This window comes from Rattus norvegicus, chromosome 1, assembly GCF_021556685.1.
Source record: "Rattus norvegicus strain SHRSP/BbbUtx chromosome 1, alternate assembly SHRSP_T2T, whole genome shotgun sequence".
Lineage (NCBI taxonomy): Eukaryota > Metazoa > Chordata > Mammalia > Rodentia > Muridae > Rattus > Rattus norvegicus.
In genome coordinates, this window is record NC_141534.1 from 30,921,945 (window position 1) to 31,027,367 (window position 105,423).

General features: G+C 47.2%; 2 protein-coding genes and 1 long non-coding RNA gene across 4 annotated transcripts; 1 reads left to right on the plus strand and 2 right to left on the minus strand.

Annotated features, from left to right (window-relative positions):
- Nucleotides 1-7,702: 7,702 nt before the first annotated feature.
- On the minus strand, nt 7,703-23,694 carry Clptm1l (CLPTM1-like). Of its 2 annotated transcripts, none has more exons than NM_001108240.1 (17): nt 23,330-23,686; nt 22,700-22,800; nt 21,344-21,533; nt 19,901-20,049; nt 18,756-18,834; nt 16,454-16,571; nt 16,005-16,099; nt 15,251-15,335; nt 14,069-14,172; nt 13,154-13,219; nt 12,641-12,691; nt 11,825-11,907; nt 11,313-11,347; nt 10,499-10,554; nt 10,370-10,414; nt 9,636-9,751; nt 7,703-8,284 (listed from the first exon to the last, which is right to left on the minus strand). In NM_001108240.1, the coding sequence occupies exons 1-17, from the start codon at nt 23,489-23,491 to the stop codon at nt 8,200-8,202; spliced, it is 1,620 nt and encodes a 539-aa protein (NP_001101710.1). In that variant the 5' UTR covers nt 23,492-23,686; the 3' UTR covers nt 7,703-8,199. The 2 variants fall into 2 exon arrangements, with proteins under 2 accessions (NP_001101710.1, XP_087422532.1); XM_087566406.1 differs by having other exon boundaries at nt 7,731-8,284; nt 19,901-20,046; nt 23,330-23,694.
- Nucleotides 23,695-26,507: 2,813 nt separating this feature from the next.
- LOC134484979 (uncharacterized) lies at nt 26,508-58,876 on the plus strand. Its single transcript, XR_015644909.1, has 4 exons — nt 26,508-26,622; nt 26,713-26,777; nt 43,533-45,247; nt 58,133-58,876. It is a non-coding gene; the product is annotated as an uncharacterized LOC134484979 (long non-coding RNA).
- Nucleotides 49,595-90,567, minus strand: Slc6a3 (solute carrier family 6 member 3). The gene is made up of 15 exons (NM_012694.2): nt 90,523-90,567; nt 88,613-88,941; nt 86,412-86,543; nt 81,267-81,498; nt 69,725-69,863; nt 68,642-68,776; nt 65,998-66,101; nt 64,537-64,661; nt 60,174-60,286; nt 58,855-58,983; nt 58,205-58,304; nt 56,332-56,432; nt 54,887-55,054; nt 53,853-53,924; nt 49,595-49,655 (listed from the first exon to the last, which is right to left on the minus strand). The coding sequence occupies exons 2-15, from the start codon at nt 88,896-88,898 to the stop codon at nt 49,632-49,634; spliced, it is 1,860 nt and encodes a 619-aa protein (NP_036826.1). The 5' UTR covers nt 88,899-88,941; nt 90,523-90,567; the 3' UTR covers nt 49,595-49,631.
- Nucleotides 90,568-105,423: the final 14,856 nt, after the last annotated feature.

A 105,423-nucleotide genomic window follows, 5' to 3' on the forward strand; every position in this document is an offset into this window, starting at 1 on the left:
ATTACGGGAGCTATTTTAGAAGTCCGTAGGGTGGGTGGCAGTCTTTTCCAGGGGTATGTTTGAGATTTGCTTAGTTCTGCTACTTAGGAGATATGGGCCTGAACTAATAAATTTATACCAACAACGAAGCTACCTTAGAGTAGTTCCACAAAGAAAGCAGCATAGGAAACAGTTTCAAAGAACAAGAATATAGCTGGGCATGGTGGTGCACACTTGCAATCCAGACTCTTGGGAGGTAGAGGCAGGATGAGAAGACATTCAAAATCAGGCCAGCTACACAGTGAGATTAAGGTCCAGTTGGGCAAAGTGAGAACCTGCCTCAAAAAAAAAAAAAAAAAAAAAAAAAAAAAAAAGAATTGGAGGGGAAGAGGTAGCCAAGCATCAGAATCAAATATAAACAGACTACAGGAAACAGAAGCAGAAAATGTGTAGAAGTTGTCTAGGAGCTATGATGAAGTCAGTAAAAGAAAGCCTTGTAACAGGCTTGCTTTAGAAAGCTGTTCTTAGAGACATGAGGCCAGATAGAGGCTCTTTTGGGAGGGGCTGCAGCCCAGGAATTATCCCAGAGACAGATAGAAGGAGGTAGAGGAGAGGACCCCAAGTGTCCCTACCCACATAGGAAGCAGTATCCATGTAGGAAATCCTCAGGGACCTACCATGCTCCAGTCGGCTACCCCAATATGCTAGCAGCAAGTGACTCCCACTGGATTCTCCCCATCCAGAACCGGGGCAAAGTTCATGCTGGTGCTGCTGTTCTGCTACAGCTTGTCACGTTTGGAGATCACTGGAACTGGTTTACTTCTTAGTGGTCAAGATGGGAACGTGGAAACAATAATTGTCCTTTACATAGTTTGCCACTGACACAGCAATTTCATACCCACTGTTTCATCGTCATCAAACAGCTCAGGAAGTATGTGAGTGAATTCCACCATGCACTTTTATAGGTCCCAAGGCTGGTGACTCTCTGACTTCCCAAACAGCACCTGAGGAGTATGTAAGAGTTGGGGCACAGGAGTCCTGGCACTGACCTTAGATAGGTTGCCTTGTCCAGTTGTCTCACTACCCCTCCCCCACAACTGTCACCTTAATGCACGCCAATACCACTCCCATCTCTGTTTGCTTCATCTCGAACATTAAAGCATCCATGAAAACCAATAAAAAGTACTTAGGGCACAGAAATCTCTTTGAATGTCATTATTTAATCCTCATGGCTTGGCAAACAGAGCTCGGTTCCTTTTTTTAACCTCTTTGGATCTTTGAGCCCTTGAAAGTTATTTGATGAGATATAAGAAAACAGTGAGATAAAATCATCCACGTGGTCTTGGAAAGGTTGTATTTGCTTATGGAATTAAGTTTCTTAATTGTTCCCTTTGTAAGGACCTGGCTGGCCAGCCTACGTGGGCCTTTCTCGGCGGATGGGGGATCTGTGAAGCCTCTCAGAAGAGATGTTTCTTCCAAGTCAGGCAAATCATCAGGTCCAATGTGAGCTGGCTGTAATCATGAATGGCAAGGGAAGGGAGAGGTGACAGACTAAGCCCCTGGCTTTGGGCTCGAGAGAAGACTGTTCGGCTTTTCAATCCTTGAAGAAGGTGCCTGATCCTCTCTTTAAAGAGGAAACTCTGCCACTGCTCAAAAGCAGAGGAAGGCCTACCTAGGCCACTGTGAAGAGATGGCTTGAGTCCTCTGCATGCTACCTCTAGCCACTACCACCTCTTCTCCCATACTGCGGGAGGAATGATCTTTGAAAGATATATGGGAGGACTTATCATCCTGTTTAATATACCCACCACACTCTGCTTGTTACCTTCTAGCCTTTTTTTTAAAAGATTTATTCATTTATTATATATAAGTACACTGTAGCTGTCTTCAGATACACCAGAAGAGGGCATCGGATCTCTTTACAGGTGGTTGTGAGCCACCATGTGGTTGCTGGGAATTGAACTCAGGACCTCTGGAAGAGTAATCGGGTGCTCTTAACTGCTGAGCCATCTCTCCAGCCCACCTTCTAGCCTTTTACTCTAGGTTTCTGATCCTTACACTGTGGCTTCTGCCTCACCAAAGTGATGTGGTGGTGGTGGTATGTGTGTGTATGTGTGTGTCTTTATGAGTGTGTATGTGTGTGACTGTGTGTCTGTAAGAGTGTGTGTGCATATGTGTGTCTATCTGTCTCTGTGTGTGTCTGTATGTGTAAATGTATGTGTGAGTGTATGTATGTGTCTGTATGAGAATGTATGTGTGACTGCCTGACTGTGTGTTTGACTGTGTGTATGTCTCTGTGTATATGAGTGTGTGTTGGTGTGTGTGTATGTCTCTCTTTGTGTGTGTGTGTGTGTGTGTGTGTGTGTGTGTGCGCACGTGCATCACAATTCTGGAAGCAGTGCTGGTCCTTGCCAAGTCCTCAAGTCCTCCCTAGGTTATAACAACAAACATTTCACATTTTAAGTCTTAGAATTCACAGTCTAACAAAATATGAAAAAACCCAAACCACCCTCCGAACACATAGAACTCAGGAGGCCCAAACAGGATTGATATGAGTTCAAAGTGATCCTGAGCTACCAAGTAGGACTATTTCAATTAAAAAACAAAACAAAAATTAAAAGTCCAAACACAGGGAAGTACAAGAACGAGTCTAGGAAGAAACAAGAAAACTGTGCCAACGGTGTTGCTAGATGTAGGAACTCAGCGACTGAAACTGATTCATTGCATGGCCTGAGTTTATGGTTAGAATGCAAAAGCTGGAGGAACAGAATCTAACTGAAGAGCCTGTCAGAAGACTTAGAGAAGCAAATACAGCTTCTTGAAATAACATGCACATATAAACTGAACCAGGCATGGTGGCTCATGCCTTTAGTCCCAGCACTTGGGAGGGAGAGGTAGGTGGAACTCTTGTGAGTTTGAGGCCAGCCTGATCTACAAAGTGAGTCCAGGACAGTCAGGGCTGTTACATAGAGAAATTCTACCTCAAAAAAAAAAAAAAAAAAAAAACCAAAAAACAAAAAACAAACAACAACAAAAAAGACAGTTTCCCCATACAAGTCAAAGGAACAAAAAGTTTAATAAATGGACCAAGTATCAAGTAAAGTTTATTGTAAAAGAGGAGACAATAGAGAAGTAAACTTAAAGAAGTTAGATTCAGCACAGATTGAAAGGATGAGGTCGTCCAGGAAAGCACATATATGTGCAAAACAGGCTGTGATTTTTCCATTGTTAATAGACATACATGAATTACTAATATATTATTTACCAAAGAAAATCACCCAATGAAAAAGAAAAGCCTAAACTCAGACAGGGAGAGAATACATTTTTCACCAAGGGTGACTCCCCCAGACTTCAGGGACTCATGATGATGGGACAGCGGAGGGAAACACATGGAAAGCCATGGCCAGTGGGCCACCCTCCTATTCGTGTACCCAGGAAAGCCAGGCTTTCAGGAGTGGAGTGAGGCCCAAGCTTAGTCACTGGGACAGGCCTCAGAGTTAAGCTGTGCTAGATCTCTGACATTGAAGCCCTTCTGAAGTGACAGCCATCTCTGGGCTTTTCTTCCTTGTGAGATTTTCTATAGCAGACCCAATGTTTCCAAGGGAAAGTTGATCAAAAGTACCCAAGTCTGAGTACTTGTGTTTTGCTTAAACTGTCAGATAGACTGGCACAAAGCCACCCACAATGCACTCCTGTTACTTCCAATTGTGCAGAACCTGGTGACTTGGTCTGTCTACTTCACCATCTACTTGATACTGTAGCTGTTTAAGAACCAACTTTGGAGGTCCTGGCTCTCAGTGTGGGCTTCCTGCTGTTTCTTTGAATTCTAGTCTGACTTTATTAATCTTACCTCAAGATTCATTTCCTTGTCCTTTTTTGGTCTAAGAGAGACATCTTGGACATTTAAACCATTTTCAGCTTCTGAACTAAAATAGACACAGCAGGTTTTCCTATTACCAGGCCGCCATAGTTCCAGCTTAGCGCACAGGTATACACTTTGGTATTTTGTTTCCAATTCAGGTGGAAATGTTTTCCATGTTCCCCCTTTTAAGAGACAGGGTCTGTCTAATGTAGGCAAAGATGGCCTCAAATTTATGATGATCTTCCTGCCTTAGCCTCCCAGGTGGTGTATTAACAGGTATGTGTCACCATACTTTCTTTTTTGATTCATGGGTTATTTCAAAGTGTGATATTTAAATCCTTACTGCCAGAAATATGGCCTTTCTTGGTAAACATTCCATGTGTTCTTTAGAAATCTATTTTGCTAGCGTCTGTGGGGGATAGGGCCTGTGAATGTTAACTTTGTGGCATCAGAAGTGTGTTCTGCATGCCTCCCTGTATCCTTATAGACCTCCTGCATGCTCATGCTGTCAGTGCTGTGAGACTCACTTGATGGATATGGATTTGACTTTCTCCTTGTAGGCCAATATCTGATTACTCGTTTGAAGCTCTGAGGCTGGGCATATAAACATGACTACCATGTTCCTATGACAAACTGATGAGAAGACAAACTTTACTCCTTGGAAATGTTTCCCTCCTCATACCCATGTTCTCTGATATTAGTAGGGTCAGCCTAGCTTTGTTTTGCTGAGTATGAATGTGGTCTACCACCTAGTCTTGCCTTTATATTTAAAACAGGTTTCTTTTTGTTGTTGTTAAAGATTTATTCATTTATTATGTATAGCATTCTGCCTGCGTGTATGTCTCCAGGCCAGAGAGGGCATCAGATCCCATTACAGATGGTTGTGAGCCACCATGTGGTTGCTGGAAATTGAACTTAGGACTTCTGGAAGAGCAGACAGTGCTCTTAACCTCTGAGCCACCTCTCCAGCCCTAAAACAGGTTTCTTAGAGGCAGTACACAATTGGGTTTAATTCAGTCTGACAATCCTTGCCTTTAATTGGAGCTGTGTAAGCCATTTATATTTAATATAACTAGCAAGATGCCTTGACTTGTTTACTCTTCTTTCCACTTGACCCATCTACACCTCCTTCATTTTACATGTCTTCTCGTTTGTTTTCACCTGTTTGCTTTTTTTGAAACAAACTCTCAGGTAGCTCAAACAGGCCTTAACCACGCATGTAGATGAGGCTAGCCTTGAATTCCTGATCCTGTTTTTCAAAGACTGCGATTATAGTAATGTATGACTTGGGTTGAGGACTTACTGTTCTATGATGGCTTAATGGAAATACATGTGTTTGGTTTAGAAATTTTAGGGTTTATAGTGTGTATCTTTTAAACTCCCAGTGTACCTTTGACTCATACTGTATCAATTTAGTCAGTCGTATGTGACTTGAGCTTCATTTGCAAAATGCTAAAAGATGCTTTGGTCATCACTGGACCACATATGTGATAGTAGTCCTATAAGACAACACTGCCTAGTGATACTGCAGCCAACTCAGTTTGTATAGAATACTGTTTACACAAGGACACATCCTCAGAACCTGTCTCTGCCACTGTGACTCATGATTCTTTGAGAATCTAGCACCTGGGATGCTATTGCTGCTTTCCCTGCCAGTGTAGATAGAATTTCCAAATGTTATGAACCCCAAAGCATTGTTTATTTAGCTTGATGTGGCTGCCAATTGACATGATTGAAGCAACACGAAAGCACATTTTCTAGTGTCCTCATATGAACACTCCCCTCATATGAACACTACTGGGTGGACCTGGATTCTTAGCTACTCCTGCTGCTGTCTCGTGTTAAGGAACGTTGTGAAATCCCTAAGGATCGGAACCGTATTTATCCTGGGGAGCAAATTCTAAGTTAGCAGAATGCATCATTGCAGTGGTCTAGGTCTTTTCAAGTTGTTCCCACAGGCACCCTTGGCTTCACTCTCTCTGTGCTTTGTACGTCACGCATCTTGGTTTAGGCTATTGTAAGATTTTTCTCTGTGGCTGCATCTCAGCAGTTTGAGGAATACCGTGATGACTTGGAGTTTTATTTTCCCTCAAAGTTCTCTGAATCTTTTCCGGTTTTCATCATGTCTGAGGTTTTCCCAAACGTTGTTTGTTCAGTACCCGCTCCATGTTTTCTCTTCAGCTCTAACTGGTTTGCTGGAAGCTCAGCTCTACTGACTGCTACTTTGTTTTCAGAACACCTGAGCCCACGTGATCTTGCCTCAACTTCCTGAGTGTCGGTACTACGGGTGTGTGTCATACCCAATAATGAGAGCACTAACAAATACACACTTATGGAAAAAACATAAAAACAAGCATCTCAGGGCCACCCAAATTATCAAGGGCACATGGCTAAAAGCACCCAATGTGGTCAGTCACAGTGAAATCTGAACTAGACTTCTTTATCACAGCCCTCATTCTATGAAAATGTAAACACTTAATCCTTTTGGAAAACTTGCACTATTGAACCGAGCACTCATTAACAGTCTGTTGTTGTTCCTCAGTCCATGATTGAAAGATTTGTGCACAAACTTACCTCTCCACAGTCCAAGAGGGAACTTTTGAGTCTGTCAAGGACTTGTGCATGTCTATGGGTGGGGGTGGGGGTGGGGGAGTGAGACAATGATTCTTCTTATCAAGGTGAGAAGAGCAAGAGGAGAGGATGGAGGTGGGCCAATAAATGGCCATGAAATGTAAGTTACAGCTTGAGAAACTGAAAATGTAAGAAAGTTCCCCAGAGCTCCCATGTCCAGACTTGTCGCTCCTCAGAGTTGATCCACGGAGACCTGTCTTACATTTGTTCTAAGCCATGGAGTGTAAAGTGACTTTATGTAGTGTCCCAGGGTCCTTCCATGGTTGTATCTCTCAGAAGTTACCATTGCTGAAGCAGCTGCTGGAGTCAGGGCTGTTTCTCGTGCTCCTTAGGGAAGGACAATGTTCTCATACTGGTGTGTAGAGACTTCTATTCCTTCAGTGCTCAGATAGATATGCTATCATAGGTACAAGTGCTGGCAGTTGCATGCCCCCATGCCCGGGCAACCCATCCTTATACACCCTAAGCTAATCCCACTGCTTTTGACTTGTGCACTGCCTGGTGAGGACCTCCAATGCAGCTTCAAGACTACCTCCTACCCCAGGACCCAGGTATAAGGAACCTCTGAAAGCCATGTGCCTTGCACAACTGTGTTGGGAGTACCTTTAAAGATCCTTGGGACGTGTCACCCACTACATTTATCTGAGACTGCATATGTGCATTAGCATTTTAATTGGTAATATTAAAGGGATTATTTGAAACCAATGTTTGTCTTTTGAGTCATGGGATCAGGTTGATACTGAGACTTGGATTTCAGTTTACTACCCCAGAACAGTATCTCATCCAGGAAGGTACAGATAAGGATGAATGTGTCCCACTTAGAGCAGCCTTCCAGGTAACCAACTCTCAGATAAGAGCCTGGCACCCAGGATGAAGAAGAATGCTGCAGAGGAGCAAAAGAAACCATTTTCAATTACCCACAAACCTTCAGGGACGACAAGGTCCATGTTACCAGAGCACACTTCAACTGTTCCCAACACAGTCCTCTTGCTTTTAGAAGCACTTCTTTGCACCTACTCCTCTCCATAGTGTTTCTCCTAAAAATACGACCAACCTGAACACTGGCAACCATGACAAGCCATTAAACGACAACCTGAGCTCCTAGGATGTTTGTGGCTCCATAGCTGGGAGCATTTGCCACTGGGCATTTACTCCTTTCAATGTAGAAAAGAAATCTATCTTTTGTATTGATCTCTAAGAAAGGTTTAACGTATAATATCCACAATATTTTCTATATTATTATAGGTTAAGAAAAATGTCACAGCCAAAGAAATTTATTTTAAAATAGAAACAAACATACATTAAGCTTTAAACAATCAAATTTTAAACAAAAGGGAAAAAGAGCCATTTGATCCCAGAGTTGGTACAGAATGACTTTTGTGTGTGTGAAATCCACGTAAGGAGCACGTGGACAAGCTGACATGGAAATCCATCATGCGTGCTCAGGTGTCCACTGGCTGCCATCAGACACTCATACACTAAGAGCTACCCTTGACTGACTGCCCACTGGCACCATTCCCAAGACCCAAGTTCATGTGGGGTATATGGTCAAGTGCTACGGTTCCTTCTGAACACGAGAAGAGAGGGTGCTCAGGGATACTGAGAAATGCTCAGAGGGATTTGGCAACGCAGAAGATGTGGTATCTAGGAATTCTCCCAAAGGCCCCAGGAATACTCATGGCCCAACTGTGCTGTGCAGTGCCGCCTGGGAGCCTGGGCTGAGATGCTCAGTCTGGGTGGGGCTTCCGCTTGGGCTGCTCCTCATAAGACTCCCCAAATTCATTGACCCTGCTCTTATCCACAGGGTAAAGCCTGCAACAGTAGGGATGGATGACTATTAGCAAGGCAAGTCCTTATGTCCTAGAGAGGCACAGTTCCTCTGAAATCATCCTCCAGCATCTGAGCCACTGCAACATCTGGAACCTTCCTTCACAAGTCCTGGGGCAGCCTCCCATCCTCTCATGTGCCCCAGTCTGCAGGGTTAGGAAATGAAGAGCTAGAAAAGGACAGCAGCCCTGCAGAGTGGGGCCTGGAGAGTCCTCCCTGTGGAGAACTATGAAAAGTTCCAGGCACAGTTACAAAAATGGTAATCCATGGCTTCCGTGGTTTTAAGTGCTTTGCCCACAGTGGTTATGCTCTTTAATCCTGAGACTTCCTTTCCCATTCTAGCAACATACCCTGCTGCTATGAAGACACCAAGGTAAAGAGGGATGAGGTGCCCACTGTTTGCAATTTTCCTGGTGCCCCACAAACAATGAAACAACCAGACCCCAGCTTTAAACAAGCCCACCTTCACCAAAAGCCCTGGGGCTTGGTCTCTGCATAAATACTTGGAACCACTTCAGAAGCCCTGCTGACTGATCTAGGACTCCCAAGAACAACTCTGTACCAGGTAAGACAGGGCTCCCACAAGCTGCCTTCTACCTTTAGGTGTATCAGGGAACCTCATGTGGCTATGAAAAGCTTGGAGCTAGACCTCATTCAGCATGTGATGTGGTACTGTGTTATGACACACAAGTGCAAGAACATTTGCAGGAAGGTGAAGTAGTAGCTTTGGGAAGACAGGCTCATCCTGCATAGGATAGCCACAGCTCAGGAAGCTAGAGGAAGGAGCTGTCACCACATGGAGACTGAGGCAGTAGAGGTGTGGAGAGGCAACCTCGAGTTCCAACTACTGAAGGATGGGAGGTAAAGTGGCAACAGTCCATACAGAAGCCTTTTCCTCAACATGGACTCAGCTCTAAGGTCAGAGGAGATGGGCTGCCTGAACCTCTATCAGTTTTAAGCTTTGTTTTAGAAACTCCCCAAGCCTGGCTCTACCCCAGGCATAGCCCACAGGCTGGGGCTGCATCTGAACAATGGAAAGGCCAGATGCCAGCCCAGAGGGGGAAATGGAGGATGGGCAAGCATTTGCATTTTAGTGTATGTCCTAGAGGCTCTTCCTTCGCTGTGCGTCAGTCTGAGGCCCTGCTTGCTATTACCTGCGGCTGGATACAATCTAGGCCTGCCCAAGTGAGGGACCCACTGACCTTCACCCACACTGTTATCACAAGACACAGCTGGAAGCTATTTTGGGCAACAGAGAAAAGCCATGGCGCCCTGCCAAGTCTGCCGGAGCAGACAGACAGGTGCAGGTCTTTCCACTGAGGAGTTGCTCACTCACCACCGCTGGTAAAGGTAGACCAGGAAGACCACGTCATCTCTGAAACAGGCCAGCCGGTGGGATGTGGGCATGGTGATGATGAAGGCAAAGACATCATCAATGAAGGTGTTAAACGCCTGCAAAGCCAGAGGGAGCAGTGAAACGACCACCAAGCTATGTTTCATAACCCACATCAGTGAGCTGCCTCTCAGCAGACTGACGGGAACTTCGAACTGTGATGGTCACAGCGAGTGAGTGAAGATCTAGGGTAGAGATATCAGAGCAGCACCAGCAGGACAGCGGGGTCCCAGGCCCACAAGGATCTGCAGCTCTGTGCTGGGAGCCAAGAAGTTACTGGGGAAGATGAACAGTGCAGCATTGGACCTGGCTCCTTAGAAAACTGAAACTGCTTCCGATCAGCTCAGCCTCTACAAACCTTTGTGAAGGGTTCTGGGCACTGCTGGGAAGACACAGGGCTCTGGTTTCAAACACTCAATTACTGAGCCAAAATGCATTTGCATTTTGACAATATTGCCAAAAAAGAACATGGCCTGTCACTCAAAATTCTCCCTTACCATGACTATGAGAACCTTCATCCTGTATGGTTTGTGGCCCTTCAGAATTTGAATAAGATGTCTTAGTTTTTCAACAAAGTGGACAGGGCCAAAACTACTGTGTGTCTGTGTACACAGGAGAGCTCATATGAATGCAGCCCACAGTCTTCCAGCCACTCTCGGCACAGACCTGTGGCTTACCTTGTAGGTGAAGGCCTTCCAAGGCAGGTGGGCCACTGACTTCATCTGAAACAAGGAAGACGCCACAGGTCAGCCAGAGGCGACAGAGAGGAGAGTGGTACTGCCTCAGCAGAGACACCTTAGCCTTACCTTATAGTTGACAAAAAGCTGGGGCAACATGAAGAGGAAGCCAAAGGCATAGACACCTGTGGAAACAGAAAACATCCATGAAAAAGAACCAAACATACACTCTGCTGGGGCTATGCACACTGGGACACCCAGCTTCCAAAAGACCTCTGCTGGCCCCATCACAGTGCGGCTTGCTGGCTAATAAATTCACCAAGAGCCAAGGACAAATCAGAAAAGAGCACTGATTGCTGTTGACTTTTGTCCCCAGGATCAAGCAAGTGCTGGGCACCAGGGTCATCATATCATGGGTGCGTTGGGGAAGGTGCCAGGATTAAGTCTGGGACTCATATCTGCAAGCATGGCCATCTAGAACTGCCTGCTTATAGTGAGGCTGCCTGAGCTTACTGCTGCTCACTGTTACACTCCAGAGCATGAGAATGCAAGTCTGCGACACTTAGTCACGGCACAGTACACACCCAGTACACAGAGGCTGTGCTGTGAAGCACACACAGCAGCAGGGCCCTGACTAGCCTCCCAGCACGTCCCAAAAGGCAACTTAACACACTCGGGGAGACTCTGGATAAATGTCAGATGGGAGCTGAATGCTATGCCGCCTGTTTGTGGGAAGGTAAATGGACGATCCACTGGAGTATTATTCAGGTTCGGGAACAGGCTTGTTTGATGCTCACGCACCACAGGGCTGGGTACTGTATGTGTGCTAAAGGTAAGGGCTAGCCTTCCACCCTAGAAACCTGTCCCACAAGTAATGGAGAGGGACAGGAAAGGCAGCACCCACTGCAGTAAACACCATCACTAAGGAGAGACATGTACTCACCATTCACAAAGCTGTTGATGAGCCAGGAGTACCAACTGAAATAGAAGTGGAGAAGTTGTGACCCCCAGAGAGGCCATGGGCATGCTGCTGAATTTAAAATAAAAGAAAGGTCTCTTCCTGAAAAACCATTTTGACAGCCAAGGGCTCAGGGGAGCTGGGATGCCAAGGCAGCCTGCACATGGCTCTCTATGGAGGAGTCACGTGGGGAGACAGCACTCTGAATAGACAGGCTTCACTCTGTACAGTCATTGTACCTCAGTGAGATGTGACACATGTACAGCATTCAACCCTGGATCCTATCCGGATCATGCTGCTTACCCGTCCTACTATCAGTCTGACCTGAAACACACTGCCCACAACTGTCCCCGACACAGGGTCCAGTCTTGTAGTCCTTCCAGCTAAAGGGTCGGGAAGGTGGGGTGTGTGTGTGTGTGTGTGTGTGTGACCAGGTTCAGAAAACAAACTAGGTTTTCAGCTGAGAAGACTGAGGGTGTGAACTCTGCAGCACCCACCTCTTATACTTGATATTCAGGAGTGAGTAGACAGCGCCCCCGACACAGAGAGGGTAGAGCAGATAAGACAAGTACTTCATGGCCTGTGAGGAAAGGCAGATTCCAGTTAAATACCTCAACCACCAAACACCTCAGCAGATGCACTGTCTAACTTACCACAACGAGAGCAAGCAAAAAAAAAAAAAAAAAAAAAAAAAAAAAAAAAAAAAAAAAAAAGGTGGGAACCCCAGTAACATTTCAGGTAATAGCACAACTGTGTCTAATGGCCATGGAATTCTGCCAAGACCCCAAAGCGAGACCCTGAATGCACAGCATGGACAGCAATGACTGTGAGGCATCAGACGTGCTGCCTGCATCATGTGGCAGATTCAGTCAGGAGAAACCAAGGAAGCCTGCAGTCACAGACCCAGGCTGCGCCTGCACCATGGGCCCTGTATTTACTCTGGGTTGGTATTTGTTATCATATCCCTAAAATGTGAAATGCAAATATCTGAGCTGAAACACCAAAACCGTCCTGCACAGACATCCTGTTAAACGCATCACATCCCACTCCCTAGCAGCAGTGGGAAGCTACTAGGATCTAGGTGCTAGTGGGCTTCCCGAGACCTCTGCACGATGCGGAGAAGCCAGGATGGTCCAGGTGACAAGCTGTGAACCAGTGGCCTGGGAGCTCATTCCTTCCCTGGGAAGAGGGTAACCCCATGTTTACTCTTGGGACTGCTTTTCAGGCTGGTTCCATTGCACTCCCTGGACAGGTTCCCCAAATTACCACAAGAACCCAACACTTTATGTTGTCATGGGTCCCCAGCTGCTTACCTGAGCATCGTATTTCTCAGTCTTCCTCTCAGACTCACTATGGGTGCCAAACTGTTGTAAGATGAACATAAGGTCAGGTGACACAGAGACCCTCACCACAGCAAAGCTGGCACTGCAGCAGTGAACAGTACAGGCCTCTGCACTACCCTCAGTGCCAACACTGGCTGTGCCCAGCCGCTGGCCTAGTCACCGGCCACTCCTGCTCCTGTTCTACCATCACGAAAGCCCACAGACAGCCCAGTCTTCTGATGAATTAGGTGAAGAAAGAATTAGCAACTGATTAGAAAGCCGACAGGAGCTCTACTGGTGAACTTCTTAAGCAGAGACCTGCAAAGCCCGCCTGTGTGAGGACCTTCCCCATCCATCTTGCATGCATGTGCCTGTGTGCTGGGAAGCTCTGTACCAGGCAGCAAAGACAGGATAGTCTCCAGAAGCTTCAGCACTAATTTAGAGGGACTACAAAATGACAGCCTGGCCAGTCTGCTCAGGATAAGCTGTATCTGAAGGTCTCACCTGAAACACAGGTCTCACGCCCCTCCAGGTCACTGTCATTTTCAATGCCTTCTTCACTTTCCAAAGCTGAAGGGAGAGGAGGAAACATACATTTAGTTCTGAGATGCTGGATAAGGACAAGACTGGCACCTTTCCCCCTGGGCCCATTTGTCACTGATTCTCTTCCCTCCACCTCTCATGGCCATCTGTGGACTGGGAAGGCTGTGCACCACACACCTGGCTGTCCACTGGTAAAACACAAGGAAACCAGTACTCACACTTACCGTAAATCAAGCTAGTCTTCATCCTGGGCCTAAATCTTTTCCTAGACTCACTAGGATCCACGGCCTCCTCAACATCCTCACTGTAACCTTGCACCAGCAACATTTACTAGGGTCAGGTCTAGAACACTGCCTCCGAGAGGGATTTTCATGCTGTCGCTGTGACAGACACAGAGCAGCAGCATCAGTGAAACCTGTCTCTAAACAAGCACTCACAGGGCAGGTACTCAACAGAACTAGACCTCTGGATCAAGCTCCTTCGGTGCCTTCTTTCCAAACGGAGCTCCCATGGCTCCTTTCTACAAGCCCCTCCTAGCAGCAGTGTTACAAGGTGTGGAGAGGCATTAACTACGTCCATATGACTGCCCCATCCAACTGCCTATCAACCAGGAGCTTCTTCAGCGTCACACCGTCCTGTTTCACTTAGAGCTTATCACCTTGTTAATACCGGGTCTGCCTAACGCAATCTACTGTTCTGAGTTGTACTCTTAGAGACCTCTTTACCAAGCAGCTGCCTCTCTAAACCTGTTTCTCCAGGTATGCAGGTCAGGTCCTCAGATTGCCTGTTTCAGCACTCGGAGCAGCTGGGCAAGCATTAGAGTTCACAGACCTCACAGAAACCCCAGTCCTGACCCAGCTGGTGCCCAGGACTCACCTCAATGGCAGCCCCAACACCTGCAGGGATCAGCACCAGCAGGCTTGTCTGTTCATCCAGCAGGAAGAGGAAGATGACCACAGTGCTGAAGCAACGCCAGAGCACTGGGGACATGAACACAGGAGTAAGAGCAAACTGCAGCCACCCCTTGCACACACCTCCAACCAACTGTAAGCCCATCTCCTCTCTCCTCTCCCGCTCTAGTCAGCCACAGACAGCTGTGCTGGAGTTGGAGCTTAGCAGGAGAGCCTGTACCCAGAGTGTACAGCCCCTGGGTTTTAGGCCTAGCACCAGGGGAGACAAAAGGGAGAGCAGACCACCATGCAACTCTTCACAGCACTTTAATTATCAGAAGCCAGAGTGGGGCAGAGGGTGGCACATGGTCTAAGCAGGTACTAGATCTGAGCGACAGTCAAGACACTAATAAGCACAGATGCTGGGTTGACTGCCCGGGCTGAGTGCTTCCTTACTGTATGCTCTCTTGTTCTGTACCATTCTAGGGTTTGTACTCTGTAGACAGAGTATGGTCAGGGCTACGTTACCAGATTCAGCAAGAAGCTTCTCCACAGGTGCCTGATGAGACACTGCACAGCTTCCCTGAAAGCCTCGTATTTTACACTCATTGGGCCAGCCCTGCCAGTCAAATCTAGCTCTTGCTAGAGCAGCCTCTCAATTCTATCCCTTACACTTGCACCTACACTTACCTCATGACAAGTCTACCTACTGGCTAGTGCCCCTTCTTTTATACAGCAAAACCATCCTCCTCGATCTTATTTAGTGAAACAATTCTGCAAAGTTGGGTCTCACTGATAAGGACTCTGCTCCAAGGACTGGGGATTTATTTTGAAAACTAACTCTAAAGCTTGCAGCCAGAGCTCTATCAAGCCGGTGGGAGCTGGCTGAGATGGTCTGATGCTATAGTGGAATCTATGAGCAACGAAGCTGCCCAACAGGACCATGCACCTTGTGCTTATGTAGGCAGGCCAGCGCCACACCTCATACAGGAGGCCTGTGATTGAGGTCTATAGCCTCAGCGGGATTTGGAGATGCTCCTTGGCTGCTCACACTGCTGAGTCAGGGTCAGGAGTTATGCTGCCCAACCTCAGAGGCATCTCATAGCCAAGCACAAACCCAGGACTGTTGAGGGACACCCTGGGCAGGTGAACTATTCCTGGGCCCTACCTGCTTTGGTAGACATTCCAATCATGCTCTTCTTTTTCTTCCAGAAACTGATGTCATTTTTAAATGCCAGGAAATCAAAAAGAAGCTGTAAAGAACAGACAGGACAGCAGCTTGCAGTCTAGTCACTTCCAGCACGTTCACTGTCTGAGCAGGCAAGTACACCAGGCCCAAACAGCAGGTTTAGCAAGACATGTTCACTGTCTGCCAAACCCACTGCCACACGTTCAAAGGCCAGAATTGTGGAACGTGGAGGGAGACGTTAGTGGGACATTTTTCAAACATACATCTTTGACTCATATCTTGGGGTGTGGCTAACCAGGCACCCTAACCTAGGTCTCACCCATTACTTGTTAACAGTCCAGTTTCTCACTGTGTGACCCCTTACAGTCATTCTTGTAGACAGTGGCCTTATAAAGTTACATTTGCTTTGTAGTAACTAGTACTCAGAAAGGTCCACCATACCCCAAGCCTCCCTACCTGGCGCCCTAATTGTGCCCAGCTCACTGTTAGAGAGCACTCTATTGCTCTGCACTACAGACACACGATACACACAGGAGGACTGCTCCCTTTCCTAGCTGAAGATCTACGAGGGCACCACACAGTTCTAGAGATACTTGCACCTGGACAAGGGACAATAGGGGCCAGAGACTGTGCAGGACCCAGGAACTGACCCCAACTATACGTGCCAGTGCCCAATGAGCCACCCCAATGTCTGTCCCTATTCCCTGTGACAAGAACCCAGGGGACAGCTCACGTGAAAAGCTGCAACAAAGAAGGTCAATGCTAAGAGATACAAGTTGGTGTCTACGAAAATTCCCTTCACTTCATCTGCATCTTTTTCTGAAAACCCTGTAAGGAAAACACATTATAAAGAGCCATTTTAGTCTTATCCAGTGTCACAAATATTCTTCTGACTGTAGAAAACACACATCTTGTCTGGAGCAAAGTCAACAGAAATGGTAGCATTTAAAAAACTGTGTTCTGAACCAAGCCAACTTCAGCTAACCCCTAAGTCACACTCGGGGATAAAAGGAGCTGAAGCACTACAAGCTTCTTGACCACAGGCCAAAGGTGACCCAGGAATGACCCCTAGCAGAAGTACAGCAGTGTGGGTCTGTGTCAGCTGTTGAACGAGCGCCACAGCATGGCTTGGATGAAGTGAACACCCCACTCCACCCTGACCTGGGCCCCAGGGCCACCCACCGAACTGCTGCAGGGAGTACACGGCATCCTGCATGTGGATCCAGAAGCGCAGCCGCCCCAGTGAGATCTTGTCATAGGACACAGTGAGTGGCAGCTCAGTGGTGGACCGATTTATCACCTGCCACCAAGAGATCCATAGGTGAGAGAAGGCCACCGAACATGGCCAGAGTCAGTGCAACACCCCGCCCGCAGCCATGCACCAGATCCCAATAGACCTCGATACCCTGACAGGTCCCTGCACAGCCTTGTGCAGCTCCATGCCAGCTCCAGTGGGCTTTGCAGGGTTCAGGGTCTGATACAATGCCATCCTTCTTCCTAGGCTCCTCCATGTTCGGACTGGGCCTTTTTCACAGGACTGGAGCTCTGTGTGCCAGCTACTATCTCCAATCTGAACCACCCTCTGACATCTTTGAGCACCCAGCTTTTTCACCAGCTACATCCTAATGTATTACTTCTAACTAGGAGCTCATCATTTTAAGTAGCACCCTGTTCCATGTGTGTCCATCAATTTTCAAGCCGCACAAGCCCTGACAACTAAAAGGTAGGCTCACAATTAGCACTGGCTAGAAGCTGGTCAGCTTACTAGCTGAGCCAAGGGAAGGGAAGAATGCCAGGCTGAGGTGCCATGGCCCCATCCTCAAAGAGTGGAAAACTGAACACAAGAAGGGCATGCCTAAGTGCTCTCAGGTGAACCATGAAGAGACAGCACTTCAACTCACACCGCACAGCGGGTGAAATGTGTTCATGTTGATAGAGCAACCATGTCATAAGCTGACACATATCATCTACTCTTCCTGCCCCAACCTCCTGCCACGAACACCGCTGGTGTCAAAGGCATGATGGTCACTCACAATGGAGCTAGCAACCTGAAATGTGTCAGGGTTAAACAGCCACCAGGCTTAGGACTTGTAAGTTAGGTGCTGGGGTTCTTCAGAATACAGAAGGCTGCTTCACTGCAGGCAGCAGAGGCTTCTGAACACACCCTAAATAGCCAGACTTGTCCCAGGGATGACACTGTAAGATCCCATCAGACAGCTGGTTGGCTGGACTACACTAGCAGACTAGGCTGTCCCCTAAAGACAACGTTCCTGAGAAATGGCTCACATGAGACAAGGCAAGAGATACAAAACAGGCACCAAAGCAAAGCCTACACGCTCACTCCTATTTCTAAGTAGGGTTTGCCAAGGGTACTGTAGCATGTACAGACTCCAACAAGGACCACTAGAACATACACTCTGCAGAGCTGGCCTACAGCTTCTTCTACATATGGATACCTAGGGGCAAAAATACAGTCACCAGACACAATTTCCCAATTGCTTACAAGAAGTTAGCACTACTAGGTCTTGCAGTATGTTTATACAGTCCCAGGTTTACTACATGCAGTTTGTACATTTCACAGAACCAGTGTTGTAAGCTTTAAACAAGGAGAAATCAAGTAGAGAAGGGGGAAGGAGTCAATCAGACTTCCTTACTTCAGACTGCCCTGTCCCTAACCCACAGATTATCCAGATGCAGGTGACACCCAAGGAAAGTAGAGGACCCTATATTAGGGACTGTGGGGGCTTGTCATCCTGAGCCACAGCCAGAATGAGCCCAGGCAGCCTCTGAGGGATCCTACTGTAAGCTCCCTGCTCTCAGCCTTGGCTCTGTTCAAGAGGAGATCTGGGCTGCCTGTTAGGGAACACTAACAAACGTCAGTGGGCGACACACAGGTGCTCGCTTACAATCTTTGCTCACCCGTGACCCCAGTCAAGCTCTCCTTTCCTATCCCAACTTATTTCCACTGTACAGAACACTGACACAGCTCCTGGCAGCAACCATCACAATGAATACGAGATATTTAGCACGGTACTTGATTCGGCGTTAACCACTGTTATTCTCCTTATAATGCAAAGCCAAAATTCAACCACATTTCTTCTACTCTTAAACACCCCTGTTCTCTCTGGAAAAACAGCATCTTTATTGCCTATAACAAGGGCATCAGGGTAGCCATTTCACCTCTACAGGACATTGGCACTGCCCAATTGCAGGACTATGCCTAAGGACAAGAAGCTGTACAGAAACTACGAAGTCTCATCCGCCACACACACTAGGAGCAGGCATGGGGCCTTAGGTGGGGCTCTGTGGGACTGCCACCTAAATCCCTGAGTCTATCACCAGGAGACCCCACAAACAGCTACCACAACTAGAGCCCAACCAGGCACTGAGACCTCTAGTGGGCCCAACATGTGCTAGGAGCATCCCTCTCCGCTCTGAGGAAGCAGTGCTGCATCGAGAGCAAGGCACAGAGAGCATGGCTCACCATCAGGTCTTTCACCCGGTTGCTCAGCTGGTCAATGAACAGGATGGGGAGGTAGTGAACTGTCTTCCCAAGCTGAATCCTGGGGGTTTAAAGCACAACAATCTAAAATCAGTGTCAGATTTATCCCCCTGGGTCACTAAGTATGTTGAGAAACCAGGAGTTCCCACCCAGCATTACTGTTGGCCACATCCTGGCTACTGGAATCTCACAAGAACTTTCCAAACAGAAGCAGGAGATGTTAGCACCGCAGGACAACAGTTACAGCCACAAGTCGGAAGACCCACACACCTCCCTCTGAGTGAGTGGTAGGCACTAGCTACCACACAGGACAGCCTGGAAGGAGGCTACCCATACACTGGAGGAGGCTGCCTGAGAGGCAGGCTGGAGACAAGGTCAGAGCTGGCCCTTTATGTACCAATTTGGAGCATGTACACAAATCAGAATTTATATTAACAAAATTTAGGGTAGGGATTTAGCTTAGTGGTAGTTTTTGTTTAACAGGCACAATGTCCTGATTTGGCTTCCTAGCACCACATACACATAAAGATTTAAACCTTACGAAAGAAAATATGAAACTTTGACTATACCAGAGGAATTATCTGTTGTGAATAGAAGTGACTCTCAGCCAGCCACTCTCAGAAGTCATAGGACACCAAGAGGACATACTGATGGGTCTCAGCACTGGGCCTCCTGAACACCATCACAGGTCCACACAACTAAGGATGGCAAGCAGTATTTAGGTCACAACCTGGAGATGAAATCTTTAAGTGAATCCAGGTTCAGAACCCCCATATTTCATGGCTCAGGTAGCATGAGGACAGGGCAAAGCCATAGAGTACACAGTCATCACAGCTAACAGGCACAGTAGCTTTTCGTTTCAGCGCAGGTGGGACACTTTCCTAGACTAAAAAGCAGGATGCACAGCTGCAGTTTTACTCTTTCCCTCAGTCCTGTCAGCCACCTTGATCACAACCTCTAGGTGGTTAAGCAAAGAGCTGGATGGGTTCTGAGGCAGGGGCACTCACAACACAGGCAGGGTCCAGAACTGAGGTACGGCACGCTCTATTTGGGCTCACCAAACTGAAGCCCGCTCTGCTGTCAGTTCTAAGCGTAGCTTCCCTCCCTGGGTTCCATCTGGGACTTACATCTTCATGTATCGATGCACATCTGCAGGGAGGGAGGAACCATCAAAGACGAAGTCATCCACCATCACATTCAGGGTCAGCCGTGGTCGCCAGTGAGAGACGGGCTCATCTAGGGCATTCGATGGCTTCCTCTCTGCTTCTATCTGCTGCTATGGGATAAGAATGGAGGTTATATTACCTGAGACCAGCCTGGGGCAACAGGTAGTCTTGGCCTCCATGTGAGAAGCCTCTGGCTCCCTAGACTGGCAAAAGTGGGAAAGGGGGCCTACGTGGGTGTTCTAGCCACCCTGGGCTATGAGTCTCAGAGCATAGCCTCCTTCCTCCCACCTGGTTCTATGAGACCATGAGGAGGCAGCACCGAGGGATGAGGGACTGGGGATCTAACAGGAGGCCTGCATCTCTGTGGGCTAGGCAAAGACTACCAATCCCGTGCAGTCTTGGAAAGAGATGCACAAGATCAGGCACCTATTCTAGATAAAACTAGACCCAGGGAGAAAACTCTGAGTAACTGAGATTTATCTCAAACCCGGGTAACTAGGAAACAGCATTACCCTTCCTGCTGAACAACAGCTCTCCCGCTGCACTTCACGTTCCCCACAACAACAGCCACAGCCCGTGTTTAATGGTTCCAGAAGTTCCATACCCACCACGAACAAGATACCAGCCTGCTCCCAGCACTACCATCATGAAGCCCTTTCCACCTGCCCCCAAGGAGACACAGTGGGGGACCACAAACAGGAAGAGGATTTTTAAATACACTCCCACCCCCAGACTCTGGCTGCTTCCTGCCAAGTTGCCATCATTCTTGTTTTGTGATTTGTCTTAGCGTCTACTCAATTCGGACCCAGACAATGAAGATCTCGTTTCCTGCCATGGGCCCATGAATGATTTCCTTGCCTCCAACAGTCTTGGTCTATGTTCAGACTGGTCTGGAAGCCATGGCAACCCTCCTGTCTCAGCCTCAAGTACTAGGGTACAGGAATGAGCCATCTTGCTTGGTTGAACAACCACTTTTCTGAATAAAATTTCCTTTGCACATAGTTTTCTACAGGTGAACAAAATATAAATAGTACCTATACCCTTCCTACAATGTTGAATTACAAGCATAAATGACCAGGCACGCAGTCCTACACTGTGTGTGCGTGTACATGCATGTGCCTGTATATACATAAGGACTCTCACCTGAAAGAACAGGTGACCTCTGAAGAACAACTGCCCTTCCAAGAAGGCATACACACTCACCCAAAGATGCAGAAGACCTTGAGCCAGAGAGGAGTCTCTATTCAGAGTGCTGTGACGCATCACTCATCACTAACCTGATGCACTGTATCTACGAATCCATGGGATACAATCCAAATTCCTTTAAACTGCCATTCTAAGACAGGCACACAAACTCTGAACAAGGCACACAAGCCTTCTCCAGTGACCTGTTAGGATCCTTACCTGTGTGGCAGACTCCCCAGTGAGCAAGTTAATTTCTTCTGGTTTGGGGATCATGTAAGTAGTCAGAGGACTGACCAGGTGTACCTGTTTCCCATCGTGCCAGGGCAGAATCCCAGCATGATGTAGGAAAATATATGCGTACAGCGTCCCATTGTTTCTTGTTTTCTTTGGTACAGAAACATTAACTGTCCTAAAACAGAAGAGTCATTTTGTTTGTTATGTCTCATGTTTATCATGTAGCACAGACAGTCCTCAAACTCAAGTTCTTCTTTCTTCAGCTTCCCAGGTAGTTGGGATTAAAGGTGTGCACCACTATCCTGTCTTACATTGTTTATACACACGTCAGCTAATCATCTCTTTAGGTTTACAGTCTAATTTTAGTTCAGAACGACTAAAAATGAAACCCATCTGCCGTGACTTTACCTACGCCAGGACACTTCCGTGTCCCAAGCACTATGAAGTTACAGCACTCCCCACCTCCGTTAGAGCCTCAGAAGGGACTACAACTTGCTTTAAAAGGCACAGTGGGAACTGCTACAGAAGCACACAGGGTGTAGACTCCTCTAAAGCTTCTAAGGAGAGGTGTCTCTGCCAGGGAACCGAGAGGACTCTGAATATAGGTGCTGACTCTACTGTTTTCGGCAGGTGCAAACAGAAGTGGAGCCGAGGACCAGCTGTTCCAGGACCACTCATGCTTCTTCAACTTCCTTCAGGCTCCAAAATGAATGTTACACTATCTATCCTGACACAGGTCGATGAACAGGAGGCAGGATTTACTCCTATAAAACTAGTGAATGGCACCAGGATGTCCAACCTCCATTTCAAGAGCATGGGCATGGGTAGTCAGTAACTACCCTAGGGCCACAGGCTGATAGGCCTGGGCAATGATGCTCTGGGTGGGAGCTGAAGACTGGTTGACTAATGACCTGATATCAGTTGGGCAGTACAGGACCTTGACTTGATGAGCAACTTTACAAATTTGATTTGAACTTTTACAAGTTAAAATCATGTCAAATGCTAAACCATGTTAACTTTCAAAAGTTACTGTACATAGTTGAGCCCTGAGAGCTATATTCTAATGTCAGAGGTCACTTACTTATAAGTAACAGGAGAACTAATCCTACTATGTAGACAATATATCACTTCTTGGGAGATTGCATGGACTGTGGTAACCACACTGCCATCAGACAGCAGCAAAAGCTACTTTCTAATTGACAAACTCCGCACTTGTTACTTTCAGTTTGACTGTTTACCCTGGACAAGAGTGCTTCTGTAGGATGTCCTTCCTCACTCTAGACACAATGCTATCCCTGACATCCTGGAACCCATCTCAGGGAATCTGACCCACATCCACACCTTTCAAATTTGGACTCCACATCAAAGTCTTCCACGTTCAAGACCAGGTCCACATTGTTCTCTGCACCAAGGCTGGACCGTGTGGTGGTGTAAACACTCAGCTGGAAAGAGTGAGCAAGAATAAATTGCCAAAAGGTCCTGATAGAAATCATATAACTATTGTGAGAGGGTAGCAATCTGAGAGCTACCCCTCAGAGGGTGAGCTTGGGCAAAATGGCCTTGTGTCACACTGCTGTGAACAAAGAACCTAACTGTGGAGCTGACATGTCCTGGGTTCCCACTAGAACCAGGAAGTGACACAGGTGATGACAGGGCAGAGCTAGCAGCCTGCTTCGCGAATGGCTGGAGATCTCCTGGTAGCTTCCACTGGGGTCCCGTTAGGAAACACGTGTAGGGCAACTCGATCTAAGTTATAATCGGGGTAGAGCAGGGCACCAAGGGATAACAAGAGGGTAGCAGAGAACTGAGGAGTCTTAACTCCAGCTCTCACTGCCACCTAACCAGAACACTGGGCAGTGACATTAATGATAAGGGACAACTCTGGTAGCCTACAACCCATCTCTGACCAGTACCAGTAGGGGTGGTAGCACCCGGCCGGGAAGCGCCTTCTTAGGGCTCCCCGACGCTCACCTGCAGCTTGGGCCGCCGGGCCAGATAGGGCTGGATGCAGTTGGCGTCACCCGAGCACGGACGGGTATAGACGATACCATACATAACCCAGCAGGTATGCACCACGTACACCACGAACACGCCCACCACCAAGCTGGTAAAGGAGCTGCGGCCGCTCCACATGGCGCCGCAACCTGCGGGCCCAGCGCCGCCGCCCGCCGCTCACGGGAGAGCCGCCGCGCGCCGCCGCCGCCGCCGCGGGGAAACCAACGCGCCTCGCGCGGGCCGCCGGCCGCCCCGCATGCTCCCGATACCTACACCCGGCGCCGCGGGATTCGCCGGATTTGCCGGCCGCCGCTTCCGGGAACCGAGCCGCCGGCGGAAGTGGGCGCGCGCGGCCCTCTGGGAGCCGGGTGCTCTGCCACGCACGCGCGACCGCAGAACAGGCGCGTGTGCGTGACGTCAGCCTCTTGCGCCGTCCTCCGGGCATCCCTGTGGGAGCCTAGATAGGTCACATACCTTGGTGGCACCCGGTTCTTGCAAAGATTGCACACCCATTACCCACTCAGATAAACCACCTGGGCTCATTAATTTATTCACCTTACATCCCAATGTCAGCCCCAACTCTCCTATCCTCTCCCCTACACCCTCTCATATGAGATGGGGGAGGCCACTCAGATAAAACCATCTGGATCCATTAATTATCTTTTCACTTTACAAATCGATTCCAGCCCCCATTCTCTTCCCCTCACCGCCACCCCTTTCTCTGAGAAGGGGGACCCTTTTAGGTACTTACCTACTCCCGGCACATCAAGTCTCTATAGGACTAGCCACAGCCTCTCCCACTGAGGCCAGACAAAGCAGCCCAGTTAGGGGAACAGGATCCACAGGCAGGCAACACAGGGCCAGCCCCTGATCGATTTGTTGGGGGAACTTGAAGACCAAGCTGGACATCTGCTACATACGTGTGGGTGTGGGGTGTAGGTCCAGCCCATGTATGCTCTTTGGTTGGTTCAGTTTTTGGGAGTCCCCGAGGGCCAGGTTAGTTGACTCTGTTGGTCTTCTTGTGGATTCCTATCCCCTCCAGGTCCTTCAATCCTTGCTCCAACTCTTCCACAAGACTCCCCAAGCTCTGTCTAATGTTTGGCTGTGGGTATTTGTATCTGTTCCAGTCAGCTGCTGGGTATTGCCCCTTGAGAGGACTGTTATGAGGTCCTTATGATCAGTAGTGATTAGTTCCTTACTCTGTAGTGACCTCACAAGCTGCCCCGTTGAGGTTTTGAAGCTCATTATTCTCATAGGCATGCTCCGTGCTGCATTCTCCTCTTTCCCACACATGCAATCAGAAGGATGAGTAGGCATTTCGTAAAAATGGTGTTATTAAATAGAAGGTTTCAGAAAAGGAGCACCTGTTTCAGCGTAAGAGTATCTTAGGGTTTCTGTTGCTGGGATGAGCACCACGACTGAAAGGAATTTGGCGAAGAAAGGGTTTATTATGCTTATACTTCCACATCACTGAGGGATATCAAGGAAGGCTCTGAAGCAGAAGGCATGGAGGGATACTGATTACTCACCTACTCCCATGGCTTGCTCAGTCTGTCTTTCTGTAGCACCCATGATCACCAGCCCAGAGGTGGTATTGCCACATTAATCATCAATCAAGAGGATGCACCACAGACCTTTCCATAGGCCATTCTAGTGGGGACACTTTCTCAATTGAGGTTCCCTCTTCGCAAAAGACTCTAACTTGTGTCAGACTGACACCAAACCTGCTAGCACAGGGCTCGGGAGGAGGCACAGAGAAACTGGCTAGGTCCAAACAGGTGGGGGCAGAATTTGGGGTTACAAAGACAGGTGGTACTTGGCCACAAACTCCTATGGAGCTAAAGCAGAGTCACTGGGTCCATCTGAGACTCCTTGTACCCCCACACCTTTGTCAAATGACGCTCCTCTTCAGAGTCACTTATTCCTAGGAGTTTTGTTAGCCTTGCAGTGACATCTGACAGTCCTATGTCTCTGGCCTTCCCTCCAGTTGATCTCAGTGATGTAACCCAATGCACAGGGAGCCTTAACGCTCTTTGCAAAATTGTCTTGCTCACAGGTTACTCTTCCTATTCTCGTCAGCCTGTGGATAAACCTAGGATCTCCAATAGGCTGGTAGGGTGAGGCTCTCGGCATCTACAAATGCTAGGATGCAGTGAGGCCTCGGAGGTGGTTTCAGAACCACTGTGGGATTTCTCACTATTCCTCAATAATGCCTAATTTTTTTTGGTCAAGTCCTAGGTCCATTTTTATAGCTGAAATGGGCTTGGTGGCACCTTGGGCTCTCTATTTCTGCTGTCAACCTTGCTGGCTTCAAAAGTGGGGCATTTGCTATTTGGGGTCTCACTGAGAAAGAGCCTGTACATCTGCACAGATTTCCTGGAAGATTTTGCGTTGTGGATCACTCTTGGGGCCTAGACAAGTGTTTTCACACACCCCTGCCCTGTTTGGGTCCTGCACATAAGGGAACTCCAGCTGAAGCTTGGCTTCTGAGCTAGGTCAGCATGCAACAACATTCCAAGTTGGCGCCCTTTGTCAAGCACCAGTTCCAGCAGGATCCCTTGAATTTGGAGTTTGTCTCTCAACAGGGTAGAAAGTTCTTGTTCAAATCCCAGAAACCAGTGTTTTACCTTTGCTAGACTCCTGCCCTCATAACCCATCCAGTCTTGGATACTTTGGACAACTAGGTATAACTGAAGTCTAGGTAGCTGTGTCTGTTCAGACATTAGGGATAATCCTCATTTCCAGCATGAACACTGGCCACACACATGTACACACACACACACACACACACACACACACACACACACACACAGAGAGAGAGAGAGAGAGAGAGAGAGAGAGAGAGAGAGAGAGAGAATAAATATTTTAAAAGGAGTACTGGAGAGTAAAAGTAGTAAAATCAAAACATTTATTTTTGGTTCTGCAGAAGCCAGAGATCAGCCCAGAGAAAATGGCTGGCATGCTGATTTCATATAAAGCAGTGGTTTTTATATTCCTACTCACTTTTTTATTGCCCCAGAGTTTCTCATTGAGTTCTTCATGGAGGTACAATCACTCGGTATCTAGCATGGTCTCCTCTCCAAGTTGCTTGTTCTGTCAGTTCAGAACGCAAAGCCTTATCTAGTGTATTTCCTGTGCGTCAAGTTTCCTCCTTTTCTGATATGTGGTCACAGTCATGTAACACACTGCCTGAGACATTTAAACACGCAGATGAACTGAGAGAATCCAGACAAGCAGATGCCAACTGCCAGCTTTAGAAGGCAGCCGAGGTCTCGGGCTTATTTGTGGTTCTCCGATGAGCTCTAAGTGTACCTCGTCTTGAAACTGAGTCACATGATTTATTTCTTACATTCTCACAGGGAAGAGAAGATACTACATACCATGGATATATAGGAGCATGTGCTGCTCTTGCAGAGACTCTGAGGTAAGTTCTCAGTAATTATAACCCTCTCCCTCCCTCTCCCAACCCCCCTTTCTCACATACACCACACACACACACACACACACACACACACACACACACACACGTACGTATATGTGAGTGTGTACTATATCCATTTTAGCAGATGATATATTAACCTTTAAATGTTTTATTAACACTATTATTTGAGGTCCCTTAGAACATTCCAGAAAACAGATTCAGGAAAAAAAATTACATGGACCTTTTTGTTTGTGTTCAGTGTGAACTTTGGCAGTGACACGGTGCCAGATGATAGGGGGAGGGGCAAATTAGAGATACTTTGTCCCTTTGTAAAATCCTGGGGCATGGTCAGAACACAAAGGAAGCAGGAATGTTTTTTCCCATGATGTACTGTCCCTCCATCTTGGGCAAGGGAGAAAAGATACAGGAGAGTAGGTGGTAGGGCAGGCTCTGGACTTTGCATGGTGCACACAGCCTGATTTGGCTCCACTGACTCAGGACTGGGACTAAATATCAGCTATTTGGGTGAGGAAGGCATGAAACCCCTGCTTCATGTTCACCCAGGGCTTGCACTTCAGACTCCAGGCTGGCAGGTGCATTCAGTCATGGTTAATTATAGTCTAATGTTTGGATTTCAGAACTCCTCAGTGCTCTGCGTAGTACTGGGGCTGATCACCTCCAATGCTATAGGACAGAAGCTTCTATCCTCTTAATGGGCTTGAGGGGCACTGGAGTTAGAGGGGGAGGGTGAAGGTGGTGGGCAGTAGAGGCAGGCTTCTAAACATGAAGATTTGAATTTCTTGATTCCACCGAGGCAAACTGATGTAGTGTGGACATTGCTGGTCCTCGAGGGTCATTACCCTCATTGACGGTACAATTCTACTGAAGGAAAATCAATGGGGTTGCCAGTGTCAGCTGTAAAACACAGCCCTGTCATTATCGTACACAGAGCCAGGACAGCCTCCCACAGAGCTGTCAGTGTGATTCAAGTCTGGGGTTTATAGTTACCTCAAGAAATCTGGTTTTGAGCAAATAATAGATTATATTCTCTAGAGCTCATGGGGAGCTAAACAACTTCTGACAACCAACAAGCTCATGGAAATGGCTCTTTTTGTGGCAGACATGAGGCTGCATCTGTTGTCTCATCAGGCCTTCAAGCTCCAAGCTAATGCCTTTGCTAAGCACTGGATCGTCCCTGGCTGTCTCTGTAATTGCCCCCTTGACAAGCACAGTAATGACAGCTTTGGATCTACTACCTCAAGACAGAGCCCTCTCTGAGTCAGGAAAAGTTACCACAAGCACAGAAGACAATGGGTTCTTAAGGCATAGATACAGATGCAGGCACCTAACTGTTCAGGCACATCAGAACACCGCATTACAAGGCACACTGGAGGAACCCATCGAGAATCAACGTCAAGTGGGTAAAGAAAGATAAGTATATGTGACGGCCTCTTGCTGAAACTGCTTCCCACGGTAACTCAGTCAGTTCATGCACTGTTCCCAAGTTAGGATCAAAAGTTATACTGTAGAGACAAGGAAATTGAGCCAAGAAGGGAGTATCTCCTCTAGATATTTGAGGCATCCCTTTAAAGGGGTCGTCTTCTTTAGGTTAGTTGAATTAGGATGATCTGCCTAATCCTTGGCCCCGGGGCCCTGACTTAATAAAAAGAAAAAGTAAATTGAGTATGGTATTCATCTCCCCCTGCTTCCTGACTGCTAATGCAACTTGGCCAACTGCTGTAAGCTTCTGTTACCAGAACTTTCCATTATGATGGACTGGGGTCTTGAACCATAAGCCAGAGTCAACTCTTTCTCCTTGAAGTTGCATTCTTGGGGTGTTTTTATCACAACGACAAGAAAAGTAACTAAAAACACGTGGGCATTATCTGGCTTCCACTAGAGAGGACGCAATTATTTAAGTAACAGCAATGAAGCTAGTGGAGAAGATCCACATCTCTTACCTGTGGAGATGTTCAGTTGCCCCGGCATTATGTCTTTGACACAGCCAATGGACATCTGCAACTGTCTGTTCAAGAGTATTCCTCATGATAGATCATGACATGTAGGTAAAAGATCTCGGATTCTTTGAGTCACCCTAGGAAGTTACTAAACCCAATGTTGGGGGAAGGAAAGTTGTAGTCAATGTGGGTAGAAATGTGAACTCCGGGGATTGGAATCTACTTGTGACTGGAAGGTGAAGGGGGGATCTTTGTGATGCTGAACCTTTACCCTGTAGGCTCTACACTGAACCAGGTCTTTGATGTCAGAAGTGCTTTAAAGGGTACCCGGTTAGTGCCCACAGAGTGCTGGGGGATTGCTTAGGTAAGAAACACTCATACATTTCAGGAGAGATGGACTATGCAGGTTTTCCTATTCATGAAGACAACATCAGTTTCCTTTCTTGTTTCCTTGGTGAAGCACCTCACTCTTCTTGCACAACTCAGTGCTCACCATCCTGATATGGATGTTGACATGTTGGAGACACCCTTCCCCCTAATTTCTCTGCACTTCTATCTCAGTTACAAAAGTCCACATTGGTTTCACCAGACATGAACACAGTGGCTGGCCTGGCTCTTCATGATGAAAAGAAAATTGATAGCAGTTCAGACACAAGACAGCCTGGGACAGCCACAGATTGAGGTAGCTGTGAGTCTTACTGGTAAAGCTGTGAGTGCTTACTGGTAAAGACAGTTGTCATATTGCTCAGGCCAGGCCCCACCGAAGGTCTGCTGAGGAAACTGGAAACTCTTACGGGGCTTTCAGGGGTTGTCCGATGAATGGGTTGACCTGCCAGTGTTAGATGTTGGACTGCCTGAAAGACATATGTGGGATTGGTCTCGGGACACTTCTCCAAGATTTTCCAGGCACGGAGAAGCCTGAGTGTATTAGCCTGCATACGGAGACTCATCATTTCTAATAGTTCTACTATACATTGACTTTTCCAGGAGTCTATCATGAATCACATTCAATGAGGGCAGCTCAGGTTTGCTCAGAATCTCCCAGCATTCAGTCATTGGTCTCTGTTCTCACTCTCGGGTTATCTGCATTAGCCATGGACTCTCGGCTTGCATTCTAAGAGGGCTGGTGGTTCTCTGTGTGGTGTCAGAACACCAGATTACTCTGATAAAGTGCAGTGGTTTGAAATACAGTGGAGATGGGGAAAGATGAATTCTTGAGTAGTAGTTTTCTTGGGGTCATTGTACAGGCACTTAGAAAAAGACATATCTACGCCATTACTTCTTGCCCACTGACCATGCTCAATCCCAGAAAGACTCCAAAGTGCCCAGGATTTGAGCACAGAAAGGAAAACCTGGGTTTGCTTAAGAATTACAGTGCAGGTGCCTTGTGGGAAGGGAGCCACAGAAGCAGACTAACAAAACACTGAGACATTCCACCATTTTAAAATTAGTACACCCAAACTGATCTCAGTAAGGTACCCCAGAGCTATATCCACATTCTAGGCCTCTACAGACCTAGAATGTCCAGTGCAGAGTTGGGACAAGTAGAACGAGGAAGGAGGTTGACATGATCGACTTCAGTACTGCCCTCCTTACTTACCTGAGCATATCTGAAAAGGAGGAATTGTTTATTATGTACAGTTTCTGTCAATCATGGTGGTAGGGGAGCAGTTTACATAGACAGGAAGCAGAAAAAGGAAATAGAAGGAACCATGGTAAGATATAGGCCTGAGTACACTCTCAGTGACCTACTTTCTCCATGTCACCCAGTGGTACCATCACATGCTAAACCTACTGAAGGGTTAGCATGCTGAACAGGTCAGTTCCCTCCTGATCTAACTGTGTCGAGAAATGTGCTCCCTCACACCCAGCCATGTGTCACTAATGTCCTAGGTGCTTCTCAATTAAGTTGACAGGATGAACCATTTCATGATCTGTCGGACAACTGCAGTAGGCAAGAAGCTCTGGTACCAGTGAAGGAACAGGCAGATGGATCAGCAGAGTAGAGAGAATTAAAAACTGGGACCACACGAGTATAGTCAACTTACCTTTCACTCGGGAGAAAGACAGACCACTGGAAGAAAGATGGGTCTTGGGCTGGAGAGATGGCTCAGCGGTTAAGAGCACCGACTACTCTTCCTGAGGTCCTGAGTTCAATTCCCAGCAACCACATGGTGGCTCACAACCATCTGTAAGGAGATCTGATGCCCTCTTCTGGTGTGTCTGAAGACAGCTACAGTGTACTTATATGTAATAAATGAATAAATCTTTGGAAGCAAAAGAAAGATGGGTCTTACAATAAAGGACAGGGAGCAGCAGATAAAAACATAAATTAACTTCAGGCGCACGAGGCCAAAAGCTAAAATGAAGAATGACAAAGTGCCTGGAAGATAATATGAAGAAAAAACACACCCCAGGCTTCACAGACGCATTTTCTACACAACATCAAAGGCACAGCACAGGAAAGAGAGAGTCAATCTGGACAGATGTGCTGTGTGGGGGGCAGTAATGGAAAAGACTTAGACTGTAGGGGAGAGTGCAGTGTGGGAAGTCTTTGCCTTCTTAGGTTTTCTGTGAAGCCAAACTTGTCCAGAAACATGTTTAAGAAAATTAACATTAAACTGTGCACAAATTAAGTCGCCATGAGCAAATCAAAAGCAGACATCTCTTGGGTCGGCAGAGACATGAGGCCACAGCCAGGGTATTGTGTAGGACCCGAATCCTGCTTGGTCATTCCTGCCGCATAGAGTGGATATGGCTCCCCCAAAAGCAGCAGAGTAATCGCAGAATGGAAGGCAAGGCAAACGCTGCAGGAGACCCACACATAGTACAATAGGAACAGGTTACTTGGACCAAAGTAATAAGAACGGGCCTTTTCCACTTTGGAAGCTGCAAGCCTGAGATCACAGCATCTTCAGCTCCTACCTCTCTGAGAATCGACTCTTCCCCAGCCTTCAGGGCTTCTTAGGGCGCTGGAAAGAGGCTGAGTTCCTTGGCTCATGGGCACATCATCCAGTACCTGCTGCATTCCACATGATCTCTTGAGGTCTCTCCCTATGAAGACACAAGTTCTTAGATTTAGCTTCCATCTCAATCGGACAGATCTCATCTTAACTAGCACATCTGCAGAGATCTCATCTCTAAGCCGTGTATCATTCTAAGGTCTTTGGGGGACTTGCATTTGTGGGACACAATTTCCCCAGTCTATCGAATGGTCATAAAATGATCATACTATGGGGTGGGGGTAGATCTCAAATGATTTTGGAACATAACGCTCAACCTGGGTATCTTGGCCATAGCCACTCTAAGGAGTACTTTTAGCTAGTCATTTTTAAATAGTTTACTAAAGTTTTCAATGCAGTTCAGAGAATTCCAACACATTCCATATCACTTCCCCCAAGGCTGACAGCTTACATAAGCCCAGTACAGGGTTCACAGTTAGGATGCTGATTCCAGTGCTGGGAACTGTGCAGACCTCATGTATATGTCTTGACCCAGTGTCCAAACCAGGACCTCTCACTGCGCCTCAACTTCTCCCTCCAGTGACCTTGGCAGGGGATATCCGCCAGGACTGGTGACTGTCGTTGGGCATGCAGACACTGGGCTGCCATCTTGTCAATTGGGCATTGTTGAGCTGGAGCTTGTGAAGCAGTGTCCAGGTCATTCCATGGTGCAGACACCACTTATTCTTTCCTTGGGGTAAGACTTGGTGCTAAGCGACAAGCCACTACTTACCTTATTTCTGATCACTTAATGTCCTTTGATGGCTCTGGTCACATTTTTGTGCTGTTTGATGAATGACCATTCCTGGTTCCTATTGCTCTGGGGTCTGGCCTTTCATGCTTTTCAGGTGGGCTTTGCTCTCTTGGCATGTCACTTTGGAGCCCTGCCTTACTTGTGAGAAACCGGTGCTCTAGGGTCCCCACAATGCCCCTGTCTGGAAAAAGGTGTTAAAAAGACTTGGGATGTGGGAGTACTCAGGGACACTGGGTATCCCTGTATCGGGTTATTTTGGGAGGTAGATAAGACACACACTGTGGTGCCAACATCTATGCTGCGTTTCATCTGCATGTGACAGCTCCCTGAGTGTCTGTGTGCCACTTACGTCCAATTCCACAGCTCAACCTGCTCCTTCTGGATCATTGCAATTTACAGCTGGTCTTTCCAGAGCAATCCTTGCTGTCCATATGACAGCTTCTGGCTACATCTTGTTGTGATGTCGTGTGTGTGTGTGTGTGTGTGTGTGTGTGTGTGTGTGTGTGTGTGTGTGTTGTCCAGGACCATCCTTGCGGTGGACAAGTGCTCTACCCCTGGGTTTCATCTACAGCCCCATTGTTTTGAGCCAGGGTCTAGCTGTGTTATCCAGGCTCACTTCTCAAGCACCGAAGTGACAAGATGTGACCTCCCCCAGCTCCTGAGTTCTCAGTGCATTCTGGGTAAGGGCTCTGAATGCACCTTTTGCATCAGTCCCCACAAATTATGTCACTTGTTCTGATTACCCATAATATGTTTGTTTGCTTCTCAGTTCTGGAACACACACAGTGATTTCGGAATTGCTAGGTCTCATCTCCGTGTAGACCAGCTTCACAAATGAGGGCAGTACGGCTCCTCCTGTCTTTCACCTACTGCTAAAACTCTACCTCAACAAGTGCATTCAAAGAAGTTCACTGACTCCTCAGAGCCACTTTGGGGCTGGTTAATATAAACCGTGTTTCTTTTGAGGGTCTGGTGCGTTTCTGTTTCCCTACAGACAGAATACCACCATGTCCCTTGTAGCAACTAACACCTGGTCCTTTAGGCAGGATCTCGGTTTTGTTCTTTCCCATGATCCTCTCACTTTTGCAAGTGGCGGAGATGCTCTTGAAAGGAAGAAAAAGATGGCAGGGCTTCAAGAAGTAAGGGTTCCTATAGATCCTGGCCTGATGCAGGGTGCCTGGTGACTGGCCATGCACAGGCAAGGTAAGTATTCCCTGGGCATTTATATGGGGGACAGTTCAGCCATGGATGCCCAGGCGAGGCAAAGAGGGGTTCAGGCTGGGCAGAGAGGCCAGGGACTCATGAGGGTTACCAAACTCTATCTGTGCCTGAGGAGGAAGATGTGGTGATGGTGATATCCACTTTAAACCTCACAGGCAGAGGCTTGGCTGAGTTCTGAGGAGACCTGGGTGAAGTAAGACAGGATCAGGCACAAGTGGAAGGCCACCTTTTCCCCAATAGCACCAATGACACTGAAGCCTCAGGAAAGGCTGGCTGAGACCAAGGTGCAAATGCTAGCCCTCCAGAAGCCGGCAGTGCAGAGAGTCCTTCCATGCTTTGCCTGGCACACCTGGTCCTTCTGACTAGGAAATGCCACCTGTTCATTAGCCGGATCCATAAATATCCACTGTCCTAAGTCAGCTGACTCACCTTTTACTCACTATATTCAAGGGCAGATTCATGGTAACCAGACAGAAAGGCTGATTGCTACGGCTGGGTGGTGATGTCCTCTCTGATATACACACATATGCACATACATATATACACACATATACATGTATATATATATATATATACATAAATGTATATACACACACACACATATATATATACACATACGTACATGCATACACACATATTTGGACTTTAATATGATGATATTAAGAGTTACAACGGTGGGCATGGTGGTATACATACATAGTCCCAGATACTTAGGAACCGAAGCAGAAGGATTACATCGGTTCTCAAGTCACAGACCAGCCTGAACAATAGAAGATCATGACCCAGTAAAGGGGACTGTGGGTACAGCTTAATGGTAGAACCGTTGTATGGCACATCCAAGGCCTCTTCAACACTACAGGAAACAAAACTAAGAGGGGGTGAAGGAGCTAGGATCCTTGGCAAGTGAACAAGGAGTAAGTGTGTCATCTTCCAGCCTGTCCTCCCTCTGCACATCTCAAGCCTGAAGGTGGCTGGCCTTCTGCCTTTAGAGTGATGAGCGGTAAAACCTTGTTTAGGTCACCTGCCTCAGGAGCCTGTGACACAGCCTGTCTTCACTGTGACAGGGTAACTTAGACACGTTCCAGCCTCCTCCTCATGGGGGCAAAACAGGTTCCAGGATTCATGGAAAAGATGATGAAGATGACCTTTTGCCACTGTAAAAAGGGGTCATTAAGACAGAGCTGTCTGAGTGGCTGTGCCCAGACTCCTCTCCAGCTTGGACTCCTGAGTCCTGGAAAACATGTCTTAGTGTCTCATCAGGGCTGATCCTCAGCTGGCCACAAGGTCCTAATGCTGTGTGGAAGTCTGGGGGTGAATGCTGAGCAGTTCCGGAGCCCTTTGAGGGCCTGTTTCCTGCTGCGCTTCAACCACAGCTCTCTCTGTTGCTACTTCTGTTCATTCTGTGGGCCTTTGCCATTGCTATTAAACTCTGGCTGAGGGAGTCACATAGACCCCCCTGCCCCCCACCTCCAGAACCTGCTTTTCTCCAGACTTCACAAGAAAAGCAATGCGCTTTCTTCTCATGTTTCTCTCCCTGGCCAACTTGTGATTTTCACCAATGTGTGGCTGACTGAAACAGGACACAGGCAAGTGTTCCAGGCCCCTGTGAGTACTTTATCAGAGCACATACATACTCAGATGTGAACACACATGGACCCACCCATACATGCATGTTGTAAAAATATAAAAAATAAAAAAGTAAGGTTGTTTTTCACCTTGCTAGGTTCACCACCGCAGTGCCCCAAGATAGCTGCTGGGTATCTTGCCAGAAGCACACATTCCAATTCCGTGGCGGCCCAGACCGACTGCCCCACACTCCATTACACTTAAACCTACACATGAAAGAACTCACAACACAATAACCTTAGATCCAATTGATAAGATATAATTGCCCACCTAAACATATAAAGCCCAGTACCATCCATCCCTTAAGAACATTAATAACGACCTGTAAATACACAGAGCAGAATCTTAACATCACCTGCCATGGCTTCTTTCCTTCCTCTCTCTTCTTTCTTCCATTCTCCCCCCTTCCTTCAAACTTCTCTTCCACCCATCCTTCCTTCTCCTCCAATGACAGGCCTCCTTCTATCCTGTACCCGCTCCTCACCTGTATTTTACAAATTCAATGGGGAGAAGGTTCTGGTGAAGTCACCTGAGTCCTGAGTATGTGACTAGGCAGCAGTCCTTGGGGCAGTGAATTAGCATCAAAATACAGATAACTCCAGGGCAAACCACAACACATGCATCCCTACATACAAACACACATAAATTCATGCCACACTCCCACACATATATGCAATTACATGTATGCCTTGTACACACATATTACCAACTTGCTGGATGGTACAGTAGTGTTGCTGATGCTGGGGATCCATAGCTCTCTTCCCTGCACTGTAGGGTGCTATGCAATGGCCATGCCCTCTCCATCCCACAGAGTAAGAGCTTAGCAGCCCAGGTGAGCTTACCTTGACTATGTTCTGTGGGTTGAAGAGGGTTGTAATGCAGGCACAATATAAAGATGTATGAGCTCAAGGTGGGAGTGTCTGACAGCCCTGCCTACCACCCTGCTCTGACTGGGACAGTAGAGTTTTCAAATGCACTAATTTACTTTCTCATTGCTATGACCAAATAGCTGACAAGAAACAACATAGAAAGAAAGGATTTAGATTGGATATGGTTTGAGGGTACCCATAACGATGGAGAAAGCATGGTGGTTGAAGTGGCTCACAGCTATGGTGGCAGGAGTGTGAGGCTGTTTGCTTATCTTAGGAGGCCAAGAAACAGAGATGATGGGGCTGGACGCAGAACCAGGTCAAGGCCTGTGACCCTACAAGGAACTTCCTGTGACCCACTCCCTCATAAAGGCCTCTACCTCCTAAAGGTTCCACAACCTCCCCAACAGTCATCTGGGGAGCAATTGCTCCACTATAGGGGCGTGCTGTGTACAATTTGCATTCAAAGTATAACAGCAGAGGTCTAACCCCACTCAGTTATAGAACCCAAGTACTCCTGAGACTCCTGGCAGCCAATCTGAAAGGGATTGTATGTGAGAACATGCGGTATGGTTAGTGTTATGAGGGTCCTTGTCAGGGAGAGGCTAAGCAGACTCTTAGGGCTCACTGCTACATCTGGTCTACTCTGTGGACATGCCTCTGAGTCCAGGGTTGGCCCCTCAAGGTGACAAATGGCCAGGTTGACTTCTCTGGTGTATTATTTCTGATGATTCTTCTGGAGTCCCCAATGACCTTCCCTTACCCTTTGAGAACCAAGACAGCAGAAGTGGCTTCTGGAGCCTAGGGTGTCTGGGCAGAGCCAAACAAAAGGACAGTGGCTTTCCGGAACCTCTGTTACCTAACCTGCACTGGCGTTTGCACACAAGTATACACTCCAGCTGCTCCTACCACCAGTGCTACGTCAGAGGTCAAGACAGTCTTGGCCTCTCCCCAGCCTCCAATGGTGCTGCAGGGTCACCGGTCAGTCTGTGAGAACCAGCTGTAATCTGGGGTCACCCAGATTCAGTACACTCCATGTTCCTTTATAAGCCCTTGTACCCTTTAATGCCTCCAGTCCTTTCAACAACCAACCGGGCTGCATCCCCATGAACAGATGAGAAACAGAAGGCTCCGCAGTTTGGAACCTTGTTTAGGGAGAAAGGAGCACTTGGTCTGTATGGCCCCCAGTCCTGTTTCCTTCCTTCCTGTGCACCCCAAGAAGAACAACCATGCAGGAAAACCAAGAAGGGGGAACGGTCTAGAGCAAGGTGCTGTTTGCTGCCCTTGGTCATGGATCATAAGTGGTTGATTTCCCCCTCTCCCACTAAGCTTTAAAATGAGTACTTTTAGGATGATAGAACTTTTTAAGATTTTTAGATTTCATCTCTCTGAGTCCACAAAGCTTCCAGAATATCTGCATACCAAGGGGCTGATGACCATAGTCCAAATGTCAACCTCAAGCCCAGATCCAGACATGGGCTTAACCATGGGCCTGCAGGACTTGGTCGATGCAGTGTACATCTGACGGGCCCACTGAGGCCAAAAGCATGATTTAAAAGGGCATTTTCTGCCTCACTGATACTGTGTAAATATGCACACCATCCAAATGTAATCACATAAAATGTCCTGTCTGATGGAAGCCTTCATCTATATGGCAAATAACTCCAAGGAAAAGGGAGCTTATCTCCTGGAAGAAGTAAAATTATTTAAATTCTAGACAAACACCCTTGGCGTTTGATACATTCAACATTGATTCTGTGTATGAAGTTTAGTTATGAGTGGGATCTTTTGCATTTGCTCAGGAGAGCAGCATTTCTAAGCAAGTGCACGTTGGAGATTTTTCTTGCATACCATTTCTCTGCTGGTGTCTGAGAGCCGTATTGGGGACCTCCTGGGCTAGCAGCAATAAGGGATGGCCTCTCCAGGACATGCTGTGCCCACCCATAGGCTTGGGGTGTATTTTCTGAGCATGGTGATTTATCCTCTATTATTTTAGCCCTTTGAGGCCAGACAGGAAAGAGCAGAAGCATGCTTGCTGCTTCAGTCAGACATAGGGTAGGCCTGAACTTGGTCTGAGGTCCTGTGGGATACATATGCTGTCTTTGCTTTTTAGTTATTAGTTATTTGAAGATTTTATACAATGTGTTTTGATCACATTCACCCCCTACCCCAACTCTTTCCATCCACCCAAATTTGTGTCCATTTCAAAACAACCATCAAGACCAACTTGTGCTTCCCAAATATTCTTGTGTAGGTGTCCTTCCTCTGGAGTGTGGTCAACCTATCAGAAGTATAAAATTCTTAGAGAAAACTCTCTCAGAAACTAACAATTTTCAATAGCTCCAGGGTATTAGTAACTCATTGAGGACAACCTATGTTGTCCTCATGCACAGATCCCCTTTCAATGCTAGGATTTGTTCCGGCTTGGGCTTGCTCGGCTCCTCTACACACCACCCTAACCACCATGAGCTCATATGTGCAGGTGTCTTGCTGTGTCTAGAAGACAGCGCTTCTGTGTAGCCACGCACTGTCTGCCTCTTACACTGTTTCTGCTCCTTGTTCTGCAACAATCGCTGAGCCTTGGGAAGAGGGGCTTCTTCTGCTGGCAGAAGGCTTGGTGGAAGGTACGGCTTCTGAAAGTTTTGTTCATGCTCTGCTTACTGGATGCTGGGACACCCAGGAGATCCACAGCCTAACTCTGCCAAGCCATGGGGTTCCATGGCTTTCATAAGGATTTCCCCTTCTGAGACCTTGGTACTTCTGAATTCAGGGCATTGGCGCTGAGGATGGAGGTGACCCCTGAAGCCTGGGAAGACTGGGATAGCTGGTCACCCTATCTGGGTGGGCGCACCCAAGCTTTGAGTCTTATTTTGGCACTGTGAATTTCTTAGGCAATCAACACAAGCTGACATTTGCATTTTTTTGGACCTGAGGACTGAACCCAAACATTTGCATTTTGAGTAATGACCTCTGAACTGTGTGACTTGTGTCACAGTAGGAAGCTACAGGTTGGGCCCTGGCTCTACCCACTCCTGGCCAGTAAGAAACAGCGTACAGAAGGTGAGGGGATGTCCATTTTATTTCTATTTTTCTGGCTCCCTGGTAACTTGGTTAGGCTCTTCTGGGAAAGCCTGAAGCTTTTAAACCCCCAACACTGAGAATCAGTTGGGTATCATGGCTGCAGTGTCAGATTGGCTGTGATTGTGACCTGATACCCTGGAAAGAGGGAAAGCAAATGGGCCCAACTGAGGTCAGGTGTGCTGTGTTCTCCAAAGGACCAGGGACACAAACAAGACTTACTAATTACCCGTTTTTTTCAAAGATGGAACCATTTTTCTGCTGTCAGTAATCAGGGAGTAGGTAGATGCTATGACCTTTGGGCACGGCCAGTCAGACAAATCTACAGAGACTGAAGGAGGATCGCAGGGAAAAAAGCCAAACAGGAATCTGTTTACCCTTTAAGCCAGGTGTTTCACTGTTGCAGAGCCTTTATTAAAATGCTCGTCTCAGAGGAATCACGTGGCTTTTCTGGGCTTGAGTACTCAGACTTTGTGTCTAAAGGTCAGTCAGCAAAGAGCTCAAATCCAATGGTAAAGAGCAGAGGGGGTGGTAAGGCCCTACTGAGCATAAAAAAGCAGTACAGTGCCCCATCCCCGCTGAGAGCTCAGCTTCAGCACGCAGTTACTGCAAGAAGAGAATTCTACTTCATGAATTTCAAAATTAACACAACAGTCAAGGCTCTCTTTAGAGAACAAATATCAACTATAGCATCCACATGTCCAGTCCTACAGGAGAAATGGATTAGAACAGATTTGTGGTATAATACAAGACCACCTACTCACCCATCTACCCATCTACATACTAGTCTATCCAGATACCCATCAATCTCCACACCAATCCACCTACACACCCACCAATCTATCAACCCAACTCATCTATACATGATCCCTCCACTCGCCAATCTTCCCACCCATCCACATATCTACTCACCCACCTATCTATTCTCTACCCATCTACTCACCAGACCACCACACTCCCCCATCATCCATCTACCCACCCGCCCACCTACCCATCCATCCATCCATCCATCCATCCATCCATCCATCCATCCACTCACCTACTTACTTATTTCCTCATACAAATATAGACACATTCAGTGTCACTATCTATTGTGTGACAGGCTTATTCAGACACGACTGTAAATGAATGAACACAAGTCAGCATCTGCTCCCAGCCAAATTTGAAGGAAGAGGAAGGGCAAGCATATACAAAATGACAACTGCTGGAGAGCTTGGGGAGAATGGTGGGTTCAAGGAGTGTGGACCCTGGGTCCTAGAAGCCTGAGTCAGTCTGAGTCCTAGGAATGATACCCAAAGGAACCCGGACTGAAGTAGAGATTGAAGAGTGGTAGGTTGGGTTGGAAAAAAACCATTTATTTTTCAAATGGAGGGACCAAGTGGGTGGCATAGGGCAAGGAGTGTGAGCTGGATAAGTACCATATGGCTTTGCAGCCTCGGGCCCCAGATTCTCACGCTGGTGACTTGATTTCTTCAGCACCTATAAACCCACACCCTGGGGCTTTCTGGGGCTTCTGTGATGGCTATTTTACCAATATATGTCTATCGAACATGGAGATCTGGAAGATTTGAAAAATTTGGAAAAACTCCCAGAATAATTATGTAGGTTAGAAATATTAATAAAATTGGTCCTGTCTAAAAGAGACACAGGGACAAAGATGGAGTGACGATGAAGGGTTGGTGGATCAATGACCAGCCTCTTTTGAGATCCATTCCACGGACAGGCACCAATCACCTACCCTATTAATGGTGCTATGTTGTGCTTGCAGACAGGAGCCTACCTAGCATGGCTGTCCTCTGAGAGGCTCTACCCAGCAGCTGACCCGAGACAGTTGCAGATACCCACAGACAAACATTGGGCAGAGATCGGGAAGCCATATGGAAGAGTTAGGGGAAGGATTGAAGGCCCTCAAGGAGATGGCAACCCCACACAAAGACCAACAGTGTCACTAACCTGGATCCCTGGGAGCTCCCAGAGACTGAGCCACCAATCAAAGAGTATACATGGGTTTATCTGAGCCCCCGAGCACATATGTAGCAGATGGCTGCCTTGTCTAGCCTCAGTAGGACAGGATGTGCTTAATCCTGCAGAAATTTGATGCATATGGATGGGGGGATACCCAGGCGGGCTACCCTATCAGAGACAAAGAAGAGGGGATATGGGGGAAGAACTCTGCAAGGGGAGACCAGGAGGGGCAGCATTTGGGAAATAAATTAATTAATTAACAAAATTAAGAAAAAATTGGATGACACCATGAGTACATTAATTGGGTGTAAAATGATTTACTACTGAAAGATATATATCACAATGCTAGGCTGCTAACAAAAGCCCAGTGCCAGCTGGTGTCTTCCTCCCCTCAACTTGACTAGGAATTTTCTGGAGATCCCCAAAACAGTACAGGCAGTAGCCACTGTCTGGTCTACCCATCAGAACTTACCAGTTTTGACCTTACTGATAAAGACACTATACATCCTGGTCACAGGCCATGGAAAAATCAAATTGATGCTGACCAGGGAACTTTTGTTCTGCTGGTTAACTTTCACAGTACTGGAAGGTGCTACGAAGGTTGCTGGGAAAGAAAAGTCATCAATAGTCTTACACGGCTGTGAGCCTTGCGAGCTACAGAGTGAGAAGAGATGGCCATGAATGCAACAGTCTCACAGTGCTATGGTACAGAGTGACAAGTGATGCATGAATACAACAGTCACACAGTGTAACGGAACTAACTAATCACTCTCTGACTGTATTTAGGGCCCGCTCCACAGGATGAAGTGTATCCTTGGTATTTTAAATCTGCCTACAACCTATGCTTTTGGAGTTGATAGGCCCAGGGGTGAATCTACTAAATATTAGTTTGCCAAATGTTCATAGTATCCAATTTCCTTCTAAATAATTTCTATTTCTGTACCTATGGATTAGTGAAGCCCTTAGACCTTTTTTTTAAATTTCCTTCTCATTTTTTTCTTTTAAATACTTTAATTGAAATAGAATTGCATAATTTCCCCCGCTCTACTCTCTCCAGCCCCTTCATTTACCCTCCCTTGAATCCTTCCCATGACCCGCACTGTGAAGACGATAGACTTTTTTTTCACTGGTCAGATCTGTCATACACATACACACACACACACACACACACACACACACACACACACACACACACCTGAGCCTGACTTTGTTTTCTGTGTGTAAATGGTTTCAAAGCTGACCACTCTGTATTGGACAACCAAAAAAAAAAGAGGTGCCTTCTCCAAGCAGTCAGGAGTTTTATAAAGCATAGGTGGGAGGCCTTAGGAAGAGGAATTGAAGAGTACAGATGATATGACATGGAAAACAGAATCATAGGGAGGGGTCTCAACTGGGAGGAGTAAAGGAGGTCAGTACAGTAGAAGAATGCAGGACCAGGGACAAATAACACTAAGGGTGTTTAATATAGCCTCAAGGAATCATATTGTTATATATTTACCTAAAATCACACACACACACACACACACACACATACACACACACACACACTCACATACACACACACAAGGAAATTAAGCCATGTGGACTGACTGTGCTCCCCAAAAGTACCACAGACTAATAAAACCCCATACCATGCACGAGAAACCTCAATTTGAAGATTTGGTTAGGATAATCCAAACAATATCCCAAACAATATAGAATATTGATGTAGCCCTTGGTGGCCTCTTAGGGACTGAGGGTAGGAGACTCCTATTGCTGAAGACATCACACACTTGGAAATCATGACTCAAAAGACTCAAGTTGGATCTGACCTGAAAAAAAGTTCTTTCCTGCAGTTTGGCTTTCATGGTTCCAGAAAAGACCATACAAGCGGCCTAGGAGGGAAACACTTAAATAGCCCTATTCACCATGAACTATTCACCATGAACCATGACATGGCAAGATATGTATAAAGGTGCAAGAAGGTCACTCCTGAGAGCAAAGAGGAATGCATAGGAAGACTGGGAGTGGGGAGGGAAATGAAGTCATCATATTATAACATCAAAGAATAAATAAAATGATTACAAAAAGAGGTGGCATTCACATGTGGGTGGCAGCTAACAGCTGTCTGGTTGGACTTAAGGTCTATTCAACAGGAAGGGCATCACGTCTGGTACTGGAAACCTAGCCAGCTTCCCTGTGGTGGTGAAGTCATGGACTTTTAGAGAATAATCCACTACCACTGTCATTTTTCTGGACCAGAACAATTTCTTCCCACATTCTAAATTTTATCCTTATAATTACAGATGAGTGTAACTACCACCCTTCATCAAAGAAGCTTCTCTTCAGAGCAAGTGGAGGCCATCACAGAAAACCACAACTGTACACAGTGCAGAGATTAACGGGTTGTGGAGAGCCCCAATGGATAAGTCTACATCATAGTTGGTTGTGCCTCAGGGAACAGGGAAGGTGGGGCAGTAAGACTCTAAAAGCCAGAATTCAAGAAAGCCTGCAAAAAACCTCTTGTACTAACATGCGAGGGGGTAATTTTGTAGAGTCGCACCTCTAAACAAAAGCCTATAGCTTTTAAATATTAGAATGGTTTCTTTATGCCAGTTATAGCTGTTAATGTAGGAGCTCAGAATTTTTCAAAATGCAGAGAATAAATATCTGCAGGATGTTCAGCCACAAACATGACATCTATATCACGCCTCCTACTAAGGCCCAGGAGCCATTGTGGAGGAGCAGCCAGAGGTTGGGAAGCATCAGAGGCAAACAGTATGTTTTTTACTTGCTAGAACTACAGAATTCATAAATTCACAGCAATATAGTTGCCTGCACAAGATCAAACCAGTATTGCAACATGGGTGTGTGAAAGGGTCATAAGTTCCCACTCATAGCTACTGATAATTGCTATCTGTTGAGGTAGGAAGAGTTGGTTTTCTTTAAGGGTGTAGTCCCTGGTAGGTCCACCATACTCCAGTGGATGTCCCCACAAAGATGAGTTTATGGGCAGTACAAAATGGAATTTGTACTGTCAAACAAACACCTACACACAGACACACAGACACACAGACACACACACACACACACACACACACACACACACACACGAGGACAGGAAGTTGAGAGGGATTGGGAAGAGTGTGAGTTGAATATGATCTGTACACATTGTATGCATATATAAGAATCTCAGCTCTTGCTTTCCTGTTCTCTCTTGCTCTTGCTTTCCCTTTCTCCTTCTCTCTCCACGTGCTTATGCCTGGCCTCTCCCCCCTCCTCCTCCTCCTCCTGTTCCTTCTCCTCCCGTTCCTCCTGTTCCTTCTGTTCCTCCTCCTCCTACTCTTCCTCCTTTTCTTTTTTTTTTTGGTGTTTTTTTTTTATTTTATTTTTTTTATTAACTTGAGTATTTCTTATATACATTTCAAGTGTTATTCCCTTTCCCGGTTTCCGGGCAAACATCCCCCTCCCCCCTCCCCTTCCTTATGGGTGTCCCCCTCCCAACCCTCCCCCCATTGCCGCCCTCCCCCCATAGTCTAGTTCACCTCTTCCTCCTTTTCTTCTTCTCCCCCCTTTCTCTTCCTTTCTCTGCCCATACTACCCCATTAACTCTCTTCCCTATGTTTAATTAAAACATCACGGTTTAAAGTTAGGAAACACGGGTCTGGAGACATGGTTCAGCAATTAAGAGAATTGTCTGCTCTTCCAGAGGACTAGAGTTCAAATCTCAGCATCCCCTTCACACAAACACATGTAGACACAATGCCAATGAACATAAAATACCAATGCAAATCTCTGCCTCCATGTCTGGTCCCATGACATTCTTTCCTTATATGTTTTCTTATCATGGAATCTTTCTCCTTCCTCATAAAGGTCTCCAGTCACATTGGCTTTAGGACCATCCATAACAACATCTGTGGAAACTATCTTCTGCTTAAATCACTTCGGGGGCCAGCAAGATGGCTAAGCAGGTGAAGGAACCAATTCTGATGGTCTGAATTCTATCCTTGAGACTCCTATGGTAAGAGGAGAGAATAATTTCCTTCAGGTTGTTCTCTGACACCAACATACATGGTATGATGTGTTGATTTGAATGCATAAGCACATATACAATAAGTTTATGAAATGTTAGTAGGGAGTAAGACTTGCTCAGATATGTGGGAGCCATTCGATCTATAGTTCAATGTATAGCTCTATCCTATAGATCAGTGTCCCTAACTGAAGGTTCTTCCTTACACCATGCAGGAACATGGAATGTATTACTCAACTTGGACTTTTATGAACACTCCTCTCCCTCTCTCCCTCTCCCTCTCCCTCTCCTTTTCCCTCTCCATCTCCCTCCTTCTCTCTCTCCCTCCCTCCCTCTCTCCCTTTCTCCCTTTCTCCCTCCCCCCCACCCCGTGTGACTGTGGACTCTGGTACATTGCAGATGTGCTCAAGTTGAGCCCGTGACTTCTGAGACTGTGGGGCTTGGGTTTGACATGTGACTCTTGGTGGACACACTGAGGTAGACTGCAGGATGGATGGACACATATCTGAGGTTAGAACTCCTGAGAATTCCTAGGCAGGATTCTTTTGCCCTAACTCCATGGTGGAGCTCTTGTGAGAAAATTAGAAGGGCTTCAGCAAATAGGATACAGAAGGGAAGGAGTTAGGAGCAAGCACAGTTTCAGGTGAAGTCCAACTCACTCTGGTCACAAAAGGATGTCAGGTCATGTTGGCTTGGTGATGGCTAGGCCTGGGAGAGGCCCTGAGGACAGTTCACAGTGTAGGCTAGTGTAGCATCGACACAGTAGGTGGGAGTCCCACAGCTGATGGTGAAGGAAATCCTACACATGGGGAAAGGATCCAAAAGCACCTAGAACTAGAATATTACACCCTCCCCAAGCCACTGTACTGATGTCTGCTTCTACCCACAATGCCCCAGTGTTCTTGTTCCACTCAGACTTATTAGAGGTTCCTTGTAGTTCTTTGATAATGAGTGAGTATGGCCCCTTTCCCTAGATTATGACCAGTTAGCCTCCTTTAGGAGTAAATTTGCTAAAGTTCAGATCTGGAATATACCCAAATGAACCTCTGTGCTAAAGGCTTGGTCTCTCATTTGGCATTGTTAGGAGGTAGTTGATATTGTAGGAAGCAGAGCCTAGTGGAGGGGTTAGGTCAGCTCTTGGAGGAGACTGTAGTACTATAACCTCTTATTCTTCCTCTTTCATGTCCCATCCTATAAGGGACTCATCGTCATGATGGTTGAGCTGCTACTGCCCCAAGCCAATAGGACCAACCAGTCATGGAGTAGCAATCTCCAAAGCCATGAATGAAAACAGCCCTTTCTCTTTATGGGTCTCTTAGGTATGTGTTATGATAAGAAAAGAGGAATAATGCAGTACCTGCCCATGATTTTTGTCAAAGAACCATCACTTTATTGACTCATGAGACCTCTTTACATGTTCAGGGAATATTTTCTGAATCACATGTAGTGAACACTAGACCAGTCTCCAGCCACTGATGCTCTGCATAGCTCCTCCTAGGTTTGGATGCCTGTAAAGCTAGGGAGAGCAGATAATGGTTCTGGGGCAAAATGTGGTGGTTGTCTCACCTGAGGCATCATCTACACTGGGTTCCCCATGCTTTCTCAGGGTACTTGTCCATAGTACTCAGCTCTGAGAGCTTTGACTCCCACTTAGCCCTCATGCCTTCTCTCCTCTTGTGCTGTGTAAAGCATAATATGAACATTCAAAGGCTAGAGGCTGGGAAGGGTAGAGTGGCAAGTAGCCCCAATCCTGTGTATGTCCTGAGCCACAGGCATTGGCTAGTGCACCCCTCCCCCAACCCCAAGCAAGCACAGCTGTAGGTATAGCTGCAGAGTGGCTTGCACTAGACAGTAGCTGCGAGCAACTGGGAAGCTGAACTAGGGACATGGTGCACACCATGCGTGGGGACGTCACAGTACAATCCTGCCATGCCTAGCACCCTGGAGCTCACAGGCAGTGGGCCCTGGCAGTGAGGCTTTTGCTCACTGTGTGGATTTGGATTTCCTGAGAGAAAAGACCTGAAGAAAGTGAGGTTGTTGCGACCTGGCAGGGGCCACCATGTGGACTGAAGTCCCAGTTCTATCATGGGTTACAGGGAAACTGTTGCATTGTCATGGTGTTGATGACTGTGTGACTCAAACAGGTCAGTTCTCAGCCCATGGGTCACGACCCTGTTGGGGGTCAAGCATCCCTTTCACAGGGGTTGCATATCAGATATCCTGAATATCAGATATTTACATCATGATTCATAACAATAACAACATTACAGCTATGGAGTAGCAATGAAATAATTTTATGGTTGGGGTCACCACAACAAGAAGAACTATATTAAAAAGTCACAACATTACGGAGTTGAGAACCACTGCACTAAACCGAGCATAAGTAGGCCTATGGAGGTTTCCTTTAAGTATGGCTTGGTCTCCCAAATGTCTACCAATCAGAGTAGAATAGAGAACCTAGAGGCCCACTCAGAAGACCCTGGGGTGGTCTCTGGAAGGGATCTCAGCCAGCTGTGGTGGTGGTTGGGCCTGAGTCTGGATGTAGAGGGAGCAGAAAGGATGCTGTTGGGAAGAGGAGGGCTGGAGGAAGATGAGCAGGTGAGCACTGGGCCCGGCTGAAATGAGAACGTGCAATACAGAGTGAGTGCCGTGCACATCACAGGCGTAAGGACCTGGAGCATGGGCGAGCAGGTTCCAAGGATGAACTTGATCCAGGAGAGGCAGGTGTGGAGATGCATGGGGGATGTAGAGTGAGACAGGAGACTGGCCGAGAGGTACCGGGATGAAAGAAAGAGTTCTCTCTGGGGCAGCTGGACCCGCCCCTTTCCCCATGTATGAGCTGGTGAGTTGGATGTTGTACATGATAACGGAGCTGAGAAACACAAGGCAGCATGGATGAGCCTGTTTCCAACATATATTTCTTTTATTGTTTGTAAGAACCCACACAAGGTACTGGCTATAGACACAAAAAACAGATGCTTACAACACCTGGATGTCTACATGGAGCCACTCCTCTGAGAGATGGTAAACCGGAGCCTTCTCTGCCATACTACAGTCTCAAAGCCAACAGGCCTGCATTTAACACCCTGGTAGCACATTTAACACCCTCGTGCCAATGTATACTTGCAGAGAATACTAAGGTTGACTCTCTCTCAGGGAGACACATGGTGCCACTTATATAGGACACAGGCCAGGCCAAAGTTTGCATTTATTAGCTCAAGGAAAATCATGACATCCACTTTTCACTCCAAGAACTAAAGCCAGTGCTCCGGGAAGAAGGTGATTCTTGGCATACCTTCCTCTTACACTAATTACTCTTCAGCAAATGGATTTGAACAAACTAACCTTGCATTTTGAGAGTAAGTTCGATTCACACATAAATATGGTTTTAAAAAGTCATTTATAACATGGATAATGTCCATTGATGTGACAGGAGCCAGTAGGAAATCAAACCCTACAGTGGGTGTCTTTCCTTGAAGACCAGGTAGGGCTCTAGGCCAAGAATATGGTCTTCAAGTTATCTCGAGACCCTGTGCAGAGCAGGTGTCCAGAAGGTGAGGACACACTGACTATGAAGAGTACACTTTTTATGTGGCCTACAAGTCCATACTAAAGTGGCTGCAAGCTGACCAGGCCTTCCAGGGGCCAGGGGTAGGGTGTGTCTCCCAACCTTATTTCACGAATTTTATTTATCTCATCTATAAAGGAAAAACATAATCTCTGGTCACTTGCACCAAGTCCCTTGTCCTCCGTGGCTCAGAACAGACCGTGTGTGTGTGTGTGTGTGTGTGTGTGTGTGTGTGTGTGTGTGTGTGTGTGTGTAATGTGTGAACAGAATGCTAAGGTGTCTGCTCGGAGCCAAGCACCAGGAAAGGACTTGGCATGTATTAACTGTCTTTTCTACCAACAGCAAAATAGGATACTTGACACTGTAAATGTAAGCAACAGAATTGGTTTAGGCAACTACTGTGAGCACAAGGATTCTGGCACAGTGTATGTACAGGTACCAAGGTCCTTCTAGAATTCAGGGGGCAGTATGACCTGTTCTCCCAGAGTGACCACAGATGGGGGAGTCAGCCTTGCAGGGACAGGATACCAGCTAGGGTTTTCCCACCCAGTAGGGACAGGGACATTGTTGACCTCACTGTGTAGAGGTGTATGTTTTTACAGCCATACACAGACAGAGGCTTCTTTGTGGCAATGATTTGGGTGTGAACAGTCAAAGGTTGAAGCCCATGCTTCGATTATTTTTCCGTACGACAAAGGAGAAGCATGGAAGTGGCCCTCCTTCCTTTCTTGACTCGTGGGTTTCCTTTGCGATCTCCCTGTCCCCGCTGTTGTGAGGTGGCCCAGCTGGCAGCTGTCTCCTTCCACTTTACAGCAACAGCCAGTGACGCAGCTGGAAAGAAAGCATCATTTATTTACAAGGGAGGAGCAGACCTTAGAATCATGGCTTATGGGCCACTGACTCTATGATGATATCAGGATGGACTTACTAGGTGGCACCACTCACCCATTGGGGAGCTTACCGCTTATAGATACCACTCTGGAGGGGCACCAAGGGCTAATAATGACCTGATGGTAACTTTTAAGTACTTGAATTACTTGATGAAGGAGAGACCTGGAAGCTAGGTAGAGCTGCTAATGTCTGTCATCACAGTGCTCAGGAGGCTTAGAGAAGGATTGCTATGGGTTTGAGGCCAGTCCGGACTATGGTAAGAGTCTGTCTCAAAAAAAAAAAAAAGGCAGGATAAAGCAAAACAAAACAGAACCAACATAGCAACAAATAACCAAGCTTTGTGGAGCCCAGTTGCTTAGCAGGCCAGAGTTCTTTCTGGTCAGCATATTGGTTATCAGTAGCTGAGGTGAGATACGCAGAACATCTTTAGATCCTGGACTGGCTCCATATTGTCCTCCTACTGATTTGCGAGTGGTCCAGAAGTGTCCTTCTCTTCTGCATGCTGAAACTCTCTTGGTCCCATCCCCAAGAGCACTGGACTCTAGAGCTTGTTTTGCTGGGTGTGATCCAGGTGCAAGCGGGGAGCAGCCCCTGGATGGCTCAGGGATGGAGAGGTAGCAGCCCGCTGTTCCTCTGCTTGCTTGCTTATTTCCGGTCACGAGGCATTTGTTAACACCGACTGGTGAGATCTGTGCTGCTGAGCGTTTTCAAAACAATACTCATCATACCATTGTCTGGTTCCAATATTGAAACAGCAGTAGAAGAGAGGCCACAGCCGTTGCTGTCACATGACTCTCTTTGGTTTCCTCTCAAGTGGCTCTTTGGGGCTTTTTCATTGCTGGTCAGGACATGCCACAGCATGGCCTAGGGTGGGCACAGTCTAAGGCAGTCTGTAGGTAAGGCCACCACAGGCACTGGTCAAGTATGGCATGGGGCCCAGGGAAGAAGCAGAATTCTGGTTAAAGGTGTACAGAGGAGGGACAGAGCCTAGAAGACTGTCCTAGTGCAGCAGCAATGAGGACAGCCCTACCTGCTCTGTTCTTGTCACCGGTAGAAGCAGATGATTAGGTGATACTTTCAAGAGAAAGGCTGCAGGGTAACTTACATTTCAAAAAATGGGAACGCAGAGCTCTGAGCAAGGATTGTCAAGGGCTGGAACTTAGAACCCAGAGCTTAGAGTTCAGAGTCCAGGGCCAGAGATATTGCAGTTGGCACAATATAACACAGATATGTGTGGGATGCTAGAAAGAGTGACAGTGTGAGTCTAGAGATGCGTGTTTCAGTGGACAAAGCAAGGCTTGAAATGTAGCTACTCAAGGAGTGGATATAAGGGAGACAGGGATAAATTATGGGCTGTTGACATAATATAATATTACTGAGCAGGCAAAATGGAAGGACTAGAGCCACACCCACATTTCTGATCAAAGGGGAATAACAAGGCTGAATTTATTCTACCATCCAAAACAGCTCTAAGTAAACACCACGTGTGTCCTTGAGGGTTTGCAAGACATTGGACATCAGGCGGTCACGGTTAAGTGACACCTTAAGAAGAATGAATGAGGCAGCCACCCCGTCTGATACTTTGAGGGCCTCTGGATTTCAGAGTGGGGTGAGACCCAGAGAACTCCCTGGGGATGTGAGGACTCATGTGACTTTATCTTGCAGGACAGAGCAAAAGAGAACAGCTACAGAGTTGAGTTTTGAACAGCATCTGTGACACCCAGGACCTCTTTGCAATAGACAGGGTATGGGAAGTGGCACTGAGGGACCTGTGGGCTGGAACAGTGCCTGTCCCTGTTGGAAACCCTCCTTACTCAAGCCTGTGCTGCAGCAGAGAGACAGATCTATGGCACTGCCTCTTTGAACCCACCCAACAGATCTTAAAAAGACCCAGGGAACTCCAAGAATATTTAAAGGTGCTGAAAAATATCTAGCCAGGTGTGGTGGCGCATTCCTTAAATACGAACACAGTGAAGGCTGAAGCAGGTGTGCTTTGAGTTAGAGGCTAGCCTGGTCTACATAGTAAGTTCCAGACCAGCCAGAGTTTACAGGGTTTACATAGTGAAACCCTGTGTAAAATAAAAACAATACAAATACAAAATATCCAATATTCAGGGGCGCGGAAAGGGCCTGGTTGGTAAAGTGGTTGCTTTGCTAACATGAAAACCTGAGTTCAACCCCAGGAAATTTGTGTGGAAATCATGGTGGCCTGGGGTTTGCATTAGCAAGCCTAGCCTACTTGGCAAGCTTCAGGTTAATGAGAGACCTGTCTCAAATGAAATAGATGGTATTCTACTTCTGTGAAAACTAAGTGCTGTGGACGACACTCAGAATACATTCAGAATATGACACTAGGACATTCCTCTAGCCTCCACAGGCATGCAGACAGACACACATGCACGCGCACGCACACACACACACATACACACACACATGCATGCACACGGGCATGCACACACATGTGCATGTACACAGGAATACACACAGACACACATGCATGCACACACACATGCACACATGCACACAGGCATGCATGCACACATGCATGCACTGCTTCCCACTCCAACACGCACATGCAGATGTTAAAAAAATATCCAGGATGCAATAAGGGCTTTGGCTGTGATTGGGCTTTATCAGACACAAAAAAGCAAGATTTAAAACAAAGCCCCATTGAGCAACGCTGGTCACCTGACATTGACCCCAACTGACAGAAAGGTTCTCAGATGACTGACTTTACTGTGTTTGTTCAAAGAGTTAATAAGAGACATAGAAGATACAAAAAGACTCAAAATGCACCTCAGAAGAAATGGTGACAGGCAAAAGGGTAAATGCTCTTTGTACAGGCTCACGGGAATACATTGATCGACTTAAAAACGAATGGATGGATCAATAAAGGCAAAGGAAGTTCCCATCGATTCAGTACAGAAGCAGGGCTGGGGGATGCATTAGAAAGCACCCGGAGGATATGTAGCGGGAATGCAGGGAGGGAGCAGAGGATGCACAGACAGGGGCCAGAGCCACCGTGCACGGTGTCCCTGAAGTCCAACTGTAAAAGCATCTAAGTGTAGACAAGAGTGCCAAAGGACCCAGGCATGTACTCCAGAGCCCAGAGGCAATTCACTAGAGCAAAGGACGGGTTGTGTTTGTTTGTTTTGAGAAAAAGTTGCTTTTTGTAGACTTGGCTATCTAGAACTGGTTCTGTAGACAGGGCTGGCTTGGAACTCACAGAGAGCTGCCTGCTTCTGCCTCCCGAGAGCTGGGATTAAAGGTGTGCACCACCACTGCCCACTGCAGAGAAGAAGTTTTAAGTTTTGTGGTTTTAAAACTGTGTTTTAATTTTTAAAAGCCGTGAAGGGCTCTTGGGACTAGGGGTCTGGGAGCTTTCAGAGTCTAAGTCTTAGGGTCACTGAGGTGGTGAAAGGGATGGTTTCACACAAGCTACAGACACCAGAAGTAGCTGCATTCGCCATCAAAGGGGGATCCTCAGAACAAAGAGGACTGCTGGGGCTGGGGGAGAGCAGAAGCCTCTCAATGGGTCACACACTTGTCACCTGCCTGTGTGACGGGGAACTCACCTGGCTCTCAACGGAGAAAGGAAAGGAGTAAGACCAGGGACCCGAGGGACTCCATTCTCAGTGGCACCTCCCCAGCCTGCCTACTTCCTCCATGGACATTTGGGCCTCCCTGCCCTCAGGTACCCTGATGGACATCTGACTAAGTCCAAACTTTCATAAGCCTTTCTGCTATGAACCACAGCCCGCCTGGCTCTGTTTCTGGGGCTTCTCCAGACCCTCTCTCTGTCTCGGGATACTTTTCTTGTCTCCAAGAACGGAGAGCTTCAATCCTAGGAACTGACACATCTGCCCCCACAGGGCTCTTCCTCTCAGGCAGGCATCCCTGCCAATATCACCTTGGCTGCTCCTCTCCATGAATCTTTTCTTCTTGCTGACTGCCCTGCTCACAACCTAGGGCTTCTGGGTGGCTCTGGCCAGCACCAAAGATCGGCTGGTGTGGCAAATGCTTTTATGTACATAGCTTCTTGGTCTTCTGGGGGCTGTTAGAGGAGCTATAGGGTGAGGATACTGTTCAAACCTCTCTGATTCACCTCAAAAGGGTTGAACAGGGTGTCAGACTCACCGTGAATTGGCGCACCTCCCCTCTGTCCACTAGCTGATGGTCTTTCTCAGGTGTGATGGCATAGGCCAGTTTCTAAGAGAGAAGAGTTGTTGGTATAGCATGAGGCTTAGGTTGGCACAGACCAGCCGTCACCCACCATATAAAATTAGGACTACCCCAGAGGGAGTCAGGCTCAGGCTCAGGCTCTTACATGAGAGCAAACCAACAATGCCATGATGTCCCGTGAGCAGTGCTGGCTGAGGTCTCTATTCCTCAGTGGATGCATGCAGGCCTCTTAGGACCTGTCACTTGCCCTCTGTAGAAAATGTTGCTTCCTTCTACTAATCTGTTCTTGGGGCCCAGATGCTACCCTGTCCTCCAGAATAGACTTTAGGTCCCAGGGTTGTCTTTGATTCTCATTTAGACATGGTGGCAGCTCCACTCCTTCTAAGACTTCCAGCCACACACTCTGATGTCTGTTTTAGAGCCAGTCTGGCCTGACCAGTAGAGGAACCTCTGAGTGAGAGCCTGTGAAATGAGGGACCTGCTGCAGTCTCCTACACCAAGGGACACTGTGGCTCCAAGGTGGAGTCCTTGGGCCCCACAGGTACAATGGGATTTGCTGCACAATCCAAGGACACTGCTTCATGGAGTCCCAGGGACTTGGGTATGGGATTGCATGTGGGAATGGGTCCACCCACAATCCCCTTCACACAAGTCCCCGTCTCTTTCAGGAATAGTAGCCAGGGGTTCAAACAGGACGTGTGGGTGTAGACTGGCATCACACAGACACATAGATGTCAACAGAGGCAATTCATACAGGTAATGGTATACCTGAGCACACAGAGACAGATGGGCATTCACAGTCGGAGATGTGACATACATACACACACGCAGACATGTGCGGACACACCAGCACACACGGAATACATATACGTGCCCCCTCTTTCCAGTGAATCTTCCTATCATCCCATCATGATCCTAGCTCCAGCCTCCTGCTGGCTGATATGGTGCAGGGAACCATTAGAATGATGAGGCCTCTGATGAATACCCACCTCCCGGAAGGACCCCGGCAGGCTGCAGAACTTGTAGGTCGCATAAATGGGCACCATGGCCATGGAGGATGTGGCGATGATCCAGCCCAGGGCATTGGCCCAGTCTGGGAAGATGTAGGCCCCATAGTGTGGGGGTCTGAAGGTCACAATGCTGACCACGACCACATACTGAAAGAAATGGGCACAGAGGTCAGGGTCAGGCAGCTTTTGCTGGTAGGTATGAAGACAGAGCAGGAAATCAACAAGCTTTGTACAGAAGTTCTCCTAACCACACAAGTGCCATCCTCACCTGGGCCCGGCCCAAGCAACACAACATTTTCCTGAGGCACCAATAGCATAGCTACACAAGTGCTGTATAACTACACATGTGTTTCATACCTACACATACGCGTGCTTACATGTATGCTTACCAGACTGCTTGTGCCTACACTGCACACCAATACATATATTATGTATGTACACTCTATGCATGTGTACAGTGTACCCAAACATGTGCTTCATACTACGTGTAGTTTGCACATGATTGGCATGAACTGAATATCTACACATGTTCTCTGTATCTGAGCAGGATGGCTCTTCCTAAACACAGGAAAGTCTAGTGGATGTGGGTTAGGATGTATTTTCATCTGTTGTTATATTTCTCAGGGTTGGCAAAGTTTACTGTCCAAACCCATTATCTTGGGAAGCACACTAGGACACAAATACTTGTCTCATACTTATTTTTGGTTTTAACAGATGACACATTTCTTAGAAAGCACTGTGTCTGCCAAAGCCACCCTCTTACATGTAAATTGATTCTGATCTGGTCAGTTTGTTTGGGAGTGTTTTCTGCCAAAGCCATGTAATAACACGCCTGCCGTGTTCACCTGTCTGCTGCGGCTAGATGGTAACACAGCGACCTAGAGAAACACGAATCCACAGCTTTTTTTCTGCTAAGATTTTAGCTACCTGTGGGATGGGTTTGAAAATTCGGATTAAAATTGCATAAATCATGCTTCCATGAAGTCGGTGGGATGAACTGGGTGGCATAATTTCAAGGTTTTATCTAATAGTTTGCAAAACAATATAAAATGAAGCTCAAAAGACTTTGTCACATCTCCTAAGAGCAAGGTCAGCTCTTTTCATGTTGGGGAGGGAGCTTGTCAAAGGGAGAAGTCAGAGATGGGATAGCTTTAAAAAAGGATCAACCGTTTTATTCAGAAACCAGAGGCCAGTGCTATAGGGTTTCCCAGGCAGGTCGCCCTGGCCACCGACACTGGCAAGAGCATCCCCACTGCAGAGGGCTGTAAGCCAGCTTCTGAAGCCACACGTTTCAGTTGGATCAAAGTCACTGCTAACTACGGCAGTGGAGGCAGCTGAGCTCTCTGGCATCTTTCTCAACGGTCTCAGGTATTGGGATGGATTCAACGGCAGGAGCAGAAAGTTTTAGGGTCCATAGTTCTTACCAGGAGGAAGCAGGGGCTGACCAGCTTCCAGCATAGCCGCCAGTACAGGTTGGGTCGCTGCCCTGTCATTTGCTTGATGTCATCACTGAATTGCTGGACGCCTAGGGAGGAAGCGGTGACTGTGTGTCATACAACTGGACATTCAAGTCCTTCTTAACCTGTCCCTCATCCCTCAGAGCCCATGACCCTGATTCTACTTACCCAGGCACTGATTGGCTCTGATGATGCTTCAGAGAGGCTGGTGGTCTGCCGTGTGAGTTGAGGGCCCAACAATAACCCAACCCTACCCTGCTTCAGCTCCTTCTCAGGGTCCCACCCCCTTCTGCAAGCATTACTTTTCAACCTGAGAAACACTGTGTCAAGCACATCTAAGACGAAGCTTACTATCGTGCAGGTCATCCCAGAGGCTGCGTCACAACCTTCCATCTCCAGGGTTTTCTCATCTCCAGCAACTGAGACTCTGTCCATTAAACTTGAGCTCCCATCCCAACCCTTAGCATTCCACTCTCTGTCTCTAGGGACTTGGACCCTGACAGATCCTTTGGGGACTTGCTTGCCTCAGCACACACATCCATGTTGGAGCGTGTTTCAAAATCTCTTCATTTTTAAAGGCTGAATATTCCAGTGTGTGTGTGTGTGTGTGTGTGTGTGTGTGTGTGTGTGTGTGTGTCTGCATGTATGTCCGTGTGTATGTGTGTGTGTGTGTGTGTGTGTGTAATTTAAAGCTATCTCTAGATACGTAATGACTAGAATTTTCTCTTAGCCATTTGCTTTAGAAACATCTTATTTTCAACAAAACTATTCAGCTTTTCTTATTCAGGAATTGGTAAGAATATCTTATTGGTGACTCCCTTCACCCATTTCTTACCTAGTTTCTGGCTCATGGGACTGCAGTGGGGGTGTTCAGCTTTGGAAATCTTGGAAGACTCCCATGGTCTCATCAAAAACGTCTCTGACTAGAGCTCCTATCAAGGTCTCCTAGTTAGAGCTCCACATCTCAACCAAGCTCATGAGGTCCCCAGGATCCTGCAGCTCAGCTCCTACTTCTAGCTGGCTCCTAAGAGGCCTGTGATTAGACACCCAGGGACACTTAGCACATAAATGCTGATGGGCTTTTCTCACAGAAGGACCTGTGGTTCTAACTTATGCACAAGCAACTTGGCTGGTCTTGTCTAGAAGATACATGTGAGGCACACCTGTGGGAAGCAGTCATGTGAGGCACACCTGTGGGAAGTAGTCACACCTGTGGGAAGTAGTCATGTGAGGCACACCTGTGGGAAGCAGTCATGTGAGGCACACCTGTGGGAAGCAGTCATGTGAGGCACACCTGTGGGAAGCAGTCATGTGAGGCACACCTGTGGGAAGTAGTCATGTGAGGCACACCTGTGGGAAGCAGTCATGTGAGACACACCTGTGGGAAGCAGTCCTACTGTGACATCCCTCTCACAGACAAACGGAATTAGCTGATCAAGGTCCTTATAAGTGAGAGGTAGGCAATCCTCTGCCCAGATAGAGCTGAAGCCGTTCTGTGCTTGTTAATAGGTCCTGGCTAGCTGGATGGGGAATTTACCATTTTGTCAGTGGCTGTAAAGGGTCTAGCATCCCAATCAGCCTTGTTCTCCCACCCAACACAGCATCTCTAAACATCTCTGACCACAACCTGGCTTTCCAGGCAGACACTTGACTGTCCTTCTTGACCCAGTAGACAGGCCCTGGTCGTCACACACCCTATGATGCCATGACTTAAACCTCTGGAGTCCAAATGCCTCTTTTCAAAGTGCGTTCTTTTTTTCTTTGCCAGAAAGCAAGCCGGAAGACACTAGCCCAGCTATCACACTGATGACACAGTGCTGGTCTGACCACCAAGACTTACCGTAGAACCAGGCCACCCCAATGGCTTCAATGAGCACGCCAAAGAGGATAGATGTGCCAGCTGCAAAGTGGTCCAGCAGTGTGAAGACGTAGATGCCACCCTGGAAGAGAGGGGATCTTAGTGAGCTTGGGGACAGCTGCAGCAACTCCACCATCGAACTATCTTCCCTAAAAGGCAATCCATTCTGTGGGTTCACTGTGGATATATATCTTATTTACCTCTATAGAGTTTGATTTGACTCATGGATTCACACACAGCTTCTTCGAAACACATCCATTACAATAAAAATAGAAACCACTTCTCCCCTGCTTTCCTTTCCCAGGCTCCAGATAGTAAGGGTCGGAAACACTCAAATGCCAAGCTCCTGTGAGGAAGTGGCCAAGACCCCACAAACAGGCTACTTTCCAGACCCTCTCAGGAAGGCAGCTTTAACTGCAGGCACATCCCAAACGATGCCTGAGTGCTGAATTATCTCTGGGACCAGGCCCTCTGGGACCTGCGGCTGCCCTGCCTGTGACTACAGGGAAGTAAGTTTACATGAGGGAAAGAACGAGTCTTCTTAGAAATGAAGCAGTGTGCCTGTTCCCATGGCACCAACTTTGCTGTAAGGCACCTGGGCTGACATAAGACAGGAGCAGGAAACGACATACGTTGGTGACGCAGAAGAGAGACAGCAGGAAAGTAGCCAGGACAATGCCAAGAGTGAAGAGCTCTCGATGCCGATGTAGCAGCTGGAACTCATCGACGAGCCCAGTGATCACTGACTCCATGCCCCCCATCTGTGGGACACAGAGAATGGTGGTTGGCACCACCCTCCCAGGGCCTGACCCTTCATTTACTGAGTGTACGCTCAGATGTGAAGAAGGGAATGTATATGGGTTAAGATGAGGAAGAAGCCCTTGCCAAAGCTTCCCTGGTGACACAGCCTCAGAAAGAGTTCAGGGATGGCAACCACAGTCATTCAAAGTCACTGAGACTATGAAGTGCCAAGTGGCACTTATGAAAGTCTTATGAGAATGATAGTGCATGTATGACCAAAGCAAAATGTCCATCCCATGAACACAGCCCCAGGGTGGGCATTGGATATGTCCCCAAGTTGCACCACAGTGGGGCTGGCCAGGTAGGGCCTGTGTTCTGCGAGCAGTGCTTGTGAGCTGTGCTCTCTTGGATAGCTGCCAGCTGTGTGGAAGATGGAGGTGGAGCTGTGGTAGGCAACTGTGTACTTGGGAAGAGGGATTCTTGGTTCAGGCTTCCCTCAAAGCTTACAACAGCTGGACTCTGCAAAGTAGTTAAACGGCATGGAGCAGCCCAAAGGTGCCACCAACCAATTCTGATATTTGTCGGGCTCAGTAAATAATCTTGAGCACTTGATGGGGCAGAAGGAGTCTAAGAAAGCTCGTGACTCCAGTCTCTTTAAGGTTGGACAGCAGAGGGCTGCAAACAGAGTTTCCAAGGCCCAGCCCAGGCTACAGCCAGCTTCCTTCTATCCCAAGGGAGTACAGAGGTCAGGAGAGGCCTTTTTGTACACCCCTGGGGCCAATACTCTGTCATTCTGAGCCAAATTTTTGGCTCTGCTCTGTGTGTGTTCAGACCCGTATACTGGATTAGGAACACTCAGGTCCAGAGAGGGTAGCCAGTGCTTATGGGTGGGTTTAAACCTGATTAGGTCCAGAGAGGGTAGCCAGTGCTTATGGGTGGGTTTAAACCTGATTAGGTCCAGAGAGGGTAGCCAGTGCTTATGGGTGGGTTTAAACCTGATTAGGTCCAGAGAGGGTCGCCAGTGCTCATGGGTGAGTTTAAGCCTGATTAGGTCCAGAGAGGGTCACCAGTGCTCATGGGTGCGTTTAAACCTGATTTGCAGGCTCTGTGATAAGCACATTAGGTTTGAGGGACTGTTGGGGGCCACAGCTCACAGGAACAGGCTAACAGAGAGGTATAGTTGTGAAGCCTTGGGACATGCATTACTCACTGCACTGTCGATACCCAGAGTGAGCAGCATGAGGAAGAAGACAGCAGCCCAGGCAGAAGACAGCGGGAGTGTGGCGATCGCCTCAGGATAGATGATGAAGATGAGCCCAGGTCCTACAGGCAAAAACCCTCATCACCACCATAAGATTGCTCCTTGCTTCCCCACTTGGCACACCAGGAGCTCACCACTGCCACAAGCCTGGCTCCCTGTTCCCAACGTGTCACAATTTGCTTTGCCTTGCTGTCCCACTGCCCTCCGCCACTCAGCAGAGCCAATGCTAGCAGTGCTCCGATCACTTGGAAACCACCACACACACACACACACACACACACACACACACACACACACACACACACCGCTTTCCTCCTGTTTTTCCTCAAGGGTTCTATTTCCTGAGAATTTAGCAGCCACTGGTTGAGGTGCTCCAGGAGCATTTAGAAGATGGTCACCTGGGAGAGCCCCGGCTGAGCCAGCTTGCACCCTTCTTTCCTGCCTCACTTATGCCCATGGGAATAGGAAGAATAATATCAAACTGTGACTCAGAGAAATGGATCAGCAGCAGGCACTTCTGCCTCAGACAGTCCTGATGTCTTTCCAGTTAGTATTTCTGTACAGATCACCCCACATATGCACTAACACACACACACACACACACACACACACACACACACACACACACAGGACACACAAGTACATGTATATATACTTATATCCACATGCACAGCCATACTATACTACAGTCAAAAACACATAGCAAGGGCACATATATGCACAAGTATGCACACAAATGCACACTTTCTCAAGCTGATTTTCTTTCACATGAAGCACTACATTGAGAGTGTGCTCCTGACTTCTACCCTCCCGGAATCTGACAAGACCCCTCCCTTTCCTCTGAAGTTGGCAGCCAGTGGCTTCTCTGACTATGCAGTGCAGTATACAGTGTCATCTTCAAATGACTCTCTCCTAGATGAGTGGGACTTCTGTCACCCATTGGCCCTGCAGCAGGAAGCCTGGGTATTTAGTTGAGAATTCATCCACTTGGGTCCTAAGGGTTCAGAAGGGTAGAGCATACCATCAATCCCCAGAGGACCCAGAAAGAAAGCAAGAAATGGCTTCAGCCTTAAACCACCAAGACACTGGTCACTGGAGCGTAACTCACAGTCTTACCTGATATAGGGACTGAGGCTGGAGGGTCCCCAATATGATTCTGTTACCTTGTTTCTTCAGCAACTACAAGGGCACATCAGACCAAGGTGACATCTACAGGGCTGAAGAGGTGTCTACCCCACGGCTTGTTGGGGACACTCCTTCCTCACTACCATCAGTGACAATACAGGGTGGGCAGCGGCAGGCACACAACAGGCACCATACCAATACACAATGCAATCTAATACAGATGATCCTAAGCAAAAAATACTCCCCCATGTAACCCAGAGTTGGCCACTTTTGAGACTCAACTTGGAGACAGGGCCCCTGATTATAGGCTAGACCCTGCATTTCTATAGATAGACTCGGAACTGGTTGCTTCTGATCCTTTCTCTTCCTCTTCAGCAGGGTAAGCTCTGCTGTACTGTGAAGGACCTAACGCTTAACAGTCTTCATAGAGTCAAAGAACCAAGGAAGTTTACAGGGCACACCTTGGTAGTTATCAAGGTGCCCTAAGGGACCGGAAACCATTTTCAATATGGGACAATACTCAATTTTAAATGCTCCAGACCCGGAGCCTGGGAAATGAACCTTCAGTTCTGCTAGGGTGGATGGCACAACACCCTTCTTTTTCCACCTTCATTCTTTCACCTGAGAACTATTTGTAAGTGACATTTGCTTTCCTTGTCAGAAAAGGGACAGAGGCTGTTGTCCACTTTACTCTCAGAAGTCAGGTTTTACCAGCTAGAGCTGCTTGGGACGGTGAATGGGAGAAAGGACTCTGAGTGTGGAGGTGACAAACGCTTGGCTGTGTTTCTCTGCATTCCATTCCCTCTCCTACCTCAACTGTGCCTTCCTGGAGGAAAGAGCATGGGTGAAGAAATTCTTACTCTCTTTCTCCAGGTCCAGAACCTCCCCGTCGATCCCAACCTGCTCCCACTCGTAATCTGAAGGTCATGATACTCTGTTCTCTCCAGGAACTGAGGGAGCAACTGAAGTGGAGCTTGGGGCACAGGTGATATAGCCCATTGATCTCCATGTTCCCCTCCTTGTACCTGATCTCAGAAATGATCGACCAATGGTGATGTCAGCCATGGCAAGGTGTCCCTGATTCTAAGGGTAGCAGCCCAGTAGGAAAGTGCCCCGGATGGCAACACAGGATGGGCAACCCCCAACTTAGATCAGTCTCTAGAGAGAAATGATGTTCTTGTTACCAATGATGGACCACAGGATAAGCCTGAAGGCAAGGGAGAGGTTCCAGATGACAGACCCCCAAACCACCTTTGGAGAACTGTGGTTCTTAGCTGACCCATCTTAGGGGTGCTGCTCTACAATCAGACAGATTTCTTCAATGCCCAGAAGCCCTTCCCTTCTGCCTCACAGTTGTATGTTTTTGTCCTGTATATCACACTGAGGGGTGACTTCCTGTCCATATTGGAGTTTGTGTATGTGGATGTGTGTGTACATAAGTCATCAATTAGTACAGGCCAACAATCCCCAGGGATCTGCTGGTCTCTGCTTCCTCAGCACTGGTATTACAAACATGTGCCAGCGAACAGAGTCTTTTAATGAGGGTTCTGGAGATTGAACTCAGGAACTCTGTGCTTGTATGACAAGTAGTTTACCAACTGAGCCCATGTTGAAATTTAGTTGAAAATGGATTGATAATGAGGTTGTGGGGCCTCTGAAAAGTATTGGGTTATGGGGGTAGCACCCTCATGAAGATTAGAAGTTAAGTCTCTCAGACACAGGTCTCTTGGGACTGCACTGCTATTTCATTTTGGATGTTGAAGCTCTAGTTCATAGCTGGTAGTTTGTTGGGAGGTGGTTAGGTCTTGGGGAAACTGACATCATCAGTGAATGAGTTCATACTGAATGGGCTCCTGTGGGGAGAAGTAGGTCATGCAGGGGTGTCCCAGCCCTTCTCCCCTTGGCTTCTTAGCCACCGGGAGTTCAACAGCTTGTCTCACTGTGCTGAACCCATCATGATGTATATCTTATCACATGCCCAAATCGACGACCAAGACACGCTGGGCACAAAGCTCTGAAACCGAGCTCGAACAAGCCTTTCCTCTTTTAAACTGATTTTCTTATGCATTTTATCACAGTGACCAAAGGCTGACTAATGGAATTACACATAGAGGGGCAGTCTTTAAGCGAGGCCACCCTATGTGCTTAGCCCAAGTGCATTGGGCTGCTTCCTTTCTCCCCCTTCCACCTGGAGGCCCTCACCAAGGACTCACTCATGGTTGCACTCTGCTCTTAGACCTCTGTGAACTAAATTAACCTGTCTTTGTAAAGTCATCTGGCTTCAGGCGTTCTGTCAGAGCAACAGAAAATGTACTAAAATATGACACCATCCGTCTTAGTTTGGGTTTTACTGCTGTGACCAAAGCAACTCTCAGAAGGACAACATTTAATTGGGTCTGGCTTACAGGTTCAGAGGTTCAGCCAATTATCATCAAGGCAGGAGCATGGCAGCATCCAGGGAGACATGGTGCAGGAGGAGCTGAGAGTTCTACTTCTCTGAAAGCTGCTAGTGGAAGATTCACTTCCAGGCAGCTAGGAGTAGGGTCTTAAAGCTCACAACCACAGTGGCACATCTACTCCAACAAGGCCGTGTCTCCAAATAGTGCCACTCCCCAGGGTCAAGCATATACAGGCTATCACATCATCTGACCACACTGAGCCCTCCTTTCCCATTCTTAGTTACAACTTCAAGGTGGGGAGAGACACTCAGTGTCCAAAAATCAGCCAAAGAGAAGGAAAGGAGATCATATTCCAAAGACTCAAGGACTTTTCTGATAGACCTAAATCTCATCCAAGCCTGTCATGATCTCTGGACACTTTCTAGGAAACATTGGCAGCCATTTTGTCAGGCCATGTTGAAACTTAGAATCTTCCCATCCTGATACTGTGTGACTGGAACAGCTCAGTCATCACCTTCCCTGAGCTTTATATATGCCACGTTAACATGGCAACTCCTAGGGGACTCAAATGACATCTGACAATGTCTAACCAGACTTCCACACAGTGTTTGCAGGGAACAGGCTGAGTGACTGAGGCCTTGGCTGAACTACTTGGTTTCTTGTGAGCCCAGCATAGAAGATATGGTGAAAGTAGGGCAGGAAGAACAGGGTTTGGGCTGGGGCTGGCAAACCACGCAGATTTAGGCTGGCCCTGGTTGCTCTCATCTGAGTGTGGGGTAAGAACTCACCATCTGTGGCCACATCTCTGATGGGCACATTGTGCTTCTGTGCCATGTACCCCAGGAAGGAGAAGACGACGAAGCCAGAGGAGAAGCTTGTCAGGGAGTTAATGGAGGTGGTGATGATTGCGTCTCTGTAGAAACAAGACAGACTGTCCTGACACCAGTTCAGCAGTGGCTCTGGAAATGCCAACTGTTATTATGCATTGTCATCATCTAGGGAGGTGGCTGGTAGGCTCAGAGGGAAGCTTCTAAGAGGGGCACCATCAAAGCAACTATAGCTGGGAGAACCTGTCTGGTACTCCTGGGCTCAGGGTGGTGGAAAAGACGACCACTTTATGTTCCACTCCCTGGGTCATGATGGCACTGGGCTACCTCATGTGAATCCTGGAACCTGGGCATGCATGGGTTTGGGGACTGGTGAAATGGTTTTCATGCACTCATGGAGGTGCTAGGGAGGCTGATCTGGTGAATCTACTCCAAGCATTAGTGATAAGGGACAAAGACAAGTCTAGAGAGCCCTGGGAAGGTCAAGATTCTCCACTGTGGCCAGTCTTCTGTGGAGGACCAAACGTTTTGCTGTGGCGTGCCTACCTGGGTACACACATGAGCTTCAGGTAGGGCTTGCCTCAAGACTGTGGTTTACCCCTCACCCTCCACTTCATTTCCCTCCATGCAATTCCCTCAGTGCCTTGGGACCATTTTTCTGTGTTCATTCTGTATCTTTAGTGCTTTTTTTTGTCCTTAGGATGAGAAAGCAAACTTGAGCACACTAAGCTTAAAGAGAACAGACCTCGGCACCAACTGCACCTGCTGTTAGGAGGACTGGGGGCCACCATGTAGTGGCAGGTGAAACAGGCCAAGCTTCTCAGAACTAGGGACATCTTCCCAAGCAAGCCCAGGATCCCTGAGTTTAGGCTACGAGGGTTATAGACAAATTCCCTGAGTAAAAGTCTTAGGTATAACTGGACCCTGAGCAAGAGGGAAAATCCATGGGGGTTGGCGGGGGGAGAGGATAGAGGAGAAAAGGAAGGAGAGGCACAGGTATATATGCAGGGGGAGGGCTAGCCTGCTATCCTTCCCTGGGGAGTGGGGCTCTTCTCAGAAGGTGCCACATATCACCATGTGTCTCAGTATCTTCTTTGAAGTAAGAAGCAAGGCTTGGAAGCTGCTGCTGTGAAGCCAAGCGCGGTAATCCACACCTGTAATCTCAGTATTTACCAGGCTAACACGGGGTGGGGGTGCATAAATTCAAGGCCAGCCTGGGCTACGTAGTCAATTTCAGGACAATTTAGGCTGTAACATGAGGGCCTAACTCTGACACAAGAAAAGGAAATCTGTGTGGCTCAGAGACCTTGTGATTTTCCTCCAGGAATGCTTCAATTCCAAAAAAGGCAGACCCCCAGTATCAGTGACACTGACTAGGTTTGCAGCCTGACTCCCAGCAGTAGTACCTACCACAGGGCTCACCTATAGCAGTTATTGGTGAACTTATTGTAACTGGAGAAGGCAATCAGCACTCCAAACCCAACGCCGAGGGAGAAGCACACCTGGGTGGCAGCATCGATCCACACCTGTCACCGCAAGAGATGGGAGAGCATGAGGCACACGATTAGTGAGGACTGTGGGATGTGAGTTAGTTCCGCCCAAGGGGAGAGACAGGGAGTACCTGTCACCACGCAGTATGGGCATCCTAACTGCACTCAGTGTTCACCTCCAGCCGAGGTGGCAAAGCTTCTCAGCTTGGTGGTGGTAGGTACCTGCTGCCCCAGGAAACAAGCCCTCCTGCATCCCTGGTGTGAAAGGACATTGTGAAAGGGAGGCAGTGTTGTGTGTATCGCTTGTGGTCTCAGGAGACGCATGGATGTCTGGCCACCTAAGGGCAGAAATGGATGTCCAGGAGGTAGCAGGCTCACTTCTCCAAATGTGAAAAGAAGAATGCAAGAACTGATAGTTATACCAAAGTGACAAAGTCAGGTATACCCTCTTGAGTTAGGGCTATATTGAGATCGCCTAGGGAGCCAGGCCTAGTTGTTCCTGGGTAGCTTTATTGGGGAGGCTAAGGAGAAGGAGGAGCTACAGAAGTTCTCTCCCAGGTATCTGGGCCTACCACCTTAAGTATTTGGGGTCTGGACAGTACCGGGAATTGTTTCTGAGTGTCCATATACCAGGGTAGTGCAGAGTAACCCAGGGGGCCTAGAGTCTGAGACAAGAATATCAGAGACTGGAGACCTGGACTCTGGGAGCCCAGACAACAAGGGATCTGGAATCCCTGTCCTGGATAGTAACGTCCAGAGCTTTGGGCTACACCAGTATTGGGGACTGTGTGTTTGAGGATAGCTGGCTATCCAGAAGATAAAGGTTGCTGAGATGAGTAGGACATCAGCATGGTGGAGAGGCCAAGTCCAGAGTGGTTGAGCAAGTGGGCAGTCAGTAGAGTGGTCCTACTGTGCTGTGTGACCCTATACCACAGCATGCTCAGTCATTGAGATGGTTCAGGTTAGAACATTATCACCAAGGACTTCTTGTTTCCCACTTACTCCCAGTGCTCACCCAGTTCATTTCCACCCCAGAGCTCTTCATTGGGCTCACAGCATGCACGTTGCCTGGGCTGCTGTCACAACTCACTCAATGCTTCTCTGGCCCCTGCTCAGAAGTCTGGCTGACCTTACCTGGACTACTTTCTCCTAGGTACCAGAAACAGCTTCCTTCCTTTTCTTCTTTTTTGGTTGGTTCTTTGTGTTTATATATTTGATTATCTAGATATCTCTTTCTATCTCATATCACTCAACCATATTGATAATCAAATTTATCAATATCCAGCGCCATCTAGCATTTATCTACCTATTAGCTACCTATTATCCAACCATCTGGCCTCACTGTTAATTTCTCACAACCTCTTATCTTTGTGATTTGCTTTGTTTGTTTTTAAAAGCACCTTCTCACATGCAGTCTCTCTCTGCCTTCTTTTGTGGACTGCATGTCTGCTTTCTGAGACTCTAATAACCTTCACTTTTTTTACTCTTGAATTCTCAAACATGTCTTCCCTGAACCTGGCTTTTCCAAGTTCCCACAAAGGTGATGTCCATAGTCCTCCTGGTTCTGGTTCCACAGATATATTTTTTTTTTGCTTTCCCCTGCCTTCCCCTTCACTCTGTGGGACATGTGTGCATGCTCTCAGGCCTTGCCTCTGCCATCACACAGACTTTGCTAACACTGTTACTCTCCACTGAGCTTCCTTACCTGATCATCTCATCCTGCCTGCTTCTGCCTCAGATTTATATAAGGCAGCAAACCTCTAAAGGATTTTGTCACTCAGTTCCAGTATGGGTCCATAGCCCTCCTGCCTCCCAACCCTTCTACTCTCTCCATTGGAGACCCATACACCTACCCAGCCCAAGCTCCAGCCCTAGTGAGACCTCAACACCTCCTCCCCTGGCCCCAGTCCTAGTAGAAACCTACACCCCTCCAGCAGGGCTACCACAGTGTCTGAGCTTTGCCTTTGGGGTCTATCACTGCCCTTGGGGTATATCACCTGTCCCAAACTCAGTCCACATGGCTTCCGACAACTCCTTATGGAATTCTATCACAACTACCTCTCTAAAATGCCCTCTGTTCATCTTTTCCAAAGATGGTGCCACCCCTTTCATCTCAGGAACATCTCCCATAGCCTGGAAGAGCCCATCTCTTATGAGGCCTTCGCCATATCTTCTAACCTAGAATAATCCTTTACTTACAAACCCTTCAGCCTATCAGAACTTGGGACTCCCAAACATAGAACTTGGTTCATAGGGCCCTGCGGCAGCTCAGTCCTGCATACAACTAACACAGAGCCATAGATGATGCTCTTGGTGCCAACTTAGACACATACACACAACTCCTGCAACCACATATAAAGATCTCTTCGCTCCATGAAGTGCCTTATGACCCCTCCTCCATTAACCCTGCCTATGAAGGAGACAGAAATACAGTCAGACCCGCATCTGCTGACCTCATAGGCTAGGAAGGAATTGCTGCTGAGCCTCAGACTGGGTCTCTGACCCATATACAGGAGCCCTGTCACAAAGGCCCACTAGCCCAAAGGACTGCCAACCACGATGGGGGTTTCACTCACAGATGCCTCACAGAGTCGGTAGAAGTCCACACTGAGGTATGCTCTGATGCCATCCATGGCTCCAGGAAGGGTAACTCCACGCAGGAGCAGGGCCGTGAGGACCACATAGGGCATGGTAGCTGTGATCCACACCACCTGGAAGAGAAGCGAGCATCTTCAGGGAGCGCCGTCGCCTGCAGTGGGACTTTGCAGGTGATTTGCAGATGAGGGCAGAGAAGGACACATCTGCTATTGTTGGAGGGTTCCGCGTGTTGGCACAAGTGGTATCACAGGATCATTTGGTTAAAATAGCCATATGCGTCCATACCAATGTAACTCCCAAGTACTTTCATCAGCAAGAAAATAATTTAAGTTCATGCTGGGCACACCATTATGAACAATGTTCTTCTCCATGCTCTACCCCAAACACAATTTCTATCCTCATCCACCATGATCATGTATCCCCTGTTCCCATCAAATCATGGGCAAATGTCCACTTTCATTCAACCATAGCCATATATCCCCTCTTTACCTAAACATGGTCATGTATCCATAGCCAAACCAACTAGGGTCTACTCTCAACTCCACCATGACCACCTATCTACTTTCCACTCAACCAAACCCATGTTCCTACCCACCACACATGACCTCATATCCATCTACCCAACATATCCACATGTCTCTATATCCAGTCAAGGCTACAGGAAAACTTACCCAATCATGGTCTCATACCACCCATCCAATAATTGCCACATGTCCATACACCAATCATAGCCGCACACCATCCTCTGACCACTGCCACATGTTCACTCACCCATGGCTACATGTCCATTTACCAGCCTTAGTCACATGTCACGCATCAACCATGGTCACAAGTTCACCCACTCAACATGGCCACATGGCTACTTACCAACCACGACCATGTGTCCAACCACCCAACCATGACCATGTATACACCCATGCAAACATAACCACATGTTACTCTACCAAACTATGTCACCGACTGTGACAACATATCTGCTCACACGCCATGGTCATATGTTTACCTACCCACCCACCTACCCACCACCATGTGTTCTCAGGTCCTCTTGACTAGTGCCTCACCTTCCCTGAGGTCTTTACTCCCTTCCATAGGCTGAAGTAGAGCAGAACAATGACCAGCACCAGGCAGGCTGTGAGCTGCCACCGTGGAGGGCCCAGGTCATCAATGCCACGGCTCTGGTGAAGGTGCAGCACGCCACGCCTGGAGGAGAGAGGCAACAAGGGATTCTGGAGGAAGCAGCTGTCTCCCAGGAGAGGAATGGGACAGCTGGGCCAGTCCCTATCCTCCTCACCTTCGTCATATGGAAAGTACCTGGGATGACCTGGTATATAAATAAGTATGCATGTATATATAAATATAAATAAATATATAAGGAAGTACCTGGTATATAGTCAGATCACCTTCCTGCTGTGAAAGACCCAAGGCCATCCTCTGAGTTACAGAACTGCTTTAAGATGCACAGAGAAGCTGGGTGCCTTGCCAGAAAACCCGAAGAAGGCCAGCACTACCCTGCTCCATCATCATATCTCATTTTGGAGTTGGGAGGGAATGGGTAGCTTGAGTCTACAGAGAAATGGAGGTCTCACACACTAGAAGGTACTGAGTGAAGCCACCATGTACTTCTGTCTTGCAATAGTCCCAGGATCCTTTGCAGGGATGAAACCAGAAAGGCTCTGGGCAGTAAAACTGCATGTGCATGTTCCTGTGCATTCTGTACTGACTTCCCTTCCCCTTACTTACATAGTTCTCAGCACTCTAAGCAGTCTCCCTAAGGAGTGATCTGGTTGGAAGAGAGCGCAGCTACACTCACCATTGAGGGGAGGCATGCTAAGGATGTGTGGAAAGTACACTTGCTTCCTACGAACCTGGCAATGTGGGGTGAGGTGGCTGCATCACCTTCTCAGACAGGGACTTTGAGCCCCTAGCTGCTTCTGCATAGGGAAAATAGCTGCCACAGCCCAGATTTGTTTTACTGTGGGCCAGATGAGGCTTCCCGGAAGTTAACACCCAGCCTCACAATGGAGCACAAGTTAACCGCAACTTTCATCAGAAATTTTCGTCAGAAATAAGCATTGTGGCACCAAGTTGGAGAACTGATCCTCGCAGTCTAGAAACACACCTGAGGTGGTAGCTGTCACCAACAGAGACAGTGCAGCACTGAAAAGCCAGCTCAACCCTCCAAACTTACTCCAACAGCAGTTAGGGCCAAGGACCCCAGACAGGGATCCCAGTATGGTAAGGGTAGGGGGCAGACAGTTGCAACCTGAGACTCTCACCATCATCCTCTTCCTACAGAGCATATGTTGCTTGCTCAGCATCCTGTCTACTATGGGTACTGTGCAAGCTCTTAGCTTGCAGGCATGTAGCAAGAATCACCTGTGCTGAGAGACAGACCAGTGTGTCGTCTGCTAGCGTTATCAGCCCTACCTGTAGTGGGGATTCTTAAGCCCCCTACCCTTCCCCTGGGATGCTCTTCAGTTCTCCTTGCTTTGCTGTTCCAGTGGGACCTCATTTCTTAGAGCTTCCAGCACTACCAGGAGCTGGGGACAAGGGATAGGGAATGAGGGCAGGTGTACAACCTACATGCTACAATGGTTCAGCTCTTTCCAGAGGAAGAGTTGGCACTCAAGAAGATGGTGGTCACATAGGGTCTGGTTCCTGAAGCTACTGTCCCACATGGACCATGCCAAGTCACTATTGACAAGAGTTGGACTGCACTGCTTTGGCTCCAGTCTGTAATAAAAAGCCTTGATGCTTTGGAGTGTTTAAGATCCCATAGTCTGGAAGCCAGGGAGATGGTAAGTAGACAGTGTACTTATGCTGTGAGCATTAGGAACTGAGTTTGAATTTCCAGCAACTGCATTAGAAAGCTGGTCTGCTGGTGCATATTTATAACCCCAGTGCTCGAGTGTGATATGGGGGCAGGAGGATCCCTGTAACTCATTGTCCAGCAAGCTTAGCCAAACCAATGTGCTCCAGGTTCAGTGAGAGACCCTGTCTCAGAGATGATAAGATGAAGAGTGACTAAGGAAGGCACCCGATAACAGTCTCTGAACTCTACATATGTACACACACACACGTACATGGACCCACATGAATATGTACATATATAAGTCCATCCGATAAAATGCAAAGTGATTAGAGAAGACAGCCAGAGTTGACTTCTGTCCTCAACATAGACATGCACATATAGGAATACCTCATGTGTTCACATATGTAGGCATATCTACATGAGCACATGCTCATAGCCATATAAACATACACCTACATGTATATGTGTACACATCCACACAAACAGGCACATATTATACAGACACGAATGCATGGAACACACACACACACACACACACACACACACACACACACACCCCACACACACACCACACAAAAGATCTCATGGACAATTTAGAGGGAAGTCCAGGCCCCCTGCCCCCACCTACTATCCACCTCCCCAGCCAGCCCCACCAATAGCCACAGAAAGCACCACATTGCACAGTAGGGACACTTTTCCTGAGAGTGGGGCCTGCAGTCAACAAGCAAGGTGATTTAGGGATGACGTGTAGCATTTCTGTGTGGTGTGCAGGGCCAGACATGGTAAGCTTGGCATACTCACCAGCACTGAGAAAGATTTCACAGCACCAGTTCCTTTGTTGTCTTCCAAGCTGAGATCCTAAGTATGAATCTTTTGCCCTGACCAGAATCTGTACCAGGGGCATCATTATACCGTCTCTCTTGGCCCCATCTCCCCATTTTACAGATAGAGGAACCGAGGCATAGAGAAAATAACCAACAGATAGCAAAGTTGTGATCTGGACCCAAATTTCTACCTTCAGCCCATGGCTCTGTCCATGGGAGCATGCTACAACAGAGAGAAGCACAAGTTTGAGGACAGCCTAGGCTTCACGGTAAGACCTTGACATAAACCAATGGGACAGAATTATTTGTGCTAGAATTTCCAAGAGCAGTGAAAACCACCAGTTACAGCCAGCAGCCTGATACTAACTCAGTGTTCTGATCTTATTCTTCATTTGTGTTTGTTTCCCACAGATATATGGACCCTAAAAAACTGGAGTTCCCCCAGGAGTCATGCTGGCAGAAGAGAAAGCCTAGAGTCTGGGCCAGACAGAAGGAACATTTTTCTCTGAAGGGAGATTTACACGTTGTTATACCACCTTAGGAAAGAGACAGTGATGGGTCAACATTGTAGGACCAAACCACGTCTCACTACTTACTTATGCATTAAGTCTGGCCCCTACTTAAACCTTATCCTAATGTTGAGATCCCCAACAACAGACTTGAGTGGAGCTGAAATGTTTTTCCCTTTTCTCCGTGTGGCCATATTGAATAAATCTCCTTTTTCTGTTTCTCACTATCAATGTGTTTCTTTTAATTGGCTTATGAAAAAGAAAAAAAATCTTGGATAAAATCAGCTGGTAATTTCACACCACATGAAAATGTACATTAAAATGTGCTGCTACACCAGGCCCAAGGAAGACCTGCGCTAACATCACACAAAAGGCATGGGGAAGGTGAGAGGAACACAGTGGGCTGTGAAGGGTGTGAAGACTGGGATGATGCCACTGGGAAGTGGACGGGTGAGAAGACCCACGGTGTTAATGTTGTCCACTAAAAACGGGCAGCCTAAAGGGTTATTACCCAATAGTGCAAATAAATATAAGAATGAGAGTCAGATAATTCAAAGGAGGAGGAAGAGATAAAACAATAAAAAATAAGGAAGTGAGACAAATAGAGAAAGAACACCAAGAGAGAGGACCTAAACTCGTCCACACTGGCAACTGCTGGGCAAAAAGTCCAGTTAAAAGACAGATTATTAGGGTTGGGGATTTGGCTCAGTGGTAGAGCGCTTGCCTAGCAAGTGCAAGGCCCTGGGTTCGGTCCCCAGCTCTGAAAAAAAGAAAAGAAAAGAAAAAAAAAAAGACAGATTATTACACCAACTCTACGCCACTCCCCAGTCACTCACTTCAAATGTGACACAATGGGGTTAAAATCAAAAGGATGAAACAGGCTTACCAGTGGCAACCACTAATTATAAAAAGGGGCGGTTATAACTAGACACAGTGAATGCACAAGGAGGACCATTTCCTGGTGCTCAAGGGACAAAATGAAGGCTTAATATTTGGGAACATGTGTACTTCAGAACACCCAGTCACCAGGGCCAGGGAGGAAGAGCTCAGTGAGTAATGATGTTTGCCAACAGGGAGAGAACTGACTCCCACAAGTTGTCCTCTGACCTCCACATGCAGGCTATTGTCATAAACGCTCATGTGCTCGTGTGCATAAGGGGTCATGCATGCACGTGCATGTGCAGGCGCATGCACACAAAGTAAAAGAATAAAAATAAATAGATAAATAATAAAATGTAACAGAACAAAAATCGGAGCTTCAGATGAAGCAATAAGCATTAGTGTATAAAGAGTAAGAGATGAAATCACAGTTATAATTGTGATTTCAAAGACCATTCTCAGTAACGTATTAAACAAGTAAACGAAAACATCGCTAACTAAATTAAGATCGGAACAACAACCTCAAAACGCACAGCTGACATTCATATAATGCTATATGTTCCCCAGACTAGCTTCAAACTCCTGGGCTCAAGTGATCGTCCCACCTTAGACCCCCAAGTTCTGGGGCCACAAGGATGCACCATGCACTCTGGCTGGAATGTGTGCAGAACAACCCTACAGTCTTGTGTATAGCCCAGTCTTATGGGGGCATCCCCTCCTCTTGGATGACTTTAGCTTTGTCAAATTGACCTAAAACTATCCAACACAGGATGTAACTTTATGGTAGATTCCTTGCCTAGCATATTCAAGGGTCTAGGTTCAAGACCCTTAGAGACAGGTGGTTTAAGAGTCAGTGAAATAAAAGTAACTTTGTGAGTTGGTCAGTTGACACTCTCTAGACTACATACTCCTACGAGGACACATCATTTCATTTTTCTCCTGAAATAGTTTTATCTAGTAGCTGCTGCTCAGATGGGAAATTGCTGGAAGAGAGGGCTGACTGGGACACAGAGCCTGCTGTGGTCAGTTCTCCATGACATCCCTTTTATTGTGGGCCCTGGCAGACATGGACTAAACTGACGATAGACACAGTAACCAGTTCTGCATGCAGGGCTGGCCATATCTGAGGAGCATACCTCATCCTGGACAGCTGGGCTATAGAGTCAGAGCCTGGAGAGGACATGACCCGTGTTTGGTGTCCCAGCAAAGCCTGGCTGCTGTTCTCCACAGATACAATAAACATGCCGTATTGCTCTTTCCACACCTCTTCCTACCAACGTCTTAGCCGTCAAATCCATGAGGTGACATCATACATGTACAGCAAGGGTGGGACTGCTACCTGTGGGTGCCTGTGTGATGGGACACAGCTTTCTTGTCAAACAGTAGCTGGGTCTTTATATACTTCATAGAGCAATCTATACTGTCTATTTGTCCCCACCTCTGTCACCATTAGTAATAGCTCAGTGTCTGGCCAGGGCTACAAGCCTTCATGGAGTACAGGGTTGGAGACCTCTGCTCCACGTCTTTCCTTTCCAGACTTCCACAGCCTAATTTTTAAAAGATAACATTTTTTCCTTCAGCATTTACCACAAATACATAGTCTAATTACACTGTCCCTCTAATTTTCTTACCTGAAAATTGCACAGAGAAATCAGTGCTCCCATCTTCTAAAGAGAAACCAGGCAGTTCCCCAGAACTCGCATCCATGCTGACATCCTTGCTCTTTCCAAGTGCTTTACACCACATTTCAGTCCGTCTGGCAGTTGTGGAAGACACATGAGCTCACAAACCCACTCACCCCTTTCTCCGTGTGTTAGCTAACTCCGACTCAAGTTGGCTTGAGTCTTGGCTTCCTTTGGTGCTACTGATGGATCCTGAACAAACTCTGCATCTAGGGTCCTCGGACACTGCTTTCCTCACAGTCTTGCAGGTCCCTCTACTTAGGTTAGTTACCGCTCCCACAGATAGGGACACATGACGACATTACATGTTATATGTTATACATGTGTGTAAGGTTGGGACCTTTTTCTCCTTAGAGTATTCAGTAAGGGAACTGAAATAGTTAACAGGCCTTAAGAATACACCGAACCAAACTAACTAAAAAGGCAGAGAGATAGCATCCAAATTAGCAGAATCAGAAATGGAAAGACACAACAGACTCCGAGGAATCCTAAGAATCTTTGGGTTTTATTTTAAAAGACTGTATTCCACAAAATTGGAAAATCTAAATAAAATGGACAATTTTCTTTATTGATACCACTTACCAAAGTTAAGTCAAGATCAGGTAAACGATCTAAACAGACCTATAACCTCTAAGAAAATAGAAGTAGTCATTAAAAAGTCTCCCAATGTGGGGGAAGAGGAGCCCGGGGCCAGATGGTTTTAGCACAGAATTTTACCAGACTTTTAAAGAAAAAGTAATACCTATACATCTCAAACTATTCCACAAAGTAAAAACAGAAGGAACACTGCCAAACTCATTCTATGAAGCCATAGTCACCCTGATACCTGAAGCACACAAAGACTCAAAAAAGAAAGAATTTCAGCCCAATTTCCCTAGGAAAATTGATACAAAAATACTCAATAAAATACTTGGAAGCATCAAAAACATTATCCACCAGGGATGCAAGGATGGTTCAATATATGAAAATCCATCATTGTAATCCACCATATAAACAAACTGAAAGACAAAAATCACATGATTATCTCATCAGACGCTGTAAAAATCTTTAACAAAATCCAACACTCCTTCATGTTAAAAGTCTCTGAGAGATCAGGGATACAAGGCACATACCTAAACGCAATAAGGCAATATACAGCAAGTCAATAGCCAACATCAGATTAAATGAAACTTAAAGCATTTCCACTAAAAATCAGGGACAAGATAAGGCTGTTTACTCTCTCCCTATCTCTTCAATATAGTAGTGAAGTCCTAGTTAGAGGAACAAGACAAGTAAAAGGAGACCAAGGGGAAACAAATTGGAAAGGAGGCAGAGTATCTCTATTCACAGATGATATGATAGTATACATAAGTAACACCGGGAATGTTACCAGAGAACACTTTCAGCAAAGTGGCTGGATACAAATTTAACTCAAATAATAGTCCTCCTTTAAACAAATGGTAAGTGGACAGAGAAAGAAATAGGGAAATATCACCCTTTACAGTAGCCACAAATAATATAAAAGATTTTGGTGCAACTCTAACCAAGGAAGTGAAAGATGTGTATGACAAGAATTTCAAGTTTCTGAAGAAAGGAATTGAAGAAGGTATCATAAGATAGAAAGACTACCCATGCTTATGGATCAATAGGATTAACATTGTAAAAATCTTACCAAAACCAATCTACAGATTCAGTGCAATTCCCATCAAAATTCCAACTCAATTCTTTACAGACCTTAAAAGAGCAATTCCCACCTTTAATGGAAAAACAAAAACCTCAGGGTAGCTAAAACAATCCAGCATAATTAAAGGACTTCTGGAGATATCACCATTCCTGACCTCAAGCTATACTACAATAGTAATAAAAACTGCATAGCATTGGTACGGAAACAGGTTGATCAATGAAATCAAATCAAGACACTGAAATAAACTCACACACCTACAAACACCTGATTTTTGACAAAGAAGCCAAAACCATACAATGGAAAAAAGAAAGCATCTTCTACAAATGGTGCTGGTCTTTTGGATGTCTGCATGTAGAAGAATGAAAATAGATCAATATTTATCACCCTGCACAAAACTCAAGTCTAAGTGGATCAGAGACATCAACATAAATCAAGATACACTAAATCTAATAGAAGAGAAATTGTGTGTGGGGAATAGCCTTGAATACATTGGCACAGGAGAAAACTTCCTGAACAGAACACCAATGGCTCAGGCACTAAGATCAACAATCAATAAATGGGACCTCGTGAAAACGCAAAGCTTCTGCAAAGCAGAGGACACCATCATAGGACAAAACAGCAGCCTACAGAATGGGAAAAGATCTTCATTAAACCTAAATTCAATAGAGGACTAATATCCAGAATGTATAAAGAACTCAAGAAGTTAGACTCCATCAAACCAAATAACTCAATTAAAAAATAGGGTTCAGAACTGAACAGGGAATCCTCAACAGAAGAATCTTGAATGGCCAAGAAGCATTTAAAATTTTTTCATTGTCCTTAGTCATAGGGGAAATGAAAATCAAAATGACTGTGATTTCACCTTATCTCTGTCAGAATAGTTAAGATTAAAAAACTCAAGTACAGTGCATGCTGATGTGGTTGTGGAGAAAAGGGAACACTCCTCCATTATTGTTCGGAGTGCAAACTTGTACAACCACTTTGGAAATCAATTTGGTGATTTCTAAGAAGACTAGGAATAGTTCTTCCTCAAGATCCAGCTCTACCACTCCAAAAGATGCTCTACCATAGCACAAGGACACTCGCTGAACTATGTTCATAGCAGTTTTATTAGTAGTAGCCAGAAACCAAAAACCACCTAGAACAACCTAGATGTCCCTCAACCAAAGGCTGGATAAAGAAAATGTGGTACATTTATGCAATGAAATACTACTCAATTAGTAAAAACAAAGATCATGATAACTTGTACGCAAATGGATGGAACTAGAAAACATCATCCTGAATGAGGTAACTCAGACCCAGAAAGACATGCATGGTATTTACTCACATATAAATGGATATTAGCCTTAAAATACAGGACAACCATGGTATAATCCACAATCTCAAAGACGCTAAGTAACAGAGAGAGCTCAAGGGGTGATGCTTGAACCTCATACAGAATGCAATATAAAATAGATATTAGAGGTGGATGGGGAGAGGGAGCTGGGCGAGAGAGGGATCAGTTGTGTGGCAGGGGGACAGAAAAATCAATGTGGGGACATCTCTGGGATGAGTTAGAAACTTGGGACAAAGGAGGTCCCCAGGAATCTATGGGGGTGAGCCCAGCTAAGACTTCTAGCTGCTTGGGATATGGAGACTGAAGTGGTCACCTCCTGTAGCCAGGCAAACTTCCAGCGGAGGGAGGGGGACACCAATCCACCCACAAAACCTTCAACACCCCAACTGTCTGACCTACAAGATGTGCAGGGATAAAGACGAATCATGATTGAGGGAATGGCCAACCAATGACTGATCCAACTTGAGACCTATCCCACTGGAGAGAGCCAACCCCTGACACTATTAATGGTACTGTTACGCTTACAGTTAGGAGCCTAGTACAACTATCATTTGAGAGGTTTCACTTAGTAATTGATGGAAACAGATGCAGAGACCCACAGCCCAATATTGGGCAGAGAGTTGGGAGACTTGTGGAAGAGTGGGGAAAGGATTGAGGGAGCTGAAAGGATCAAGGACACCACAAGAAGACCTACAGAGTCAGCTAACCTGGGCCATGGAGGCTCACAGAGACTGAACCAACAACCAACAATAATGCAGGGGCTGGACCTAGGCTCCCTACACATTTGTAGCAGATGTGCAGAATGGTCTTCTTCACATGAATCCCCTAATGATTGAAGTGGGGTAGGGGTTATCTTTGACTCTGCCACCTGCCTTTGGGTCCCCTTCTTCTAGCTAGGCTGCCTTGTCTGGCCTCAGAGGGAGAGGATGTGCTTAGTCTTGCTGCACCTTCATGTGCCAGGGTGGATTGGTACCCATGGGGTGCTTCCCTTTTCTGAGGGGAAGGGGAAAGGGTAATGGGGGAGGGGGCTCTGAGGGTGGGACTGGGACGAGAGGAGGGGCCTGTGATTGGGATGTAAAGTGAATAAAAAGTATACTAAAATCTACTTCCACAGATGGTGGAAGTATTCTTTGAGAAAGGCCATCATTAATTTTCTTGCCATAGGAAAACCCCTGTCTAAACATTCAGGGCAGTGCTTCCTTTCACCTCCCCAGAATCTCAGTCCCTCGAATGAGCACCACTTTTAAAACTTGAAAGGTGGGGAATTTTTGTTTTGCAGATGGACCTGCTTGCCTTTAAAAGAGAAATGGTTTCATTTCTATTGGTCAAAGCCCCTTCGGCCAAGCATTTGATTCTTCTCTGTAGTCCAGGCTGGCTTTGAATTTGCAATTCTCCAGCCTCAGCCTGTTGAGTACTAAGATCAGAAGCTACAGTTTATTCTGCTAAGTAAACTCTTACATATTTAAACATAAATGGTAAGACATGTTCAAATAGACCAGTGAGCGTTCAGTCCTACAAAGAACGTCAGTGTCTATGGGAAAATCCTGACCTTGACAATGACTGACTTGATGTTGTTTGCCCATGTCTGTCACAGAAACTACACCTCAGCAGACCCCCCCATTAGGTGGGCCACCAGCACCAGCATTGCCCCAAGAGAGGCAATCAGTTCCAGAGCCCCTTGGTGAAGCCAGGCTCTCTTGCACATCTGTAAATTTACATCTCCATAGCTGCCACCATGAAAATCATTCAGGAGAAAGCATTGCCTTTGACAGTGTGGCTCTTTCTGGTAAGGATTCACATTCATACACAGATTATATATGTGTGTGTATATATGTACATAAGCACAGATGTGCACACACACAGGAGTGAATGTATGCATGTACACATGACTAGACTCCAAGAGAGGTTAATAGTGGGCCTATGGGACAAGTGTCACCGCCCTTCCTGAATAGGCCACCTCGTGATAAAGAAGGGTATAGAAGACCTGATGGGAGACAGGACTCAGGAAAACAAATTTCAGGAGGAGTACTAGCCTACAGGTTAATTGTGGAAGACCAGGCCTAGCAAGGAGACAGAAAACTAGGAAGGCTTGCCAGAGATGAGAGTGTTCTAGTGTTGGGGAAGGTTTCATTATGGATTTTTTGCATACTCTGCTTTTTTAAAGATTTGTTTATTATATACAGTGTAGAAGTTTTCAGACACACCAGAAGAGGGCATCAGATCTCATTACAGATGGTTGTGAACCATCCCAGTGGTTGCTGGGATTTGAACCTAGGACCTCTGGAAGACCAGTCAGAGCTCTTAACCACTGAGCCATTTCTCCAGCCCAAGTGTTGGGGAAGGAATGCTAGCACCGTGCATGGAAAAGGACTACAGTGAAGTAAGTGAAGAAATGTTTATAAAGGAGAAAACCTCATGGCAAGGGGATAGCCCTTACAACCTATCAGCAGCCTGCCTAAGCTTGAGGCACCTAGGCAGCTATGCTCAGCGAGCTCTGTTTCCGGAGCTAACGGAGATCTTGCTTGTTCTGTGCCTTGTGCCCTGAGAGCCTGAAGCCAGAGATCCCCTTCCTTCTAAGCAATGCTGCAGTGTCTTGAGCAGCTTCCTCTCACCCACTATATACAGGATAAAACGAGTGGATAACAGTCCAGGGTCCATCCCTCCTGAGGCCCCTATCACTAGAGTTTGGCTAAGCATGTATGAGACTATCCTTATGCAATTCAGAAATATACTGTATAAGGAACAGGATTCAGCGGCTATGGGCAAGGATACGGATGTGTTCAGCATAGCCTGAGAGCAACAAGGTGGGGTAGTGTCCTGCGTGTGGCTCCTGAGATCCCAGACATGCCAACCCTCCCATTCTCCAGGCAGGACAGGAAGAACTGACCACTCACTTACTCAAAGTACTCAGCAGCGGGTGTGGTCCCAAAGGTGTCATTGAGGCCCAGGCCGTCGCTAGAGTTGCTGGCATGGGCATCGGAGCAGTTGGGGCTATTCCAGGTGTTGTTGCAGTGGATCCATGGGAGGTCCATGGTGAAGGAGGAGAAGAAGTAGTGCAGTGCCCATGCGATGATGACATTGTAGAAGAAGCCCACGTAGAAAGAGATGAGGATAACAGTGAAGCCCACACCTGTGATGAGAGTAGAGCTCTTTCTGGTAAGGATTCACATTCATACACAGATTATATATGTGTGTGTATATATGTACATAAGCACAGATGTGCACACACACAGGAGTGAATGTATGCATGTACACATGACTAGACTCTAAGAGAGGTTAATAGTGGGCCTATGGGACAAGTGTCATGGGCCTATGGGACAAGTGTCCCTATGGGCCTATGGGACATCAGCAGCATGACCCCGTCCGTCATCTACTCACCCTGAGCTGGTGTACTGACAACCCTTGCACTTGACAACACACAGGAAGGATGGGTAACAGACCTTACATTTTGTGATTATGGAGAAGTGGTTGCACTTTTCAAAATTGTATCTACCAGAGACATCAGTATGTCTCAGAGAGACAATGAGAATCAGAGGGATTATTGAAGGCCATCAAAAAGTATCTGAGACCACCTTCTGAGCATTCATGTATCCCCAAGGGTCAGTCATAGATACACTGGACCACCCAGGGTCACCCACAGCCACACAGAATTAGTATAGCCATTTGTTTCCACCACAGTCACTTCAAAAGCTGCCAAGGTAACCGTGCCCATCCAGGGTCATCTATAGCTTCCTTGAATCCCCCAGGAAAGTCAAGCAAAGTTATCTATGGCTTCTAGATCCATAACAAACTTTTAGAATTATCTGAAACCATAAGGGTCTCCAGAAACACCCAAGTTAACAGAGCCATCAAAGGCTACCTAGAGTCACCCCAAAATGCCCAAAGCTCCAGAGCCACCATGAATCATTAAGAGCCAATTAGGACAACTTTTGGCCATCTACAATAACCCAGGGTAAAATGCAAAATGACCAAAGGGTAAACAAGACTGCCCATAATTACTCAGGAAAATTTAGGGCCACCCAGAATCATACAGACCATACACAATCATCTGTGTCCACCCACATCTGTTAAGACCACCCAGAATCTCTCAAGACATAGCCATTGGTATCTACTCATGCCTTTTCTCCAATACCATCTAGGACAAACACAGTCATCCAGCATGTTCACAGCTGCCTAGAACTATCCAGGCCATGCATGATGATCTAGTGTTTCCCAAGACATGAACGATCGCCCAGGGGGTTGAAGAATCAGTCACAGTGAAACAAGACTAGGTGCATCTAGGGTGTGCTGAGACCATCCAGGCCTATCAAAGACCATCACGGTTATGGTTACATTTAATAACTCAGGATTACCCAAGGCTTGGTAGAATGTTCTTTTCAAGATCACTAAACCTGAAATTTGGGATCAGCATTTAGTGGGTGTTCCTGTAAATTGGAATAGAACACAGAGGTAAGCAGTCTTCAGACAAGGCCACCAACTGGGTGGCTCCCAGGGCGAGTAAGCTTGCAAGAGAGACCACTTGCAACAGACCACTCTTCCAAGTGTGTCTGTTCAGCTGCCCCAACTGATGGGAAGGGGAAATGTCTCTTACAGAAGGCAGGTGCAAGAGTTCGATATTCAGTTGGTCGCTATGAGCTCTGCCATTTAAGAAGACAGAGTTCCCAGAAAGCCTCCAGCTTCAGCTGACGAGTCCCATCACCAACTGGACAGCGCTACTGGCATCTCCTTCACGTCTCCTAAGACACTGACCCCGCTACCTTTTTTTGCTTGCTTGTTTCCCGTGAGAATGTTCTTACAGCTGAGTATAATGGAATAGATCTGAAATCCTAACTTGGGAGACTAAGGCAGGAGGATCACTGTGAGTTTGAGGTCAGCATGGGATCTAGAATAAGACCCTGTCTCTAACAAAAAATGAAATAAAAACAACAACAACAATCTTGTGATGGCTGTTGCTAGACCACATATAGTCTAACTATAGCTCTTCTCTCATAAGCACAGGCTGCAAACAGTACCAGGTTAGAATCAAGACAGGAGAGTGCGCTTATCAATCTGGGTGTCTTTAGCGACTGGAGTGTGCTCTGTCTGTCTGTCTGTCTCTCTGCTCTCTTCCTCCCATCTCTCTCTGTCTCTCCTCTGTCTTCCTCCTCCTTTTTCTCCTCTCTCTCTCCCCCCTCTTTTGCGTATGTGAATGTGTGTGTGTGTGTGTGTGTGTGTGTGTGTGTGTGTGTGTGTTTACTTGTACCCTAGAGAGACATGGAGAAAGATCACAGGAGGGCAGAGAAGGAGAAGGTTTAAGGACTCTTCTCTCAGAGATCTGCTGATGTTGCTTTTAGATGCTGAGGCCACTTCAGTTTCTATGTCCACCCTCAGAGCGAAAGCTGTGAGGACTCATGGACTCAAATGAGAGCCTGCCCTGACTTTGAACTTCCATGACCCTCATCCTGGCCTTCACTGTACCTGTACCTCAGCTGAGACTCACTTTCTGGTCTTCAACCTGGTTTCACTGTCCCTTATCTTGGGATTCGCTTTCTGCTCTTACTTTGGACTTTCCTATCTTGCTGTCTGTTTTTCGTAGGGAGGGCTGCTTCTCTGGTTGGGTATAGGTAGATTGGCAGGCGGCAGGACAGCCCAATGTCTCCTGAGGAACTGTTCAATCATTTATCTCACAATTGTGCTGAATATTTTAACTGTCATTCTCATGGTCCATGTAGAGCTTAAATTTATGAGCTATGAAGATACGAATAATTTTCTTAGACTTTTGAAGAGATAAAGAAGGATCTGACTGAGATCCCAGACCTGCCTTTGGAATGGTATGAACACAGCCAAGGAGCAGGGATAGGATCGCCGAGGACTAAGACAGCACAGTTCACTGGGGTTTGCCCACATTCTTGAGGTTCTCTCGGCTACCTAGTCACATAGCCACTCTTCTGTTCTCTACAAAGCTATCATGCATGTTCATCCACTGTGCTCCAAGTTATGAGAATTGTGTAGTAGTGTGAAGCTCTTCAAAATAGTTTACTGATATTTTGCAAGCAGCAAAACAAAAAAAAATTGCTTTAGTGGTTTTGCTGAAGAACATTTTTTCAGACGGCCTTTTATGCTGCTGGGGTTGTCCTAGAATTTGCGATCCTCCTTCCTCAGATTCCTTAGTGCTATGATTGTTGACTACACCATCACTAATACCAACTACTGAGAGAGAACATTGTGCTGTCTATGTTTGAGCTAACTAGCTTTCCTGGGCTGGCTACAGCCCTGGGCACTGAATTTTCCCCCTTTTCCTGGTTTCTTGTTTGCCTTTCAGTCCTTGTGAATCCCAGTGAGGATTGATGCATTGGATGGTTGTATCCTGTGGAGACCTATGGCACACTCCACAGTCATGGGCCATGAGTCTCAAAAATCCAGCAGAGCAAATTCTGGCACCACATGGCCACAGGATGCCACTAACCCTGGACGTGTCCTCTATTCAAGGACAGGCAGGCTGGGTCTCCAATTCAGTTCCAAGTGGTCACCTGAATGCCAGATTTGGTTGAAGCTCATCGTGGCTACCACTATAGCCTCAGAAGTAAAGTCACATTAGCACTGCTAGATAGTCTAGGAGGACATGACAAGAGTCATTCACTTTTACCTGGAGCTCTCAGATTGAGCTCACTGACCTTGACCCAACAAGGCTCGTATAGTAATTCACACAAGAATTGTCTCCTCAAGTCCAGAGTTCCCAAGTGTCACAGTAGGTCCTCCATTGGAAACCAATGATGGTGTCAGACAGTCCCAAGCAGTTCTAAGTGCTGAATCCTACATTTTGGTCACAAGGGGGCCACCCAGTGGCAATACACATATCCAGAGGACGTGTCTGGCTCTCAGGTTTTACATGGAGGTTTTGATAAGGTCCCTCTTTACACAGTTTTATTTTACTGGGAACCAGAAAACCATTTGGCCTAGGGGGGAAATTGCTGCCATCTTAACAGTTACCAGTAGTGAATCCTAAACTGAGAAGCCTACTGTCTGTGCCCAACAGCCTCTGCGTTCCACATTTCTACCTCTACCGAGCAGCATGCTTATGACGGGCACGGGCTGAGCAGTGGGGGGAAGCCCTTTGCTGGTCCTACTCACAGCGGCAGTTCTGGTCTTTGGTGTCAACGCTGCACAGGGGAACTGAAGCTCTGCTTTCACCCATGCAGCCGCTGCTCAAATACTTCTGAGAAAACCCAATGCTAGCCTTTCAAGCATCGTTTTCTCAGCTACTGCAGGGGAACATCACTGGCTCTCTTCCAAGAAGAGGCTTCAAGCCTCCTGGAACTCTGTCTCCTTGGGATGGCACTGGGTCGGGACAAGGGTGATCCAAAGCTGGCTGGTGGTAAACAGAGCTAGGGTGGATCCAGGATAGGCTTTTAACACATGGAGAAGCCTTATTCTCAGTTATCTCCCATGCAGAAGGCACTGTATTCTCTAGCTGGGATCTCCTGGGACAAGGGAGGTGACATCTGGGAAGTATCAACCACTGGGCAGGTCACCTAGGCTTAGTGTACGGTACCTCTGCCTCATTGTTCTGAGGCCTTGTATAAACATTCTGGGGCTCACTGAAGTAGACAGAAGATTAATAAATGTATGATTGGTAGATGGATGGGTGAATGATGATTGATAGGTGAACAGATAGTATGTATATAGATGATAAGTAGATAAATGAGCAATAAATGGAGATAAATGGCAGATGATAGATGATAAATAGATGATAGATTTTAATAATGGTTCTTGCTAGGTAAGTAGATGGCTAATAGACAGATGGCAGATTCATAGGTAATTTTTAATCTTACCATTTTAAATACCATCACGTTTCTTCAGGGAAGCCTGGCCTGGGAGTAAGGAATGCTCTAGAAAACTCCGGGTCATACCAGTCTTTAAAGTATGGCCCAAGGTAGAGAGAAGAGCGTGTACACATGAGCACACAGTTTAGGAAATCAGAACCTACACATATGACATCACCTTGTTCTGAAGACCTAGAGTCACAGCCGTGTCTTGTGTGGATGGCACGTCCCTGCACATTACCTTTCAGGACAGGACAGATCTTCCAGACACCAGCAGCTCCTTCTCTGTTGAACTGTCCGAGAGCCAGCTCCATGTAGAAGAGGGGCATCCCAGCAATAACCATGAAGAGCAGGTAGGGCACCAGGAAGGCACCTGTGTGTAGGATAGCAGCTTCAACTTGGGGGCCACAGAAAGGGGCTGTTTTTGTTATGTGCATGTGGACCTTGACGTTGCCCCCTCAAGTATGACTTTGTCACCCAGCTTCCTGACAAGAGTGGAAGGCTCCTGTATGCTATCACCCAAGGGGATATTCTGGATTGGTGGTGAACCTCACCTCCTTGCCTGTCGCAGCTGCTGTCAGTGTTGGACGCATTCCCCTTAATGTCTCTGGTTGTCCCCCAGTCCCAGGTCCTCAGCTCAGCCAGAAGCAAGGCAGCCAAGACCCTGAGCCATGTCTCAGTGTAATTCCTAGCACTGCTTGCCCTTTCATCCCAGGCTCCACTTTGTCTTGATCCTATTTGCCCCTGAGGGTTATGGTGACCCAACTCTGGCATTGACAGCCTGCCTTTCTGGAGACTAGAGCTGAGTCTCCAGGAGCTGGGCTGCAGGGATTATTCTGCACAAAAGCCACTCCACCCAAGTCCGCTTGCTCCCTGAAATATGACTGCGATTGGGGCAGAGATTGGCCACAGCTTTCTCCTGGGGTTTGGATGAGAAAGCTGGGAGCCCCCTCACCTATGTCGTGGAGTCACTTACTGGGGCTGCTGAGACTGTGGGCATCTCAACTGTGCTCATGGGTTTGCTTCAGCCCTTCCTTCCCAAAGCAATTCTTCACACCCTGCAGCCAGTCGGGGAGACCAAGCCACAAAAGCAGAGGCCTTCCTGGCTCAACTTGAATTTCTCTGGTAACTCTGCTCCTTGCCCTCCTTTTCAGCCCTTCTGCACAGCTACGGCTTTAAAGCTGAGACGAGAAAGCAGGAGAGCCAGGCTGGGTGGCAGAGACCACGAGCCCCTCTAGAGGCTAAAGGCAGGAAGACCATGCGTGATCTTCAGGGTGAGTTCAAGGATTTCCGAGGAAGCAGTGTGATCCTTACTCCAACTGAAAAATTCAAGAGGGCTGTGACCGTGACTCTGTGGCAGAGTGCTTGCCAGCATGTTAAAAGCTATGGGTTCGGGGCTGGGGACTTAGCTCAGTAGTAGAGCGCTTACCTAGGAAGCGCAAGGCCCTGGGTTCGGTCCCCAGCTCCGAAAAAAAGAACCAAAAAAAAAAAAAGCTATGGGTTCAAGTCCCATAACTGTATTTATGAGATGGAAGAAGGAAGGGGAGAAGGAGGGAAGGGCAGAGTGGGGAGGGAGAGGAGAGGTAGCAGAGATGAGTACATTTCAGACAAGATTGGGTGAGTTCAGGGTGGCATGGCCGTAGACAAGATGGGCATATCTCCGTTCAGGGGCATCTTCTTCTCTCCTAAGTTCAACTTGAAATCTTACGGAGTTCAACAGCTTTATAAACACTGATGAAGCGGACTGAAAACACATTTTGACCTTAGAGATCTTTCCTTCCAAAGTAAAAATACTAGTGGGAATAGAAGTCAGGGCCTAATGCCCCCGCTCACTTCCTTCTCCTTTCTGCTTTCTGGGCTCCATGTGCCTTGGCTGTCAGATTTTCTCTGAGCTCTACAGCTTGGAAAGGCTGAGAACTACTGCTGCTGCTGAAGCAGCCCCACCATCCTATAGGAAGACGTGATTGCCTCACTGAAAGCACTTCCTGTTGTGTGCATGTTCCTGTGTATACCCAGGGAGCATGTTTGTATATACCTGGGAGGCCAGGCACCATTCTTGGGTGTCATCCCTCAGATACTTTGATTTTTGAGACAGTGTCTCTCATTGGCCTGGTGCTCCCTAGATAGGCTGTCAGACTGAGAGATACGCAGACTGTGATTGTCTACCAATCCCCAGGGATGCCCATGCCCCCCTAGCACTAACATTACAAGTGTATGCACCACGCCCTACTTTTTGTATGTGTGTTCTGGAGATCAAACTCTGGTCTCCGTGATTGTGCAAGAAGTGCTTTACTGGCTGCATCATCTCCTCAGTCTTCCCCGTGAGCATTTCTTGACATCACAGCCCCCACTGTACTATGGCTTCCATGGCCACTACTGCACCCCCAAATCCCCTGCCATGGTCTCACCCTCAGAAGGCCCAGGAGGCCAGGCCACACTCACCTCCACCATTTTTGTAGCACAGGTAGGGAAACCTCCAGACATTGGCCAGGTCCACAGCAAAGCCGATGACTGATAGCAGGAAATCAATTTTCTTGCTCCAGGTCTCCCGCTCTTGAGCCTCCACTGGTGTCTGTGGCGGGTTGATGAGGGTGGAGTTGGTCAGCTGCACTCCGTTCTGCTCCTTGACCAGGATGAGCTCCACCTCTCTGGGGCCCACAGCATTGGACTCTTTAGCCGGGGCCACCACTGAAGACATTGGTCCCACGGAGCATTTGCTCTTACTCATGGGTAGACCGGAGCCCAAGGAACTCTGCTTCTTTCTTCTTCGACTTCAGCCAACATAAACAAAACAAAACAAAACCATACAGCAAGGCACAGATTCAGTAGCCATGTCTAGAGGGTACCTGTGCTCAACACAGAGATCTGAGGTGGTCCAAGCACCTGAAATTCCATGACCAGAATGAAGGATAGCTAGGGGATGTGCAGGGGGCAGCGGGGAGGGTGTTTCACAGAGATGGGAGAGATTGGCTCTGGAGACCAGAAATAGACACACTCTTCCTTGCCGTTCCCTTTCCCGCCAAAGCCCTCATTCACATTAGCTCCCAGCTTGTGCGACTTCTAATTCGCTTCCTAATGACAATCTCAGATGCTGCCTATTGCTTTACCCACATTCCCAGGGGGCAACTTTGCACCTTGCCGACAGCATACAACTCACTTCCGTCTTTGCAAGGGCATGTAGCTTTTATACTTCGTAGTCCAATCAAGAGCAAGTGAATATAACCAAAATCAGCTCCAGTAATGGAAAGTTTAAAACAAAGGGGCATGGATTTCTCCAAGGGGAGTGTGTACAAACCACCCTGCCCAGGACCAGGGTTTCATAGGCCTCTGAGCTGACAGAGAGTTACCAGAATGTCACCGGGGAAGGATCAGGCCACTGCTACACTAGCAGCACTCCCAGAGAAGCCCTGCCTTAGCTTCTGCAGAGCCAGGGCCATGGGGCATAAAGGAGGCAGCAGCACTCACCAGTGACAGCCTGTTTCCACTGAACTCAGACAAGCACGCTGATGGAAGCCTGACATCTGGGTGGCTGCTCTAATGGGGTGACTTTCCTCTGCATCCCTAAACAAAAACTCCTGACAGAAGTTATTTTATGCACCACTTCTCTGTGGCCTCTTTACCCTGGTGACAAACCCAAATGCAAATTCCTCACATGTGTCCAAAATGGGCTAAAGGGTTGCAGCTGTTAGGAAGCAGGTAGGACTGCTCTCTAGGTTGGGTGGGAGACAGCAAGGAGTTGAGCAAAGGCTGCGCTCCCCACTCTCTTACAGACACAGGTACAGAAGTACCTGTCTGCCCCACCCTTCTCGACTTACTGCTCAGAAGCTCGGTGTAGGCACAGATAGCAAAATGGCCCCCGGGAAAAACATCTTTCTTCACTGGCTAGGTAAGGAAACAGGTGGCTCATAAGCCAAGATTCCCTGTTTTCCCCCATAACCCGAGTCCAGCCCCAGCTTACAGAAAAGACAAAAAAACAAAACAACACAACAAATAAACAAAACGGAGAACGGAGATGGAGCTTCTGGCTTGTTCTGAAAATAACCTCAAGGGTGTCAGTCAGAGGGTCGGAGACGCTCAGCCTCAGTCACAGACAGCCCTGTCTCCTGGGAAGCAACAACCTCCTGTGAACAAGGTCTTGAGTCTGGGCTCTGTGGAACCCTATGCTCAGAGAGCAGGCACTGAGTTCACACCCCTTAGTTCTGTGTGGAACGATCTGCGCTCCAAAACCCTGGCTGTTGGCGACTTGGATCTGGAACTCGGATGGCTCTGGTTTCTGCCCCCTCGCTCCGCGGGACGACCGTCCAGGGTCAGTGGAGCAGTGGAGATGCGTAAGAAGCGATCCTGATCCTTACCTGACTCCTGCGTCAGGCTTCAGCTCTGAGGTCCTGTAAGCCTCCAGTCCCTCTTCACAGCTCTGGCGGGTCTCAGCCTCGAGCTCTTATCCGGCCTCGGGGTCGGTCTGCCTAGCCCCGCCCGCCGTCGGGGGGCGCCCACAGGCACTGGCTCCGCCTCCGTCCCGCCCCGGGTGGGCGGAGGACCGGCTGGGCAGCGCCCCTGCATCACTTGGGGACTAGGATGACTGCGGGGAGCCAGAGGCCACTGAACCTGGGCCGGCGAGGGGCTTGACAGGAGTCTTTGCAAGGTTATAGAGTCTCGGCCACGTGAGATCAGGGTACCTCCAGGTAGGACGCGCTGCGGACCAGACGGACAGTTGGTTTCCAAGAGGGATCAGTCCAGGTCTCCATCCCTGTTCGTGCTCCTCGGGGTTGGCAGGCTAGCGCCTGCACTGGGCTCCCAACGACTGGTTCCAGCGAGGTTGTCAGAAGCAGATCCCGGGAAGAGTGTGAAGTGGCAAGCGCAGGCGGACCTGCGCGGAGCACCCAAGGCTCACCCGGGTCTCCCCACTTCTTCCTTCGGTGTTGTACGACCCCTCCACCCTGCTCTCATGGTCCTGAACAACCAACTTGAGGGCAAGATTCGCCAACTCCAGCTCCGCAGGGACAAAGCAAGTGGGACGCACCGCCCGGTGCTGTGGAAGGTGACCCACCTGCGTTCCTAACCAGGTCACAGCGAGTCTTGCCCTGCTCTGGTCAGTTTGCTCAGGGACTCTTTCCTCCTCACTCCGTGAGCGCCTTGGGGCCTAAACCAATACCATTTCGATGTATACTGATTCTCTGCCACCTTTCTCAGGTCCTATGGTCACAAGTGCGGTTTTAGTGTGTGCCTCTGTTCTCTTCTGAGCATTTTTTTTTTTTTTTTAAATACGGATCCAGGGGTTGGGGATTTAGCTCAGTGGTAGAGCGCTTGCCTAGCATGCGCAAGGCCTGAGTTCGGTCCCCAGCTCCGAAAAAAAAGAAAAAAAGAAAAAGAAAAGAAAAAAGAAGAAAAACACGGATCCAAACTCGGAGGCTCCTTCCAGTCAGCCTGCTTCAGAAAGCGATTTCCCTGGAGAAACCTATAAAGCCTGTGTGGCCAATATTCCTGTTTCAAGGGCTGAAGGATTAGAAACCGGAATCCTCTTGCCCAGATATGTGTCATTCGGCCACTTAGGGAGGTTCAGGACACCCTGGAGTGAGCAGGTCCTAGGGTAAGACCTTTTCAGAACCCATTTCCTCTCTGCACCTCCTCACACCCTTCTCTCCCTTGCACCCTTCCATTCCATTTCCGCTTTCCCTGAGAATAGCTGAGAGGTTTCCCAGAGAGAGAGGAGTTATCTCACCTGCAGGCTCCACTGAACCAAGTTCCTAGCAGTGCCACTTTCTAGTTGAGACCCCAAAATGACCTGGGTCCTCACCTTCCTGGTTACGCCTCTGTGCCCATGTCCTGCAGCCTTACCGCTTCCCTTCAGCCCCCAAACATGAGGCTGGTGCCGGGCAGGAAGCCCCTAGAGCTGTTTTTCCAACTGGGATTAGAATGGGGGAGGGTAGACTGCTACACTGTCAGTGGTCAGCTGCAGCACTGAGGGGAAACATTGCAACCTTGGAGTCAGTCAGCAAACATTTATTCCCATAAAGGCTTAGGTGTCTCAGATCCCCAGGGAGGACTTGGGGAGGCCTGCTCCCAGACGGCAAATGGTTCCTAGTTCTCTAGGCTCTCGCTGGGGCAGAGGTGAGCAGAGCTCCCTAGGGCCATTTTATAAGACACAAATAACATTTCGGAAGTGGAGCCAATGAAACCCAAGACTTGATTCTGAATAGCATCTGGCATGAGAGGGTATGATTTCCACATGTAGACGAGGGTAGGGGAGTAATGTCCTTGGCATTCCAGCTGGCAACAGGGACTTGAGGAGATGGTGGTACCACCTCTAATCGCTAATGAATCTCTTTGCTCTGTTCTGTAGCAAAACAGTGTTATGCAAATGCCTCTTACATTCAAAGAGACTGGTCTTTCCCAGGCCTCGCAACAGAGTTAGCAAGCATTGGGATCTTTGAAGACAGGACCTTCCATCCTACTGTGTAACCAGCCTTTTGAAGTTTAACTTGGCTTTAAGAAAACAATGTTGCAAGCAACCTTACTTGTCTCGGTTTCTCATGTAGCGCCCTCTCTCAACCTACGCTAATACATAACTTTACTCTTAAATTATATACTCTTCCACGGCCTCAATCCAGAGTTCTCTCTCTCTCTCTCTCTCTCTCTGTGTGTGTGTGTGTGTGTGTGTGTGTATTGTGGAAATCATTTGCAGAAATTAGCAAACAAATATCCACCAAGATCATTGGAATCAACCTGTGGCTATAGCTTGATATAGTATCATTGTAGTACTGAGTATAACTAGGTCAATTAGAATCAGTAACTTAATATCCTATAAAACTCAGTTGGAGATTTCTGTTACGAATCTCTCATTTCCTATGCTATGCTTCCTGTTCTGTTCAATAAATACAGAGCAAAGCCTCTTGCTAGGGACAGACAGAAGATACAGGGCAGAATCGGGGAAGTGGAAGATTCAGACTTGGGCTACTAATCAGTCAAGTTAATCCAGGGAGAAGAGCTAGATTTTCATTCCTTAATGTGACACCAAAGCATTATGATGGCTCTAGGGTTATCTTTAGTGCGTTTTACCAACAAGGTATTCAGTAGTGATTGTGATGTCAAGAAAGGGGCAGGAGCTCAATGTAGGCCTCCTGAAGTCATCTGAAAACAACTGATGTCATCAAATAAACCAGAAGACTAAGGAAGGAAGGAACCAGGGAAGTAGTTAAAGGGCCATTTAAGAACAGAGACACAGGCAGATCTTAGGTTCATACAACTCATAAAAACAGAGACAAAAGGCAAGGAGAACACTGAGGATACAAAAGAATGGTTTGCACTTCCCAGGGTATATGGAAAGAAGTACCCAAGGAAGGGAACCTCTAGACTACCCATGGTATGAGGAAGAAAGTACCAAAATACAGTAATGAGAAGCTCAGTGACAGGGAAAGATCACGTGTTGCCTGTGTTGGCCAACGTCCCCTATTCAGGAGCCCTTTACTCCTGCCACACCTGATTCCTAACCATGCAGCTAGGACAATGGGACTTTCTGAGTTCTCAGAGAAAAGTCAAGGGGGCTGGCTAAGCCTTCAGCATCAGCACAAATGGCAGGGAGCTAAGAGTGCATAGATCTCTACCTCACTTTCTGTGCTCGTGCAGGTAGATGCAGCGTGGTTGTCTCTGAGTTCATCAAACCTGGCTGGACAGCCAATGTTTGCATGCTGGAACTTTTGATAAATATAGAACTCAGTTCCTTAAAGTTGTTGCTGAGGCTGTCGGCTCAGAGCGCTAGATGAAAACAGGGTGTGTGTGTGTGTGTGTGTGTGTGTGTGTGTGTGTGTGTTTGCAATTGACAAGCAATGGGAGACTGACCCAACTGGCAATCTCTTGTCATCAACTGAAGCTTCCAGTACTGGGTTTGGGTTACTTCTAACTGAACTGTTGGCTAAAGGGGTTCCACTGGAATTCAAAAGCAACCCAGGCTGTTGCTAAGACTATATAGTTGCTTCCCACACACTGGTAGCACGCCGCTATAGCTGAACACAACACACACACAACTCACTGAACATGATCAAGCTGATGTCCGCACATGTTCTAGGATCTTTGTTACAGGACAGTACTCTACAAGCTCTCCAAAGACAGATGTAAACACCAACCCAGCCACAAGACCTTTGACCTACCCATTGTCTTGCCAGCATGATGTTGTGGGCGTGCCCGACAATGACTGGTCCAGCTTGAGGACCAGAAACCAGAGGCCAGATGGCCCAGTGATCTAGGATAGAACCAAACAAACGCGATACTCTGCTATACTTACAGACAGGAGCCTAGCTTAATCACCATCAGAGAGGCTCCATCCAGCAACTGAGAGGAACAGACGTAGAGACCCACAGCCAAACATTAGATGGAACTAAGTGAGTCCTGCTAAAGAAAAGGAAGAAGGATTGTAGGAACCAGAAGGATCAAAGACACCACAAGAAAACCCACAGAATCAACAAACCTGGATTCATGGGGACTCACTGAGACTGAACTGACCACCAGGTAGCCTGCATGGGTTTTACCTAACCCCTCTGCATACATGTTATACATGTTGATTTTGTGGTACTCCTAACAGGGAGAGTGGGGGCTATTTCTAACTCTTTTACCTGCTTTGGGGGACCCTTATTCTCCTATTGGGTTGCCGTGTCCAGCCAATCAGAGGAGGTGCCTAGTCTTACTGCCATGTTTGGTTAATATTTCCGGGAGATCTAGCCTTTTGTGAAGGGAAACAGGAGGAGTGGATGGGGGTGGGGCTGGGAGAAGGACCGGGAAGAGTGGAGGGAGGGGAACTTTGGTCAGGATATAATATATGAAAGAATAAATTAATACAAAATAAGAGTGGAGTTGGTCGTGGCGTCTCTTCACAGCTATAGAGCAGTGACTAAGACAGTAATGCATGGCCATCTTGAGTGGATTGAGGTGAGCCTAGGAGGTCAGTGAGGCGTACCTTAGGTGTGTATCTGTGTAGGAATTTATACAGGGATTGCTAAAAGGAGGGAAAGCTGCCTCGGTGTGCACAGCAGAATCCCATATGCTAGGATAATGGAGGAGACACAGAGCCCAATCCAGTGGGGGCATTTTCTTCAATACCTGGCCGCCAGGAGGTAGGCAGGTTTCTTCTGCCATTTCTTTCTGTTAGGAAGCCTTGGTGTTGTGTGACTCTTCCCAGAGAAGTAAAAATAAATGCTTGTTTACTCCAGACAGGGCGCTGACACCAGATCAAAGAAACGATCCCACCAAAGTCCAGCTTGGGGAAACAATCAGTACATCGTGTTTACTTACAGATGCTCAGATGAGGGGTTACTTAGAAAAGTGTGGGTCACCCCAAGTAGCTGCGTTCTCAGAAAATTCCACTCCAACAGGGGTGGCAGCTTCCCAAGAGCTGCGTAGAGTCCTCTCTGTGTACTGGCCCAGAATTCCATACAGCTGGGACTGGAAGGCACAGGAAGGAGTGAGTGGCTGTTACTCTGGGTGACCATTTACTGACCCCCTTTTCACCTTTTTCTGATAGATCATTCACAAACCCAATCCTGCTGGAGGTCTCCTATGGGTAATCACAACTGCTCTCTCCGATTAAGACAGTAATGACTATGTTGATTGAGCCTGTTCCAAACATTTGGTAAGACACTTGCAGAAACAAAAGATAAGCAACATTTGCCCCTTGGGAGTTTCTATGTGCTGGTGGGTCTGGGATTGGCTAAGATATTCGTTAAATGTGGCCCTACAGCTCAGAAGGAAGTGGAACTCTGGGAGTGTCTGGATTTTTGAAACACTGTGGAATGTGGATGGAATTGCCTACCACCCATTTACCACCACTTCACTGACTGCTTGATTTTGAACAGACCAGAGCAAGACGGATCTGGAAGTGCAAGTCATTAATTAGTTTCCATGTGAGTCTCTCACTGTCCCAGCTCCACTTGTTGGAAGTGTGATCCTCCCTCTACCTGATCGCCACCTCTGCCCTTTCCTTGGAGCCAGCCCAGTTTACTTCTAGACTCTGCTCACCTACTGGGAAGCAAAGTTTGCAGTGACCTGCAGTTCTCAGGCTGAACCTTGACCTTTCAATTCGACAGTGCTGTGCAGTGCCAGCACACCCTTCCCTGTCTGTTCCTTCTACCTCGTGTCTTCATGTGTGCACGATGCTTCTTGTGAGTGCAATGCCTTGGGTCTGGCTTTCATATTCAATTGGATGACTTTTAATTGCTTTTTAATTGAAGTGTTTGTATCTTGGACATAGCCTGTCATGAAAATATGACGCTTGTTATTTTTTATTAAATTAATTAATTTGTTTGCATCCCAAATGGTGCTCCTCTTCCTGGTCCCTCCCTCACTGAGCCCTTCCCCTCATTCTCTGTCTGTCCCCTTCTTCTCTGAGAGGGGGACACCCCCCTCACCTGGAGTATCCTCCCACTCTGGCACATCAAGTCTTCTGTCAGATTAGGCACATCCTCTCTCACTGAGGCCAGACGGGGCAGCCAGGAAGACTGAGTTGCCTGTCTGCTACATATGTGCTGGAGAGCCTCATCCCAGCCCCTGTATGCTCTTTGGTTGGGAACTCAGATTCTGAGAGCTCCCAGGGTCCAGGTTTGTAAACTTTGTTGGTCTTCCTGTGGAGTTCCCATCTACTTCTGGGCCTCCAGTCCTTCCTTCTTCTCTTCCATAAGTGGCTTTTGAGTTGGGCCAGATATTGGTTGCATTTCTTTTGGTCTCTGCTCCACCCTGCATTTCTTTAAGATGGGACAGATTTGGGGTTAAAAGTTTAGTGGATGGGTTGGTGTCCCTGTCCCTCCACTGGAGGTCCTGCCTGGGTGTGGGAGGTGGCCTCTTCAAGTCCCATGTCCCTACTGTTAGGCATCTCAGCTACTGGCTACCAACAATGACTCCCGGGAGCCTCCCCTATCCCAGGTCTCTGGGACTTCCTAGGGATCCCCTCCCCCAGGCAGCTGGAGATTTCCACTTATTCTCCTGATTCTCTGGGTGTGTCTCACCAGTTCCCTCCCTCCCCCTGTCTCCTATGACTATTTTGCTCATCCTTCTAAGTATTTTATCTTCTTTGGGTCTGTGGGGCGTATGTATCCTGGGTAGCCTGTACTTTATGACTAATATACACCCGTGAGTGAGTACATACATAGCATGCCTGTCCTTTTGGGTCTGGTTTACCTCATTCAGGATGACATTTTCTAGTTCCATCCATTTGCCTACAACATTCACGATGTCCTTGTTTTGAATAGCTGTGTAGTATTCCATGTTGTAAATGAGTCACATTTTCTGTATCTATTCTTTGGCTGAGGGACATCTGGGTTATTTCCAGTTTTTGTTCCACGTCCTCTCCAGCATGTCATGTCACTTGAGTTTTTGGTAGCCATTCTGACTGGCGTGAGGTGGAATCTCAGGATAGTTTGGATTTGCATTTCCCTGATGACTAAGGATGCTGAACATTTCTTTAAGTGCTTCTTGGCCATTCGAGAGTCCACTGTAGAGAATTCTCTGTTTAGTTCTGTGTCCCATCTTTTATTGGGCTATTTGGTTTGTTAGAGTTTAACTTCTTGAGTTCTTTATATATTTTGGATATCAACCCTCTCTCAGACGTAGGGTTAGTGAAGATCCTTTCGCAGTCTATAGGCTGCCATTTTGTCCTGTTGACAGCGTCCTTCTCCTTACAGAAGCTTTTTAGTTTCATGAGGTGTCATTTATTGTTTGTTGATCCTAGTGCCTGAGCTATTGATGTTCCGTTCAGTAAATTGTCTCCTGTGCTAATGTGCTTGAGGCTGTTTCCCACTTTCTCCTCTGTTAGGTGTAGTATATCCAGTTTTACGTTGAGGTCCTTGATCCACTTGGACTTAGGTCTTGTGCAGGATGATAAATATGGATTTACTTGCATTCATCTACCTGCAGACACCCAGTTGGATCAGCACTGTTTGTTGAAGATGCTGTCTTTTTCTCCATTGTGTGGCTTTGGCATCTTTGTCAAAAATCAAGTGTCAATGTGTGTGGGTTTGTTTCTGGATCTTCAATTCTAGTCCACTGGTCAACCTGTCTGTTTCTATACCAATACCATGCAGGTTTTGTTTTTTTTTTTTATCACTATTGCTCTGTAGTACAGCTTGAAGTTTGGGGTGATTTCCCCAGAAATTCTTTTCTTGTTCAGAGCTGTTTTGGCTATCTTGGGCTTTTTGTTTTTCCCTATGAAATGGAAATGCCCTTCCAAGGTCTGTAAAGAACTGTGCTGGGACTTTGATGGGGACTGCATTGAAGTAACAGGTTGCTGTTGGTAAGACGGCCATTTTTACTGTGTTAATCCTCTTGCCCTCGAGCAAGGGATCTTTCCATCTTCATTTTCTTTCTTCAGGGTCTTGAAATTCTTGTCATTCAGATCTTTCACTTGCTTGCTTAGAGTTACACCTAGATATTTTATGTTATTTATGGCTACTGTGAAGGGTGTTGTTTCCCTAATTTCTTTCTTTGCTCGTTTATCATTTGTATTAGTGGGGGGTTGGTTCTACTGATTTCTTTGAGTTAAATTTATGTTTAGCCACTTTGCTGAAGTTGTTTATCAGCTACCAGTTTACCAGGAGTTCTTTGGTAGAACTTTCGGGATCACTTATGTACACTATCATACCATCCATGAATATCTTGACTTCTTTCTTTCCAATTTGTATTCCCTTGATCTCCTTTTTTAGTCTTATTGATCTTCGAGAACTATATTGAATGAATAAAGGGAGTGTGACCAGCCTTGTCTCATCCCTGATTTTAATGGAATCGCTTTACGTTTCTTTCCATTTAGTTTGATATTGGCTATTGGCTTGCTGTATATTGCTTTTATTACATTTAGGTATGTGTTTTGTATCTCTGATCTCTCCAAGACTTTTAACATGAAGGGGTGGATTTTGTCTAAGGCTTCTTCAGCATCTAATGATCATGATTTTGTCTTTCAGTTTGCTAATATAGTGGCTTATGTTGATGGATTTTCATATATTGAACCTCTACATCCCTAGCCTACTTTATTGTGGTGAATGAGATTTTTGATGTGTTATTGGATTTGGTTGGCAAGAACTTGATTGAGTAATTTTGCATCGTTGTTCATAAGTGAAATTGGCCTGAAGTTCTAATCCCATATCCCTAAGGAAATAGAAGCAGTTATTAAAAGACTCCCAACCAAAAAAAACCAGCTCAAGACCAGATGGTTTTAGTGCAGAATTCTACTAGACATTCAAAGAAGAGCTAATGCCAATACTCCTCTAACTATTCCACAAAATAGAAACAGAATAAGAGTACTACCTAATTCATTCTAGGAAGCCATAGTTATCCTGATATCTAAACCATACAAAGGCTCTTAATTTCATTTCTAACTTGACTCTTTTTTCAAAAGATTAATTTGCCCTCATTCCTAAACAGCTCATTTTGAATCCTAGGACTTAGATCTGTGTCTTTTACATCTTCCACGCATCTCCTATGCAAACAATCTCCCGCCAGCTTGCTCTCTGTATGGTAAGATGCAGTCGTGATGACTGTCAAGCAATCTGTTGCTTCTAACAGCTGAGTAATTTCCGGGTCTGTTTCTATTGGTTACAGGTTACGGTTTCCTGCCTGTTTGCATCCCGATTTGGGATTTGACCCCAGACACTGTAGGTTCACCCTGTTACATATGGCTGGTGCCACATCCTCTTCGAAGTCTGGAGCTTACCCTTGGCTTCCAGAACTTGGTCATCCATTCACGTCATACTTTTTAGAGTTTGTTTATTAAGACCTAAATGGCACCCATGTCAAGGCTAAATGTTTCCTTGCTGGGGAGGGAAAACCACCAGCGATCCCCTGAGATCCCTATGACCTGGGCTTCCTTCTGCAGGGGCAGATTCAGCCCCTGGTCTTTCTGACCTGAAGCAGCTTATTTTTGTAGCTTAGGAATGAGGCAGCAACCCAACCAGCTTTCATAAAACCAGACTGGTAGGCTCTGCTCGCTGTTCTGAGGCTCCTGCCGTAATTGTTTTCGTGCACATAGCTTGCATCCCGGGCTGCTGACTGGGTTTCGCAGCTCAGTTCTGTCTGTGGGCAGCTTCACATAGACGAGAGATATACTCACCCTGACCCAACCACTTTGGAACTGATTGAAATTAACTCTAGAGCCAAGCACATGATCTATGCTGCTTCACCAGTTTGATAGTGAGGGTCACTTACATTTTTACATATTTATACCCTCTGCCTGGAAAGGATCGATTTCTGAAGAATTATCTTCAACCATGTTCACCAGTGTGTTTCCTCTAGACTGCTCGGTGCTGCTTACCTGATTGAGTTATCAGGTAGAGTCATGAGGACTTCTGTATCTTGTGGAAGGAACTGTTATTCTCATGAAATGTCTTTCTTTGACCTGAAAGTTCTTGTCTCAGAGTTCACTAGCACAATGCGACTTATTTCTGCCTCATTTCTGGTCACAGCAGCCTGCACTGCTGCATCTCCACCCTCACATCAGCCTGCACTGTTGCATCTCCACCCTCACATCATCAGCCTGCACTGCTGCATCTCCACCCTCACATCATCAGCCTGCACTACTGCATCTGCACCCTCACATCAGCCTGCACTGCTGCATCTCCACCCTCACATCATCAGCCTGCACTGCTGCATCTGCACCCTCACATCAGCCTGCACTGCTGCATCTCCACCCTCACATCATCAGCCTGCACTGCTGCATCTCCACCCTCACATCATCAGCCTGCACTGCTGCATCTCCCCCTTACATCAGCCTGCACTGCTGCATCTGCACCCTCACATCAGCCTGCACTGCTGCATCTGCACCCTCACATCATCAGCCTGCACTGCTGCATCTGCACCCTCACATCAGCCTGCACTGCTGCATCTCCACCCTCACATCATCAGCCTGCACTGCTGCATCTCCACCCTCACATCATCAGCCTGCACTGCTGCATCTCCACCCTCACATCATCAGCCTGCACTGTTGCATCTCCACCCTCACATCATCAGCCTGCACTGCTGCATCTGCACCCTCACATCAGCCTGCACTGCTGCATCTGCACCCTCACATCATCAGCCTGCACTGCTGCATCTCCACCCTCACATCAGCCTGCACTGCTGCATCTCCACCCTCACATCAGCCTGCACTGCTGCATCTGCACCCTCACATCATCAGCCTGCACTGCTGCATCTCCACCCTCACATCATCAGCCTGCACTGCTGCATCTCCACCCTCACATCATCAGCCTGCACTGCTGCATCTGCACCCTCACATCAGCCTGCACTGCTGCATCTCCACCCTCACATCAGCCTGCACTGCTGCATCTCCACCCTCACATCAGCCTGCACTGCTGCATCTGCACCCTCACATCAGCCTGCACTGCTGCATCTCCACCCTCACATCATCAGCCTGCACTGCTGCATCTCCACCCTCACATCATCAGCCTGCACTGCTGCATCTGCACCCTCACATCAGCCTGCACTGCTGCATCTCCACCCTCACATCAGCCTGCACTGCTGCATCTGCACCCTCACATCAGCCTGCACTGCTGCATCTGCACCCTTTTACCTTCAGCTCAGGATTGCCCTGCATATCCTCAGCTATTTTCTTTGTCCTTCAGCCTAACAATCGCCATTGTGAGTTTTAGTTTGAGTTTAATGGAAAAACTGTCATGAAATTTAAATTTATCACCTGGCTATATCACATTTGTTTTACTTTCCTTCTCACTCGGTCCTGCCAAGTTTGCTAAAACTCATGTTTATAGTAACTGGTTTTGCTTCCTTTGGAAGACTCGCTATATATATTTCTTTTTCTTTCCTTCTTTTGCTGCTGTTGCTTTTTGTTTGTTTTGAGACAGAACTTTTGAATGTGGCCCTGGATATCCTGTAATTCACTCTGTAGATCAGGTTAGCCTTGAACTCAGAGACCTTCCTGTCTGTGTCCCAAGTGCTGGGACTGCAAGCATGTGTCAGTGCTCCTGGCTGTGATACACTTTCCAACTGTGTACCCTCAGATAATATCTAGCCTTTGTGCACACTATTTTTGTATCTTTGTGATTACTGTGGGCAACGGTGAATTGGCTGAGCTTTTTCTTACTAAAAATGTCTTTGTTTTGCTTTAGAAAGGTATTTTTAAGCACAGAGTTCCAGGCTGGCATTTTTTATCTTTCATTTTGAGGATCTCACCAGTCTCTGGCTAGCATAGTCAGAGGCCACTGAGAAGTTGGTGCCGACAACTGTCAGTCAGCAGTTCCCGAGAACTTGGCAGTCATTAAGATGGTTCCAGTCCTTGAGAGTTTGGCTGTCGTCACTGAAAACTCGGCTGTTAGTCACCGAGAATTTGGTTCTCATTGAGAAGTGGACTACTGTTGAGAGGTCAGCTGTCATCCTTTGAAGAGTTGGCTGACACTGGGAGTAAAGCTGTCCATCCCTAACCAGTGGGCTCTCGGCAGTCACCGGGGCAGGCTTTGTTCCCTGGAAGCACACACATTTCTTCTGGATGCTTTTATATTTCCCTTTTATAGTTTTTATTACGCGCGCGCGCGCGCGCGCGCGCGCGCGCGCGTGTGTGTGTGTGTGTGTGTGTGTGTGTGTGTACCTGGGCCAGGCATACAAGTGGAATACCATGTGGGTGCTAGGTGGTCAAACTCAGGTCATCAGGCTTGGTGGCAAGCACCTTTTCCCAGGTCTAGCTTGCTTGGTATTTGTTCGATTTGGTGCTCACCGAGCTGCTACTTTTATGTCTGCATTTATAGATTTGGGGAAATTATGGCTATTATTTTGTCAAATATTTTTTCTCTGTTCCTGAAAGGCTATCTGACCATGTTTCTTGGGCTACTCATTTCCTTTCTCTGTATTTCCTGCCGATGCTTGCTGGTTCTGCACATTGCAAACCTCCAGGTTCCTGCTTTTCCCTCAGTGCGTCACCCACTAGGACCTTCTCGTGTGTGACATGGTAATGTGTGAGCTTGTCTCTTCCCACCAGCTGGAAAGGAGAGGTCGGGACTGAATGTGGATCAGCAGCAAAACTGGTCAGCAGCTACCTAGCCCAGTCAGGGTTCCCAGAACTGAGCTGGCAACACTCTTGAGAGGGACCGGCTATCTCTTCAGGGCAGGCTAATCTCTGGACTTTTCCATCACGACTGCAAAGGTCTCTTGATTGCTATCCATCCAGATACAGATTTGGCTTCTCAGATTTCCTGCTAACACTGCCTAGAGTCTAAAGTCTCATTTATTACTGTCTATCTCCCACCCGTGGCTAGAAAATGTACTACACAGCGAAAGCAGCCTGGAAGGACAGAGGGCTGGGCTCTGACATTGGAGGTGGACCTGAAATTTTGGGTTACTTTCCTCCAGAGAGGATGATGCCTTAACTGAGGACTAGTGCATATCGCTAACCTTGACTGGAAAAAGTATCTGTAACAGGAATTAGCAGTGGCTCAGTCTATCTGGTGAGGGCCTGGTGGCTCAGTCAGACCTGGTGAGGGCCTGGTGGCTGTGCCACTGTTCTAAATGCTCCCTTAATGTTTTCAAGGTCCTCCACTCAGCTGTACTCTTGCCTCTGGTCAGGTGACAGTTCTGCTCAGCGAGGCTAAAGGACAACTGATAAATTCCAACACATACAACAAATACAGACCTCTCTTCCCTGCTTTATGACAGGCATCTCTGGATGGGGCTGGCCTCTCAGCCTGGGATGCAGTGACAGTAACGGTGGGCAGGGGTATATGGGAGGATTTTCAGGAAAGAAAGGGAAAGGAGAAACACTGTAACTAAATTTACAATCTCAGAAACAAAGAAACAGGATGGGCTGTTACCAACCTCTACTTTCCTCTGCTAGTATTTGTTACTATGTAACTTGGCCTGGGCGAATTTACAGAGGAAAGAAGAGATTCTGCTTCTCCTTTCTGGCTAATAATATTTTGCTCTAAGAGCCTCAGTACCCAAGACCAGAGGTTTCTACCTGGGACCACAAAACATGTGCTACACCAACTTAACCCTGAGACTAACTCTCTCTGAGTCAAGGTATAAAAGAAACGTGACTGTATCAGATGGGATGGCTGGTCCTAAAGATGGATGTGAAGGGACCTCTGTCACGAGACTGGATAGGATGGGCAGAAAAGGGTGATGTCACTGCCTTTGGAGTCAGTGACTCTCCATGTGCTTCTTGTGTGCATGCCTGTATGTGTGCATGCCTGTGTGTGAGCTTGTGTGCATGCCTATATGTGCACATGCCTGTGTGTGAGCTTGTCTGCATGCCTGTATGTGTGCATGCCTGTCTGTGTGTGTGTGTGTGAGCTTGTGTGCATGCCTGTCTGTAGGTGTGTGCTTGTGTGTGAGCTTGCACACCAGCTAGTTAAATGGTTACTCATTCTTCCCACTTCTAAGGAACCCCTATCATTTTATACGGAGAACATCAAGAGTGGTGAGTAGTGAACTCTGAAACGCAGTTTTTCCGAAAGAAAATGTTTAGATGGGCTCTTGACCAAACTCAGCTCATCTTATGGTGGAGACAGGCTGGTGGGCTCCAACTCTTTGGGAGCAGGTACAACCTTGTGTTTATGACTTCACCATGCAAGAGGACACACAGTGATGTAACCTACACTCTGTGCGTGGGCTCCACGTGTAGGTGCTGACCCTCCCTACCCTGGTTTCACAGCTCTAGGACAGGCAGTTTTCTGAAAGACCTCTGGAGTGGTTCTTGCAGGTTGGTCCCAACTCCAGTGTGGCAGGACTGGATGGTCAGATCAGCAGAGACATATTCTGTCTGACAAGCACAGGGCCCCAACATTTGAGTCTGTTGCCCCCTGGTTGCTCTACTGCACGTTTGTGGCCAGTCTGTGCTTGGAGCTGTACTGTACCTGGGATCTTGAACCAAACGATTATAGGTGACAATCTCCCAGACCAGCTCTGCATGGAAGGAACGCAACTCATGTCTTGGTTAGAACCTTTAAAAACTTGTAAACAAGCAAGGTATACAAACCTTGCATCCCAGCACTTGGAGGCAGAACGGCAGATCTCTGAGTTTAAGACTAGCTTAGCTTAGGCTATATAGTGAGTTCTAAGCTAGTCAGAGCTGGTGAGACCCAGTCTAAAAAAAAAAAAAGTAAAAATAAATTTAAAAAAATTCTTAAATTCAGTTTTGGAGTTGACGCTCATTTAAAAAGAGATGAGTTCATCAAAAAGCACAAAGGAGAGAGATGGAGATTCAGCAGTAAAGAACCCTTGATGTTCTATAAGACCCAAGTTTGATTCCCAGCACCCACATGGGCAGCGCATAGCCACCTGTA

Excerpts from the sequence above, each read along its gene's own strand:
- Clptm1l (NM_001108240.1), bottom strand. The coding sequence starts at position 23,491 with ATGTGGAGCGGCCGCAGCTCCTTTACCAGCTTGGTGGTGGGCGTGTTC. Across the intron at positions 21,534-22,699 it reads GTGGAGTCCAAATTTGAAAG|GACAGTTAATGTTTCTGTAC; the intron begins GTGTGGATGTGG and ends CTTCTGTTTTAG. Across the intron at positions 15,336-16,004 it reads TCTTTGTTGCAGCTTTTCAC|CTTCTTTTTGATTTCCTGGC; the intron begins GTGAGCTGTCCC and ends TGTTCTTTACAG.
- Slc6a3 (NM_012694.2), bottom strand. The coding sequence starts at position 88,898 with ATGAGTAAGAGCAAATGCTCCGTGGGACCAATGTCTTCAGTGGTGGCC. Across the intron at positions 64,662-65,997 it reads TTCACCAATAACTGCTATAG|AGACGCAATCATCACCACCT; the intron begins GTGAGCCCTGTG and ends TTGTTTCTACAG. Across the intron at positions 49,656-53,852 it reads GGGAGGTGCGCCAATTCACG|CTGCGTCACTGGCTGTTGCT; the intron begins GTGAGTCTGACA and ends CTTTCTTTCCAG.